Source organism: Meriones unguiculatus, chromosome X (assembly GCF_030254825.1).
Source record: "Meriones unguiculatus strain TT.TT164.6M chromosome X, Bangor_MerUng_6.1, whole genome shotgun sequence".
In the NCBI taxonomy this organism is placed as follows: domain Eukaryota; kingdom Metazoa; phylum Chordata; class Mammalia; order Rodentia; family Muridae; genus Meriones; species Meriones unguiculatus.
Window position 1 is genome coordinate 145,095,785 of NC_083369.1, and position 144,179 is coordinate 145,239,963.

General features: G+C 38.9%; 1 protein-coding gene across 1 annotated transcript; it reads left to right on the plus strand.

Annotated features, from left to right (window-relative positions):
* Positions 1-6,803: 6,803 nt before the first annotated feature.
* Ptchd1 (patched domain containing 1) lies at positions 6,804-83,275 on the plus strand. Its single transcript, XM_060374371.1, has 3 exons — positions 6,804-7,979; positions 63,644-64,304; positions 77,579-83,275. Exons 1-3 carry the CDS (start codon positions 7,629-7,631, stop codon positions 79,231-79,233), a joined length of 2,667 nt encoding a protein of 888 aa, XP_060230354.1. The 5' UTR covers positions 6,804-7,628; the 3' UTR covers positions 79,234-83,275.
* The last annotated feature ends 60,904 nt before the right edge of the window (positions 83,276-144,179 follow it).

Consider the following 144,179-nt stretch of genomic DNA (forward strand, 5'->3'; position numbering starts at 1 on the left):
GAAAAGGAAGCATTTCAACATGCATAAGGTTGTAGTCTATTTGGTTGCTTTTTCTGTTATGTATTTTAGAACTTCTTGACAATTTTCCATTTTACCATTTTAAGGGACTTTTCTTGGTAGAATACAGACAAAATCTGCAGAAGTTTTGCTATCTGCAAACACTTTAGGTTCCATAATAATATTTTTTGTCGGTACACAGATCTCCTCTAAGAAATAACAACATCAAAAATAAATCCAAACGCTGAAAAATTAATGAAAAGGCTACAGTACTGTCACATTGCAATGCTATTAAGTGATAAGTAAATACAGAAATCACACTATATTCTTTATGATATTTGTAGCACATTATGATATCTGAAAGATATTTTTTGACACATTATGATGGCCAGTCAAGGCACTTCTAAAAGGGAGTCAAGAATTTTCTGTGTAGAAACATAATTTCTGAACAGAATAAGATACATGAATTTTAGTATCAAAAGAGTCCTGGGTTCTGTTTATACTTACATTACTGAATAACCCTGGACAAAATAGTTAATCTCCTTAATCCTCAATTTCTTCTTTTTTAAGTATATTTAACAATTACTAATAACCCATAAAATGATTTTGCAAATCATATAGCCTAAGAAGATATTTGAAAATATGCAGGGCTAAACTTGATTCATAAAATATCAGTTCTCCTTTTTTTATTATTCTCATAAATTTTCAGCATGATTATTTCTAAAGCACAAAAAGAGATTAGTCATTTCAAAAGTTCCTTTTAAATTTTATTTCTGAGACAAATGCATCTCCAAAATATAAAATATAAGGCATAATTTGAAATAATATGTAGGATTTGTGGTGAATTCATTTAAATTTATTTTCAATTTAATTGATCTAGCTTACAAAACATGATCAACTCCTGGCTCCCAGTTGTTTACAGAACACCATCAAATCTAAAGTTTCTCTGAAAGCAGCTTGGAAGTGATGGAATCTGAGATGGGTAGAGGGTGCTCAGATCTGCCACTGGTTCTGAAATTGAAAAATATACCTAAATGTTCCTTACTTAGATTCAATGAAAGGAAACAAGGTTGGCCTAATAAAAAGCCCACATTGAACTTTTTCTGTTACTAAGAAAATGATGTTATTCGGGTACCACAAGAATAAGAAATGGTTATCTTTTGGCCAAGCTCAAATTTTTAGAACTATTCCAAAAATGAGAGCAGGAGACCTCAAGTAGCTCAATCTAATGACCAAAGGGCTATAAAAAGCAGTTGTACACTAAAATTCAATTTCCTGCCCACTCAATTGAGTTCAAGATTAGTTTTTGAGATGCATGTACACTTTTCTGCTTTCAATATGCTCAGTGCTTCAAATTATTCTTTGTAAAATATATCTATATCATTGTCCCATTCACCTTACTTTAGGAGGTGTTCATTTATTATTAGCAACATTTATTTGTATATTAAAACGTGCTCATCCAATTAAAAGAGTTTCTTTTAAATCAGCATCCCTATCCATCTTATTTGTAACCCAAATTTCTCATGCAGATTAACATATATTTTGAACATGTAAAGTCAGAATTGTTAAATTCTTATTTTTAAAAATCATGTATTGCTGAATCAAGTAAAGAAACTTCAGAAACCATTTGTCTAAATTTGACAATTTGTTCAAATAACATGGCCAATTTATCTAGTTTACTGTAATATGCCACCAATATGTATTTACTTAAGCCTTCTCAGTGCCAAGTTCTGCCACTGAGGATATGATAGTAGAATTTAAAAATTCAGGGTAAATTTTGGGCCATTAGGAAATCAAAACTATGTTAAGAGAAGAGGAATATTCTATATAAACATTCATGACATATTAAATATGCAAGGAGCTCAAAATAGTAACCAAGATGCTAACTCTGGGATAAAGGTATTCTAATGCCATAAACAAATCAAATATCGTATACGCTTCTGTGTGCACAGTTGTGTTGAGCTATATATTTAATTTCACTTATGCCTTTTAAGAATCCACAGACACTAGTGGGCTGGGACTTCTTCTCTGGCATTACTTTACAGCAACATATATTTTAATTATTTGTATTTGTATTTATTCAGCTCAATTACATATTTGTCAAGAGAAAGGAAGTTCTCTACTTGCCAGCCATAGTAGTACCCTTCTTACTGACATAATTTGCATAAAATTATTCAAGAGTTAAATTAGTTGATCTTCGTACAGTGTTCTAAGAAGGCTTATTCGATATATGAACTTGGATTTTAGGAGAACCTTTAAGAAATGAAAGAGTTTGAACAGTGGTGAGGATGTAAAGCTAGATGCTTTGCAAGGTAAGTAACACTCTTGTTGACAAATGTTTAAAGATACATGCATGGAAATGCTTTTCTTGTTTTTCACTCAGAAAACTACATTGCATTTGAAGGCTATTGCTTAATATATTTACGAGTCCATCTTTTATTCCAACCTTACCAAGCCAGATAATATATTTGAAGCCCCACTCCACACCACCATAAGCAATGGCTCTAGGCATCTCTGAGCAGGCTTGAGCCAAAAGACTGATTTCAACAGATGATAGACTTCTCCGAAATGTTTGATTAACTCATTATTGTATTAAAGAAGATGTACATATGAAGGAATGACATTGCCTCTTCTAACTTAACATTAAAAAGCTATCTGTAAGTCAGATAGGGTGGGTCACACCTTTAATCATAGCACCCCAGAGGCAGAGGCAGAGGCAGAGGCAGGTGAATCTCTGTGAGTTCAAAGCCAGTGTGATCTGGTGAGTTCCAGGACAGGCAACTAGAGAAAACAAAGAAAAAGGAAGGAAAGGAATGTAAAACAGAAAACAGACAAGAAGGAAAGAAAGAAAGGAAGAAAGAAAGAAAGAAAGAAAGAAAGAAAGAAAGAAAGAAAGAAAGAAAGAAAGAGAAGAAAGAAAGACATCTATTAGGCATCTTCTATTTAAAATGTGGTGGTGGATATTTGATCTTAAAAACAAATAGAGGAGCAGTCAGAGATTATAGATTATGCACACTATCTTCATATCTTCTTTTCGGTATTATTTATAGTAGCAGAATTGCTTTAAAATCATCTGATAGTTTAGTCACATGAAGACATTCTATAGCACTGTTAAGATCTTAGTTAGCAATACTGACATGAGAAAACGTGATTTTAATGAAAAAAAATGGCGACTCAAACTTGTAAATCTTAATTTTTGCAAAGGAACATATAAGCAATATGCATATATTTCTATGTCAAATATTGCCATCACTACACTACTAAGGGCTGCATTTTATTATGGCGCTCTAAGGAACATTTCAGTCAGATTATTACATGGAAAATAGATATGTATTCTATGGTTTGACAGCTTAAGTTAGTCAGCAAGCAGGAAAAGTTTTGTGAGTGTCTTAAATTTTTATCTGGAGGGGGGCTTAGGATAGTATTTTCACTGGTTTGTTTTTGAAAGACTACAATAGTCATTAAAATTAGCTAGCATAGTGACCTTTTTGATCACTTACTGTGGGTTGAACAAGACTCATGTTTTGTCTGTGTTCAGGCATGATTATGGAGCTGTCCTCATTTCGTCGTAATCCATTATTGTTACAGACTGCTCCTATTTGACATCGGTGTTCTGAGAAACGGTTTATGTTCACAAAGAGAACACCAAAGCTTAAATGGTATGATCAAGTCAGCTCTTAGCAATGCCAAGGCCAACACCAGGACAACTCCTGGAGTCAAAGACTGATTTTATTTTACCTCTCACACTCTATAATACTATAATTATTATCATTTCTTGGATGTTGTGAGATTCTAAGTAATATTTTAGGTGTTTTATAGCCTTCTAAACTATTTAAATCATCATAGGAACTCCATGGAGTAGATACTATTATTATTCCCATTTCTCCTATTACTATGCAGGAACATCCAGAAAAGAGAACTGAAATAAAAGGGTAAATTTATTCACCCAATAAATGGCAAGTAGAGAGTAGTGGAGCAGGATTGACCTCCATAGTTATAAATGCTGCAAGTAATCTTTAACAGAGGTTACCTTTCAAAGGTGGTGGGGATAAAGATGCTGGTGCTTTGCTTCTTATTTTCTGAATTGTGCAGCATTAATATGCATTCATATTTAATAAGCTACAGTAATTATCTATGAATGGACTGATAGAGGCTCTGTTGCCAGTGTTACTGTTGCCAATCCAGACCAAAATCTTTCGAAGTGGCAATCCTCCTGTAGAAATCTGAAAGGAGATACCAGTGCACGACACACAGACACAGACACACACACACACTTTTCTCCCCTCCCTGCCTCTCTCCCTTCCTGTTTCCTTCTTGACTCTCTTTTACCTTGATAAATGCAATACTAACTGTATTGCACACAATAAAAGATTGTTGAAGATTCACTATGAGGTTTTCTCTCTGCATAAAAGTAGGCAAAGAAGAGGGGGAGGGTGAGATACATAAGGCTAGAGTTGAAAGAATGAGAAGGCAATGCCTTGGTCTTAAAGAAACTGATCTATATGGGAGGTCAACACTCTCACCCAGGACAGCTGGCCAATGCATTGTTTCCTGCTCTAAGATTCAGCCCAGCACTGCAGAGAGCACCAGGTTCTTTAGTCTGCATAAAAGCTGACACACAAAAACGCAAGGAATTATAAGGATGAGAGCTAAGCAAGGTTGTGAGGGAACTATTTGGAAAGGCAAAAATTTAAAAATGAAAAGAGCTTCTCCCAAATGTTAAAGGTTCCCGAGTAGACCTGTCTGTTGATTTTTATTCTCTTACTTTGGTCCCAGGGGTATATGGCACCAGGGTATATAAAACAGAGACCAAATGTTAGGCCTCCTGACAGGTGCCCACCCACCAACTGAGACTAGCTTAGTGGAAATGAGCCGGGTTCACAACATTTTCTGCTGCCACCCCCATCCTGCGCACCCTTCTCTTTTTCTTTGTGGGGCTAAGCGCTACTCAGGGCAGTCACCCTTTTAGCACCTCGACTGTTCAGTGTGGGTGAGGGGTTCCTAACACCCATGCCCTTGCAGCAACTCGTGCTACCTCAGCGCTTGCAGGGGCACAAGTCAATGAGGCTTTTCCCTCCGCGATCATCGTGAATCAGCAAAGCGCTACAGAGCAGCGGCATCTCAGGGAGCTGAAATTAAGATGCTGGGGGAAGGGCACAAATGGAATGTGGCAGGGGAATTTCTAGCTCAGCTCGGTGTGTCCTTCCTAAGAAGGGCAATATAGAGTGAGGGGGTGGGGGTGGGCTGGAAGCTACAGGACTCGGATGTCCCGAAGACCCTTTGCAAAAACATCTGGGTGACGAAAAGAGGGGACAGACAGGGATAAAATCAGCAAAAGACAGGTGGAAGGTCCTAGGACGCGATCTCAGGCTGAACCGGACAAGTGTGTCTCCAGGGTGTACAGACCAGCAGTCGTAGGCATTGCTGAAGGAACACGGATGTGGCATGGGAAAAGGAACGAGAAAAAAAAAAAAAAAACATTTCCAGGTCCACGACTTCTTGTCTCCAATGTCCAAGTTCTCAAGTTCAGTTTGAGAAGTGGATAGTCTAATGGTGTTGGGGAGTCTAGGAGGATGGGAATTTTAGGAAAAATGCCTCTTTCGGTCCCTTTTCCCCACTCCTGCTGAGCTCTCTGGTGTGTCTCCCTCTGGTTCTCTGGCTCTTTCTGTCTCTCTGACTCTGTCTGAATCTCTCCTTCTCCTTCTTTCCCTCCTTCTCTTCCTCCTCCCCCACTATTGCCTGTTTCTTTTGCTTTGATTAATATGCATGTCCATGCTCAGTTGTGTGAGCCACACTCAAAGGACCGCGCCTCCTGCCACCGCCACTTCCTATTCGACCCTTGGTACTTAGAGGTCAAGCAGACTGTAGGGGGGTCAGACCAAGCTGTTGGAGCTGTGGGTTCCCACCCCCAACCTGGTGGGACGGGGAGCCTCAGTGACCCAGACTCCACGGATCCATTTGGTCTGCATTCCAATGAATAGACCCAAGGACTCAGAGCGCGCAAGGAAACGCGCTAAATTGTACCTGTGCGTGGCTGTTCCCGCCGCAGCCGCAGGTCTGTCCCAGGCTGAAACCGGCGCCCTCCTTCTCGGGGAAATCTCCCGAGGGGAAGTGCGAGGGGAACCACAGTGGCTGCCAGAGAGCTCATGGCTGGCGCGCACAGGCACAAGCTCAACTTTACCAAGCCTTCAGAGCCCCGCTGGCTCCCCCGCGCCCCCTGCGGCTGGACATACTCAGAGACCAGTACATCTCCTAGTCTGAGATAAGGGTCCCCCTACTCTCACACTGTCGCATGTGGAGGAGGAGCAGATGGAGTGACGGAGAGAAGCGGGTTAAGTACTGACTCTCTGACCAGCCTTTCCCAAACAGTCTACACCCGCAGGGGCGCCCGCACCAGCTCCACTGCACTAGATCCCCCAAACCTGCCAGTGACGACAGAGATAGGAGGAGAAGGAGGAAAAAAAAAGAACCCATGGTGGGGAAAGAGGAACCTGGAGACAGACAGTTTCATAGACTGACCGAGTACCCTTATGAGCACTTTTACTATTGGGGAACAGGATGGCAAGGGTGGTGGAGGGATGTGAAGCAGAACTGTCCCATTCAATTCACTCTAGAGATACCCTAAAATTGGGGCTTGGGGGGCTCAGAAAAATAGATTGTCCTAGGTCACATTTGGGTTGGATGGACTCCAGAGGCACACAGGTCCCCTGTGGTGCCCCTGGAGCTGCAGTGTTGGGGCGATCTTAAATGGCTCTTACTTGGGAGGAGGCGTGATTTCCACGCTCAAGCGTCTTGTTCCCCACCCCCTTTCGACAGCATCCAGTGCGCGCCACCACCTGAGCCTGGCAAGAGCTGGGGCACACGCAGTCCTCAGCCTGCTTCTTTTCATGTCTGGAGAGACTTGACTCAAAGCGGGTCTGTCCGACGCCCCCATCCTACCCACTAACGGGAGAACTCTTCTACTTTATTTTGTTTGAAAAATCCGGGACATCTCTTTATTTATTTCTGAGTCTCCCCGGAGGAGGCCGGGGGGGGGGGGAGGTCTGCTTGGCCCGCCGAGCCTGGGGAGGAGGATGGCACTTAAGAGGATGGGACTGGGTGTAGCCTGGAATTCTCAGCCCTCCTGTTTTGAGCTGGCGCTCAGAATCTCCAGGCGCTAGCGCCACTGTCACCGCCGCTCCCCACGCCATCCCGTCGTTGGCTTCGGGGATCGGGTGAGTGGGGTCATGGCGAGACGCAGGGACCGCTCCCAGCCCCGCCCGTTCTGAGCCGGGACGCGGTAGTGTCGCGTGTCGCCCCCCAGGCCAGGAGAAGGCGGGGAGTGGGGAGGACGTCCCGGGTAGGGCGGGGTGGGGGCGGCTCAGAGGCCGCCAAGCTGGGGGGCTCTCCGGGCAGGGGCGGCCGCAGGCAGGAGGGCGTGTCTCCAGCCAGAGGGGACCCTCCCGAGGCGCGGCACGGGACTCCCCGATGGTGGTGCCTCGGTTCCAGGAGAGCTCAGGGTCTTGCCTCCGCCGCCGCCGCCGCCGCCGCCGAGGGCGCCACCACCACCACCGCCGCCGCCGCCGCCGCCGTCGCCCGAGCCCGCGCCCAGCGAGCGCCTCGCCCTCCTCCTGCGCCCGCTCTGCTCTAGGATGCTGCGGCAGGTTCTGCACAGGGGTTTGAGGACGTGTTTCTCCCGGCTTGGCCACTTCATTGCCAGTCACCCGGTTTTCTTCGCTTCGGCGCCGGTGCTCATCTCCATCCTGCTAGGCGCCAGCTTCAGCCGCTACCAGGTCGAAGAGAGCGTGGAGCACCTGCTAGCGCCACAGCACAGCCTTGCCAAGATCGAGCGCAACCTAGTCAACAGCCTCTTCCCGGTCAATCGCTCCAAGCACCGGCTCTACTCGGACTTGCAGACCCCTGGGCGCTACGGCCGGGTCATCGTCACCTCCTTTCAGAAAGCCAACATGCTGGACCAGCATCACACGGACCTGATCTTAAAGGTGAGAGAGCAGGGCGGGTGCGGACAGACCCTGGTAGTGCCCCTGCAGTGGACAGGCTCGCTCGGCACGGGGTCCCGGCTGAGAACCCGCCTCTGCTATCCTAGACAGTGGCTCCCTCTGCACTGCGCGCCCCTGGGCAGCAGCCTGGAGTCTCTTAGGCTCTGAGACAGGAAACGTCCGGGTCTGGGTCGCTGTCGGGCCCTTCCCTCACTGCTTCTGCCATCACCCCGTAGCTGCTGCAACAGTTGGGGAGGCAGCGGCCACCGTGCTTTAGTCAGTGCACTTGTTTTGGTAGCAGTGGGCTTGGGGGCAGGGAGGCTTTGGGATAACTGGGCCAAGAAGAAACAGAACAAGAGAATACATTCGAAAAAGTCCCACTACTTGAGAACAAATTACTCTGCAGGAGGAGGGAGGAGAGATTCAGAGACACCATTCGCTGTCCCCATTTTTCTTCTCCCTTTCTCTAGTCCCTGCACCAAAAGTGTTTTGGAAAGGTCGGTTTGGATAGTAGGTAAGGGACAGAGGAATGTGAGTTGGCATGCCAAGAAAAATTACACACCCCCACACCCAACCAAAAGTGCAGTTCCTGGTGAGGATCAGGGCAGCCACCAGCCCACCAGCCCACTCCTTCCTTACAGAGCAAGGTAGCCATGTCTGTATTTGAGAGCAGGAAATGGTGCTTGTAATTCATAGTTATTTCATCTTCCACAGTACTTCCAGTCCACTTAAACTTCTTTGGGAAAAGACAGAACAGATTGATATACTTTTATTGGGGTTTGTTTGAAGGCATGGGTAAGAAGCAGATCTAGAACCTGGAGATCAGGAGCAAGGATGTGGCCCCAAGAAGATCACAGGAACAAAACAGAAACCACCGCTTGTGCCATCAGCCAGGAGACGGGAATTTGATGTAAGAAGCAAGGTTAACAGTTATAACTTTCAAGAAGTTCCTAAAAAAAAAAAAAAAAAATTGAAGAGTGAAGACTAGAAATGGAAAAGTGGAGAAAGCATAGGAGGAAAAAAAGGAAAAATAAAATAAAAGTGAGAGCATTCCATCTGAGTCTAGGTGGAGACTCTGGGTTTTGTTCACTCCTGTTTCTGCTCTGGGGAGGGCAGACAGGAACCAGTCCCAGCTGAGATAGATGCAAGAGAGATGGAAAGTGCACATCTCTGGGTCTAGTGGAAGGTTTGATTCCTCCTTCTCCCAAAGGGTGTCTGCTAGTGAATCTAGGGAACTCTTTACTCTGCCTCTTCTTCTCCAGGTAACCATGTGTCCCTTGAGAGAAGCTCATTTTCCTCTATTGTTCCCCTCTCTGTTGATATGCTATCCACCAGCAATTTGTAAAGAAAGAATCTGGCTGGAGACTGGCTGGAATTAGAACATTGTCATATTGAGTGGCTTGTGGTATTTTTAATGGCACACAAATCAGTACACATAGTCACTCTTTGCATATTTTTTTTTCCAGAGGTTGTTTTTCAACATTAAAGTGTGGGGCTTTCCCCCAGTACTTCAGAGCATATATTGTGATGCAGATAAATACTGTTAGGAAAGCATTCTCAAAAACGTGTGTAATAGAATTATCACAGGCTTAAGGAAAGTAAAATGGAGCAAGTCTGGCCACTTGGAAATGCTTCACATTTCTTTTTCCAGATTATCTACTAAGTTATATTTCTCCTTGTATTTTCCCCCTGAGATGTTTCCATAGTTTTAGTTTTCCTTTTTCCTTCCTCTCTAACAAACTATCATGCCACTGAGACAGGCAATCATCGGTCACATTTATTGTCAAGGTTACATCATCAACAGGAACATCAGATACTTTTGCAATTATATTCTTTCTGCTTGATTTTGATCAGTTCAAGACAAAAAAAGGGGGGCACGTTTTAAGAAGGCTGGGATAGGAGAGAAAGAGGCTGGCTTTGCCTACATGTCAAAGGACAGTCTTGGAGTCAGTGGACTGTTTCAAAAAATATGGGATGATTTTGCATGGTATAAGTACATGGGTAAAAGCAAAGCCAAGCCAAATAGTGGTCAGAAATTTATTCCCAGATGATGACTCAAATCAGTTCGTATAGCTTATAACAACACATACTTATGAAACATAGGGAATTGTCTTTGATTTTAAATTAGATGTCCATTTTATTCTTTATACACTCAACTCACCCCCTATTTTTGGTAGGTATGGAGCAGGGGATAGGAAAATGGTTCTTCAGTAGTCATGGCAATGTGAAGTGTAGGAGTGAGTACTCCCCCTCCCCCTTTTTTTCCATTTAGAGACATGATGACTTGTCCTTTCCAAAAGGTATTGGGGATGAAAGTATTACTGCTATTGTTACTGCTAGTGTAATTCCAGTACTTTGTTATTAGCATCAAGGACACCACCAGAGACGTTTAAATGAGTGGGAGCATGAGAAGGGCATCAGTTTTCTGTGTATTGCCAGACTGAAGGAAGCAATGTGTGGGGCTGCATAAGGCACCACAAGTGTAATGTTTTTCTCCACATAATACTTTTCAGTGAAGGATACTGTTCTTTATATATTAGGACAGCTACTTGCTGAGAAAGAGAAAACAGACTGATGGTAGTTATGACAAAAAGTTGACTTTTTAAAATATATTTAGGGGAATAACATAGAAAAGTGTTTGAAAATTTCATTGATCCTGGTTCAAAGGTGCTTTCTCAAATTTGTGCAAGTGATGTGATTATGTTACTCTGACACTGTAGTAAATAATTTGACCTCATACTGTGTGGGGTGACTTTCCCCAGCAATAATTTCCTCTGAAGGCTGCAGGACAAGACTACAATTTTAGGTGAAAGAGGATGGAGTCCAATGTTGCTAAGAATTCCTCAACAGTTTTGAACCCCTTTAAATAAATGCTGATCTTCAAAAGTCTTTATTTCACTACAAAATTAAATTTAGCTCCTTATACTGTCAACAGAAAAATAATAATGTTCATCTCAGCAAATTTCAAAGTAGAGCCTTAAAAAGTATATTGATAAATATTTTCATGATTATATAAGGATATATTTAAGGAAATTCTAGTGTTAATTAATCCAGACTATAGCCAAGAAAATACTGAATTTGTCCTGAAATCATCCATGTAGAGAGAAGAACAGGTATATTCTGAACCTCAGAATATTCTTATCAGCTTTGCACCACTTACAAGTCAAAAGCATACTGTATGTTTAAATATATTGAGAGACAGCACTGCTACCCCATCTTACAGTAGGACAGGGCACTCCTTAGAAGTTAACTGACTCATCCATGAAAAAAAATGCAAAGATAGAACCAGAACACAGATTGGGGTTCTTATCCTAGAATGATTTTTCATGATATTGCTTTCCCTTCAACTATACTTTATATAATAAGTTACTTGAATGATTTTGAATGAACCTCAAATTACTCAAATGAAATATATTTGACCAAACTCTTATTTATATCCTATCCCTTCTTATACTGTTGCTTTAGTTGGATAATAAGGTTATTTGGAGAGGGGGACAATTTTTTCTTGTATCAATGAATACACACACTCACACATATTACAAATACCCAAAGCAAAACATTATTTTTAATTATCAATATATAAAAATGGAAGATAAAATGCTGAACTGAAATTTATTGGGTGAATGAACATGACTGTTTTCCGAATGAAGTGTCTGTTCTATGACAGGGTCCAGGTATATTCTACCCTACTCAAATTACCTACAGTCCCTGGCTGATATTTGATACTCAATAAGTACTTGAACAGACTTTTCCTCGCTTACGAAAGCATTTATGCAATAGGTAAAGAAACATCCATAGGAGCTTCCTTGAAATGTATCTTCAAAATGAAGTTTTAATTTTTATACCTTTACAGGCAGCTCTCAAGCAAACAGCATGTTTCCTTCCTTGATAACCTCTGCAGTCATATCAAAACATGTTGTGGCTTTCAAATTGAATATGAGAATTTTTTTCTCTATTATGTAGTATGCTTGCTTCTTCAAAGAAACCACACAAGATATTAAGTTCCATACCAGAGAAAGGACATATTCTCACTGTGGATGTGATTTCTCATTTGCTAGGAAGTCTCACTTTGCTCAGATATTGAATTTCCATTTTATTTAAGTTGTTCATGTTTAAGTACATGTGATAGAATTAAATTACAAACAAGATAATAGAATTTAATTCAGAATTATTTAATTCAGTCGTTCCAAGAAGGGCAGCACAACTGCTAGCTTAAGGCAATAAAGACCCTGGTAGCTAGATGAAGGTTCCAGCTAATGTAAATGACCAGAAGAAGAAATTATAATCTTTCTTTAGCTAAGTAGCTTTTACACTTTAAAATGTTTTAAACAAAATAAAACAAAACAAAAAATATATGACAGGAATTATGTAGGATCCATTATGCCTAAAATATTTTTATTTTACTGATACTGTACATATAAATTTCCTACATATTATTCTAAAAGTCTAGGTCTGGGGTCATTTCAGGAAGTCAGTACTATTAAAATCACCCATAAAACAGTATTTCTCAACTGAAAATGACTGAGTCCCCACTTAGGGGATAGAAAAAATATAGTGATGTCATTATTATTATTGTCTTGTTCTTGTTCTTATTCTTATTGCTCTTGTTGTCACAATGATAGGGAAGACATTGTGTTGCTGATATTTAACGAGTAAAGGCCAGAGACACTGTTGAGAATTTTATAATGAATCATGTAATTGGCCTTCCAACAATGTACTATCTGGCTCCAAATGACAACCATGTCAAGTTACAGAAAAACCTCCTCTTTATCTGTTTGTATTTATTGGGACTTTTTTCCCCCAGCTATCCTGATTATGGAGAAAAATATCAAAGAATAGTTTACACCCAAAAGTCTTATCAAAATGTGGAGACAAATGTTCTGACCTGTGAGATGATTCAGGCTTGGGTAATTGGGCAGACACCAGATTTTTCAGGGTACTCTTCCTAAAATGTGGTTATCTTTCTCCCATAACTTTATCCATTATAGTTTCCCAAAGTGAGGGGAACAGGGACTATTTCTAACAGGAACTCGATGACTGGCTCTTTGGTCTCCCCACCCCCGAAGGGAGGAGCAGTCCTGTTAGGCCACAGAGGAGGGCTTTGCAACCAGTCCTCAAGATACCTGATAAAACAGGATCAGATGAATGGGGAGGAGGTCCCCCCCATCAGTGGACTTGGAAAGGGGCACGGTGGAGATGAGGGAGGGAGGGAGGGAGGGAGTGGGAGGGAATGAGGGATCAGGACACGGCTGGGATACAGAGTTAATAAAATGTAACTGATAAAAAATAAATAAATAAATAAATAAATAAATAAATAAATAAATAAATAAAAAGAAAAAAAAAACTTTATCCATTATAGTCTAATCATAACTGCTGAAGAAGAATCTGAGAAACTAAATGTAGTCTAACTTCTTGAGGGAGGAAGCTGGTGACTTGATACTAGCCTTTGAGATTTGACAGATAGTAAGGTACCCATTATCAGTGTGCCTGAAGCTTCAATCTATAGCACTTGCCCACTTAGAACAGGATTTTTCTGACTGTGTATAAGACCCCACTGTGAGGGTTAATCTGTCAAGAAGAAGCAGGCAGCACTTTGCTGCCTATTCCAGCTGTTCTGCAAAAACTAAAAAAGCAGAGCTTCATCCAACACCTTGAATTTGGAAAGCATTCTAAAGGTCATTTCAACAGACTCTGATGCAGAAATCTGCTCTTAGCATTTCGGGGTACCTTGTTTGGTGACAGGTGCTATGATACCCTGGGCAGTGCAGTTCCTTTTCAGGGTTATCTAGATGGCACATATTCTAAGACTGAGCCCAAGTCTAAAAGAGCAGCATTTTTTTTTTTTGCATTTGTCCCATCAGTAAATTGTTTTCTCCATGTTAAATTGTACTGGGGAAAATTACACTTGATTCTCATTTCAGGGGAGACAAACTCAAATAACCTCAGTACAACCTCTTTTTGTGTTGTCAGACTTCTGAGTAAACCTCGTTTGAACAGATGATATATATCAAGTACTCACCCTACTTTTCTTATTTAAATTTGAAAAGCACAGGAAGACAATGTAGTGAATGTGCATACCTGTAATTCTAATACTTTTGAAGTGGAGAGGTTAGGAATTCAAGATTATTTGAATTCCAAGATTTGAGCTAGTTGGAAGCCTATCCAGGGTACATGAAACCCTGTTCTAAAACCCAAGAGACTTTAAGAACCATCATTTTCTCTCTTCATGCACGTAAGCATTTTGTACAAACTTCAATTATTATCTGAACTTATATTGGCATTTCAATATAAATGCACAGGGGAACCTAATTTTAATCATTCTTAGGATATTAGTAGATTCCATAAGAAAGGATGGATATATTTTTCAGTTAATTCCCAAACTGAACCTTTAAGGATTCTCCAGACAGATAGACAGACAGACAGACAGACAAACTTCATAAAACTATTAAGCATGCAACTGACAAGTCTTTATGATAAATAAGAAGAGTCAAAAGAAACAATATTTTCTTCTTGAGGTTGTGGCATCCCTTGGAACAGAAGCTAGAGAAATCTGAGCTGATAAACTTTGACTTGGTGTGGTGTGCCATCTGGTACCTGATTGGGGGCTCAGTATGAGCCCTGACTGCTATGTGAGATAGGCTTAAAGCAGACCTTTGATGTCACCTGCTTGGTAGTATATCACAGCAAGCAGGCCTGTCTGCAGCACTGCCTGTGTTTCTGCCACAAACCCGGAAGGCCACAGAACTAGGGAGGTAACCTGCCAGACTGATTCAATGACCATCAGGGGAGGTGAGTAATCTCTAACCTTTAAAAAACAAAACAAAACAAAAAAATGGAAATCAACACCAGTTGTTATTTCATGTGGGATGCCCTAAATAATATATCATAAGATGTTTAGCCTTTAAGTTCACAATTCATATTTGGAACAAAACGGGTCAATGAGGAACTAAAGATACTAATTTTTATACTAGTGTTCTTTGAGAAATTCTCCAGGGAGGTTGTTTCTGGTATTTTAAAGATCCAGTTGTTCATCTTGGGATGATAGCACAAGCCTTTAATCCCAACACATGGAGGAGAGGACTCTACATCTCTGAGTTCAAGGCCAGCTTGTTCTACCTAGTGAGTTACAGCAGAGCCCAGGGCTGTATAAAGAGACTCCATCTCAAAACCAAAGAAAACAAAAATCCAGTTGTTTGGTCTACTTTAAGCTTAAACTGTGGACTCTAAGAGCAGTCAGGATGATAATTATTTTAGTTTAAAGCTAGTTATCCTGGGAACTGAAATTAGAAAATGCCAATAGGAGAATAAGATCAAGAAATAAGGAATAGCAGGAAGGCAACGAGGAGGACATTATCAAACAAATGTCTACTGTGGGCTCTCAAATCAAATACCCTAGTAAGGGGAACAGGGGCTATCTCTGACATGAACTCAGTAGCTGGCTCTTTGATCACTTCCCCCTGAGGGGGGAGCAGCCTTACCAGTCCACAGAGGAAGAAGATGCAGCCAATCTTGATGAGACCTGATAGACTAGGCTCAGAGGGAAGGGGAGGAGGACCTCCCCTATCAGTGAACTGGGGGAGGGGTATTGGAAGAGACTAGAAAGGGAGGGTGGGATTGGTAGGGGACAAGGGAGGGGGCTACAGCTGGGACACAAAGTGAATAAATTGTAGTAATCAAAAAAAGAAAACCACTTTTAACAAATTAGAAATTGAAAGTGCTTCCACAAGTACATAAATGGCATTTACAAAATGCCAACAGCTAAAAACATAAATAAATAAAAATTAAAAAATTCCCACTGATCACCTGAGGGAGACACTGGAAAATAAGTGTCTGAGAAGCTAAATATTAATCCCCCACTTCCAGCTGATGCAGAATTTGTCCTCATTACTAGATATGCTAAAGCCTCAATAGAAAAAAAAAAAAGATGATTGTCTAAGTGACTTTGACATGTGGAGACAAGTGTAAGCTGAGAAAATATGAGTGGGACCATGAAAGCATCTGTCCTGAGGTCTTAGAACTAACCACAGTTATGCATTTATGGACTTAAGGTCCAGTTTCTAGATGATACTCATCTTTTCATTCAACTTATTGGATGTGACCTCATCCTCATGAAGCTTATATTCATGAGACAGCATACCTGTTTATTCTTGTGTTTTCTAAGAACCACCAGATTCTGAATAGACTATTCCAAACAGTACTTAGATAGATACAACCAGATAATGTGGTCTTATTTGATGAACCTCCAGATCTACATTGTTCAGGTCCAGCCACTTGCTATGAACTCAGAAGTCTAAAGGCTTCCATCTCATATCCAGATTCTTAACACATTTACTATTTTTCTCCCTAGAAATGCTCTTTTTCCTTTGTGATCCAATTCTCATGGCTCCTACTTTTGGGTTTTCTCAGATTCATGGCTCCTTCTTGTCCTAAATCTGCATGACTTGCACTGGCATCCACAATTCATTAACACTAAATAGAGAACATTACTTAATTTTCTGTATTTTTGTGCTACTTTTTCTAGGACAGAAATATTGCTAGATCACATAGGTCTAGCAAAATGGGTAATGTGAAACAGGTACTTAACAATTAAATTATTGGGAGTGATTGGCATAGGTATTTTTTTCCACATCATTTATTTAAGTGTCTCTTCATTTTTCATCTTTGACAAAATTTGTTGATAAGCATTTATTCTCCTCCAGATTGAGTGCTGTTTACTTTAGGTGAGGAGACACCCTTAGAAAAATCCAACATCTGATCAACCTCCTTGATTTGTGTACAGTTTAGGAAGGTACAAACTTCCACACTGAGCAGTTTACTGACATGGAGAAGGTAGATATGCTCTGCAGTTCTTATCAAGTTTCCTGGAAGTCTACTGTTAACTCTATACTTGTCATTTTTGTTTCAAGTCAGTCTCAAAATATTGGCCCTTCCTGTACTCAAATGCAAATATATAATACTTTTTTTTAATATCTGGAACAGGTGATTTTCCTAGTTATAGGATCACTGTTATAGAGTTTTATGTTTCTATGTTACTTATTCCTGAAGAGTGAATTAGGGTAACATATTTTTTTTTCACAGAGATGAACTTGAAAGAAATGATACCATTATAAAAAATCAACATATTTCTGAGAATTTAATAAAATCTGTAGGACTTTCAATTTTTCAACTTTAGAAGGAAATATATTTTGCCTAGTCCATAATGTTATCTTGCTATTACTACTGTCAAAGCTTTGTCAATTCTTTCTGAATGTATCAAGAAAAAAAAAAAACCCTCCTGCATTCTACAGCTATTAATTTAAATGTAGAAGAATTTTAATTCAGAACATAGCTGCTCTGGCAAGAGATCACATCCAAAGACCTTCTAGGTCTGTGTGATCTGGCTGGAATACAAACACACCTACACACCTTTAATCCAGGAGACAGAGACAAGCAGATCTCAGTTCCAGGCCAGCATGGTATAGAGCAAGTTTCAGATACAGAAAAGTTTAGATGTGGTGGTACAAGCTTTTAATCTCAAACAATGAAGGCAAAATTAGTTTGAAAGTGATGTCTAGTTGAGTGGCAGAAAAAGTGATGAATCAGAGAAAGATTTGACAGAATAGGATACACCCAACTTTCACATGAACTGAGAGGAAACGGAAGCTACTTAAGGGAGCAACACAGAAAATGAGAAGGACAGTTTTACTGGGAGAGTTTTACAGAGAGACGTTGAATGAGAGAACAAACTAGACACAGGTGAAGATAGAATGAGCCAGAGACTGAGGAGACAGAATATTAGAAAAGATTGCTGGAGTTAGTCTGAGGCCAAGCAGAGCAATTTAGAGGCCGAGAAAAAAGACAGATTAAACAATTTAGCTGGGAGAATTGAAACAGCCAACTTTGAGCTCAGAAATTACAAGAAAGGGTGACCTTAGTGAGCGGTAATATCAGAGGCAGAAAGCATTCTAGGCCTGGGTTAGATTGTAGAGAGGCTGTACGTTTCCAGGACTAGGCCTAGGTTAAGAGATAAAGGCATTAATCCTCTGAGACAATAACTGAAGCAGGTGATTAAAAGTTAATTTTACACTTAAGTGTTCAAACAAACTGACATTTAATATCTTAACTTTGCAAGGTTTGGGTTGTTGGCTTTTGGCTTTGTTCTTCGGATTGTATTGCAAATGGCTCAGTATACACTGTGACTGCAAGTAAACTTTTTAACTGTCATACACACATCACCTAAGACTACTATTCAACTATAGATTTAAAGAATAGATTCTGTTTCAGTGATTTCTGGAATGGGACCTGCAACTCTGCATTTTGCTTGTTTATGTTCTTTCTTCTGGGGGAGTTTTTTGTTTTGTTTTTTTTGTTTTTTTTTTTTTTTTTTTGACAAGGTCTCTCACTTTTGCCCAGGTGACTTCAAACCTTAGGCAATGATTCTACCTGGGCCTTACAAGGGTTGTGATTACAGGTCTGAGCCACCATGTCCTGCTTGATGGGCATCTCCATCAAGCTCTTAGGTAATGGCTCATGCAGTTGGTCAGCAGAAGACATTTTGAAGAACAAGGTTTAGATTTAGTTGTTTAAATAGAATGATTTTTAATAAACAATGCCAAGCTCAGTCTCCCATTCTCCTAACCACTTTGTTTATTTATGACTTTAGACAAGCCACTGAATGTCTTCTCATTTACCCTGGATGCAATGGCATCTTTTTTATTCATTTAAAGTAAAGCTACAATGCAGTACCTATGTGAAAGCATTATGTAACCATATCCTCTTGTAGGTTGTGTGATTTTATTACTATTTGCTTTGAGAATGACTGTTATTTCCTCATATGTGACATCTCTTTAAGCATTCCAATTCATCAAGGTACTTTCTCTGAGCTCTGTTTTTAAGAAGAACAGAAGTAGACTCTGTTTTTAAGCCTCTCTTCCCAGTTTTGAACAACCTGTTAAGAAAATGGATTCTCCAGTTCTTTAGGTGAGAGAGACCCTAAATTTTCTCTCTTGCTTAGTTTATATGACTACAGTGTTTCCTTGTGAAATCTTGCCCAGATAAGTTAGTCTGCAAGCACTTCAAAAGAGTGTTGTCAGAAATGCCCTAGATCAGGAGAATCGGGCAAATGATAATAAAATTCTCTTGAAACTGAAATGTTGGAAAATGTTGTTGACAACAGTTTTTATCATTTAGGTCAGTGAGGTTCAAAACAAATCCACCAGTGAAGATTCCTCTGCTTACCTGATTTTCTCTACCTAATGTTCTCAAACAAAACTGTCTTCATTGTTAAGTGAGAGTTAATGGTACTTCTCAAGTTTGAATGTGCTTCTGAAGTCCTTGGAAATCTGTACTTGCTTAAACTTCCTGGGATGCTGGTGCTGATCTGCTGAGTACTCTCAGAAGAGAATAGTGGATTTTTGGGCCAGAAGCACCTTGCTGTCTCTTTGGATGTGTGTGTGCCTGTGTGTGCGTGCACGCGCGTGTGTGTGTATGTGTGTGTGTGTGTGTGTGTGTGTGTGTGTGTGTGTGTCTGTGTTAACTGCATTTTTATGCTAACGTAGCAGCTCTCCAACTTCAGCCTAGAAGAAGGCCTGTCCAAATGTACACTAGGTTCTACCATGATTTTTTTTTAATTAGTACACCTAGAGTGGAACCTAAGAATCTGTATTTCTAGTATTTCTACTAGTTCTCCAAAGTGGTATTGGGTCTCTTTGACCAGGGACCACATTTTGAGAATTCTGATATAAATTATCTCAGCAGGTAGCTGCCCCAATTTATTCCAAAATGGCATTCTTGCCTTGTAGAAACTGGACAATAAATACAAGTAGGGTACAAGTGTTATTGTTCTGTGGTAAATTCTGAATGATATTATAATTACTGTTGCACAGAGTACTACCTATATTTGAGGTTTGCAGCATAAACTAAGACATTCTTCAGCTGCCTTTCTCCTGGTGGTATAGTTGACTCAAGGGAGTGATGAGCATAAAGAAAATGTACCCAAACACACACAGAGAGAAAGACAGAGAGAGTAGGAGGAGATAGAAGAAGGAGGAGAGAGGGAGAGAGGGAGAAGGAGGGAAAGGGAAAAGAAGCGGGAGAGAGAGAGAAAGAGAGAGAGAATATTATTACTACTAGCATCACATTTACAACTACCAAAGCTTTCTTACACCAGGAGAGTTTCTAGGCTGGATTGCAAGACACTTGCCTTTATAGAAAGCTCCTTCAAATCAAGTCAGGTCACAGAAGGCACAGATAGTAATATCTACATGCTATGTTTCTGAGGCAGGATGCAGCTATGCAATTGTGTTGAAGAAACATTACTGATATCACTTTTTAAAGAACATAAAACAAATAAAGCAGATAAAAACAAATGACATTACGTCAGTTGCAGGAAAGTGTATAGAAGTGGAAATAATCATGTTAGGTGAAATAAGACAGACTTGGAAAGATAAAATTACATATTTTCACTCATATGCAGAATATAGATTTTATATATGAATTACATAAAATTAGACAGGAAATCATCATTTGATTGAAAGAAAGGAAACCATGAGAAGGCGGGAGCAACATAAGTGTTATTCAAGGTATGAGCAAAATGCTTTTGTATACCATATATATATATATATTAAAATGTCATAATGAAACTGTTCAGTTTGTATGCAAACCAAAATAAGACATTTATTAATTTAATTAAATGAATGCTAACAAAGACCTTAGTCAGAATCATAGAAATGGTCACAGGATTAGATATGGTATTCTGTGGTAGGAGAGATAGATCAGAATTGACTATTAATACAAAGAAAAGTGGTAATCTATTGTCAGGGAGCAGAGTAGGGGTTGGTGCATGAAAAATTATTAAGAAACATCAGAGATGAAGGGGAGATTTTGGCTACATCAGTCTGACATGATTCTTGATGGAGATAAGCCACAGTAATTAGATATTACCTGAGGAATTCGGGAAATGAAGATTTGGGTCTGATGGCTAGAATAATACAGAGAAGGATAGGGGATTCAGGTTAGGCAGGACTCTTGCTCAATTTATTTGACTGAAAGACAGAGAAGGAAGTCTAAATGCCATGATCTAGTTGGAAAGAAATCTCAGGAGCTTGCCTGGAGTTTGGTAAAGGAGTGAGTCAGTTGCCAGAAGTAAGTTGTCCACAGGGAATGCCCTGACAACAAATGTTCAATCTTAACTACTGTTGGAGTTCAGTGCTATTAGAGACAGATGGAGTTTAGTAAGCTCCAATTTGGACCTTTTAAAATAAGCAGTGCTTCAGAACTCTATAGTTCTGTTTTAAGGCTGTGAACTGTTGGCGGGTCCTTGATCAAACTGCTTAAAATCTCTAGGACTTTCCATTTTGTTCCCTGTAAAATTGGATCATTAAGACATACATTTACTCTTGGCCTTAGTAAAGGGCTCCTTTCAAAGGCAAAAATTGAGAATGCACATTTCTGAAACTTTATCCTAGGTTCCTACAGCCCTTCCAAAGCTTTCTGTTAGTCTACTTAACAGTGGTAAAAGTCAACATGAGTTGGAGATTCATAAAGTAGCTTATACCACTGAAGAAATACTTGTTATGGTCACCAGCAAAAGTCCACTCAAAGTTTGAGATTTCCTTAGAATAATATAAAGCATTTCTCTTTCTCGTATTTTACCAGTATATAAGAGTGTTTAACCAGTGTAATGCTCCAGAATAATAACATGTTGTAATAAAAATATCGACAAGACAGAAAACTGGCCTAAGGTATGTATGTAATAAAGAATTTGAAACTTTTGGGGTCCAAACAACAAGAAACATTAAAATGACTTCTGGAGATTGGGTTAATGTAAAGCCACACTGTGAAGAGGCCTGTTATCTCTGAATCTATGAATGGATAATGTCCAACAGTGAAAAAAATTCTCACTCTGAGGAGAGAAAGAAAACATCATAACTGAACTGATATGACACATATGTTAGAATTATCAGAACAGATGGGTAATATGATCAGAGATGGGAATTATCTACATGAATCAAAAAGAAATGCTAATTAGAAAATTTCTGGATGAATAAAAAGGAAATGCTAGAAGTAAAAGAAACACTGAGGCAAAATTGAAGCATGAAATGCAATCATCAGTAAATATAACAGACAAAGAATCAAGGAATTTGAATATAGCTGAGTAGAAACATCACAAACTGAAAGAAAATAGTTAAAGAATGAAAAAAGAAAAAGACAAAGGTCCAAAACAGAATTTCCCACTTCAGGACAGTTTCAAAAAGTAATTATATACATGTAATTGAAATACCAGTAGAGGAACAAAATGAAGCAGTAACCATAATGAAGTACCCATGGCCAAAAACTCATCCAAAATTAGTGGCATTCACCAAATCATTGACCTCAGAGAACACCAAGTAGAGCAAGTATTCATCAAACAGCACTTATGCAAAACACATTCAACCTACAGAAAACCAAATACAAAACGGAAATCTAACAAGTGAATTAGGTGGAGGTCCCTTACTTACATAGAAACAAGAACAATGACACTAGTTATCAGAAAATGATACAAGCAAGATGAGAACAGAGTGAAATGTTTAAAGTATTGAGGGGAAAAATAAAAGCCTATCTACATAAAATTCTATGTACACTTCTGTAAAAGTCTATGTCCAGTAAAACCATGCTTCAAGGTGAAAGATATAGAGACTTTTCTCAGAGAAAACCTGAGAGAATCTATTGCTTGCAGACCTGTTCTGCAAGAAGTTAAAAGCTTTTCAATTTGAAGGAAAATATTGTAGTTCAGAAGCTCAGTTTTACCTATAGAAAACTATGAAGGAATAAATGAGATTAATCAAAATATTTCCTTTTTCTTAATAATATGGATCTTTTAAAAGTTCTTCATTTAAAATATTAGCAAGGTTTTGAATGATTAAAACAGAGAACTGAAATGAATGACAACTGTGTCACAAGATAGAAGAAGGAGGAAAAAGTACTCTGTTTTAAATGCAGAACATGTGAGTCAGTGTAGTTCTATTTAAAGATGAACATAATTTAGGTGTAAATGTGCATTGTATGCGTTAGAGCAACTACTAAGTAGCTGATAAACTAAGAGAAATGATTAACTGCTCTGTTAAAACCAAAGAAGATAGAAAAAATAAAAGTAAAATGTAGTAGAACAAGTGAAATTACATTAAATATTAGTACATCTATATCAATAATAAGAATCATTGTTATTTATGCATATAATTTATATATTATATATATACACATGTAATCAGTCAAGCAGAAGACAGTAACTATAAGTGAATAATGATAAAAAAGACCAGTTCTTTTGTGTCTACATACACCACACCCACCTTAAACATAAATTTTCACAGACTGTAAAAGAGAAGAAGAAAGATACATCATGTCAATACTAATCTAAAAACAGCCCAAGTAGTTATATGAATGTCAAACAAAATTAAGTTCAGAAGTAGAAAAAAATGATCAATGATCAAGGGATCAGTTCTTCAAGAAAATGAAAAAATCCTGCACATGTATCCACCTAACAACAGGGCATCAAAAAGATGCAAAGCAAGAATTGGCAGATTTGAAAAAGAAAGTAGATAAATTTACTATTATACTTAGAAACTACAACTTTGTTCTGTCAGTGATAGACAAAATAAGCAGGTAGAATATATGGATATAAATGACCTGGGCAAAGTACAAGACAGTATGCCTTCAGCTCTGGGAAGTATAATTATCAGAATTTTATAAATGCACCTTTAGGTAGGGATATAGGTTAAACTGGACAATCAAGGTATTAGAAATAAGGAGGTCCACTCTTCCACCTCGAGGACCATTATAAATCTGGGAGGGGCATGCGTGAAGAAGGGGGAGGGAGGGTGGGACTGGGAGGGGAAGGGGGAGGGGTTTATGGGGGGATACAAAGTGAATAAAGTGTAATTAATAAAATAAAATTTAAAAATTAAAAAAACATAAATCTATAAATCAAGAAGCTTGGGATAGGGGAGCTATAGAACGAAAGAATAAGATTAGACGAGAATTTACTAAAATGTGCTCTAGGAAAGTTTCCTTTGGTGTTGTAATAAAATCAAGCTCTTCAGGTCAGTAACTTTGGAAAACAAGAAAAAGAATCTCTTTAATAAATAAAAATATATTGCTGTATTAAAAATGCTAGAAAGTTCTTTTGTTTAAAAACACATAAAGCAAAACAACAATTATAAAAACTCCAACCATAACAACAACAAAACTATTTAAACCTGCCCAGTTGGACATTTCTAAAAAATGTATAATAAGGATATTCTCTGGCTTTTGTTGTTGTTTTGTTGTTTGTTTGTTTGTTTATATTTTTTTTGTTTTGTGACCCTATTTACATCACTAGGAACTAATGAACTTCAGAACAGAATCTAAATAAACTAGGCCCATAACAGGGAGATAGAATAGATAAGGCATGCAGATGACGTGATGTTGAAATACATCAAGAGAAAGGGATGATTTCAGTTCCCAAGTGTCCTGCTTGGATGAATAGAAAGAGGGAAATAGGGCTGTGTTACTAACCACAACAGAACATTTGCTATAACCAATATGGCGGGGAAGATTCAGGTGTCGGGTATGTTCCAGTTAAAACATTGCCATAGCCTGTATCTAAAAATCTTCAGAAGACTGCCAGAAACTTAGGTCCTGATTGAAAGACAGGTGCTGAAGTGGTCAGCCTAAAAGCAAGAAGTCAAACTGTGGAAATTAAATGTATTGTCAGGAAGAATTTAGTGGGCAATAACAAGATCAGGGGTTAGAAAAATATTGTTTTCAGTAAAACCAAATTTGTGAATCAACAAATGTAGATTTACTTAGAGAGAAACACAAAAGTAGGTGGACAGGCAAAAGGAGAGGAAAGTGTTGAGTCAGAATTCATTATAGAAATGAGGGAGGGTTTTAGTGACATTGCAGACAAGTCGGCTGAATGCATTTGTTGGCCAAGGACATAGTAGGAAGTATGCAGTAAATAAATCATGCTCAGACCTTGACAGAACCTACTGAAACTCCATGTAAGTCTATAGATGCTGAACCATTTCAGATGTTGTTTCACTTTGCATTCATAATAATCAACTATGATATCTGTCAAGAGTTTATGAAAATGAAGGCTGAAAGTTAGCTATGAATTGTGTCCTTAGAAGCCATTGTAGAGTTTTGAATAAGTTCATATATAAAGTCTACTTTGGGGTGGCTCTATAAAGGAGTAGGAAGGGCAGGTGAAGGTAGCAAGCATCAATTATTTTGGGCGTAAACAGGATGTCACTTGCTTTGTAGTCCAGGCTGTCCTCAAACTCACAGCTCCCCTGTCTCAACTTCCTCAGTGCTGGTATTATAAACATGTAACACCATATCCAGCAGAAGTTATTTTTCTAACTTGAGGGCAAGAAATATAAAGAGCTATTTATATATGGGAGGCATGGCAGAAGTAAGAAAGCACATCAGGTAAATGAGGCCTTTTTTTTTTCCACATAGGAAAGACATCAGCCCATTTCCAAGTTCATGGGATGGAATTTATAGAGTTTGAGAATGTAGTAGATGAGAGACTAAATTACACTAAGAAAGAAAAGGGGGGATGTAATCTGATGAACAAAATTGTTGTTATGGAAAGGGAAAGTTGTGGCTTTGATTTTCACAAATGAGAATTATTGGTGCAAATGTAGCTATCATCCTGTATTCAGTAGCAACTAGTTGAACATACTTTGATTATCGAGTTGTTTCAAGATAGAAAGGAACAGGAAATGAAGTAAATCTTTTTAAGCCCTAAAGAACGAACATTCTAGTATTTGTGGGCTTGGCAACCAAATGACAATGGACTGAGAAGAGACTAAATAGTAATGCAGAAGCAATCTCTCATAGAGTCTGGGCACAAAAACAATAGTAGAGTGTTTTTTTTATTTGGTTTCAAAGTGGGCTTTTATTATAGAGAAGAAACTAAAGTGGGAGCAAGGCAAAATAAAGTTCACACCAGATATGTTTAGGTTTCAGGAGAATACAATATACAGATAGAGAAGGATTTCTTAAAGATTTAGTTTGGTAGTTTAATCAGAAGAGACTTTAATGACTGAGAAGATAGAATGATGACCTTCCAATTCTATCACATGTCTAACTAGCTGTTAACTAATGTGGATCCGTGTTAGACTTATCAGAGTAATTCAGATACATTATGTAAGACTTCATACCCACTTATTTTCATCTCAGTGACCTAAAACTAGGGAGACCTCCTCCAAATGTGGTTCACAGCCTGGCAGCATCTCCACCCTGTGAGACCTTGTTAGTAATGCAAACTCTTGGGCAGCACTTCCACTATGAAATCACACTGGGCATTTTAACAGGTCTCCAACACATATTGATTTAAGCACATGCTAAAACCTGAGACGTGCTGGGCTGAAGTATAGTCTAGACTGAGTCTCCCACAAGACCACTTTTCTGAAGCTCACCTATGAAATTCTAATGTGCAATTAGAGTTGAGACCATCCCTGCTAGGGAGAAAAGATCATTTTAAAATTTAGTTAAACTCTTGTGATAAAACGTCCTATCATTCTACTTTTACACCAAAAATAGTACATGTAAAAACCAGTAAGACCCAAATGAAGCCTGGAGTTAATAACATCATATAAAAGTGACTTTCATGGTTTTGATAGTGTACTGTAGTTATATAAGACATTGTCATTACAGGAAGCTAGATGGAGGATATGTGGGAACTCTGAACTCTTCTTTCTGACCTCTTGTTAGTGTTTACTTGTTTGAAAGTAAAAACGAAAGCATTTTAAGTGAGGAGAGATCATGTCTAGCCTAAAAACAAACAAACAAAGAAAAACTATTGTCTATCATTATTTAAGAACTGAACAGGCTCCATCTTTCATTGGAAAGGAACAATGGGAGGACTTCAAGCTCACAGATTTTTGAAGCACCCACCTAATAAAGGGGTATGCAGAAGCAAAGTTACAAACAGGAAAAGTTAGAAAGACTGCCCTTGTACTTTTTTTAATCAAAAAAGTAAATGTCTTTCTTTCTCTTTCTCTCTTTCTCTACCTTTCTCTCTTTGGTAGTGACTACACAAGGGCTCTACCTATACCCCCAGTTATCTCTTCAGTTTTTTTTTTTTTTTTTTTTTTTTGAGATATGGTTTCATTAAATTGTCTTAGACTGGCCTTGAAAATTCTTTATAGCCCAAGCTGAGCCTCCTGCCTTTGCTTTCCTACTAATTGTTATTGCAGTTTTGCATCACCAGACCCAGAAGAAAAAAAAAGAAAAAGGTGAAACGTTGAACTAGGCTTGGAAATGGTTCAGTAGGTAACAGCACTTGCTTTATAAGCAAGAATGCCTGAGTCTGAATTCACAGCACCCTTGTAAAAGGCTGACTATGGCCACATATACCGCCTATCAGTGCAGTACTGTGAGGAACTGTAACAGGAGGATCACTGGGGCTTGCTGGCTGCCATTCTAGTTCCAGGTTCAATGAGAAAGCTTGTCTCAAAGTAATAAGGCAGTGAATGATAGAGCAGGACACCTGATAACCTTCTCTAGACTCTCATGTGTACTCACACACATATGTACGCAGATACCAACACCATGCCTCACATATACACACTAAAAACTCTAACTTAAAATGAATAGTCAAAATTCTTGCAACCTATTTTATCTTCATCACTTATTTCAACTATATGTAGAGAAAGAGAAATGAAGTATGGTTTCTTTTGTAGGGTGGTCTATCAAAGCTATCAGTCTCCACCATGAGATTTCCACATAGAGTTATTTGCTTCCCAGTGGGTGTCTCCTTTTCTAAAGTTGTAATCAAAACATTTGAAAATGTTTCCATTTCAAAATGTTCTTCTCTTTAGCATTTCAGTTTTCCTATCTTGTGACTTAAAAAGAAAAGCTATAAAGCCTGCTACTACTTACTGTGACAATACAGAAGCACTCTGTAACATGTACTAAACACATTACACAGTTTAACAATTGTTTGAAGTAGTTAACTTGACATTGAAAACAATTTATAAGAATATTGTGCTGTGTTATGAGTTCTTCTGTTGCACAATGTCTCAGCATTAACAAGAGTAACACCTAAGCTCACAAACTTTTTAAATTAACTGAAAGCTTATTTGAGGTCTGTAGGCTGTGTTTTATTGATTCTGAGAAAATTACTTCTACATTGAAAGAAGAAAAATGACAATGTTTAAACTCCTTTATTCTTCATTCCAGTGTGATATTATTTCTAGAAATGAATATATTAATATCTTCCTGCATATTCTCTTGAGCACTAAGTTAGAAAAGTATTACTATACCTTTTTGTTTATTTGTTTATAAACTGCCATCATATCTTGAACAAACAAACAAGAACATGGACTCAATTTAATTCATGCTTTGGTTCTTTTTTTTTTAACTTTTATTAATTACACTTTATTCCTTTTGTATCCCCCCATAAGCCCCTCCCTCCTCCCTTCCCGGTCCCACCCTCCCCCCCTTTCTGCATGCATGCCTCTCCCTAAGTCCACTGATAGGGGAGGTCCTCCTCTCCTTCTTTCTGATCTCTTTTTTTTTTTCTTCTCAATGCAGTTTATTCATGAACCTTGAACAATCCTTGGACCCTGGGGAAAGCCAGCCCACAGCTTAAATAGCCTCTGGGTAGGCAGCACCAGCGTGCCTCGTGGGCAATGCAGATAGGTCCACATACACGGAAGCAAGCCAGATCCTCAGCCTTAGCCAAATATGGAGTTGTTTGTGACAGAGAGCACTCACCATCGGGAAGGTGGAAGGCGGAAACCAGCTCCATCTTTAAGACGCGGCATTACACAGCTCTCTACAGTTCCCCCTTTTTGTTTTAGACGCATCAGGCAAGAGTAGAGGTCTGATCTCTGATATGTGCTTTCTTATTTGCTTGTTGCTTGCTTTTTTATTTGTTTTACTTTTTTTTCTCTTGGTCTTTGAGAACTGGGCAGTAACTTTTACTTAGTCACCTCTCACTATTTAAGTAGATTTGAGGAGAGGGTGCTTAATGGATACTGGTGATACCAGAGTGTGTCTAGTTGCCTGGAATGTTTATCTTAACTTATATATCTTATCTTTCACATAGTGTTCTGGGAGCATGACTACAATAAGTGGAAACTCAGCTCTTTCCTAGAAAGCTAAGAGAATATTGCCAATAAAAGAAGGCAAGTGATAAAATAGATGTTTCTGCACACAAGGTATCAAGAAAGGCTTTTTAAGTGTTACCGTATTTTAATGAACAAATATTACAATGAGTAAATAAATAAATGATTAATATATTTGACTTTTTTGCAGGTTAGTTATCCACAAACCATAAACTAGCCACTACAGAGAGGCTTCTATGGTAGTGTAGCCACAACCTTTTTTTGTTTTGTTTTGTTTTTTCAAAGTCCAGAAACATAAGTTTATACCTTAATATAATAATTCCCAGTCCTTACAATGTAGATCTATGCTCATAATTTGGAGAAATTTCTGATTTTAATCTGACAACTTACTATAAATTACATAAATTGTTTTTTATGAAAGTTTTTTAATATAATTTTTTAATTTGTTACAATTTATTTAATTTGTATCCCAGCTGTTGCCCCCAACCTTGTCCCCTCCAAATCCTACCCTCACCCCTCCCTCATCTCCTCCATGTCCCTTCCCCAGTCCACTGATAAGGGAGGACCTCTTCTCCTTCCATCGGACTCTAGCCTATCAGGTCTTATCAGGACTATCTTTCATAGTCTTCCTCTGTGGCTTGGTAAAGCTGCCCCCCGCATCAGGGGGAGGTGATTAAAGAGCCAGCCACTGAGTTCATGCCAGCAACAACCCCTGCTACCTTTAAGGGAGTCCATTTGGAGACTGCGCTGCCACAGGCTACATCTGGGCAACAGTTCTAGATTATCTCCATGAACGGTTCTTGGTTGAAGTATCAGTCTCAGAAAAGATCCTAGGCCCAGATTTTTTTGGTTCTGTTGCTCTCCTTGTGGAGCTCTAGAGCCTTCCAGGCTTTTCTATCTCCCCTTTCTTTCATAAGATTCCTTGCAATCTGCCCGAAGTTTGGCTATGAGTCTCAGCATCCACTTTAATACCCTGTTGAGTAGAGTCTTTCAGTGGCCCTCTGTGGTAAGCTCCTGTCTTGTTCCTTGTTTTCACCTTCTTCCAATGTCTATTCCATTTGCCTTTCTGAATGAGGTTTGAGCATACTAGCCAGAATCCTCCCTCTTGCTTAGCTTCTTTAGGTGTACAGATTTTAGTATGTTTATCCTATATTATATATCTAATATCTACTTAAAAGTGAGTATATACCATGTATGTCTTTCTGCTTCACTCAGTATGATCTTCTCTAGTTCCCACCATTTGCCTGCAAATTTCATGAATTCCTAGTTTTTAATTGCTGAGTAGTATTCCATTGTGTAAATGTACCACAATTTCTGAATCCATTCCTCTGTTGAGGGACATCTGTGTTGTTTCCAGATTTTGGCTATTACAAATACAGGACTGCCTCTGACATAATCTGATTGGCCTGTTCTTTGATCACCTCCCCCCCAGTTGGAAGCAGCCTTACCAGGCCACAGAAGAAGACAATGCAGCCACTCCTGATGAGATCTGATAGACTTAAGATCAGAAGGAAGGAGAGGAGGACCTCCCCTATCAGTGGACTTGGGGAGGGGCATGCATGAAGAAGGGGGAGGGAGCTGGGATCGGGAGGGGAGGAGGGAGGGGTTATGGGGGGATACAAAATGAATAAAGTGTAATTAATAAAAATTTAAAAAAAAAAAAAACTAGAGATGCTAAAACATGGTTGAACAAATGCCCTTGTTATGTACTTGAGCATCTTTTGGATATATGCCTAGGAGTGCTATAGCTGGATCTTGAAGAAGCACTATTCCTAATTTTCTGAGAAAGTGCCAGATTGATTTCCAAAGTGGTTGTATAAGTTTACATTCCCACCAGCAAAGGAGGCAGGTTCATCTTTCTCCACATTTTCTCCAGCATGTGTTCTTGATCTTAACTATTCTTATGGGTGTAAGGTGAACCCTCAGGGTCATTTTGGTTTGCAATTCCCTGATGACTATGTTGAGCATTTCTTTAAGTGTTTCTCTGCCATTCGATATTCCTCTATTGAGAATTCTTTGTTTAGCTCTGCACCCCATTTTTTAATTGGATTACTTGATTTGTTGCTGTTTAACTTTATGAATTCTTTATATATTCTGGACATTATCTCTGTCAGTTATAGCGTTGGTGAAGATCCTTTCCTAATCTGTAGGCTGTCATTTTGTTCTGAGGACAGTGTCCTTTGCTTTACAGACACTTTTCTGTTTTATGAGGTCTCATTTACTGATTCTAGATCTTAGAGCCTGTGCTGTTGGTGTTCTGTTCAGGAAGTTCTTTCCTGTGCCAATGATCTCAAAGCTGTTCCCTGCATTTTTTTCTAATAGATTTAGTATGCCTGGTCTTATGTCGAGGTCTTTGATCCACTTAGACTTTAGTTTTGTACATGGTGATAAAAATGCATCCACTTTCATTTTTCTATATGAAGATGCCCAGTTAGACCAGAACCATATTGTTGAAGATGCTGTCTTTTTTCCCATTGTATTGTTCTGGCATCTTCATCAAAAAACAGTTATCCATAAGTGTGTGGGTTTGTTTCTTTGTCTTTTATTTGATTCCTTTGAATGACCAGCCTGTTTCTATGCCAGTAATATTCAGATTTTATCACTGTTTCTCTGTAGTACAGCTTGAGATCAGGGATGGCGTTACCTCCAGAAGATCTTTTTTTTTAAATTATACTTTATTCACTTTGTATCTCCCATAAGCCCCTCCCTCCTCCCCTCCCGATACGATACCACCCTCCCTCCCCCTTCTTCATGCATGCCCCTCCCCAAGTCTATTGATAGGGGAGGTCCTCTTCTCCTTCCCTCTGATCTTAGTCTATCAGATCTCATCAGGAATGGCTGCATTGTCATCTTCTGTGGCCTGGTAAGGCTGCTCCCCCCTCAGGGGGAGGTGATCAAAGAGCAGGCCAATCAGATTATGTCAGAGGCAGTCCCTCTTCCCATTACTATGTAACCCACTTGGGCACTGAACTGCCATGTGCTACTTCTGTGCAGGGGTTCTAGGTTATCTCCATGAATAGTCCTTGGTTGGAGTATGAGTCTCTGGGAAGCTCCCTGTGTTTAAATTTTCTGGTTCTGTTGCTCTCCTTGTGGGGTTCCCGTCCTCTCCAGCTTGTACTATTTCCACATCTTACATAAGATTCCATGCACTCTTCCCAACAGTTGGCCATAAGTTTCAGCATCTGTTTTGATAGTCTGCAGGGCAGAGCCTTTCAGAGGCCCTCTGTGGCAGGTTCCTAGGTTGTTTCCTGTTTTCTTCTTCCAGAAGATCTTTTATTGTGGAGGATTTTTTTTTTTTTTAGGAATTCTGGGTTTCTTGTTATTCCATGTGAAGTTGACAATTCTTCTTTCAAAGTCTGTAAAGAATTGTCTTGGTAATTTGATGGGAATTGAATTGAATCTGTAGATTGCTTTTGGTAAGATGGCCATTTTTACTATGTTAATCTTGCCAAGCCATGAGCATGGGAGATCTTTCTATCTTTTGATATCTTCTTCTATTTCTTTCTTCAGAGACTGGAAGGTTTTCTTTTGTTTTGTTTTTTGTTTTGTTTTGTTTTGTTTTGTTTTAGTTAATTTTGTATCGAGCCACTTGCTGAAGGTGTTTACCAGCTGTAGGAGTACCCTGGTATAGTATCATATCATCTGCAAATATTGATACTTTGACCTCTTCCTTTCCAATTTGTATCCACTTGATCTCTTTATTTATCTTATTGCTCTAGCAAGGACTTCAAGAGCAAAGTTAAAGAGATATGGCGAGAATAGGCAGCCTTGCCTTGTCCCTAATTTCAATGAGATTGATTTAATTTTCTCTCCATTTAGTTTGATGTTGGCTATAGGTTTGTTTCATATTGTTTTTACTGTGCTTAGGTAAGTGCCTTGTATCCCTGATCTCTCCAGGACTTTAAATATAAGCAAATGTTGGATTTTATCAAACGCTTTTTCAGCATTTAAGGAGATTATCATGTGTTTTTTTTCTTTTAGTTTGTTAATATGGTGGACTACATCGATAGGTTTCCTTATATTGAACCACCCCTACATGCCAGGAATGAAGCCTTCTTGGTCATAGTGGATATCTTTGATGTGTTCTTGTATTCGGTTTTCGAGTATTTTGTTGAGTAGTTTTGCATCAATGTTCATAAGGAAGATTGGACTGAAGTTCTCTTTGTTGGGTCTTTGTGAGGTTTCGGTATCAACATGACTGTGGCTTCAAGAATGAGTGTGGTAATGTTCCTTCTCTTTTTATTTTATGGAATAGTTTGAAGAGTATTGGTGTTAGCTCTTCTTTGAAGGTCTGGTAGAATTCTGTGCCAAAACCATCTGGCCCTGGGATTTTTGGATGGGAGACTTTTTTGATGACAGTTTCTATTTCATTAAGAGATATAGGCTTTTTAAATTTATTTACCTGGTCCTGATTCAGCTTTGGTAAGTGGAATTGATGAAGAAAATTGTCCATTTCATTTAGATTTTCAAATTTTGTAGTTTATAGGCTTTTTAAGTAAGACCTAATGATTGCTTGGATTTTCTCAGTGTCTGCTGTTATGTCCCCCTTTTCATTTTGGATTTTGTTGATTAGGGCAGTGGCTCTCTGCCTTTTAGTTAGTTTGGCTGAGGGTTTGTCTATTTCGCTGATTTTCTCAAAGAACCAGCTCTTGGTTTCATTGATTCTTTGAATTGTGTAATTTGTTTCTAATTTATTGATTTCAGCCCTGTGTTTGATTATTTCCAGCTGTCTACCCCTCTTGGGTGTGTCTGCTTCTTTTCTGTCTAGGGCTTTCAGATGAGCCATTAAGTTACTTGTATGAGATGTTTCGAATTTCTTTATGAAGGCACTTAGTGCTATGAACTTTCCTCTTAGCAGTGCTTTCATTGTGTCCCATAAGTTTCAGTATGTTGTGCCTTCATTTTCATTGAATTCTAGGAAGTCTTTAATTTCTTTCTTTTTTTCTTTCCTGACCCAGCTGTCTTTTAGTAGCAAGTTGTTCAGTTTCCATGTGAGTATAGACTTTTTGCTATTTCTGTTGTTGATGAGGTCCAGCTTTAGTCTGTGGTGGTCAGATAGAATAAAAGGGATTATTTCAATCTTCTTGCATCTGTTGAGGCTTACTTTGTGACCAAATATTTAGTTTATTTTGGAGAAGGTTCCATGAGTTGCTGAGAAGAAGGTAAATTCTTTTGTGTTTGGATAAAAGTTTCTGTAGATGTTTATTAGGTCCATTTGATTCATGACCTCTGTTAGAGTCATTATTTCTTTGTTTAATTTCTGTTTTGTTGACCTGTCCTTTGTTGAGAGTGGAGTGTTGAAGTCTCCCACTATTAATGTGTGGGGATCTATGTGTGGTTTCAGGTTTATTAATTTAAAAATATGAGTGCCCTTGTACTTGGGGCATAGATGTTGTGAATTGTGATGTCTTCTATTTCAATTTTCCTTTTATGAGTATGAAGTGACCTTCCCCATCTCTTTTGATTAATTTTGGTTGAGTATACATTTTATTATATATTAGAATGGCTACTCCTGCTTGCTTCTTGGATGCATTTGCTTGGAAAACCATCTTCTAGCCCTTTACTCTAAGGTAATGTCCATCTCTGTGACTTAGATGTGTTTCTTTTATGCAACAGATTGTTGGGTCTTGTTTATACATCCATTCTGATAGTCTGTGTCTTTTTAATGCAGAGTTGAGTGCATTGATATTGAGATTAATGACCAGTGGCTGTCAGATCCTTTGATTTTGCTGTTGTTTGTTGTAGTGTGTTTGTTTGCTTGCCTGCTCTTAGTTTTGCTGTAGTGAGGTTATTTATTTCATGTGTTTTCCTGACTGTAGTTAGCTATCCTGATTTGCATTTTTCCTTCTAGTATCTTCTGGAATGCTGTTATTTGTGAATAGGTATTGTTGGAATTTGTTTTTTTAAATGAATATCTTGTTTTCTCCGTTTATGAGGACTGAGAGTTTTGCTGGGTATAGAAGCCTGGGCTGACACCAGTGTTCTCTTAGGGTCTGCATGATATCTGCCCAAGCCCTTCTGTCTTCTCTCTGTTGAGAAGTCAGGTGTGATTCTGATGGGTTTTCCATTATATCTTACTTGGTCTTTTTCTCTTGTAGCTTTTATCATTTTTTTCTTTGTTCTATATACTTACTGTTTTGATTATTATGTGGATGGAGGATTTTCTTTTCTGGTCTAATTTATTAGGTGTTCTTTAGGCCTCTTCTATGCTTATAGGACTGTCCTTTAAATTGGGGAAATATCTTCTAGGATTTTGTTGAAAATAGTTTTTGAGCCTTGAAGATGGGATTCTTCTTTTTCCTCTTTCCTATGATTCTTAAGTTTTGTCTTAGATTTCTTAGATATTTTTTGTCAGGAATTTTTTAGATTTAACATTATCTTTGACGGATACATCAATTTCTCCCATTGTATCTTCTACACCTGAGATTCTTTCTTCCATCTCCTGTTGTCTACAGGTTATGCTTACCTCCGTAGTTCCTGTTTTCTTCCCTAATTTCTTCCTCTCCATGATTTTCTCTATTTATGTTTTCTTTAATTTTTCCAAGTCTGTCTTCAGATCTTGAACATTTTTTTTTTATTTCCTTCACCTGTCTGACCGTATTTTCCTGTTTTTCCTTCAGCTCCTTCACCTGTTTCTTTGAACATTCTTCTGTTTCTTTTTTTTTTTTTCTTTCAGTGACTTAATTATTTCCTCTCTGAAGGCCACTAACTGGCTGCTTCTTCCTGTATTTCTTTATGGATAGCAATACTCTGTTTGACTTTATCTTACTCCATTTCTTTACAGATGGCCATAATCAGTTTGACTTTATCTTCTTCTATTTTTTAAGGATGGCCGTAATATGTTTGACTTTATCTTCCTCTAATTCTCAACACATTTTATTTGTTTCCTCCATTATCTTCTTCATAAGCATAGATGTTAAGTCATCTTCTTGGGTTTCACTTATGATAGGGTGTCCAGGGCTGCTTGCCCCTGGATAATTGGGTTCTTGAGATACCATTATTGCTTTGGCTTTTGTTGGTTGTGGTTTTAAGCTGGCCTCTATCCAACTGGCTGTCTCGGGTGTTGGCTGTTAGTTTCTGGTACCTCCTGGAATCCTGGGGTGGGGAGAATCCCCTTGACAGGAAGATGGTTGTTCCTGAAGGAGGCCTCCTCAGCTTTTTGGGTATGGTCACCAAATAGCCAGTGCTTCTCAGGAATTGCCACAGCTCACCTCAGACATAAGGACCTGTGTGGTAATTGTGGTCATTGGTAGTCAGGGGGTTCTCTTCTCACCAGGAGAAGTCCTGGAGACAGCTGCCCTGCCACTGAGTTTCTTGTTCTGAATTTAGTGGGCTGCTGCTGCTGCTCTTATACTGTGTTTGCTGGGAAGCAGGGAGCCCCGCATTTTGGTCAGTTTAGCTAGGGAGACAGGTTGCTCCTTTGTATGGGGCTGATTCCGTGGATCCCAGGCTTCCGTAGGTCTGAGGTTGGAGCTCTGTGCCCCAGTACCCAAGCAGAAATTAGTGGGAGGTGAGCACAGCTCTCATGCATACAGCTGGAGGTTAGAGCCTGGAGCCTGCGGGAGCCCAGAAACTTTTCCAGAGCTGGGTGTCTTGAATTTGGATTTGATCTTTCCCCCACTGTGAGGTTTCCTCCCAACAAGGAGTCCCAGTCTATGGTGTTTTGTGGTCCACTGTACAGTCTGGGATGGTGAGTAGACCACACAGGCACAGGTGAGTGGCTCTGCACTGGCAACTGGGCACCTGCAGGAACCCAAGAACTTTTCCAGAGAACTTTTTGGCAGTGGGGGAGGGGGTGTTTGGCTGAGTGCCTTGAGGTTGGACCTGCTATTTCCCTCACCATGGGGTTTCCTCCTGACAGAGAAACCCAGTTGCTGGTGTTTGAGGTTCACAGTTCTGCCTGGGATGGTGAGCCTGGCTTTGCAGGCAGGTCTCTGAGCTGACTGCTGAGTGCCTGCCAGAGCCTGGAACTTTTTTCAGGGATTTTCTGGGTGACCTGAGGTCAGTCTCAATTACTTCCTTCACTGTGAGATTTTCTCTCTACTGGAAATTTCAGTCTCTTGTGTTGTGGGTCCTACAGTTCAGTCTGGGATGGTGATCAGAGCATGCAGGTGTATGGCTCTGGGCTGATGACAGAGTGTCTATTGGGACCCAGGAACTCTTCCGGGGTTTAGCTGAGTGACCTGAGAATAGGACCTAATTGCTTCCCACACCATGTGGTTTCCTCTTCCCTGGGAAACACAAGCGCTGGTATTTTAGGGCCCAGCTTTCGGTATGTTGGTCAACATGCAGTCAATGTTGTCCTGCTCATCAGACACAGTGTCCTCTTGGCACCACCATCTTAGATTCCCTAATCTTAATTTTCAATACAACCTTTCTAACAGGACACTCTCTAAGCTGAGACTATCCCTTTTCACAGATGCAGACTATAAAGACTAGGGGAAGACAGAGTACAGCATATTTATTCACAGTGCTACCTTCCTGGAAACAGTCACAGATTTTTAATAATGCTGATTCATAGAAGCATCTACCCCTAAATAGAAGCTACAGGACTTAAAAATGCCACATAGACACTTTCTGCACCATATTAGAGAAGTTTCTGGGGAATATCATGTTACTAAACTTTGCCACAAAACAACATATTTTTCTCCTTACAAATAATATAACACTCAAACCATAGGAAAGGCAGCTCATCACCAGAAAGCCAAGAATGTGAGATTTCTGCACATTCAATTAGGCTATCATCTGTCTCATGGATAGCACTCCTGGGCAAAGGTGCTGACTCCCATTTTCTGATTGAGATCTGAGAAAGTTTCTCAGTACACAAAAGAATAAATGGGCACCTCTAGTGGATATTTCTGATGAGAATCAACAACCATTATGTTAGAGTAATTCTGTTTTGACAATAAGAAAGCTGAGGGACCAGAAAGCTCATTTGCGCAAGATCATCAAGAAGTTGTTTAGTTGGCTATGAACAGATGACTATGTGGATTCTATGTCAGAATATTGTTTCTAGAATATCGTGCTGCTTCTGGAGCTCTCCTTTCTTCATTAAATTTGATAATACTTACTAGTGTTGAACTTAGATTTTTCCCCCTACAAATCAACAAGGAATGACTGAACAACCCAATAACACAAAGGGCAAAAGACTTGAATAAAGACTTTGGACAAGGGGAGGGGCAAGATGGCGGCGCCGGGAGGACTCTCATTCTGAGCAGCAGCACAGCAGGATCAGCACAGTGAACAGCAATCAGAACTCTCGGCCATAAAACACAGTCATCGTGTTTCCCAGGTGAGAGGATACCCCACGGTGGGGGATTCAATCAGCTTTTAACTCACCCGGCTAAACCGCGGAAGAGATCCCGGTTCCGCCAGACGCTTGGCTGCCGGCCGCCAGCCCCAGCCCCAGCCCAGAGCCACAAGCCAGTGTCTCTGGTCACGGTCCCAGACTGAACCTTGGGCACCACACTATCAGAGACTGGAATTTTCAGTCGAGAGATAACCCCAGGGTACAGGAAACGATTGGGACCGGCCTTAGGTCACCCAGACATCCCCTGGAAAAGACTCGGGCGGGTTCCACGGGCACCCCAGGAGCCAGCCCGGAGCCAGAGCCGGGGACCCAGGTTCCGGCACAGAGCCCTGCCTGCCTGCGCGCCTGATTCGCCGCCAGAGATAGAAACGGCGGGTCTGATCTCAGAGCACTCAGCTCACCCCCAACCTGAAAAGGTCCCCGGAAAATTACCCAGCTTGGGGAGCCACTCAGACTCCCAAAAGCCACAAAGGCAGACACAGGCAGTTTCTGCGCACCAGACAGCTGGCAGAGACTGAGCCGCCATCACACAGCTGTGCTCCAGGCACAGGCAAATTTCTGTGGCCAGCCAGCTGGCGGACACTGAGCAGTGTGCGCCAGGGCAAAAAAAGACACTAGGAGTCCGTGTCTCCAGAGAATCCACGGGGAAGGAAGGAAACTGTACTGATCTAAATCACCCAACCCTTCCCTAGAAAAAGTCTAGCAGTCTAGTGGGGCCGAGGTGCCAGCACTCAGCTGTGCTCCAGACACAAGCACAAACAGTTGAGGCACGCCTGATGTCCAACTGGGTCACAGCAGCTGATCATTAAATTTGCAACAAGAAACCCAGAAACAGGGCAGCTGCCCTCAGGACTTCCCTGGGTGAGAGGAGAACCCTCTCGACTAACAAAGACCACAGTTACCACTCAGGTCTATATCCCTGAGGTGAGTAACTCCTGAAAAAACACCAGCCATCCAGGGACTATACCCAAAAAGCTGAGAAGACATCCTTCAGGAAAATCCAGCTTTCTGCAAAGGGGATTCTCTCCCCCACAGGATCCCCAGGAACCACCAGAAAATAACCCCAAACTCCTAAGATAACACAATGGGTAGAGGCCAGCGTAAAAGCTCAAGCAACAAAAGACAGAGCAATATGGCATCTCCAGAACCCAGATACCCAGGGGCAAGTAGCCCTGGACACCCCACCATAACTGAAATCCAAGAAGATGACCTAACAAGTATGCTCATGAAGATGATAACAGAGGAAACAAATAAGATTCGTAAAGACATAGAGGAAGATAAACTCAAACAGAATATTGCCATCCGTAAAGAAATAGAGGAAGCTGCAGCCAAACAGTTTATGGCCTTTAGAAAGGAAATGCTTAAAACACTGAATGAAATGAAAGAAACAGAGTTGAAGGAACTAAAAGAAAAACAGGAAAGTACAATCAGACAGGTGAAGGAAGTAAACAAAACAACTCAAGACCTGAAGATAGAATTGGAAAAATTAAAGAAAACACAAATGGAAGAAATAATGGAAAGGAAGAATCTAGGGAAGAAAACAGGAACTACAGAGGTAAGCATAACCAACAGACTACAAGAGATGGAAGAAAGAATCTCAGGTGTAGAAGATACAATGGAAGAAATCGATGTATCTGTCAAAGAAAATGTTAAATCTGAAAAATTCCTGACACAGACCATCCAAGAAATGCAAGACAATATGAAAAGACAAAACCTAAGAATAATAGGTATAGAGGAAAAAGAAGACTCCCTTCTCCAAGGCCCAGAAAATATTTTCAACAAAATCATTGAAGAAAATTTCCCCAAGCTAAAGGAGAGGCCAATTAGAATACATGAGGCCTACAGAACACCCAGCAAATTTGACCAGAAAAGAAAATCCTCCCGCCACATAATAATCAAAACAGTAAGTATACAGAACAAAGAAAAAATACTAAAAGCTGCAAGGGAAAAAGGCCAAGTAACATATAATGGCAAACCCATTAGAATCACACCTGACTTTTCAACAGAGACTATGAAAGCCAGAAGGGCCTGGACAGATATCATGCAGACCCTAAGAGAACACAGATGTCAGCCCAGGCTACTATACCCAGCAAAACTCTCAGTCCTCATAGATGGAGAAAACAAGATATTCAATGACAAAAACAAATTTCAACAATACCTACAAACAAATCCAGCATTACAGAAGACACTGGAAGGGAAAATACAACCCAAGAAAGCTAGCTACATTCAAGAAAACACAGGAAATAAATAACCTCACTTCAGTAAAACAAAAAGCAACCAAACGCACAACCTGATGACCACAGCCAACATCAAAATCAAGAGATCTAACAGCCACTGGTCATTAATCTCTCTCAACATCAATGGACTCAACTCTCCAATAAAAAGACACAGATTAACAGAATGGATACGTAAACAAAACCCAGCAATCTGTTGCATACAAGAAACACACCTAAGACACAAAGATAGACATTACCTGAGGGTAAAGGGTTGGAAGACGACTTTCCAAGCAAACGGACCCAAGAAGCAAGCAGGAGTAGCCATTCTAATATCTGATAAAATAGACTTTCAACCAAAATTAATCAAAAGAGATGGGGAAGGACACTTCATACTCATCAAGGGAAAATTCCACCAGGAAGACATCACAATCCTGAACATATATGCCCCAAATACAAGGGCACCCACATTTGTGAAAGAAACATTGATAAAATTTAAAGCACATATAGATCCACACACATTAATAGTGGGAGACTTCAACACCCCACTCTCAACAAAGGACAGGTCAACCAAACAGAAATTAAACAAAGAAACAATGTCTCTGACAGAGGTCATGAATCAAATGGACCTAACAGACATTTACAGAACTTTACACCCAAACAAAAAAGAATTTACCTTCTTCTCAGCACCTCATGGAACCTTCTCCAAAATAGACCACATAGTGGGTCACAAAGCAAGCCTCAACAAATACAAGAAGATTGAAATAATCCCATGTATCTTGTCTGATCACCATGGAATAAAGCTGGACCTCAACAATAACAGAAATAACAAAAAGCCTACACACACATGGAAACTGAACAACTTGTTACTAAATGACAGCTGGGTCAGGGAAGAAATAAAGAAAGAAATTAAAGTCTTTCTAGAAATCAATGAAAATGAAGACACAACATACCCGAACTTATGGGACACAATGAAAGCAGTGCTAAGAGGAAAGTTCATAGCACTAAGTGCCTTCAAAAAGAAATTCGAGACAGCTCATTCAAGCACCCTAATGGCTCACTTAAAAACCCTAGAAAAAGAAGAAGCAGACACACCAAGAAGGAGTAGACGGCTGGAAATAATCAAACTCAGGGCTGAAATCAATCAATTGGAAACAAATAAAACAATTCAAAGAATCAATGAAACCAAGAGCTGGTTCTTTGAGAAAATCAACAAGATCGACAAACCCTTAGCCAGGCTAACTAAAAGGCAGAGAGACACCACCCAAATCAACAAAATCAGAAATGAAAAGGGGGATATAACTACAGACACTGAGGAAATCCAAACAATCATTAGGACTTACTTCAAAAGTCTATATGCCACAAAATTTGAAAATCTAAATGAAATGGACAATTTTCTTGATCGATTTGACTTACCAAAGCTGAACCAGGACCAGGTAAATCAACTAAATAGACCTATATCCCCCAAAGAAATAGAGGCGGTCATCAAAAGTCTCCCATCCAAAAAAAGCCCAGGACCAGATGGCTTCAGCGCAGAATTCTACCAGACCTTCAAAGAAGAGCTAACACCAATTCTCTTCAAACTATTCCACAAAATAGAAACAGAAGGAATATTACCAAATTCATTCTATGAAGCCACAGTCACCTTGGTACCTAAACCTCACAAAGACTCAACAAAGAAAGAGAATTTCCGGCCAATCTCCCTTATGAACATTGATGCAAAAATACTTAATAAAATACTTGCAAACCGAATCCAAGAACACATCAAAGATATTATCCACTATGACCAAGTAGGCTTCATCCCAGGTATGCAGGGGTGGTTCAATATACGGAAATCCATCAATGTGATCCACCATATTAACAAACTGAAAGAAAAAAACCACATGATAATCTCCCTAGATGCTGAAAAAGCCTTTGACAAAATCCAACATCCATTCATGTTCAAAGTATTGGAGAGATCAGGGATACAAGGCACATATCTAAACATAGTAAAGGCGATATACAGCAAGCCTATAGCCAACATCAAACTGAATGGAGAGAAACTTAAAGCAATCCCACTGAAATCAGGGACAAGACAAGGCTGCCCACTCTCTCCATATCTCTTCAACATAGTGTTGGAAGTCCTTGCTAGAGCAATAAGACAGTTGAAGGAGATCAAGGGGATACAAATTGGAAAGGAAGAAGTCAAATTATCACTATTTGCAGATGATATGATAGTATACGTGAGTGACCCCAAAAACTCTACCAGGGAACTCCTACAGCTGATAAACACCTTCAGCAAAGTGGCAGGATACAAAATTAACTCAAAAAAATCAGTAGCCCTTCTGTATACAAAAGACAAAAGGGCTGAGAAAGAAATTAAGGAAACAACACCCTTCACAATAGCCACACATGACATAAGGTACCTCGGAGTAACCCTAACCAAGGAAGTCAAAGACTTGTATGAAAAAAATTTCAAATCTCTGAAGAAAGAATTAGAAGAAGATATGAGAAGATGGAAAGATCTCCCATGCTCATGGCTTGGTAGGATTAACATAGTAAAAATGGCCATCTTACCAAAAGCAATCTACAGATTCAATGCAATGCCCATCAAATTACCAACACAATTCTTTACAGACCTGGAAAGGAAAATTCTCAACTTCATATGGAATAACAAGAAACCCAGAATTGCTAAAACAATCCTCTACAATAAAAGATCTTCTGGAGGTATCTCCATCCCTGATCTTAAGTTGTACTATAGAGCAACAGTTTTAAAAACTGCATGGTACTGGCATAGAAACAGAATGGTGGATCAATGGAACCGAACAGAGGACCCAGAAATAAACCCACACACTTATGGACACCTGATCTTTGACAAAGACGCCAAAACCATACAATGGAAAAAAGATAGCATCTTCAACAAATGGTGCTGGTCTAACTGGATGTCTACATGTAGAAAAATGAAAATAGATCCATACTTGTCACCCTGCACAAAACTGAAGTCCAAGTGGATCAAAGACCTCAACATAAAACCAGACACATTAAATCGGCTTGAAAAAAAAGTGGGAAATACCCTAGAACTCATCGGTACAGGGGGAAACTTCCTGAACAGAACACCAACAGCACAGACTCTAAGAGCAACAACCAATAAATGGGACCTCATGAAACTGAAAAGCTTCTGTAAAGCAAAGGACACTGTCATCAAAACAAAGCGACCACCTACAGATTGGGAAAGAATCTTCACCAACCCTTTATCTGACAGAGGACTCATATCCAGTATATATAAAGAACTAAAGAAGCTGAAAAGCAGCAAACCAAGTAATCCACTTAAAAAATGGGGAACAGAGCTAAACAGAGAATTCTCCGTAGAGGAATACCGAATGGCAGAGAAGCACTTAAAGAAATGCTCAACCTCATTAGCCATTAGGGAAATGCAAATCAAAACAACCCTGAGATTTCACCTTACACCCATGAGAATGGCCAAGATCAAAAACTCAAGTGACAACACATGCTGGAGAGGTTGTGGAGAAAGGGGAACCCTTCTCCACTGCTGGTGGGAATGTAAACTTGTACAACCACTCTGGAAATCAATCTGGCGCTTTCTCAGACAACCAGGAATAGCACTTCCTCAAGATCCAGCCATACCACTACTGGGCATATATCCAAAAGAGGCTCAAGTACACAAAAAGGACATTTGCTCAACCATGTTTGTAGCAGCTTTATTTGTAATAGCCAGAAGCTGGAAACAACCCAGATGCCCCTCAACTGAAGAATGGATGCAGAAATTGTGGTACATCTACACAATGGAATATTACTCAGCAATGAAAAATAAGGAAATCATGAAATTTGCAGGTAAATGGTGGGATCTGGAAAGGATCATCCTGAGTGAGTTGTCTCAGAAGCAAAAAGACACACATGGTATATACTCACTCATATAGACATACAACATAGGACAAACCCACTAAAACCTGTGCATCTAAAGAAACTAAGCAAGAGAGAGGACCCTAACTAAAACGTCCAATCCCCATCCAGAAAGGCAAAGAGGATGGACATCAGAAGAAGAAGAAAACAGGAAACAACCTAGGAACCTACCACAGAGGGCCTCTGAAAGCCTCTGCCCTTCAGACTATCAAAGCAGATGCTGAGCCTGATGGGCAACTGTTGGGCAGAGTGAACGGAATTTTAGGTAAGAACTGGGAAATAGTAAGAGCTGGAGAGGACAGGGTCTCCACAAGGAGAGCAACAGAACAAGAAAATTTGAACATAGGGAACTTCCCAGTGACTCATACTCCAACCAAGGACTATTCATGGAGATAACCTAGAACCCCTGCACAGATGTAGCCCAGGGCAGTTCAGAGTCCAATTGGGTTACATAGTAATGTGAAGAGGGACTGCCTCTGACATAATCTGATTGGTCTGCTCTTTCATCACCTCCCTCTGGGGGGGGGTGCAGCCTTACCAGGCCACAGTACAGGACAATACAGCCACTTTTGATGTGAACTGACAGACTAAGAACAGAAAGGAGAGGAGAACCTCTCCTATTAGTGGACTTGGGGAGTGGCATGCAAGCAGAGGGAGGAGGGAGGGTTGGATTGGGATGGGAGGAGGGAGGGGCTTATAGGGGGATGCAGAATGAATAAAGTGTAATTAAAAAAAAAAAAAAAAAAAAAAAAAAAAAAAAAAGACTTTGGACAAGGAAATAGCAGCATAGATAATGAGCATATAAAAAGGTGGCAAGTTAGCTTCAGTCACCATGGCAACACAAATTATAACCAAAAATGAGATACCAATAGACACCCACCAGAATGGTGAAAGTTAAAATAATAAATAATGCTAAATAAGCAACTTCGACTCTACTATATTGCTAGTGGGCATATAAAAGACTCTAAACATTTGCCCTGTGATGTTAATATTTCACCCCAAAGTCTATATACCCAGTGGTATACAGGTACTGGTCTCTGACTTCTCATTCGCCATACCTTTTCCTACTTTGCCTGCTCTGAATAGCTTGAAATTGGCAAGTATGAGGATATTTACAAATCTAAGGTAGAGGAGCTATTTTTATTAGAGAATTACAAATACATCACTATACACACAAAAAAAATTACATATGTCCTCCAAAATCTATGTCCATTGAATTTTTATTTATCGAAACTTAAAAAGTCCACCAACATAAAATGTCACAATAAAATGCAATACCTTCTCACAACAGATTACTAACATATTGGATACAACAAGAACTACTTAAAAGCATAAGATAGATAGACAGATCATGAAGGGTATTTAATGAGTAATAGACACACTACACAGCATGTACATATTACACAACTTTCGTTATAGAAAGCTCAAGACAAACAAAACTAATCAATATTAATAGATTTCAGAACAGTTTTTTTTTTTTTCCTCTAAGATTGGTAGCAGTATTAACTGGAAAGGGACACAAGGAGTCATTTTCGTGCTATATCTCTTGATCTGAAGGATACAGTTTTTTATTGGTATGTGACTAGATAATACATAAGCTATACATTAAAGACATGTATACTTTACCATGTGCAAGTTATATCTCAATAATAAGTATTACACACGTGTACATACCCTCTAATCAGTGATCCTGTCAGTAAAGTGGAAGAGTACAATGCATCCAACAGTGGTGAATACCAACAAGAAAGAAGGCAGCCCAGATCCTGGCAGACAAATCCACTCAGTTTTACTGAAGTCCAACACACTGCCACCATAGAGACATTCGACACCTGTACTGGCAGCACAACTGATGCATAGAGAATTTGTCTCCACCAGCACATACTCCCCAGGCACATCACTACCTGGGAAAGAATCCAGTGAACACATCAGCTGTCTCTCCCACACACCTACTGCCATAACAGCAGCAATGCAGAAATGTAAAGACAGAGATTCTTATTCAACTTGGGCAACCCGCCAGCATTTGCTGTCAGCAGAGAACACTGAAGCCTGAGACCTTACCTACTGAGATGTTCCAGAAGGATGCAAAGAAGCGTCTAACTATATTACTAAGCTTGAGGTTTTTTTTTTTTTTTCTTCAAAATAAGTAAAAGTTAAAGAAATGGCTGTTTCTTTTATCATCAGCAAGAAGATAAGTGATCATGTTTTCTATTCCTGGCAAGATGTAGACCTAAGCTCTTCTTGAAGAGTTATGGTATAGCCTTGTCATCAACATACCCTAGACCTGCCATGTTATTTCCTGTGATTCTTAATGGAATATAGTAAAGCTATTCCCCCAAAGAAAGAAGTACAATTGATATATACATACATATATGTATATATCATGACTTATCAAGGTTACCTGGAGAAATATTAATTTCATACCTATATGTGTACCATCATGAGAAAAAAATGGAAAGACTGAACATGAAGGGAAGTTTGTGGGAGTCTGCCTTTAGAGTCAGTGCTGAGTTTCTGTACTACGTAACAATATTTGAATTTCTAAGACATAGGAGTGGTGGTTTGGAATAGGTTAGTGTTTTGAGGACACTAAGAAACACATTCCAAAGGCAGTAGGCATTGCTGAACATTGTTTATGTTCCTCTACAAGCCAGCCCTGAAATAATAAATCAGATAAAAACAATTATTTGAAGGGTAATTAGGTGGAAAACAAAGAAGTAAGCCAGAAAGTAAGGAAAGCCTAAAAGAGTGTGCAATTCAGCAGGTGATTGCTGCAGACATCTGGATCATAATATCTAGGGAAACTTTGGGAAGCTAGCTTAAAAAATATCACAGAATAATCCCACCCATGGAAAGGCAGCTTGATTTTAAAACATCAACTTCCATCTGTCATTGGTTGAGGGCTGCTCCTAACAACTGTTAATTTCCCAACAATTCTTGCTTGCATAGCAGATGGCAAAGTGTATGTGTGTGTGTATGCGTGCTGGCATCTGAAGTTGGGCAGGTATGCTCTCAAGAGATAAGGGCCAGAGGATTTAAACAGGGTGCCAAACACATCTGCTACCAAATAACTTCAAACAATTAGCCAGGAATTCCTGTGCTTGTGTGAACTATGCCTGCCTGCCTTTTGGAAGTGTACATACAGAAAAGTTAATGGCCACACCAACTAACTCTTCACAGTTGTAAATCTCCAACTGATAGGTGTCTTGTTAAGACATAAATACGAGAGAAATGCAGCCTAAGTAGTTCACCAGTACCTTGGGCCTGAAGGCTGTTTTCCAGTTTTACTACCTAGATTGGTTCCTAGCATAACTTATCCTGATCTGTAAAATCACATAAAAAACTCCACCTTCTTCAATCCGGTCTTGTCATTAGGGTTTCAACTTTTCAGTGGTGTAGTAGATCCTGCACTGGTGTTTCATTCCCTATCTCAAGGCTACAGTATTTCCCAATCCAGCTGCTGCTACTTACTGTATTTCAAGTAAAGTAATCTACCCAAACATCTCTTCTGATAAGCTAGTCCCCTGTTGGCGGCCTTTCATTGTCTTCCAGTTGCCTTCACAAAGTTTACCTTCCAACTTCAGCAGAAGAAACCTCTTGGCCTTTTCTTGGCTCTTTAATTTTCCACTTTGGTTTACCCATAGCTTGAGTCTCTTTCATTTGCCATACTCTTTTACAAAACAAAAAGAACAAACTAGGAAACAAGAAACCATTTTTATGCAAATTTTATGATCACAATTCCCACTTGCTGTGCTCTTTTCACCAATTCCAAACATCTGGCCAACTTCTGGTGAATTCTTTTACATTCTGAAGCTTTGATTTAGAGGTTACTTCCTCCAGGAAGTCTTTCCTTAATACCTCAAACGTCTGTTTTCTTAGAAATCCACACATATTTTGCGATTTTGTAATTTGTCTTTTTTTCTTTCTGAGTGCTCTAGGAAGGCAGGTATGTTATGTTCACATGACCTGAGTTAAAATTTACTCAGTTACTAATAGTTTTTTTTTTTTTTTTTTACTTCATAAATGAAAAGATCATCCCTTGTGTAGCCTATTTCCTCTCCAATTCTATACTGTCTGGCCGCCCTCTATTGCACATATGTTTGTACATGTGTACACTTATATGTTCTTCACTGTTTCCTACACAACAATGTAGTAGATGTATCCCCTGTATCTCACTATATTCTTAGATTCTCCTGTCATTGCTACATGGCTCTTTGCCCTGTGGTTCATCCATGCCATCCAATTCGGGGACTAAAGTTATGCTTTAATACTCTTAGTGTTTACATAATGCCCAACATAGTATAGTCACGTAATACCTATTGAACAAATGGGTCTTTACAATAACTGATGATGAGATAAAAGATACATTCTCTGCATGACTCTACTTTTCAACAAAAACAAAAGACTATTCCTGAACACCTGTCCAGTATTGGAAACCTATCACATACTTCACATCTGTGAGCCTGAAAATCAGCAAGCATATTCACCATTAAAGCTAGAATCACCTAGAGTGATATCTTTGGGTATTAAAACAACTTTTCTCAGTTTCATGAAGTCCCATTTATTGATTGTTGCTCTTAGAGCCTGTGCTGTTGGTGTTCTGTTCAGAAAGTTGTCTCCTGTGCCAATGAGTTCAAGGGTATTCCCCAATTTTTTTTCTAAGTGGTTTAGTGTGTCTAGTTTTATGTTGAGGTCTTTGATGCACTTGGACTTTAGTTTTGTGCAGGGTGATAAGTATGGATCTATTTGCACTTTTCTACAAGCAGACTTCCAGTTAGAACAGCACCATTTGTTGAAGATGCTGTCTTTCTTCCATTGAATGAATTTGGCATCTTTGTCAAAAATCAGGTGTACATAAGTGTGTGGATTTATGTCAGGGTCTTCTATTCGATTCCACTGACCCACCAGTCTGTTTCTAGCAAAGGATACTGTCCTCAGAACAAAACGAGAGCATACAGATTGGGAAAAGATCTTCACCAATCGTATATCTGACAGAGGGCTAATATCCAGTATATATAAAGAACTAAATAAGTTAAATAGCAAAAAATCAAGTAATCCAATTAAAAAATGGGGAACAGAGCTAAACATAGAATTCTCTGCAGAGGAATATCGAATGGCAGAGAAACATTTAAAGAAATGCTCAACCTCATCAGGGAAATGCAAATCAAAATGACCCTAAGATTTTACCTTACACCCATCAGAATGGCTAAGATCAAAAACTCAAGAGACAACACATGCTCTAGAGGTTGTGGAGAAAGGGGAACCCTCCTCCATTGCTGGTGGGAATGTAAACTTGTACAACCACTCTGGAAAGCAATCTGGCACTTTCTCAGACAACTAGGAATAGCGCTTCCTCAAGATCCAGCTATACCACTCCTAGGCGTATATCCAAAAGATTCTCAAGTATGCAACAAGGCATTTGCTCAACCATGTTTGTAGCAGCCTTATTTGTAATAGCCAGAAGCTGGAAATAGCCCAGATGCCCCTCAGTGGAGGAATGGATACACAAATTGTGGTATATCTACACAATGGAATATTACTCAGCAGTAAAAAACAAGGAAATCATGAAATTTGCAGGTAAATGGTGGGATCTGGAAAAGATCATCCTGAGTGAGCTATCCCAGAAGCAGAAAGATGCACATGGTATATACTCACTCATATAGACATAAAATATAGGATAAACCTGTACACCTAAAGAAATCTGTACACCTAAAGAAACTAATCAAGAGGGAGGACTCTTGCTAAAATGCTCAATTCCTATCCAGAAAGGCAAAGAGGCTGGACATCAGAGGAAGGAGAAAAGAGGGAACAAGTCAGGAGCCTGACACAGAGGACCTCTGAAAATCTCTGCCCTGCAGACTATCAATGTAGATACTGAGACTTATGGGCAACCTTTGGGCAGAGTGCAGGGAATCTTAGGAAAGAAGTGGGAAACAGTAAGATCTGGAGAGGACAGGAACTCCATAAGGAGAGCAACAACACCAAAAAATCTGAGCACAGGGGTCTTTCCTGAGACTGCTATTCCAACCAAGGACTATGCATAACCTAAGACCCCTGCACAGATGTAGCCCATGGCTGTTCAGTATCCAAGTGGGTTCCATTGTAATAGAAACAAGGACTGTCTCTGACATGAACTGATTGGTCTGCTGTTTAATTACTTCCCCGAGTGGGAAGCAGCATTACCAGGCCACAGAAGAAGACAATGCAGCCACTCCTGATGAGACCTAATTGACTAGGATCAGAAGGAAGGAAAAGAAGACCTCCCCTATCAGTGGACTTGGGGAGGAGCATGCATGCAGAGGGTGGAGGAAGGGAGGGATTGGGATGGGGGGAGGGAGGGAACCACGGGAGGGATACAAAGTGAGTAAAGTGTAATTAATAAAAAAAAATTTAAAAAAAAAAAGGAAAAAAAAACCTTTTCTCTCCTTGCTTGGCAAACCATCTCCAAGGCCCTTTGTCAGTGAAATGGCTCAATAAGAGTCACTTGTCAATTATAGCAGAGCTAGTGTGCTCAGGAAAGGGAGTTTAATGTGTTCTGAAAGTGGATGCCCACTATCTCAGACCTGGCCAGGAAAGCAGACTTGCTGAATCTCACACAACACAGCCTTATGCTGGAAGGAAGTTGCAATAGAAAAATAGTGGATATGGTTCAAGATGGAAGGATTTTTCCCCCCAATTCCCTTCCTTAAGGCCTTTGTTGTGGTAGCATGCAATATTTCAGGTCTCCAACAATACTGTAGTAATACAGAAAAAGACTGCAACTAAAGTGGTCAAACAAACAGATAAGGATCTAATGAGACTAAAAATTTGTCTACAGCATATAAGCAATTGGATCAAATTCAATGTCATCTGTTTATTGAAGATGTAAATAATATACAGATAACACAGTAAGAGCCTAAGAGCACAAATGTGGTATCATTCACTGTCACCAGAGGAAGTTTAAATCAGCAAGAAAGAAAAAACTCTGAATGTCCCATCAGCACATCCTTGTTGTTCTCTTGTGTGTCCACCACTATTCTAGGTGCCTAGGATATATAGGCTTAAATGAACCAAAATGCCTGCTTCAGAGAGCACATATATCCTAGTTGTAAACTGCCTTTGGGAAAGGATGATACTCAAGTGCCCTAACACAGTTCAGTCCTCCATCTGATGGTTTGCAGTAAACTTGAAGCTGCTATCCTTTGCTACCAATAAAAGTTGTCTGCTTTGTTTGTCTGCCTGGCTCCCTTCCCTGTCCAGATGTTGGTAACATAGTGTTAATACCAAGATGTGAGGAGAAAAACCACTAACCAAAATAATGGCCAAATTAATTAAAATAAGCTTTAATGTTGTATACAGACTGTCTTTCCCTAAGGCAGGATTCTAAATGGGGAGGATAGGGTTTTTATAGTTGTTTTTTTTTTCTTAATAGGATTAGTGGGTTTCCAAATAGGGGACTTAGCATTCAAATAAGTAGGGGTCAAAGAAGCAGAATATAGGCATAGTGAGTTGATCATAACAACCTTTTGAAAAAAACAAAGGCAAGGATACCATTTTCTGGAACATGCAGTATAGAACCATTTGTAGTTAAGGTTATAGGAATGGCATGGCCCAATCCTTGAAAAACAAAACCTTAATAATAAATAAGAATGAATCTAGTTTGTCTTTATTATAAGATGGCTTTCAAGTCCATGATGGAGGCAGGCTGATTTATCAATAGGAAAGAAGTATGATGCAAAGGACACTTTATTTAGAGTAGGAAAAATATCCTCTCTTTCTGCATGTTTTTTTTTTTTTATCTCTAGTTGTTTGATCATGCTTGTCACTGATAATGGCGTTCTGTATTCTCTTTCAGGTTTCTGTTGGAGTATCTAGTGCTTACAGGGCTTCAGCATTCAATGCAGAACAGAACATGGCTGCTTCTCTTGGGCTGTTTTGTCATGTTTGACCCTTTGACTATTCTATGCCAGTGTCTTCTAGTCTATGGTCAACTATGATTAAGTCTAATAAAAAAATTAATTAATCAATACTCAACTATCCAAGACAGAGATAGCAAGAGATAAATTTTTTACTTTGCCAAAGGAAACTCCTGTTGGGGGACAGTTTTTTGACCCTAAGATTTAAATCTGGGCTGGTCTACTTGCTAAATTCGTGATCTGGAGCAAACTGTTTAAATTCCTTGAGACATAGTTTCCTCACCTGCAAATGGAGATTATAGTCTTTACTTCCTCTAGTGTGTTAATTACAAGAGGCACTACATGTAACATTCTTTACACTATCACAATAAGAACTTCAGTTGATGTGCACAGTCATCTCGGTAGAGAACTAATGTAAAGTACACGAGATCATTTTTAGCCTGGGAGCCTGTGCTCCAATAACAAGTACTGAAGTTCTTTTTTCTTTAATGTTTTCTGCATATGAGTATTTTGTATGCACACATAACTATGTACTTTGTGCATAACTACTGCCTAGAGAGGCCAGAAGAGGGCATCGGATTCTCTAGGACTGGTTTTGTGGTGGCTGGGACTGAAACCTAGGCCCTCTAGAAGAGGAGCCAGTGCTCTTAACAGCTGACCCACCTCTCCAGCCCCAAGCACCATCTTTCAAATATATGTCATCCAACAATTCCTTTAAAATATTTATACTGATACATGTCAATACATGTCAACTTGCCCGACACTCTACTGACAGAAATTTGTCAACTTTTCATTTCATTTAATATACTTTTCAATAACAACTGAGGAAGATCTGAATTTAATGGAAAAAATGGAGCAGCAAGGCAAAACAGAAGATACAGATGGAGTATTCTGCTTGTTCATTTTGGTTTTGCTCTCAGACATTTTCTGAATTGCACTAGTGTTGCAGAAACTGTTAAAAAGCTGACATTTGACTTTTAATTTATTCTCTAACAACACTAATGAGATAAGTGTCATCATCTCCATTTTACAGATGAAGAACTGAGGCATACATGTACCAAAGCCAACACTGAGATTTGAAGTTGGGCAGCAAGTCTCCCCCAAGACACACTATGCTAATAATATTAACACATCTCAGGAGAATCAAATTCTTAGCAAGCTGAGCCACAGAAGTAATCATAGCCTTGGCCATTTGCTGCGAGACCAAGAAAAGGAGAGTAGCACCTGAGATACTCTTTAGAGCTTTAAGAATTTTAGCCTTGTGTGAGCATCCTGAGAGAAAAATTATTTCCAGTAGAAAATGAGTTATATAGTAAGATTATATTTTATGCTCTCTATCAGGTGTTCATTCTATGGTTCATGGCCCATTATCTAGGAGAGGTGTTTGCATATTTTCAGGCAGAACATTCTATTGTCATTGTTATTTCAGTTATCAGCCCTAATTTTCATTGTTTTCAACCTCAGTGCCCATTCAAGGAGAAATGTAACATTAAACAAACAAACAAACAAACAAGAAAACCCTCATCTGATCTGATTGAGACATTTTTTCATGAAGTAAAAATGTAGGTTGTTCTTTGCAATTTCAAATATTTTATGGTGTGGCTTATATAGTGTTTTGATCTTTCTCCATGAGCTAAAACTACTGAAAGTGTGAATTCTAATGGAATGCAGAGGTCCATGCTCAGAATGTTTGCATCTTTGATTTTGTTTGTGGAGGAAAAGGAGCAATTACATGAATGGATGTGTAATATCATTCCTAAAATCGTAGCCTTTCCCTAAAAAATCCTGACTTAGTATCACTAAACTGTCTTCTACAAACAAGTTATAATAAGTTTAATAGATCTAATAGGACCCTTGGTAGAGAAGAAAAGACAGAAGGAGGAAGAACAACTACACAGTGAAGCTCAAACCCTGTCTCACATTGTAATTCTTTCCCTAGTATCTTCTTGGATTGTCTTATAAATGTCTTACATACCTAATACCCTGACCTCCAAACAATCTTCTTTGAGAACCCAAACAAAAACAATGTCTTTAGGCAGCTAATTTAATTCAGTTTTGTTATCTTAAAGAAAGAGATAATCCTTCCCTCAAAGAGTCATTGTGGTAACATATAAAGGGTTCTTGGCCTGGAATTCAGTACTAACATGTTTGTTAGAAATCGTATCTTTTAGGCTGGAGAGCATAGGCTGTTCCTCCCAAGGACATATGTTCAGTTTTGTTTGTTTCTTTGTTTTGAGCCAAACTAACCTACTCAGTGTGCTGTAGACCAATGATAGACTTGTTTTGGTTTTGCTTTTTTTTCCTGGAATTGTTTTGTTTTGTTTTGAGACATGGTCTTTCTTCATAGCTCTAGCTGTCATGGAACTTACTATGCTATGTAGATGCAGCTGTCTTCAAACTCTGCCTGCCTCTGCCTCCTGAGTGAGTGCTGGGATTGAAGGCAATTGACAGGATCCTCAGCAAAAGAGTTTGTTTCAAAAGGCAAGATGACCTTTAATGTCAGTGCTAAGGAGGCAAAGACAAGCAGATCTCTGTGAGTTCCAGGCCAGACAAAAAGTAGAGAGTGAGACCCTGTCTCAAAATATAGGTAGATGACTGGTGAGGAATGACTCCTTAGCTTAGCTAATATACACATGACCCTGAGCGCGCTCTCTCTCTCTCACACACACACAAAAGCACACACCACACACAGACACACACACACACACACACGTATACTCAGTCCCCAAGTTCTTCTATGTTTTTTTTTTTCTTCACATCTATGCAGTACATGCTCCAGGCACCATTCTGAGTAAAAAAAAAAAAAAAATGTAGTAGTAAACCAAATATACATGCACTCAAACATGGCAGAATTTCTATCCCCATGGGGACAGCAGAATATAGAAACAAAAAGACAATGGCATATCATAATCGGTGCTGGGATGAAATTAAAATAAGATCTTGAGGGTGGTGATTTTTTTTTTAACTGAAGTGTTCTCAGGGTCCATCGGATTCTCTAGGACTGGTGTCACAAATGGCTATGAGCAACCATGTGCTGGTGAATTCCAGAAGAAGTACATTCCAGTGAAACTGGAGAGTAATCAGTAGGAGCATAGTAAAACATGAGTCTAGAAAAGTCAGCAAGGACAAAGCTACATGTAGTTCTGCAGAGCCAGAACTTGGGATTTTACTCTGAACACGATGGGAAACCCTTGGGGAAGGTGGTATTTTTCATACGTTCATTTTTCTTTATTTTAGATGGCCAATGAAATGAAGAACAGAAGCCGTTGGGATTCTTAGTGCAATATTCTTCCGACTCAGATTCATGTTCTCTAGACCTAAATGTCCTTGGCTTCTTGATTTTATTTTCCCTTTCGTGATTGGCTGTGGTCTCCTTCCTAAATCTTAAAACAATTGTTGCCTGTTCTGTGCATTCAACTCCTTTGGCATTTGGCCAACCAGCTTCAGCAGTCTCCTATTTCTATGAGTATTGCTCCTATTACAGCTATTAAACAAGATTCATTACCCATGAACTTGCTCAGCAAGCATTTAAGCTTGGCCATGAAAGCAAAGTAAGGGCATAAGAGAATGAAAAATAGTATCTCTGATTAGAAAGTTTAACTTCACTGACTTCTAGGAATCTTTAAAATCAGGATTTTTTTTTTCAATTAACTAATAGAAAATGTCACCAGTTTATGGAAATAATTACGTTATATTCTCTTTCTCATCCAGATCATTGTGAACTCAGGCAGAAGCTGCAACAGCAGACTGCAATTGCTTCACCAAGTTGATTTTCATTTGTTTGTTTCTCAAACTTCAGGTTCAGTACCTTCACATTGAAGGTAGATCTGTTTTCCTAGCCAAGGCTTGGAAGACAAATTTAGTTTCTTTGGAAGTTACAAAATGGGGTTGTTTAGGCTGCTTTTCAGTATCAACACTCAATGTCTGAGAATTTACCTCTGTTACATAAGGATCAAAACAGGCATCATGAGCTCTTCTAGATCTATGCTACCATTGCAGTATTGATGGAGGCAAAAAACAAAACAAAACAAAACAAAAAAAAACAAAACAGTTTAACAGTTTGATATGCATGATTCCAGACATGTATGTGCAAAAGGAAATGTGTGACTAGATAGTCACTTGTTTGGATTCATCCATAGCTTAAATTTGGTGTCCTCTGAAAATGTACTGTTTCAAAGGCAGAATGATTATTTCTGTTCACTTATTAAAGGATGACTAACTTGCTTTTGGCTGCTCTACAAATGAATCACAGTAACAGTCCCCTACTTTGGACTTCTGGTGTTCTGATGTAATGCATGGTTATTAAAAGAATAGGAAAGCAAGTGGGTGAAAGTGAGATCATGCAAAGACAGAACGTAACACAAAGTGAGCTAGAGTAATTTATGAACTGCAGAGACCAGTTCTATCCGCTTCAAGGTGTTTTCATGTGAATGGGATCAGAATATCTTATCAGTTACTACCTGATACCTATAGTGGCAAAATATAGAACCTAATTAAGATTTGAAATTTGGAAGTTTTCAGTGCAGAAGCCATTTCATATGGAGAGTAAAAAAGCCAACCTATTCCTTGAAAGTATTTCTAAGCAAATTAGATTTAGTGTTGTTTGGAAGGTAATATTTGAGGGCAAAGAAAACAAACTAACAATCGTCTGTCTTCCTGTCTCTCTGTCTCTCTCTCTGTCTCTCTCTCTCTGTCTCTCTCTCTGTCTTTCTCTCTCTCTCTCAATGAGTACTGCTTATTCTGAAATAGCAGCAGAAAGTGGGGTGGGGACATGACACAAGGAAAAGAAGGCAGCTAAAAAAAAAAAATAGGATACTGTGCCAAATCCCACCGAGTGCAACTTGAATTCACCCTGCCTGAGACCAGAGAATACATTTATCCTTCAAGTAGTTTCTCAGAGTTGAGATGCTGGGTCACTGCTTGAAGGTGTTCCCAAAGCATGTTAAGGACTGTGCATGAGCAGAGTCAGCATCTTAACCACCACCCCCTTGTAGCAAAACAACAACAACAGCAATAATAATAATAAATAATAAAGGAGCTAAAATATATTGCATCAGACTCATACTGCACAGGTATTTTTCCTATGTTAATCAGTAGTCTGGAGAAGACAGTTCCTTCTTTCCATATCCCTTCTCTACCCTCCTCTACTAGGTGCCCCTGCTGTCTTCTGAGGAAGATGCAAGTGTGCCAAGGAAAGGAAAGGAAATTAGACACTGGCCTGTGGTGACCATCCTGGCTTTGTCCCAGACTCTAACAGAAGGGGATTAGAAAGGCCAGTGCTTCAACAAAATGAAAACTCACTCAGAGAAGAGAATCGTTTAAATATATCCATTTTCTCTGCCCTGTTTTCTTTCTGTTTTTTCTACTTTTAGATCTGTCATTACCTTAAAAGAAACTTCAATGTCTTGGAAAGCATGTCTCAAGTAGCTCTAATAAATTTCAAATTGTCATTTATTTTGTTAACTTTTTTTCACCTAGTATCTGAGTGTACAGTTTACAGATGTCATTTATCTTAGAATAATGTGACATTACAAATACAATGGTGGTTCTTAAGAATTTGCAACAGGTTCTCTGCATATATGTGATGGCTGTTAGCTTGGTGGTTTTGTGAGACTCCTAACAGTGGGAGCAGGTGTATCTCTGGCTCTTTTGTCTGCTTTTGGGACTCTTCCTCCTGTTGGATTGCCTTGTCCAAACTCCAGAGGAGGGCTTTTGTCTTGTCTTATTGTTTCTTATTTTGTCCTGTTTGGCTGCTGTGTCTTGGAGACCTGCTCTTTTCTGAAGAGGAAATGGAAGTGGGATGTATCTGGGGAGAGGGTCGGTGAGAGGACTGGGAGGAATGGAGGGAGGGAAACTCTGGTCAAGATGTATTGTATGAGAGATGAATCTACCTTTAGTAATGATAAGAATAAGAATAAAAGAATCAGCTAGCCCAACATCGCTAGCCCAACATCCTTTTTTTTTTTTTTCTGAAACTATGAGATCTGAAATTTTGGATGTAAAGCACTGGAGTAACTGCCCTCTAATGTCCAGGCTTCCTAATTTGTGTTGGTCTTAAACTGTGCTCTGCTATGATGTTAGGCCTGATTTAGAGTCTTGCATCTGCTCTTCACTTTGAAAGTCATCTTAGGTGATTCGTTGAAGCTCATGCCTCAGTTGCTTCAACTGTAAAATGAGGATAATAACTTAAGCGTTCTCATAGTCTTTATCATGAATACGTTTTTAAATGCATTGAAAATGTTTAGCACACTAGTCGCTAGTACTATATCATTCTTAACATGAAGAGTGAAAAGAGCAAAGAAGCTGAAAAAATTAAATGATATGTTCAGAGTCTTGGAATGAACTTCAATTTATCATTCAATTCTGATGTTTTTGGAAGCAAATTTATAATAATCAAGATACCGTGGTCAAGATTAATATAGGTTTGGGCTTTTTTAGTACAAAGAACTTGGTGTTGTTTTATTGTTTGAATCTTCTCATTGTTTTGAATGTTATATTCCTTGTGATTTTGCATGCATGAATACATGCACACTAAATTCAGAAAAATTATCATTATTACAAACAACACAATAGATGAGTACTTATTGAGTATGTGCTAGCTCTATGTATACATAATTGTACAAACACAGATTTTCCATTGACCCATATGACAGATTCAGAGTACATTAAAGGTCAGGGCTACTAATTGTTTTCTCTTCCTTTTCTTTTCTGAAATCATCTTAAGTAATTTATTACCACGTTCATTTTGGTTGCTGTTGTATATATTGTAGAAGGGCTGAGGCATAACTTCCATCTCTTTGGCTTTTTCTTTGGCATTTCTTTTTTCTTCTTCACAAAATCCTACAAATATATGTTGTGCCACAAGTTAGAATGTAAGGGTTCTCCTTCTCTCACTGGGGCTATTTCAGGAAAGTAAATCAGGTTATTCTAAAACCAACTATGTATGTAGAATATAAATATAAGTATGTATATATGTATATACATGTATACTTATGTACTATTTATATAGTGTATATACTTATATAGTATAGACATAGGTATATGTGTGTATGCATATACATATGTATGTAGTATATAAGCATTGTAAGTATACAAGCTGTCTAAGTGTGCAAGGTGTCTGACCACGACTATGTAAGCATCCAAGAGTGAAACGTGACCTTGATAAGAGCTGAGCTGTTTCAAAAGTCACAAAAAAACCTCAACCTTCAGTTTCCATTCCATCTTCTCACCTCTTATTCTACATCACAACCCCACAGACTTTCCCTGTCAGGCGGGTGTCCTCAGGCACCACCCAGCTGCTCTGCCTTTCATTCTGTGTCAGTCTACCACTCAGAAACAAGAATGACACAGGTGCTACCCACCAGGCCATCAGAAATTCAAGCATCTCTACCATTGAGTAAAGAAATCTTTCATCTCAAACTTCAGTGAGGTCTTTCCCATTTTCTAAGTCTCTCAGCAACTGTCTGATAGTACAGGGGTTAATATGGTGTCCAGAGGTCTTAGTAGTAGATCTTCAAAGTTGGCAGATCTCTAAATAGTTTATACCTCCCCAGCCAACAGTGTATGGTCATTATAGAGAATGGATGGAAAAATAACCCCTGCTCTAACTGGGTTCAGCCCTGTGGCTTAATATCATCTTTTCTGGCAATCTTTTAATCTTGACATATTTACTAATCTAAGGGAATTTTATTTCACTGTTTATGGGAGCAAGCAATGCACTAATTATTACATATATACATACTTTCAATATCGATCCTTCTCTAGGCTATTCTGACTCTTTCAACCTAAATTCTCTAACTCTTATCAAAATTCTCTCTTCCTTATATTCTTTATTTATATTTTTCTTCTTCCAAAATAACCTCTTAAATTTAGGAGCTTTTGATGATTAGAAATGATCCTAATCAAGACTTGCTGGCCTGTGCTTAGACAAGAGTGAACAGAAAGATACTTTCAGAGCCTAAAACCACTTAAAGATATTTTTCTAGCCATTAATTTCAAAGCACTGATACAAAAATTTAGCACATCATTCAAGCTATAAAAAAAGTAGCCTACTAGGAATATCTGGAAGACTATCTATATGTGAAATAAATGAAACTATTTTAGCCAGATATAATACAGCAACATATTTTCTGAACCTAAGGGTTGGTGTTCATGAAGAGATACGAGGGAAGGGGACACTGGGAATTAGGATGAATAACTCCATCTCTTGGCTAAGTAAAGCAATTTAACAGCTGGTGCTTCTCAGACATTTTCAGAAAAGCATACTATCCCACTCACTCAGACACACACACACACAGCAAATATCTTAACCAATAACTCATTTAGAACAGATTGAGAGAAGATATAACAGGGTCATGCAAACACTCATGGAAAAGTCCATCCTTTGCTAGTCACAGGCATGGATACACTTGTTTAATTAACACACCAACACATGTCTTGCACTGACCTAATTTTGCAGAGTGGCCACGTTTACACAGATAAGACAAAGCTTCCAGGACAATAACTGGTTATGGAGTTGAAACAGTTAAATTAGGGGTCAATGTATCTAGAGTTGAAATTATGCCATTTTAAGATGTCAATTAACACTATCTGCAAAGCTTCCATGAGCCTTGGTATTTTCGTTATAAACAGAATTACTAAGGAGAGGTAAAGTGCAATATCCAGGCACATGGTAGTGATTCATTTAAATTCCTTAATCCCTTTACAAACATACTATTTATTTTCTCACTTAAGATATTAGATTCTATAAACACAAGTGAATTTTAGCAGGGTCATAAAAGCACAAATTCAGAAATCAGCTGCTGGCAGGAACCCTTGTTGGAGTTCTGGCACCTAGAGATATACATGATAAGAACCTAAGAACACAGGCCCTGTTCAATTTGCTAGGTATAACCCCATTCTGCCTTTTATAATTCATGTGATCTTGGACAAATGATTTCTTTTCTCTGCCTTAGTTACCTCACCTGAAAGACAAGGCTAGTGTTCATACCTACGTTAGGATCTGTTATAAGTTCTAAATCAGCTAATCTGTGCTAACGGTTAGACCTGTGCTTGAAATGTAGTAGGTGTTATCCTCTCGTGTGCGCTTTGATGGTAAGTGTAAAGCATCTTGACACAGCTACAATCTGACACTAGTCAATGTGGGTAGAATAATTCTTGTAGCACTGGTGTTAGAAACCAGGGTCTTGCACATAGTAGGCAAGTACTCTCTCACAGCACACTCCTGTCCTTGAAGTATATCGAAGTCCTGTTGTTCTCCTTTTGTACAATTTAATATTTCATGAGCTAGACTCTTACCATTTGTTGCCTTTCCCACCTATGCAGACAAAGAACAGAAGACAAACAGCTATTGTCTTAGTTAGGACTTACTATTGCTGTGGTGAAATGCCATAACTAAAACAACTTGGAAAAAGTGTTTATTTAGTCCTTTGACATTACTGTTGGTCATGGAAGGAAGTCAGGACAATAACTCAGGTAGGGCTGAAATCTTGAGACAGGAGCTGGTGCAGAGGCCATAGAGAAGTGCTGCTTCCTGGCTTGCTCCACATGGCTTGCTCAGCCTGCTTCCTTATAGAACCCAGAACCACCAGCCCAGGTATGGCACCACCCACAATGGGTTGAGCCCTCCTACATCTATCATTAATTAAGAAAGTTCCCTGCAGGCTTGCCTACACCCTGATATCATTCTTTCAGTTGAGGTCTCCTCCTTTTTGATAATCCTCCTTTGTGTCAAATTGACATAAAACTACTCAGCATGGTTATCAAGGTAAACTTCTTGGCTTTTATAATAGAGAGTAGTTGGATAAGATTATTAAGCTGTGCTGCAAATTGGCAGTAAGGGACTAACTTCAAAAGACCTTTTTATACAGAACTGTACCTCCATTGACTTCATTTACATCACACCTCCACGAAAAATTATAAACAAGAGACCTATATAAGATTTGCTAATATTATAGACCATTTTGATCATAAATAGAGCAATATTCGTACTTGAATGCTACACTTCTCAAATGTTAGCAGCATTAGAATCTTCCAGCAGTTCTAAATAGGTTATACTCCAGAGAATCTGATTGCTCAAGGATGGACTGGGACCCAAGAATTTGTATTTCTGACAAGCTGTTGGATTTATACTGCTAGACTGGGCACCACATACTGTGAAAACTACTGACCCAATGTATGTCTTGCATACCTACTACATATTTGAGGTCTATGGGCAAAACATTTTATATTATTTAAACTTTCTGTTTTATAGATGGAATTAATGACTTTCCCTTTCCTAAAAAGAAGAAATAGTTAAATCTCAAGAGCATATATTACCTATCGGTCCTTCGATTTCCCCCCTTCTTCCATGAGACTCTTTGTGTGCTAGCCAAAGTTTGGCTGTGAGTCTCAGCATTTGCTTAAATTCCCCTCGTGGGTGGAGACTTTCAGAGGCCATCTATGATAGGGTCCAGTTCTGTCCCCTTTCTACCACTGCTTCTAGTGTTTATCTTATTTGCCATTCTGAATGAGGTTAAGCATCCTCCCTATAGTCCTCCTTGTTGTTTAGCTTCTTTAGGTCTGTAAATTTTACAATGGTTATCCTCCTATATTATACAGCTATTATCTGCTTATAAGTGAGTACATATACCATGGTTGTCTTTTGGTTCTGGGTTACCTCACTCAAGATGATCCTTTCTACATTTGCCTGCAAATTTCATGATTTTCTTGTTTTTAATAGCTGAGTAGTATTCCATTATGAAAATGACAAGAGCTGCACAAGAAGCCCAACAAAGCCAAAAAACAAAACAACAACAACAAAAAAACTGAGCCCAGGATGTCCTGCAGAGACTGATGCACCAATCAAGGACCATGCATCAGAGGACCTAGACCCCCTGCTCAGATGTAGCTGAAAGGCAGCTTAATCTCCACATCTGTTCCCCAGTAAGAGGAGCAGGGGCTGCCTCTGATATGAACTCAGTTGCCTACTCTTTGATCACTTGCCTCTGGTGATGCAACCTTGCCAGGCCACAAAGGAAGAGGATCCAAGCAGTCCTAATGAAACTTGTTAAGCTATAGGCAGATGGCAGAGGAGGGGAGCTCCCCCTTTCAGTGGAGTAGAGGAAATGGATGGGGGAAAGAGTGAGGGAGGGTGGTACTTGGAGGAGATGAGGGAAGGGACTACAATAGAGATATAAAATGAATAAATTGGAATAAAAATAAAAAGAGCTAATTTTACTTATTAATGTCTAGTTGTCCATTAAAAAAAATCTAACTCTTGTTTTTCTTCCCATAGTTGCATACTGCTGTAACCAAGATCCAGGTTCCAAGGCCTGGCTTTAATTATACATTTGCCCACATATGTGTCCTGAACAATGATAAGACTTGCATTGTGGATGACATAGTACACGTCCTAGAAGAGCTAAAGAATGCTCGGGCCACCAATCGGACCAATTTTGCTATCACATATCCGATAACTCACTTAAAGGATGGAAGGGCTGTCTATAATGGCCACCAACTTGGAGGTGTCACTGTACACAGCAAGGACCGGGTGAAATCTGCGGAGGCCATTCAGCTCACCTATTATCTACAGTCAATCAACAGTCTCAATGACATGGTAGCTGAGAGGTGGGAGTCCAGTTTCTGCGACACTGTCAAACTATTCCAGAAATCCAACAGCAAAGTCAAAATATTCCCGTACACATCCGCATCACTGAGGGAAGATTTCCAGAAGACCAGCCGTGTATCAGAACGTTACCTGGTCACCAGTCTGATCCTGGTAGTCACCATGGCCATCCTCTGCTGCTCTATGCAGGACTGTGTCCGCAGCAAACCCTGGCTAGGCCTACTCGGGTTGGTGACCATAAGCCTAGCCACTCTCACTGCAGCTGGAATCATCAATCTTACTGGTGGGAAATATAATTCCACCTTCCTGGGACTCCCTTTTGTTATGCTAGGTAATTACTGCCTTTCATTTCCCTTGTTTTTGTTGTTTGTTTGTTTGTTTGTTTGTTTCCTATTAATGATAGTAATTAGTTTTCTCAAAGAGCCATTTAACAATTTTGTTTCAGTTATAGTATATTCCCTTTGCTGAGAATGCCTGGAACCAGTTCTGTCAAGTAGTGGTCATAGGTCGGAAAGACAAAGAGTTTGGCTCCAGACATGTTTCTAGATTTAGTAGCTCAGTAGTATTTGCCAGATACCAGTGTTGACTGAATGTATTAGGGTGTTTCCTCAAAAGCAGACCTGAGTAGGGGATGTATATGCAAGTAGTTTATTTAGAAGAACTCTAGTAGCACCAGCATGGAGTGAAGAGGTGAGACAGGAAAGCAAACAGCCCGACTATGTTAGAGTACCGCTATGGACACGAGTTGACCATTCCCCCTGAAGTTCTCTAGAATTTTGGGCAGAACATTTCTCAGAAAGGCTCTTCCTAAAGGGTGAGGAAGCTGTGTTACTTACATAGAAACCCTGTGTGGGATTCACTGAGGGCTACCCAACTTCATAGTAACTCCTCAGCACTTTGCTTCTGCATCTGTAGAAACTCCCCAGGTGACTTTGTGGTGAGAAGCCTTCAGAGAAATTTAGAATTGCAAGTGGAAGGACTAGGCTACCTTACTTGTTTTCTCCATCTATTAATGTAAAAGAGTAGATGAGTATCACACAATAGAAAGTGACAAGTAAACAGGAACTTGGGAAGTACCCTTTGAAATATCAGTAGGAAGGTTTCTTTTATATTAATCTTGGTATGAATGTTTTAGAGTGCTCATGGGGTTTGGCCAAAATTTGTTTGTTTGCTTTTCGGGGGGTGTGTGTGTCTGTTTTTTCGAGACACAGTTTCTCTGTGTATCCTTGGCTGACGTGGACTTCCTTTGTAGACCAGGGTGGCCTCAAACTCACAGAGATATATCTGCCTGCCTCTGCCTCCCCAAGTGTTGGGATTACAGATATGTGCCATTGGGCCTGGCTTCTTTCAGAGTTTTTTACTGGGGAAGAACAGCAGTAATTTCTTAATAGAGATAATGCTCTAAACAAAGTCACATTAGCATTAGCTGTTCTGCCTGCCTGCCTGTCTGCTGCTGTTGAAAATGGCATGTCTAGGATATTAAGTCCTGTGTAAACGTCGTGTGGGCCAAAGATTTGATGAGGTTAAGTTAGCTTCTTGCCCATCCCTCATTTTCTTTGGCAACTTCTCATCAATTTCTCTAGCAAATTAAAATGTCACTTGGGATAAGAGACAAGACAGTTGTGATTTTGTTGTGATTGTTGTTGTTGTCATCATCACGGTTTTATTTTATTAGTAGGCCTTATACCATGCTTTAAAATGTAAGAAAAAAAAATTTCTTAAATCTCAGCTAAATTACAGTTAAATGGTAAGCAGGGTTAGTGGAGCTACATTCTGCCCTCAGTGTTATGTGACCTATGGGAATTGAGACCTAGTCAATAAACATATACCAGCAGCTTTTGAGGAAAGCAGGGCACTGTGGAGAGACTAAGCAGTTGGAGAATATGCTAGATCAATTTAGTTGTCACTGTGGGAAACGACAGAAAAGGGAGTTGCAGTACTACCTTCTGCATCTAGTCTGTTAAGAATGCAGCACAATCTTCCCCTTTAAACTGACTGCAGGACTCTGTAGGTTGATTGTGGAAGCCAAGGCAGTTCCTCAAAGAGTGGGGAGGACTGAGTATTAGTAACTTCCTCAGAGAGTTGAGTCAAAGTTTAAATTAAGATGTGTTGCTCATGATTAGTCACATGCTTGAGTGCTTGGATTTTTTTAACTTTTCATTTTAAAAATAGTGTTTCTGTTGTTGCTTTTGCAAGTGGAAGATAAACAAGAATAAGAAATTGGTTTGGAACTGAAGGGAGATAGGGAAGTTCTTAAGATAAGACAAAAAGGGAGTGAGAGCTTGGAAAAGGACTGAAAGTTTGGCTTTGTGGCACTCCACCTAATGACCAATGATCACAAAGAACATTAAAATATTTAAAGTTTCTTAAAGTTAATGATAAATAAGAACATAAAATTACAGTATTTAAAGTTTTTTAGATTTAATCTTCAAGTAACACTATTTAAACCTAATTTTACTAAGTACAATGAATTAAAAATATTCAAAACTTCTTGAAACAGTTTGTACAAAATAAAATATAATCTTTAATATTTCCCTAAACTTACCTTGTATTTTAAAGCTAGTTTAATCATGCATTATAAATAAAAATATAGTTAAAAATACAAAAATTAATATGTCAGACAGTGTTGGTACAGGAGGTGATTTGAGTAATGTTAGGGTAGAACAATGCAATGAGAGAGGAGTGTCTTTAAAAGATAAATCCAGAAGAAGGTGAGGAAGAATTGAAAGAGCCAGAGAGGTCAAGAACACCACAAGAAAATCTACAAAACCAACTAATCAGAATCCATAGAGTCTCACAGAGACTGAACCACCAACCAGGGGGGCATCCATGGGATGGTTTTAGGTTCCCCACATATATTTAACAAATGTGAAACTTGGTCCTCATGTTGGACCTCTAACAACAGGAACAGGGCCTGTGTCTGACTGTTGCCTTTTGGATCCCTATCCCCTAACTGGACAGCCTTGTCTAGCCTCAATAGAATATGTGCCCACTCCTACTTGATATGCCAAAGTGGGCTGATACCCATAGGAAGAAGTCTCCCTGTTTCTGACAAGAAACAGAGGGGTCACAGGGGAAAGGGAGGTGAGGTGAGAGGGAAAGACTGAAAGGAGATGAGAGGAGGTAAGATGTAGGGACTGGAAGGAGAAGAGGGAAAGGAACTTCCTACCAAGATGTAACGTAAATAAATTAATTAATTTTAAAAATGTGCCACAAAAAATGTGAGTCCAGACATGCTTAAGCAGTTCCACAACTCCCCAGAGACTAAGTATCACCAAATTCAATTCAAAACAAAACGGAACAACAACCATAAAAACAAAAGAAAAAAAATATTTGCAGTAGAAGAGAACAAGTACACCAGGTGCACAGAGCTCTCTGACTTGTTTGGAATTTGTGAGGAATGTTACATGCATTGATATGATGGAGGTTTTTCTTTGTGACAATCAGCGTGCAACCTTTCTGTACATTTTCAGCCCATACCGTTCTCACATTACTTAGTCACAACGTAAAAGGAAACTAAATATTTTAGTGGCTAAGGTCCATCTGCAAAAAAGACTTTGCAAGATGTAGTGTGTGTTTCATAGGCTCATAAAGCTAGCAATGCCTGGATTTAGGATGCTTGCTCTTTTGGATTTCTCAGATAATCCTTAGAGTATGATTATAAAATGAAATATAAGCAAGAGCAGATGAATGTATTTATATTCAAGACCAATGTTTAGTTCTGTTTATTGATGACTACTTCTAAAATAATTGTAAATATTTCAAAATACCAATAAGAAATAAAACACTAAGAGTTTATGGTACATATCAATTAGCTCCTTAGTAATCTGCTGTCCGTAACATAAAATGCTTATTTATGCTTAACTTAATCTGGTTACAGGGTATTGAAGCAGATACTGAGACTCAGAGCCAAACTTTGGGCAGAGTGCAGGGAATCTTATGAAAAAAAAAGGGGGGGGGGAGATAGTAAGACCTGGAAGGGACAGGAGCTCCACAAGGAGAACAACAGAACCAAAAAATCTGGGCAAAGAGGTCTTTTCTGAGACTGATACTCCAACCAAGGACCATGTATGGATATAACCTAGAACTCCTGCACAGATGTAACCCATGGCAGCTCAGTCTCCAAGTGGGTTCCCTAGTAAGGGGAGCAGGGACTGTCTTTAACATGAGTTGATTGGCCTGCTCTTTGATCACCTCCGCCCTGAGTGGGGTAAACAACCACACCAGACCACAGAGGAAGATGATGCAGACAATCCTGATAAGACCTGAATGGCAGGGACAGATGGACGGGGAGTAGGACCTCCCCTATCAGTGGACTGGGGAAGGGGTTTGGGAGGGGAAGAGGGAAGGAGAGCAGGATGGGGAGGAGGGAAGAGAAGGGGCTACAGCTGAGATACTGTACACAGTGATATTCACTGGGATACAGTGAATAAACTGTAATAAATAAAAAATAAATTAAAAAATCCTCTTGATTTAGTTTGTCATGTAAAACTATATCAAATCAAACACATACATCCTCATTTAAAAGAAAAAGTTTTATAAAATATTGAATGCAGAAATCTCCTTGGTTATTAATAAATATATAATATGGCAAGAATTATAAATTTCAAATTCACATCCTTAGTGTGACCCAGATCCAGCCAAATAATGGCAGATGATTCACAATGAAAAATGTTAAGACCACATGTGTTAAGTAGTGTTAAACTGACAAAATTCCACAAGAGGAAAGAATTTGAATAAACACTGACAGTTTATCATAATGGGATTTGATTGTGTGTTTCTAGCTCATATGATACATGTTATCTCTGGCAAAAGGAATATGTCCTACAGAGATGAATCAGCTTGGCAATGATGTAAGCATAAGTAACTCATGATTTAGAATGGTTTTCATCAGTGTCTGCATATTAGACACTTCCAGTTCTGCCAAAATCCCTATCCAGATGAGTCAGGGTAGTTTATCTAGAGCTGAAATCCTCAAAGGTCTGCAGTGTTATAAATGTTTATTGTCATTTTTAGTTGCTAGAATATAGAGAATGTATTTGGCTATATTAGTGTCAGGTACTGAGGTGTTAATATTTATAAGCATCATTCTAAACTGTTATAAAATGTCTTCAAAAGAATGAGGGTTTACATCATTGTTGTCCAGATGAATATGATTTAAGAAACTGGCATCTGTTTTGCTTGTGCAAACTCTCCTTACAGGTATAGTATTTATTTGCACAGATTTGCTTATCACACATAAGTCAAGAAAGAAATAGAATTTTGAAGAATGCATAAGGAACAGGAGGAAGGTTTTATTCCTTATGCACATGGGAAGTTTGTTTCTTATAAACATTCCATGCACATAAAAGAGAGAAATGAAGTCATTGTGAAAGATAATTTGGATATCAGTTTCTGTGTGGCATTTTAACTTACAAGGGTCACTTTGCCTTTGTTGAGATTCCAGAGCCCTGGAAATGAGATGAGATGAAATGAGATGAAAAATACTCTTCAATTTTGAAGATGTCAAATGTCAAGTCCAGGTTGCCCTTTTCTGAATTATCTAACCAGCGGAACACACAGCACTTATATGACTTACCTAGCCAGACGTTACAGTTTCATGGATATGAGTAGCCAATAGAAGGTATTTTAAGTGCTAGAGGGGAAGGATAGTATCAGTAAAGTTGTCTTCTTTCAGTGGGATATTCTAAGATCGTCTGAATTTTTTAGCAGAAAGCAAAACATTAATGTTCATTCTCACTGATACCACTTGAAGTGTGATAGCAATGATTGTGGCTCATAAAGAGGACTGCACTAACTTGTGCAAGAAGGTTAGTTACAACTGAAAAATTTTATCCATTACTTATTCTCACTATTAATTTAAACAAACTTGAAAGGTTTTAAACTTCTAATAGATTCCTAAATTATTAGAACATGAGGGAAAAATCCTCCATATAGTAACAAAGGTTTACATGAAATTGTCAATATCCAACCATCTTTTAGTGAAAAATGAAAATTGTATTAGTATCTAATAATTTCTGAATGATAAAAATGATAATTTCATATTGGTTCAATACAGCACATTACAATATAAATATGCTATTTGCAACAATATGACAATCTGTATGATGGAATAGAAATATAGAATAATGTATACATACATAACTAAGATATAAAACTTTATAGTTTCAATAGTTCCTAGAACAAATTGCTTATTAATGTTTTGGTTCTCATTTTTTTGTCCATCTGATTTTTAAATAAGAGAGTAATTCTAGCTGGAGAAATGGCTCAATGGCTAAAACCCCTTGCTGTCCTTCAAGAGGACTAGAATTCAGTTTCCAGTACACAAGTTGGGTAGCTACAACCCCTGATACATTCTTCTGGCCTTTTCAGGCACACAGAGACACATCACATATAAAACAACAACAACAACAACAAAAATGAAATCTTTCAAAATAGGAGAATGATTCCATACAATATTTTTAAAGTTTATTTTCTATTTTTAATAATGGTCTATAGCTATACAATTTATAAAGAGATATGGAATCTAGTTTTGTGGTTAGTTCTCACCAGTCATATTATTGCAAAGGGAAGGTGGGAAGACAGCTTACGGTGGAAGTAAAGCTAAACAAGTTTTATTAATATGCTCCTCAACAGTAAACTAAGATATGTCTGGTGGCACAGATTGAGGAAGTCAGAAGTCATCTGAATAGGGGAGCTTTGCCTTTGATATAGGTATCCTAGGTGACCTCTAGGTAGTCGGCTGACTTGGTCTCAGCCAAAGAATGGGAGAGCAGCCAATCCCATGAAGGTCAGGTAGCAAGGGATAACATCAGGACACTGGGCTTGGAAAAATAGACTGTAAGGAAAACACCTAGTGTCTGTTTGGACAAGAATATCAGAAAATTGCAAAATGACCCAAATGGCTCTATAGGAGTTGATTGCACAAGCTGAGCCACAGTCCTTGTGAAAAATTCTTGCTGTTCACTTAAAATTTACATTATTAACTAAATACAAAATGTACATAGCATTCGTCTCATCTTCTCTGCATTGATCAATATAGCAGCATTCACATTTCTCTGCCTCACAGGTAAATAAATTCCTCATCAGTCCACTATGCACCTCATATGTGTATAAAGCTGTAATTTGTGTACATAATATATTATCTATAATATTCGCTATAGGAGATATCATGTGTGTAATAGTATTACTTCATATTACAGATTAGAATTAATTAACATTAATTAATATTATATAACAGCACATAGTTTTAAATTTTAAATACAGATATATCTCTGTATATATATCTAAATATAAATATATAAAATATGCTTGTATATGACATACCATAAATACATGTCAAAAGATATTACACAATGTCCATAGCATATATTATGGACCTTATCTATATGTATTGGTTTTATGTAGTGTATTTACATATAACATCTAAGTATGCTAACATATTTACATAGAATATCTAAACATCTTTAAATAAAAATACATTAACAAAGTAATTTATTGGACTTTCATATGCAGTTGTCTAGTAAAGAAAAACCTTTTCTCAGATTCAAACCTTATGTTGTGATTAGAATAACCAATATGTATCAAGACCATAGTCGAAAAACTAAGATGCATTTATTTCTCTCTGATGCCAGCATCTGTTTTTACATAAGTGAGTACATTTTTACTCTTAACAGTGAGCCAAAGCAGGCTAGACGAAGCCAAGCAAAGTAAATGTTTTTAACGACAAAGTTTAAATGCAACCCCATTAATGAACTTCTCCCTGAAAATAGAAGTTACTCAATCTAGAAATATATATTCTTGAAAGTTCCTCTTCAAACAAGAAAAATAACGAATTTATGCAGATGTCATTGAAGTAAACATTTTATAAACACGGGCTACTTAAGGAAACTTGTCTAAAAGTAAAATATGTTTTAAGTAGAGATTTTATTTTTTTATTTTATTTTTCTTATTAGTTACATTTTGTTAGCTCTGTGTCCCAGCTGTATCCCACTACCTCATTCCCTCCCCAACCCCACACTCCCTCCCTGGTCTCCTCCTTGCCCCTTTCCAAGTCCACTGATTGGGGAGGACCTCCTCCCCTTTCATCTGACCCTATTTTATCAGGTATCTTTAGGGCTGGCTGTAAAGTCCTCCTCTGTGGCCTAACAGGACTGCTCCTCCCCTGGGGGGGGAGGTCAAAGAGCCTGTCCTTGAGATCCTGTTAGAAATAGACCTTGTTCCCCAAAGAAATGTACTTTGGGAAACTACTTGGTTACTGAGCTACCACGGGCCACTTATGAGCAGAAGTTCTAGGTTATATCCATACATGGTCCTTGGTGGAGTGCCAGTCTCAGAAAAGACCCTGTGCCCGGATATATTTGGTCCTTGTAGATCGGGTTTTTAAAATGAATGTACTTGTTTTGTTTCCGTATATGAAATTTAGTACAGGTACACTATATGTGACTTCACTTTTTCCTGATTTTACACATTTTCATACTAAAACTTAAAGATGATCTACCAGTAAGCCATCTTATTATAACTCCTCTTCTCAGCAATTCTTCAAGGAACTCAAGCTGAGGAAGTCCTGCTAGTAGGGAAGGGATTAAATCTTGAGGAGCATCCAAAGGCAGCAGTCAGTTTCCATGCTGTGTTTGTGAGGATTGGCAAAGATAGGGAAATCTGAGCTGAGGAGAGAAAAAAAAAAAAAATTCACCAGATCCAGAAGTACAAAGTACATCAATTCAATTCTTATTGAAAAAGCAAGCAAGCAAAAACAAATAGTTTCATTGAAAACTATTAAATAATTTAAAAACAAGATTCACTTTATAAGCTAGTTTCTAGAAGCATATCTTCTGGGTAAAGCTAACTCGCAACTATTTGCTAGTGAATTCCTGCCTTGGTAGATTATAAACAACCCAGAAGGCTTTGGCTATACCCCAGAAAAAAGCTTGGGTGAAAGTGAGATTTAATCTCTTGAGTATGCCTAAAAGTCATCCTAAGCAACCGGAGGATTAGCTTGCTGAGTTTCTTGTACCATTAGTGGTATTTATCATCTGTGCTGCTTTTTCTCTTCATTACTTCCAAACACTGCAAGTTCACTACAGATACAGATACCAAAAATAATGTTTGGAAAAGAAGAGTTATTAGCTTAAATCCTTAACATTTTATTTTGCTACATGGCAGACATTCCCATAGTTTATTGCTAATAAAAGTAATAAAAGCACCATCCCTTTCTGATTCACACAGTTGGCACAAATTGTGTGTGTGAGTACTCAAGAGTTTTACTTTCCTTAGCCCAAGGCTTAGTTAAAATCCTGTGCTACCTCACAGCAATTGGTTATGAATAATTAGAACTTGGAAGTATGTGTGTATGTGAATTACTACTCTTATAACAGTAGGCATGCAGTGTAAAAAAAAAAAAAAACAGAAATGCAGCTTGGATATGTTTTGAAATGAAAAGAAAATGTTTCAAAAGACTTTTCTTTCAATCTCTGATAGAATAAGTTGTACCATTTAATAGTTTCCCTTGGCGAGTCTTTCGATTTCTGCTTTGACTACATGAAATGGATTCTTGACAGCCTCACTATGATACAGTAAAAGTCTGAGATTTTGACCTGTCCCTTTGATTATAAATCATGACTCCCATTACCTCTATGAAGCTACTGGTCAACAAACTTAAAATGTATTTGGAACATCATGTTTAGACAGCACTCATTTAGTTATCCAAGCTAACTTTACTACCAGAACCTTTATGAATACACTTGCTATAGAGCTCCTCCTTCAAAAACTTTTAAAATTTTAGGTATCTCTCTCTCTCTCTCTCTCTCTCTCTCTCTCTCTCTCTCTCTCTCTCTCTCTCACACACACACACACACACACACACACACACGCACACATACACTAATCTTCCAGTTACTTAAGGTGACTTTCAGGCATGCTCACAAATTAATTGCACTTTCATCCAAGCTCTTTTCTGGGATGTAGCCAAAGCCTTCAGGGTTGTTTACAATCTACCAAGGCAGCTATAGCAAGCAAGTTAAAGTCAGAAAATAAATTCTGTCATTCAGTTCTCTCTACCTACCACACGAATCCTGTAGACTAAACTTGGCTTGCTGGTAGGCACCTTTACCAACTAGCCATCTTGCCAGCTCCAAATAATGTTTTAAATAGGAAGCAAACAACAATATTTTTTTTCTCTTAAAGCACCCTCTTTTAATGAAGAAAATAATATTCAAACCTCAGAAAATGTATCTTCAGTCTACGGGCAATACATTAGACTACATCCTGTCAGATTTGGCTTCCAAGTCCTACTGGCTGGACTCCAGTGCTTAAGTTAAGAGATATGAAGAAATTACTCACCTCACAGGACAGGAAAATAGAGAGCAACAGATCCCATGAAAAGTTACCTCCCCCCAGCTTCTTTAACTCTCATTTGCCCAATTTCTAGAGTACCAGTAAAAGATAAAGCCAAGGCTGGCTGGCAGAGGAAGGAAAAGATGTTGCTGTTTGGTGAGATGTCCTCATTATTCTTCAGGCAGTCCCATTTTCTGTCTCATTTTCCCCACATTAATGGAAGCTGCTTTTATAAACCATTCCCCCAAAGAAGTTTTCAATTACAACTAAACCTTTAAGGGCTAAAACTGAAGGAAATTCAACTGAAATTTTGTATGTAGAAGGAATTTGGGGGGCTTTTTATGGGCTCTTAGAGTGTGCGTATTCTTGAGTCCAAGCCAGAAAACAGGATTCCCACAATTAATCTTTCCTTTAAGATAATAGGCCAACCTCTTAAGCATACATGTAGCTGTAACCTGAGTCTAAAACCAGGCAGGCACTCCAGGCTGCTAACACAACCCTAAGAGGTGCCCCTAACTCTCTTGGCACTCATGTTCCCCTTGACTGACTGAAGTATAGGAAAAAGTTATGGCATCAGCAATTATCTCAGAAATTCAAGAGCTCCTTTAAGATGTTAAGCAATTACAATTTGTATTATTAGGGTCCAGGAATCTGATGGACAAGTGCGGCTTGAGAAACAAGTTTCTAGCCTATCAGGAGTAGTGACAGAAACAAATGAGTGATCAGATAGAATAGATTATATCTCACAGCCTTCTCTGACCTCTGTGAGGACCTTCACACACAGGCATAAGAGAGGGGAAGGAAAAGAAAGGAGAGGAGAGGGTATGGGATGGGAGAGGAGGAATTGTTTCCAAGGGTTCTGGAGAATAAAACTTAGATTCTCTTTGGAAGTGCCCCTTGAACCAAAAACATATGCAAAAAGACTCAGGACTCAATGAAAAAGATCAAACTATATATTTATATGGGCATTTAAAGGATAGAAACACAATTCAAGACAAGCTAACAATGTTTTTTCAACTTTTCCTTAAGTATGATTATTTTTATCCTGGACCCTTACTTATCACCCTTTTGTTCTTTTAATTCAAGTGTTTCCCTAATTCAGCTCTTAAGATTATTACAATACACTAAGAAATGGAGTTTTAAGGTATTGTCTAACAAGTATCGGGGTTAACTAACACCCTTACAAAATATAACACTAATTTTATTTTTAATTTATACTTAATTTCATATTCAGTTTACACATAATTTTAGCTAAAATCCTACTATACGGTTAACTAAATCTACTATATGATCTTTATTCTCCTGCCATATTTTGAAGTTTTATTTATTTATTTATTTATTTGTTTGTTTATTTATTTATTTTTTGTTACAACAAGTAATTACTCTAAAAACTATTGCACTTTTCAAGAACCTCTTGAAGTGAGTTTACCTTCCAAAGCTTACTTGTTTTTCAGGGTCCCAGATAAAATGGTCAATATTATTTCCCCAGGGCACTTAAGTCTCAGAGGTATTAGTCTTCTTATTACTCAATGACAAAGATTGGTTTACTTTTTATCAAAAGTTGGTCGGTCTATCCAGAGAAAACTAGAAGCAAATTTAATAACTAGCCTTCCCTCTGGAGACTAGACATTGTTAACTGTCTAAAACATAATTAACAGCAGAATGTCAGTCAACAAATACACTTTTTAACTTCATATCAAGGGAATTTAGGTACACCAATTTAATACAGGTCAAGATACGAGTAATCAAATTGACAGTCTTGGCCTGACCTCTAAAAGTAGCTGTAAAATGATGTCTAATAAATTAAGATGAATGGCAAATCCCTCTGAGGAAACAGGCTTGTATCATTGCTTTGTAATGATATCAGGTTTGAGGTCAAGAATTTACAATAAGGATATAAATACCAGCCTGCATGCAAGGTGAGATATATGCTCAGTTATTTTGCATATAAGATAATGGTGACTCACTCTACTCATATTATACATGGTTTCATATTTTAAATTACTTTTTTTCTTCAAAACAAGACTATCAAGCCAGAGTAAAGTATTATCCTCAATAATGGGATTAAATTTGCCAAGGCACAGTAGCAGAGTATTAGATATTCTAATCCTGGTGCCAAGACAGGGGTTCTCAGAAGCCATGATGAGTCATTTTCGTGGGGTTTTCAATGATGCAGTGGCTTTGAAGTTCAGGGATGTTCAACAAGAAAGTGTCTTATTCCAACCAGGACAGGTTCAAAAGACATGCTCAAATTTCCAAGAAGTGGAATGCAATTACAATATGGGCAGTGTTGTAATTGTTTCTATGCCACCCGTGTTGTTGGAATCCTAAACAGGGAGCCAAGAGCACTAAGCAGTTAAGAGAAGTTGTTACCAACTTGGTCCTTTCCCGTGAAGGCCATTGCTAAATAGTATCAAGAAGTTGTCAGAGTCACTGTATGCTTGGTACATTATCTGTGAATGAGTAGGACTAGTGAAATAAATTTCTAAAGAGAAATGCACATCATAAACCCTGAATTTGATTGTCATTTTCAGCAATAGCAGTGAGGATTCACATAAATCTTGTTTGTTTTTTTTTAATGTATATATTTCTTCTTGTCTTATTCTCCACTCAAACTTGTTCCTACTTATTTTGCTTTCCTCCATTTCTCAGATTTATTGCTTCAGACCCTTACATTTAGTGAAGAAAAAAGAGGCTGTGATTTAGTTTCCTGTCAATACTCAAACTAAATACAGTGCCTCTTCATCACTACCGCCCTCTACTTGACCAATTTTAAAAGAAGGCATCAACACTGATTGATAATACTCTGCCCACTGCTTTCTTCTGTGCTGGCCCTTCTTATCAGACCTATGGGAATATAAAAACAAAATTATCAATATCTGCAATATTCTCTGGAGTGTTCCACCAGCCAAAATGTACCAAAATGCCCTATAAGCTATTGACGTTTATAACTTCTAAAAGGCATAATAAGCCAAGGTCTACTCAGATTTCTGCTGAAAAAGTTCACCCATCTTTCTCAGGCTAGTGGGGACTATGAAGACTTCTGCTCTTCTATCTATCTTAGAAGAAGCTATCGATGAACACTTATAAGTCTCCAAAACACAGATCTACTTCCCCACAGGAAATATCCCGGACATTTCCAAACCTATACCACTAAAGTTGTTTATATTTACTATGATCCATTAGGCCCCCATGATCAAATTGATCTCCCTCTTTACAAAGATTTGCTTTTTTTTAAACTTTTGCTCTGATCTTTTTCTGCCTCCTCAGGTCATGGATTATACGGGACTTTTGAAATGTTATCCTCGTGGAGGAAAACTAGAGAGGACCAACATGTTAAAGAGCGAACTGCAGAAGTCTATGCAGACTCCATGCTCTCCTTCTCTCTCACCACTGCCATGTACTTGGTCACCTTTGGCATAGGGGCCAGCCCTTTCACGAACATTGAGGCAGCCAGGATTTTCTGCTGCAATTCCTGTATTGCGATCCTCTTCAACTACCTCTATGTACTCTCATTTTATGGTTCCAGCCTTGTGTTCACTGGCTACATAGAAAACAATTACCAGCATAGTATATTCTGTAGAAAAGTTCCAAAGCCTGAGGTATTGCAGGAGAAGCCAGCATGGTATAGGTTTCTTCTGACAGCTAGATTCAGTGAGGACACAGCTGAAGGTGAGGAAGCAAACACTTATGAGAGTCACCTATTGGTATGTTTCCTCAAACGCTATTACTGTGACTGGATAACCAACACCTATGTCAAGCCTTTTGTAGTCCTCTTTTACCTTATTTATATTTCCTTTGCCTTAATGGGCTATCTGCAGGTCAGTGAAGGGTCAGACCTTCGTAACATCGTAGCAACTGCAACACAAACCATTGAGTATACTACTGCCCAGCAAAAGTACTTCAACAACTACAGTCCTGTTATCGGGTTTTACATATACGAGTCCATAGAATATTGGAACTCTAGTGTCCAAGAAGACATTCTAGAATACACTAAAGGTTTTGTGCGGATATCCTGGTTTGAAAGCTATTTAAATTATCTTCGGAAACTCAATGTGTCCACTGACTTGCCTAAGAAAAATTTCACAGACATGTTGAGGAATTCCTTCCTGAAAACTCCTCAATTTTCACATTTTCAAGAGGACATCATCTTCTCTAAAAAGTACAATGATGAGGTTGATGTAGTGGCCTCTAGAATGTTTTTGGTGGCCAAGACCATGGAAACGAACAGAGAAGAACTCTATGATCTCTTGGAGACTCTGAGGAGGCTTTCTGTGACCTCCAAGGTAAAGTTTATTGTCTTTAATCCATCTTTTGTGTACATGGATCGATATGCCTCCTCTCTGGGAGCCCCCCTGCACAACTCCTGCATCAGTGCTTTGTTCCTGCTCTTCTTCTCGGCATTCCTGGTGGCAAATTCACTGATTAATGTCTGGATCACTCTAACAGTTGTGTCTGTGGAATTTGGAGTGATAGGCTTCATGACATTATGGAAAGTAAAACTGGACTGCATTTCTGTGCTATGCTTAATTTATGGAATTAATTACACAATTGACAACTGTGCTCCACTGTTATCCACATTTGTTCTGGGCAAAGAATTAACAAGAACTAAATGGGTCAAAAATGCCCTGGAAGTGCATGGAGTAGCTATTTTGCAGAGTTACCTCTGTTATATTGTTGGTCTATTTCCTCTCGCAGCTGTGCCTTCAAATCTGACCTGTACACTGTTCAGGTGCTTGTTTTTAATAACATTTGTCACCTTCTTTCACTGCTTTGCCATTTTACCTGTGATACTGACTTTCCTGCCACCCTCTAAGAAAAAAAGGAAAGAGAAGAAAAATCCTGAAAACCGGGAGGAAATTGAATGCGTGGAAATGGTGGATATTGATAGCACTCGAGTGGTTGACCAAATTACCACAGTGTGATAGGATCTGCTTCATATTTTCACCCTAGGTCTTACCAAGAACAAAAAGCTTGTGTTGATGAAACAGTTAAAGTCAAAGATGCTCCCATTTGAAAAGAATAACAAGCAGACACTGAAAAAAAGTAAAAGACAAGGATAACAGGCATCTTCAAAAGTTATTAAAGCAAATGGGTTGCTATGAAAAAAATACATACACACACCACTTGTAATATTTTAAATAATATCAAACAAAGGAAAGATTATTATTAATAAGCAGGATCCCATTTTACATACACTGCACATGTTACTGGTGTTGTAATAAAATGCAACTGATTGCAAAGTCAGCTATTATAACAAAAATAGCTTTAAGCATTGTTCAAAAAACAAGGCTTTCTAAACATTTTCAGAGCAGTAACTCTACTTAGGTTCTGTCATTTGAGGTCTTTATTGTCTCATCTAGTACCTAAACACTGAAGGAGATTCTGTGAAAGTTTTGATCAGCAAGAGGAAGCCAGAACTTCTGAAGCAGATGTGGTAGATTGAACATCATCCACAAATTGAAATTGAGCCACCTCCAAATTCACTTAGGTGAGCCAAGTTTTTTTTTTTTCTGTTGAATGAACTTGTCATATTCCTCCACTGTTATACCGTTAACACCTGTATATTTTAGTTAATGCACCCAGAAATCAATGACAGCTCCAGCAGTACAAAATTGGGGCAATTCTATTTTAGAGTATCTTGTTACTTGTCATCAAATTGGCCTACTTTATTAGTTACAGCTCTTGGCAGGGACCTCTGCAAATCCACAGGGGCAAGCCCAAATATCTGGCATGATGGAGGAAAAGTAGGTGTCTAATTGAACCTATGAAAAGCCAGCTGGTACAGCTGTTTTTTGGTTTGGCCCTATGTGCACTTTTGCATTGATGTCCAGAAACAACATCTGCCCGTATATATGATGAAATGAAAATAAACACTAAAATGTTTATTTGCTATTAGATGATTTCTACTTGAGTTAGTGAAGCAAATGAAGATCTTTGGTAAGTCTAAGACCTGGTGATGAGAAACTTTATAAAAGTGCTGGGAGATAAAGGACTCAAAGGAAAATAGGTGGAATTTCCTGGATAACAGTAATAACCAGTACAAACCTATCCATAATAGCAGCCAAGTTTAGTTTCCCCACTAAACTACCCATACCTCACCTCCCTTAAAATGTCTTTTTTTTCTATTTTTTTTCATCACAAGGCACTCTGTACATTAACATGCCCAGATACGTATACAGTTGAGCAGTTGCATCTAAAAGGGCAATGATTCATAGATCTAAAGAAAGACAGTTTGATCTGAAGGGGAAATGTATGTTACCCTCAGACCCCTGTATTTCTTTAAATCCATAAAAATGAAGCCAAACCCTGGATTACGTTTAAGGCAAATAGCTGCAATGTCTTTCCTTTTTTAGAGATACAGCTTTTTTAGCCATCCACAGTAGTAAGCATTTCCAAAAGACATACTACCTTTCAAGACCTTAGCAGACATATTACAACATTCCCTCTTCCTCAACAGAGGGGAAACAGGCCTTGAAGAATGAAATTACCCAGGTTGCACTACTAGAGAAGTTCCATCATTTCAGCATGGCAGAGACAGAGCAGGCAACTGCAAATTTTCCCATAAGGCAGCTACTACCCCTTCCAAACACATACATAAGGTGAGAACATAAGGCTTCATTGGCCATGAAACAAACATTTTATTTTTATGTCTGAAAAATAAAAACACTTTGGAATTTAGGTTGGCTACTATCCTTCTAAACAGCAAAAATGCCCAAATGATTGTGATGTAACCACACCAAATGGTAATCTGTGCTTTCGTTCTCATGTGCTTTTATCCACAATGTTCTAACAATTATGGTGGAGATTATAGCTAGTGCATCACACACTTGCTCAGTCTCCCTTGCAAACACACTAAGCAGTCATACCAATGTGTTATTCACTGAACAAGAAGATGAGGAGCTTTAAAATCTAAAGACAAGTACATTCTTCACAAAAAGGCAAGTGTGCATACTAGATGTTCAATCAAGTCTCTCTTATGGGCCTACAACTAGGCTATTATTTATAAAAGACAACTGAAGAGGAATTATATGCTGCTAAACCATTTTCTGGACAGTGCATTCTAAACCTGCTCTTGACTTAGTGTCAACCATGTGAAACACCTCAGCATAGTAAATTCACAAAACTGACCTAACACATGCACCGATTAAATGGATTTTGTCGAGAATTTAATCATCAGTTTGGTCAACCAGATGACTTTCTATGGAACTTTGTTTTATGACAGGTAGTAGTTTTCCAACTTGATTGAGTCTCTGTATCTTGAGGTGTATTTTTAAATGGAGGACATTTTCAAACAGTGTCTATAGAAGACACTGTAGAAATATCTAAAAAAACAAGTCATCATAAAATTTTGTTTTTGAAATTGCTGAAAGGGAAGAAATTATCTCAGCAAAAAAGACTTCTTCATTTAATTAATTCCAACCAAGACATTAATGTCCACTTTACCAAAGAAACACATTTGGTTGGTTTTAAGTTAGTGTTTGGTGTCTGTTTACCAAAGATAATGTTCCATTCATCAAAACTATTTATCCTGGTCAACTAAAATACTGTGATATTTAGGCCTTCAGAAGAAAAATTTTTAAAAAGCCAAGGTAAGAGTAATGCTATTCTCTAATAAGAAAGATGATATTCTCTCATTCAGTGGAATTCAGCAGATATAAATTTACAAGGGATTTGGGGTTTATAAAAAAGAAAATAACTGAAATTGGATATTATTCAGACATACAGTAACGTTCTAACAAGTACGATGATGCACAAGCAAAAAAGCGGAGTTTGTTCCAGATAAAATGTAAAAACAAACCTTCATGAAAATTTCTGTACATTGTTCCTGCTAATAACTCTGTGTGTGTGTATGTGTGTGTGTGTGTGTGTGTTCATTTTGGGTTGGGTTGATTTGGGTTATTTGATTAATGGGTTGGCTGGGTTTTATTTTTAATAGTGAAGGGGTTGTCTTCGTTTTGGTTTTGTTTAGTTTGTAGTTTTTGTTCATGTGGCTTCTGCTTCTCTTACCACTTTCAACTCTATATTTTCAGTTAGAAATGAGATCATTAGAGGCCTCCTACATGGCCACAGTTTTTCATGCAATGTACTGCTCTGAAAGACCTTCAAGAAACTGTTTATTTTAAATAACCACTGCCCAACTGTCTGTGGCATTCTAAGACTATGACATTACCTTCCTCCAGCCCCAGCAACAGATCTTGGCTGTGTCCCTCATCAGAACAGGTAAAATGGAGAGTCGCCTTTGGGGTGTGGTATGGTATGAGGCAAAGCCTCTTGAATACAAATGGTATCCTCATCATAATGGCTTTATTCCTTTGGATCCTATTAAAGTATCCTTGCAGCTTGTACCTGTGCTTGATCTCTGTGAATCTCTGTTTCTTCTTCTGTACAATGGGGATAATAACAGTAAATATCTTTAAATTCAACAAATTTTGAGTGCCTAATATTACCCGTACATTGTTCTAAAGACTGGGAGCACACAAGCAAGCAAATCAGATAAAGCATCATCTTGCCTTGGAGACTCTTAAGCTTGAGTGATGTTGTAAGCTGTCTGTGAGGACTGTGATGGTGTTTGGGGCAAAAAGAGGGAACTCAAGACATTATTATCTTTAATTTGCCAAATTCACACTATAGAACTAGGACTCAGGATATAAACCTACAAATTATATCTATGCCCAAGATTAGATCTATATAAAAATTCAATGGGTGACCACAGAAGGCTGTTACTTCTTGGTCTTATGAACTCACATTAAAACTAGGCTGGGTTACCTACCATGTGTTTGTAATGCACTTACAAACCTGGATTTTCAGGTTGGACTACAAGCTTTAAAATTGGATATAGATACTTGGTGAGGACCAGGAGAATATCACTTCTTACTCTTTATTTCTGGTTGGTATGATGACATTTGAACATTCCTTTTGGAGTGATTTGCTTTTAAGTATGTACTAAATGAAAAGCACCGTCTATTAGAAAATAAAGTTCCTATTTCTTTTACAAGAATGTAGAGTGCAAAGGAAAATATTATATTGGTACTATACTAGAAAAAAAAACTGATAATGCTAGAGCTAACAAATGGCAGAGTCCCTCCCTGTGGCGGCTACAACTGTTTAATTTTGTTACCTGCCAGTCCAGGAGAAAAAAAGAGGGAAGCGAATGAACAAGAATCAGTTCACCTGAACAAGCAGTGTCAATATGTTCTTGCCAGCCTGCCTTTCATCTGCATCCTCCCTTTGCTCATGTGATTTATTTGAAGTCCTCTTTGATATCTATGAGAATACCATGCAAGGAAAAGGAAATGAGATGGCAGAGAGCTGTGGCCTCCACATAGAGTTTTGAGTTAGAATAAAATTAACACGACAAGGCTTCTGAGAAGCCTACTTAATAGAGAACAGAAGTTTCTTTTCAAAGTACAAAGAAAGCCTGTATACGTGAGAAATCCAAAACTTAGAGAAGCAAGATATTCAGAGTTGGAAGAGTTGGAAGCAGATACAAGACTATAATAGAAGTACAGTTTCTAGTCTCAGTTTATTCCACATTCTGCCACTTTACTGCCAAATACTGTGTATCTAAATTATGGGTTCTCAACACAGGGACCATGAATGAGCTGGAGAAGGGAAGAACTCTTGACCTCCCTAAAATTAAATTACATGCAAAAATATGTGTATGTTCAGCATGTACATTTTACTATAGAGAAAATCATAGTTATCATCAGATTCTTAAAGAGTTCTCCATGACCCACTGCACTGTCCTAAAAGAATAAAGGTATCAGTGGGAGTGTGAACCTGGTCTCCACATTTTGGCTAATAGACAGTCAAGAAATTCCCAATCATCTTTTCTTTAAGTAGTCAATGACACTTCCAAATATTTGTTTCTGGATACCAAGCTTAGTGCTTACTTTTGTTCATTTATTCTTCATTCATTTTTTCACTTATTTTTTAAGCCTGTTAACATATTTTCAGTGATAATTTATGTTGTACTGCCAGTTAAACATAGTCCCAAAACAGACAAGGAGATGATTTCTCTGCACTATGCCCTTGTTGCCAGGAGGAACACCAAGATACTACAATATTTTCACTGTTGTAGTGTTGTCTGTATCAGCTGTTCTCAAAATTCCTAATTAATATGGTGACCATTTAATAAAGTTCCTCATGTTTTGGTGACCCTAACCATAAAATTATTTTCATTGCTACTTTGTAACTGTAATTTTGGTACAGTTACAAAGCATAATGCAAATATCTGTGCTTCCCAATAGTCTTAGGTTCCTTGTGAAAAGGTTGGTCAACTCCTCAGGGGGTCACAATCCTCATGTTGAGAAACCCTAGTTTATATAGCCTCAAAATTATATTAAATACAGTCCACAAACATACACAGAGTGGAAAACTGACAAAGCTTACATGTAGAAGTGTACCCTATCAAGTAACTAGGAAAAGAGCAGCCTACTTCCAGAATATTTGGTTACACACTCCTTAGCAATAGAATATTACCTCTCTGGAATAACCTGCTCCCAAGAAAGCCCTGGCTCAAACCATGTACAGCAAGCTAATTTGAACATACTTTGTGGTGGTTAACCTGACAAAAAATAGGAAAAGATTCTTGATAATTTTGATAATACTGACAGTGGAAAATAAATGATTACCATGGACAGACAAGTACATTGAGAGATAGCTGCCTTGCATACATAAGCATATAAAAGTCTAATTCTTTTAACTACTAGGAGAAGCTAGACATAGTAGAGGTTTGTTGAAGCAGCACCCAAAACCTTAAGCATACAGAATCCTTTTGTGTTTACCTAAGGTAAGGTTAAGAGAATCAAAGGTTCACATTCCTTGAACATAAAATACCAAGAATTCACCCATGCCACTTATAGTACCCTCTATCAAGCCATGGAAAGTTAAGACTTTGGAGCTGAAGACATATTAGTCACACTTTATAGCATCTAACATGAGGCTCAAGAGCTATATGCTTTTTGAGATCTACAAAGTGCTTCTTCTAATTCCTACAGCAATTGCTCTAACAACTCATTTCCAAAATCCATTCCAGGCTCTTTTCTGTTAAAAACTCATAAAATTTTCTTTGTCAAAAAAATGTCCTTCATTTTTCTGCTGTGACTCTTGGAATGTGTTTGTCTCCCCTTTTCAGATAGTCTTTCAATTTACATGCTTTTTAAAAATTGTATTTTCCTGCTGTACCAGAGTCATCAAGATAATTGCCACAATGCCTCCAAAAAGTGTGAATGACTAGGCAAAACTGGCAATAGCTTTGGCTATGTTCCACATATACACAGACAGGCATAGTACACACACACACACATACATATTACACAGAACACAAGTATATACACATGTGTATAACACAGCAAATATTTAAGCATGCATGACTGTACATATACATGTGTGCACATTGAATGCATGTGTGTACATATATTTGCATACTACTTTAAAACATGCTTAGCAAATATGAGGGTATTAAAATACCTTGGCAGCTGGCCCTTGTGTTTTCTGAAGGTAGGCCAAAAGCTTCAGCTGTTCATAGAAAACCCTGCAAAATAATATTTTCACCTTCTATGTGCTACCTATATATCTGAGATCAGCAAACAATACACTTTAAAGATGAGAAACCTGGACATGTAATTTACAAATTGCTAATGAATAGCAATAGCTCCATGGTTGAAAACTGTATTTGATGATATTTTCCAAGTCGTGAGTAATAATAGCAGAACCCCAAAATGACAGAAATTTCTCCCAAGATCTAAAATTGTGGAATTTTATTGAAAATGACTGATTGGTGGTCCAAAGAAAGGAGAAGAAGCAGAACAATAAAATAAGTACATAGAAGGTGATCATTCTTGGCCAATTACAGTCTTGAGAAAGAGTGAATATTTTCCATTCATCCATAGCATCAGTTTGGTAGAAAAAGCAGTGAATGTCAAATAGCTCACAAAAAAGAGACGCCATTCCCACAAACGTAGTTATCTTGAAGAAAAAAAAAAAAGTTTGGATGCCTGTTACACAGTCTCTCAGCCTCTGTACCCAAGGCTGGGGCAACACCATGGAAGAGGTTGGAGAGAGATTGTCAGGGTCTTAGGACCTGCAGAACTGCTGCATGATCATGTCTTCTGGAAACGGCTGGGATGCTGCACTCATGAACTCTAGTAAGGTTGCATAAGACCACATAAACCAAGCCAAACAAACATAAACCAAGACACACCAAACATGGGTGGAAGAACATTTCTCAAAGCCCTGCCCCTAGATGAAGAACCGCAAGCATTCAATGGCTGCTGAGGGAGGTTTTGTTCAGCGTCAGCCACTCACTCTTAAGTGGACAATCTTAAACATATATGCAACTACGAAACAACAATTTAGCACAGTAGGTGGTGTGTGTGTTAAGAAAAATAAAAAAAAAAAAACCTAAGATGCATTGAGGTGTATTTATGTATAAAACTCTCAAAAATATATAAAATGGAATATATATATGGTGAAAAAATAGTTTAAGAGAAACACTGTACATGCAACAGAGCTATCTATGACAAGAACATTCTAACTAATTCAAAAACACAGTTGGGGAGGTAGACATTGAGAGGATCCCTGGTGTATTAACTCTCTCACAGAACATATGCAGACAACATTTTGAAATATATCTGTACAATGCAGTTCAGAATAACATCAAACTCACAGAAATCTTCCTACTTCAACCTCTTGAGTTATAGACTTACAATGAAGTGGGGATGTCTCACCTTTGTATTTCCCTATTTTTGTGTTGTTTTGTTTCCTTTTGTTTTTCAAGACAGTGTTTCTTTGAGGAGACATGGCTGTCCCAAAACTATCTCTGTAGAAAAAAACTGGCCTTGAACTTACAGAGATGCAACTGCCTCTGCTAAATTTTTAAATATAACATGTTGCAGGGGGAAAAATCAAGTACTAGGAAATTGAATCCAATCAGATATGTAGGAAATGACAGACTGTGAGAACTAAAGGTAGGGAAAAATTTTAGGACTCACTACAGGAAAGATTCAGACTGCAAGATGGCTCAGTAGGTAAAGGTGTTTCCTGTAAGACTGAAGACCTAAATTTGAGCTGAAGGACCTATAGAGTGTAAGGAGATAACCAATTTCATAAAGTTGTCCTCTGACTATACATATATCATGGCATGTGTGTTCCCCCTACACAAAATAAATAAATGAAAAAAGATATTAAAGCCTTAATCTATGTTTTAAATTTTTCTTTTCTTGAAAATGGATTTTTTTTTCTTACAGTATATTCTTTTTATGGTTTCTTCTCTCCCTTCTGTATCTTTCCATTTCCCCTCCCATCTGAATCCACCCTTTCTGTCTTTCCTTAAGAACAGACAGGCATCTAAGAAATCAAAATAAAATAAGAAAAAAATAATTAATCTGCATCTTTTAATGAACTAAAAGGACCCCAGATTTTTCTTAAATATTTATTGACCAATTATTCTTCTTCAGCAATTTTTCTTAAGGTTTCTGATCCAATAACTTACCCATTATTCTGGATTAATTCCCTGACTTGAAATATATGAGCTGAATTAGTTAGTGACAGGTCAAACAAGAAAAATGTGACTTCTGTTCTACTTCTCTTATTCATTTAATTGTCCCAGTGCTCAAAGCTTTAGAAAACTATCTCTATAGAGTATATTTATTTTTTTCCTATTTGCTATTATTTATTTACTGCTTAAGTTGTTTTTTTTCTTTATTAATTACACTTTATTCACTTTGTATCCCCCCTGTGGTACCCTCCCTGCTCCCATCCCAATCCCTCCCTTCCTCCACCCTCTGCATGCATGCCCCTCCCCAAGTTCACTGATAGGGGAGGTCTTCTTTTCCTTCCTTCTGGTCCTAGTCAATTAGGTCTCATCAGGAGTGGCTGCCTTGTCTTCTTCTTTGGCCTGGTAATGCTGCTTCCCCATCAGGGGGAGGTAATAAAAGAGCAGGCCAATCAGATTATGTCAGAGACAGTCCCTGTTCCTATCACAATGGAACCCACTTGGATACTAAATTGCTATGGGCTACATAGCAATTTAAGATCCTGTGCAGGGATCTTAGGTTATCTCCATGCATAGTCCTTGGTTGGAGTATCAGTCTCAGGAAAGACCCCTGTGCTCAGATTTTTTGGTGTTGTTGCTCTCCTTGTGGAGATCCTGACCTCTCCAGATTTTACTGTTTCCCACTTCTTTCATAAGATTCCCTGCACTCATTAGTCATCAGGGAAATGCAAATCAAAACGACCCTAAGATTTCACCTTATACCCATCAGAATAGCTAAGATCAAAAACTCAAGAGACAACACATGCTGGAGAGGTTGTGGAGAAAGGGGAACCCTCCTCCATTGCTGGTGGGAATGTAAACTTGTACAACCACTCTGGAAAGCAATCTGGCACTTTCTCAGACAACTAGGAATAGCGATTCCTCAAGATCCAGCTATACCACTCCTAGGCATATATCCAAAAGAGGCTCAAGTACACAATAAGGACATTTGCTCAACCATGTTTGTAGCAGCCTTATTTGTAATAGCCAGAAGCTGGAAACAGCCCAGATGCCCTCAGTGGAGGAATGGATGCACAAATCGTGGTATATCTACACAATGGAATATTACTCAGCAATAAAAAACAAGGAAATCATGAAATTTGCAGGTAAATGGTGGGATCTTGAAAAGATCATCCTGAGTGAGCTATCCCAGAAGCAGAGGGATGCACACGGTATATACTCACTCATATAGACATATAATATAGGATAAACCTACTAAAATCTGTACACCTAAAGAAACTAATCAAGAGGGAGGACTCTTGCTAAAATGCTCAATTCCTATCCAGAAAGGCAAAGAGGATGGACTTCAGAAGAAGGAGAAAACAGGGAACAAGTCAGGAGCCTGACACAGAGGGCCTTTGAAAGGCTCTGCCCTGCAGACTATCAATGCAGATTTTTTATTTTTTATATTACAGTTTTTTTACCTTGTATCCCAGCTGTAGTTCCCTCCCTTATTCCTTCCCAATCCCACCCTCCCTCCCTCATCTCCTCCCTGCCCCTCCCCAAGTCCACTGATAGGGGGTGGTCCTCCTCCCCTTCCATCTAACCCTAGCTTATCAGGTCTCAATTACTTTTTTTAACAGTAAAATCAACATCTGTCAACCAGGTGTGGTGGTGTCTGCCTGTAATCCCAGTACTCAGGGAGGCAGAGGCAGGAGCAAACTCTATGAGTTCAAGGCCAATCTAATCTACAAAGTGATTTCAGGACCACCAAGACTACACAGAGAAACCCTGTCTCAAAAAAAAAAAAAAAAAAAAAAAAAACAAGCCCACCATCAAACATACAAAAAGAAACATCTCTCAGTAACTACTAACAATAAAGTAACCATTATAATCAAATGTTTCTTTAGCAGTATGACAAAGCAGTTTTATTACATTTTTATTATTTAAGACAATGTTTAAATTTAAATATATTTACAGCACATCATTTATACAGATGAAAAATAAAACACTGAAGAATCCACACCAAATATTTTGTTATGTTTAAAAATATCTCCAGCCATCAAAACATCAAAATGTGTTTCTTACTGTCATCTCTTATGAAAGAAGTTCTGGAAATTGCATATTATTTTATAAATTTGAGGGTTAAAGTACTGTTAAAGTAGTACCCACGTCAGTATATTGTAACACCTGTTTCCCCGAGTAACCATATATGCAGTTCAGAAAAGTTCTTACCTATTTTTCTGGAGTCTCCACAGTTGTACTGAATTTCCAGTTGGGTTTCTTTACACTAGGCAAACAGATGATTATGCTAGCCTATATATGCATATCTATCTATATATATTTTTTTTAACTAGGAAAGTATACCCAACCACTCGAAAACATAATTAGTTAAACTTAGTTCCGAGAAAGATAAGCATAAAACCATGCTATATAAAATAATACAGTTGCTTCTCCAGCTTGACAATATGTAAGTCACATATTGTCACACTTTTATCTATGGCAGGCAGCACTTGGTCAGATGAGATTTAATGAAAAACTTACCCAAGAGAATTTCCCACAAGAATTTGAAACAATTTTTAACAAGAAGCATTAATAAACACGTTTCTAATAAGTTAGTTATTGTCAATTAATAGCTGCTAAGGAGAAGAATGGTTCTTTATTGAGGATGTGATCACTGACAGGATTAAAAGTGCTCTACTGCATGCCCCACACCCAAACATTCATGGGCAAGACTAATTATAATTAGACTTAGTTGGTTATCAGAAAACATTACAAGTTGGGGGATGGATGTTGTAGGAATAGGAAGGAGCTGAAGGCGAGCATAAGGGTGAGTATGATTATATTCTGCTGTATACATATATTAAATCCTCAATAACATGGAAAATGCAAGATGATAGATAGATAGATAGATAGATAGATAGATAGATAGATAGATAGATGGATAGATAGATGACAATACATACATACATTCATAGATGCTAGATGAAAAACTCTATCATTTTAACCACGTGCAAATACATCTATATTCTCAGCGTTAGGTAAGCTGAGGATCCTTGTAAGTTCAAGGCCAGTCTGGACTGTGTAGATAGTCTGTTGAGAAGAAGAAGAAGAAGATGAAGGAGGAGGAGAAGGAGGAGGAGGAGGAGAAAATATAATAAATCATCATTTTGAAAAAAGGGCTCTGTGTGTGTGTGTTGTGTGTCCTTTTATTTCATGATGGCTAATGTCTTCTGTACATCCACAAGCCTAGATGTTTCTGCTGTGCATGTATGGTATACACAAGTCAATAACTCATAGACTTAAACAGGTCTGAAGAAGCTATGCATTTGTATCAGTAAGACTAAAAGATGTGAGGGCAACTTTGCAGTATTTTTCTCTTTTAAAGAAGTTCAAGAGTGTATGGGCTACATTTGAGGAGGGGTTTTAGGTCCTCTCCATCACCTCTCCCTGGGGGATGCAGCTTTGCCAGGCCACAGGGGAAGACAAAGCACCTAGTCCTGATGAGAATTGATAAGCTAGGGTCAGATAGAAGGGGAGAAATTCCTCTCCTATCAGAGGACTAGGGGAAGTGGATAGGGGGAGAAGAGGGAGAGTGGGTGTACTGGGAGGAGAAGAGGGTAGGGGGCCACAGCTGGGATACAAAGTAAATAAGTTGAAATAAATAATATTAATTAAAATTTAAAAATTTATTTTGAAAACACTGCTAGTTAGAGTCTTTCAGATGCGCTCAGTAGACTCCTGTCATACGTTCAATGCACATCCCATCTGTCTTTCTAAACGAGGATTGATCATCTTACCCCATGTCTGCTCAATTGATTATCTTTTTTAGGTGTATAGATTTCATTATGTTTATCATGTCTTATAGGTCTAGAGAGAAGTTCAAGAAAAAAAATCAGTGAAATGATCCATTTTTTTTCAGAAGTAATTGCCCCGTATTGTATACTATTGAATTTTCTTGATGTCCAAATATACATTTTTACATCATTCCACACCTACATACAGAAACAAAATCAACAGGGAAAACCATCCCACTGATGACTGGCAATCTCACAGTTCCTCTCCACCTGACTAGCTTTCAGCAAAGAGTGATAGTTTATGCTTGCACATAGCATTTATAGACTATAGAAGACTCCAAGCCATTTAGTACACAAACCTCAGGAAATGACTCATGCAAAACACAGTGAGTCCTTCATTGACAGTCTTTTCATATGAAAATCCTATATTCCTATGAACCTTTTCATTTTCAGTCTAGGTATCAAATCCCAAGTGTAGGGGCTAGGGAGATGGTTCATTGGTTAAATTGCTTGTTACACAAGCATATGGCTGTTAGCTTGGGATTCTTGTTAGACTTCTAACAGTGAGAGTGGGAGTATCTCTTACTCTTGCCTGCTTTGGAGGCTCTTTTCATCTTATTGAGTTAGCTTGTCCAGTTTCAATATGAAGGCTTTGCCTTGTCTTATTTTATCCTGTTTTGAGCTGTTGGCCTGTTGTCTCTTTTCTTAAGATGAAATGGAGACTGAGCTGATCTGAAGGAGAAGGAAGGTGCGGAGAAGCTGGGAAAAGTGGAGGGAGAGGAAATTGTGGTTTAAAGAAGCTAAGTTCAGATCACTAGAGCCCAGGTAACACTGGTTAAAGTGCCATGCATTTGTAGTCCTACAGAAAGATAGAAGGCAGAGACAAGAGGATCTCCAGAGCCTCACTGGTCACCTAGTCTGGTATATCCAGCAGTAAACAGCAAGAAACTTTCTCCAACAAGGCAGAAGGGAGGGAGGTTGAGAATCACACCTTTGGGTTGTCTTTTATCCTCCACATGCATACACATCCAACACACACCTACTCTGTCTCCGGCAAACACCACCACACTTGAGTGCTCAGGCTGACACAAGCATGAGCTCCAGCTCACACTTGCACAAGCGTGCACGGGCGCGTGCGCACACACACAGAGAGAGAGAGGGAGAGAGAACTTTTTCAATTCCAACCATAAAGATTTTAAGCTTTTTGCTCTCCCCTTTCTTTATATCTAGTTTATTGACACGACAAAATCATATATGCTTGTGAGATGCAATATGATCCTTCAGTATCAGTGTTAGTTGTGGAATGATGAAATCAAACAAAATTGTATATCCAAAACCTCACACACTTATCTTTTTAAAATTTCATTTGCTCTCACATTTTTATGCAAGTGTCAAATCTCCTCATAGATTCGCAAGAAAAATTTAAATGGCAGCAGGCCAATAACTTTTTACAAAAATACAATTTGCATGTGGTACGTTTTTTAGCTTAAGGGTCACAATATCATAGGTCTGTCTCTATAGAAAGAAAACAGTTCCCAGCTTTATTTTAATGAACAATAGCAAATAAGCTAATAAAATCAGGGCATCAAACATCTAAGAGTACAGACCCTTTACACAGTCAACAGAAACCTAAGGAAAAATTTCACCTCTTTTTTTTCTGCAGATTTCCCAATGGCATTTAGATGATGGGGGGATTTCTGAGTGTATATAAATTGGGGGTAAAAAATTACAAAAGTAGTAACCAAGCAATATGTGCATAGGGTAAAGGAACAATTATTTAGAAAGAGTTTTCTGATTAAATTCTTTTCAATGAGTTAACTGAGTGGATAAATGATTATCACTGTCACACACAAAAAGCTGGTAACCAAAATTATAAGCAGGTTCTGAGACTCATAACCAAACCTTGGGCAGAGTGCAGGAAATCATATAAAAGAAGGGGGAGTTAGTATGACCTAGAGAGGAAAGGAGCTCCACAAGGACCAAATATATCAGGGCACAGGGGACTTCTATGAGGCTCTATCTCCAACCAAGGACCATGCATGGATATAACTAGAACCCCTGCTCAGATGTAGCCCATGGTAGCTCAGTATACAAGTGACTTTCCCTAGTAAGGGGAACAGGGACTATTTCTGACATGAACTCAATGACTGGCTCTTTGACACTGCCCCCCCCCAAGGGAGGAGCAGCCTTGCTAGGCCATAGATAAGGATATTGCAGCCAGTCCTGAAGATGCCTGATAAGCTAGGGTCAGATGAAAGTGGAGGAGGACCTCCCCTATCAGTGGACTTGGAAGGGGGCAGGGATGAGATGACGGAGGGAGGATGGGATTGGGAGGGAAAGAGGGAGGAGGTTATGGCTGGGATACAAAGTGAATGACCTGTGATTAAAATAAAAAATTAAATTAAATTAAATTAAAATTATATGTCCCAGGTACCAAATTATAATATTGATCTTGTAATAGAAAGGATTGGGATGCATTCAGATTTTGTCTCAATAATACTGTGCTAAAACTCAGCAGCTGGGAACTGCCATACTCCTGTCTGTTAAAGTCCTTATTTAGCCTATTCCCATGGAAACTAAAATCAGATTTCCCTCTCCCTCCCTTTCCCTTCCTCCCTCTTCTTCTCTCTCCCTTCCCTCTCTTCCCCCAGTTCTCTTTGTCTCTCTGTCTCTCTCCCTTTCTTTTTCTCTCTCTGTCATAAACATACACACATGAAAAATTGCTTAGAGCCTGAGGTCAAATGTACAAGATAATTTCTGCATGGACAGTCACTCACCAGAGATAACTCTCCAGCACTTGGATTTTTTTTTAAAGAAGTCAAAATTGTAATATATATTTTTTTCAAAAAATCAAATTTTAAAAGGTATATCACACTAAGCCTCTACTACCAATTCCTTGGGGCAGTTCATAGTTGCATACTCAATTAATTGAGCTAACTTGGAAATATTTATGGTGGGAAGACATTCACAAAAACTAAATTTAGCCTCTTGGATTTGTGCCTATTTTGATTTACTCTGAAGAATTGTCATTTCCCTAAATAGTCTGGAAAATAGTTAGGGAAAAGAGAAAGTGAATGAATTCACTTTAAACTTTCAACATATACTTGGTTGAATTTTCATCCTAAATGACAAAAGAAATGCACATGTACCAAATTTATGGACAGGCCAATAATTAGGTTGCTACCTTAAAGGAGGACACATTAAAAACACATTAATGGTAGGACCATAATGAACACCATCCCTTGGCATATACCTACAATAAGGTCATCAGGCAAACTGGATACCTTCTATACATGAACAGTTCTTGAAGGGGTATTCATTTCTGACCCCCTTTTTACGTGAGTGAAGATGAAAATCAATTTTTTTAAAAGATTCTTCTGCCTCAGAATAGACTGTAGGTGATTTGAATATTAAATGAGGTTCTTTTTAAACACATCCCTTTATAAAAATGTGAGTGTTGCAACTCATTCAGCTCTGGCTGGAATTCAAACAGGAATGAAAGACTGTAAAGAGTGGGCATTGATAAACAAGACAACGGGGTTTTATCTTAACCATAAAACAGTTTTTAAAACTTATTGTAGGATGTTTTCTTTGACCTTCACACATAAATGGATAGTCTTATAAATGGATGACAATGTTAACAGTAGGCATTCAATCAGAAAACTGAGATAGGAAACAACATGTATTTGTATTCAAAGCCATGAGAGATGGGGAGTCAGTGATTTTACTTGGTAAAATTAAAAAGTCGCTAATGTTTCTGAAATTACACTGGACTCTGATTTACTCTCAAATTTCCATAATTTACAATGCTTTTTCTATTCTTTTTTAATTTTTATTTTTTTTTAATTATTGCAATTTATTCACTTTGTATCCCGGCTGTAGCTCCCTCCCTCATCACCTCCCAATTCCACTTTCCCTCTCTCTTCTCCTCCCATGCCCCTCCCTCAGTCCACTGTCCTGTTGAGACCTGATAGGCAGGGGTCAGATGGAAGGTGAGGACAGTCCCTATCAGTAAAAGTCACTTCTTAGGATTAAAAAGTAATAAATAGCAATTAGTGAATGGTAATAAAAACATTTCTCACAATGATGCATGAGCCAAGATGCTGCTACACCCATTTGGCAGCAAGTACTATCTGCCCTCAGGCTTTCAAAGGTCTACAGAAAAATCCTAATTTCTGCAGCAATACTTGACAGAACCACAAATTTTACATTAAAAAATTTGAATCACATAAGTCAGATAACCAAGTTCAAAAGAACTGCAGAAAATAGTTCTTTCTACAGCATAAGAAAGAGTACAATTATTGAATCTATAGAAAGGCTGATTCTCATGAACTACAGGTCTTCAAATAAAAATAATATGGTTATATTTGTTTGCATTCATCTGAATTAAGAAATTCATGGCTGTTAGCAAAAATTTCCACTTATTTTTTGAATTGAACTTGTGTTATAAGCAAATTATAGAAAAACTCAAGGAGTCTCAAAGTATGGAATAACACTAAATGTGATAAATAAATATTCACAACTAATGTTGAATGATTTAAATAGTAAAACTTAGAAAGATCCGACAGCCCTAATTGATTCCCTTCTATTTTTATAGAAAGTCTAATGACTGAAAAACTGTAGTTGATACTCTTTGATTTGTACTCCAACACTTTTTAAAATTTTATTATTATTATTATCATTTATTACAGTTTACTCAATTTGTATCCTGGCTGTGTCAGCTTCCCTCGTCTCCTCCCAATCCTACCCTCCTCCTCTCTTCTCTTCCTATGCCCCTCCCTTATGTTGGAAATTCACTAACATTATAAAAATACAAACTCATATTATATCTTTATTTTCTATCATTTTAGAAATTAAATTTTTTCCTTTCTATAAGCAAAAGGAATAGAAAACTCATTAGAAGTGAAAATGTTTAGATCATATTATATCGGTGGGTTTTTCCCCCTCTCTCTAGAAAGGCCCATGCCAATTTCTTATTCTTTCACAATTTCTGACGGCAAGTATATTTGTAGGGTGCAGAAAATATGACTCATGTGTTCTGGATTAAAAATGCTTGCATTTGTAAACATTCCTGGGTCATACCAAGTAGTGGTTGATGCATCTTCCAGAAATATTCTGTTTCAAAAATTAAAGAAGTATGCATCTGCAAATACAGACTGAAATATTGTTATACATTTTGTAAGTCACATAATTAAGAATAATGTCATTTTGTATTTATTCAGAGATTTAAATATAAAGCAGTCAGCTCAAATCAAGGACATGTGTGTTACTTATATCTTATATGACCAAAGGAAAACGCAAAAAACACTACAAAATGTTTGGCCAATGTACAGCATTAAAAATAAAATAGACACCAAGTTTAACAACTGTGTGATCGGCTAGTTAAGAATCTTCTAACTTTGGTAACTCGAGTGCTTTACAGAACTTAGTTCATAAATGTTTTACAATCTGTGATTGACATACTAATAGGAGAAGGAGTGTCATAGACTGAGTTCCAGAATCAGTCTCAGAAAGAAGATGTATATGTTAGTGGTTTAATTTGGAGGAGATTTCTAGAAGTACCTGCAGAACAGATGAAATGTGATTTGGCAAAGGAGGCGAAAATAACAGACTGCTATGTTCAAGAGTAAGTACTACTATGAAACAAAATCCCACTGACAACTTTTTATAAATGGTTGTAGAACATCCTTCAGAGTTGTCACACCTGAGAACAAAAAGAGGTGAGGGTATTTAACTTCAGCTTCTGTCATACATTAGATGAAAACACTCCTTATTATCTCACCATTATGCAATCATTAGGTCACCTCCACCTCCACCTTGCTCCACCTAGAAAAGAAACACCAGGAGAATGCAGGTGATTTCAGGGGAGACATGCTAAAATTATACATGCTGTAGGGCAATAAGAGAGCACCAATGGTGTCTGCTAGAATTTGAAATATTCTTGGAAACCATACAGATACTGACCAAATCCTTTTTTAACTCTCTGGATCTGAAAGTATGGATGTCAGACATAGCAAATACATAGGTCAGGAATAAAAGCAGGTAAGTTAAATCTAGTTATGTTCTCCACCAGAATAAAACCACCAAGAGAAGATGAAATCATAAAAGATATGAAATAACTAAGGTTACAGGCATGATCAACACAGAGACGGATTTTGGTACATCTGGCACGCAGTAATGTAGGTATCTTTGAGATAACAACAAGATTAAGTAACCAGATGACTGAAGAAAAGTCAAAATCTTGTGTCAGGATCAAGAACTCTAATTGTAAGCTTATCCTTCCATGTACAAGAAATTTCATGCCTAGCAGTATGGTGATATATTGTATCAAGTGGCTCTCTGGGAAGCAGGGTGGGGACAGCCTGTTCCAAGTTACATGGATTTAATGACTGATTTCAAAATTCCTAAAATCGAACAACTAGCTTTCACAAATGTGAGTTGGCCCTCTGTCCACTCAATGTCTAGCCACTGTTTTAAGTTTAAAGGGCTAATAACAAACCACTAAAATATATTCAACCCCTGAGATTTTAGATTCTGCCTAGAAATAACACAAAATATGGATGGATGGGAGATAGGTTGACATGTGTCTCAGGATCTAATTCAGTGAAAGCTGGTCCCTTTATACCATCTGATCCCACCCCACTCTTAACAGCATTTTATGTGCCTCCAGTATGGAATTATAATTCTTACAGAAGTTTCTCTAGGTAGGATTTTTAGCAGTTATTTACCACAGTTCCACACTGGAATCCATAATGTGTATATGCCATTGTATATCCACTAATATTTCATCAAGACGTTTATAAGGAGAAACAAATTATATTCATATCCAAAATTTTTTAAAAACGCCCATAGCTGAAAGGACTTGAACTCATTGGCACAGGAGACAATGTCCTGAACAGAACACCAACAGCATAGGCTCTAAGATCAACAATCAATAAATGGGACCTCATGAAACTGAAAAGATTCTGTAAAGCAAAGGACACTGTCATCAGAACAAAATGACAACCTACAGACTGGGAAAGGATCTTCACCAATGCCATATCTGAGAGAGGTCTAATATCCAGAATATATAAAGAACTCAAGAAGTTAAACACCAACAAGCCTAGTAATCCAATTAAAAAATGAGGTACAGAGCTAAACAGAGAATTCTTCATTTGAGGAATACCTAATGGCAGAGAAAAACTTCAAAAAATGTTCAACATCCTTAGTTATCAAGGAGATGCAAATCAAAACAACCCTGCAATTTCACCTCACACCCATCAGAATGACTAAGATAAAAAAAACTCAAGTGACAACACATGCTCGAGAGGATATGGAGAAAGGGAAAACCCTCCTCCATTGCAGGTTGGAATGAGAACTTGTACAACCACTTTGGAAAACAACCTGGCATTTCCTCAGACAATTAGGAATAGTGCTTCCTCAAGATCCAGCTATACCACTCCTAGGCATATATCCAAAATATACTCAAGTATACAACAAGGACATTTGTTCAACCATGTTCATAGCAGCTTTATTCATAAGAGCCAGAATCTGGAATCAACCCAGTTATCCCTCAACTAAGGATGGATACAGAAATTGTGGTACATTTACACAATGGAATACTATTCAGCAATTAAAAACAAGGAAGTCATGACAGTTGCAGGCAAATGGTAGGAACTAGAAAAGATCATCCTGAGTTAGGCATCCCAAAAGCAGAAAGACACACAAGGTATCATGGCATATACTCATTTATAAATGAATATTAGACATACAATATAGGATACTCATACTAAAATCTGTACACATAAAGAAGCTAAGCAAGAAGGAGGATCCTGGGTAAGATGATCAGTCTTCATTCAGAAAGTCAAATAGGGTAGACAATGGAAGAGGAAAAAAACAAGGAATAGGACAGGAGCCTACCACAGAGGGCCTCTGAAAGACTCTAGCCAGCAAGGTATCAAAGCAGATGCTGAGACTCACAGTCAAACTTTGGGGAGAATACAGGGAATCTTATGAAAGAAGGGGGAGATGAAAGACCTGGTGGGGACAGGAGTTCCACAAGGAGAGAAAAAAAATCTGGGCACAGGTGTCTTTTCTAAGATTGATACTCCAAACAAGGACCATTGATGAAGATAACCTAAAACTCCTGCTCAGATGTAGCCCATGGCAGTTCAGTGTCCATGTGGTAGTAAGGAGACAGGGACTGTCTCTGACATGAACTCAGTGTGTGGCTCTTTGATCACCTCCCTCTGATGTGGAGGCACCCTTACCACTCCACAGAAGACAATGCAGCCAGTCCTGATGAGATCTGATAGGCTAGAGCCAGATGGAAGGTGAGGAGGACCTCCCCTATCAGTAGACTGGGGGAAGGGAAAGGGAGGAGAAAAGGGAGGGAGGGCAAGATTGGGAGGAGAGGAAGGAGGGGACTAGAGCTGGGATACAAATGAATAAACTGTAATAAAAATGAAGAAAAATTTTAAAAAGCTGGAAAAAAGCCCATAGCTGTCATGAATACACAGCTAACATGCTCACTGTAGGACAGCCCCATACTAAACCTTCTTTCCAATATTTAATATTCAATGCTGATTATGTCTGTACTGAACCAGGAATAAAATGTATATGGAAGTCAGCTAAACAGTTACGTTCAATTCACACATCTGCAACCCTCCTCAGTCAAAGTTCAGAAATGCCTGTATTTCCCCTATGGAATTTCCCCAATGGAATCCCCTATTGACCATAGCTAAAAGAAAATGTCTGTGACACCAGCAAACATGCCAGAATAGACAGAGAAAAATGATCCAAAGGACTACAGGCAACTGAGGAAAGATGACAACAGGAGAGATGGCTGTCACCATTGAATATCAAGCCAATCTTTTGTTCAGTGTCAGTCACGCGCGCACGTGTGTGTGTGTGTGTGTGTGTGTGTGTGTGTGTGTGTGTATGTACAATTTTTAAAAATGGACCATGAATTTGGAGGAGGGTGTAGAGTGGTATATGGGAAGGTTTAAAAGGAAGAAAGGTTATATCCATACCTGTGGTAGCTCAGTAACCAATTGGTTTCCCAAAGTGAGAGGAACAAGGACTATTTCTAACAGGAACTCAATGACTGGCTCTTTGGTTTCCCCATCCCCGAAGGGAGGAGCAGTCCTGTTAGGCCACAGAGGAGGGCTTTGCAGCCAGTCCTGAAGATACCTGATAAAACAGGATCAGATGAATGGGGAGGAGGTCCCCCCCCATCAGTGGACTTGAAAAGGGGCACGGTGGAGAGGTGGAGATGAGGGAGGGAGGGAGGGACTGGGAGGGAATGAGGGATTGGGACACGGCTGGGATACAGAGTTAATAAAATGTAACTGATAAAAAAATAAAAAAATAAAAAAAGGAAGAAAGGGGTGTGACAGAAATTATGTAATCAATCTATAATCTCAAAAACAGAAAAATTAAAGATAAGAAAGAAGATATCCTGTTTCTATAAGCATGAGCTCAAACCATGAATTGACATTTGCTGTAACTTTTACATTTTAAAATTATTATTGCTTTCCAGGAAGAGGAATTTGAATGGCCTAAAACTTGTGCTATTTTAATCAGAGTGTTGCATTTGTGTAGCCTGCCTGATAGCCACGCACATGTTCTGAATTCATGACAATGAGTTATGTCCTGATCTTTTGGGAGTTTTCTCTGCACTCAAAAAGAAAAACCCATTTTAGCAGTAAACATTCCATTTACACCATCTTTCTTTAGTCTTGAATAAATTTAAAGTTACCAAGGCATTGGGCCAGTGAGATTGTTCAGTGAGTTAACAGGTTTGCTGCGAAGCCTGGTAACATTAACTCTATTCATGGAATGCACACAGTGAAAGGAGAGAACCAACTCTTACACCTTGTCCTCTGCTCTCCACATATGTGTTGTAGTGTGTATGTGTTTGTGTGTGTGTACATGTACAGAGACACAAGAAATATAATAATTTTAAAGTTAATAAGGCATATTTCATGCACTCATTATATTTCATTTCACCCACACTTTGCTGCTCTTTTTACTACTAAGGTGACAAATTTAAATTTAGCTTTTCTGTACCCATACTTTATGACAAAGAATTTCTTAATGATGTCCACTGGAGATTTTGAGTGAAAAAAAAAAGAATAGAAGAGTCTAATTATCTGTCCACATACAAAATTTCTAGTATTCAGAAAGCATCTCAAGGAAGGCTTGACAAAAATGAAACAAACAAACAAACAAACATGTAGGGGCATGCAATCCACTGTCTTTCTAGGGCTTCTTTGCATAATTACAGCTCTTGGCTCTGATAAAGGCTATGATTTCAAACCCCTTTATACAACTTTCTGCTCTCATTTGAAGCTAGTAGCAGAAAATAACAGCATTCCTAAAAGAACTTTTCAATACTTATCCCAGGTTTCTTCAAGAGCTATTGAAAGGAAACATTTCTTTGCCATTTCCTGACATATTTTCCCATGGAAAATTTTTAATCTATGCAGTATTAGGATTAATACTATAGCCCAGCATACCTTTTTGTCCACAGGAGGCAAATAGTACTTTTACTAACTGAGACTCATGCACCCCCCCAACGGTATAATTCTATGGCCCATTATTCGTCTAGTACTGATCTCATCTCCATGGATAGTGATAAGATTCAAGATGGTAGCCTACCACTTAATCATCACTATGGGATTTGTGCACCACTAAGATAAAACAGAGATGAGGGGAAAAAAAGCAAAAAATGACATTCTTAATCTGTTTCCCATTCAAGTACTAACCAGGTCCAACTCAGCTTAGCTTTTGAGATCAGAAGAGATCAGACACTTTTAAGGTAGTATGATCATAAACTAGAATTCCTAATCTGTCTTTAATTAAACTTCATTTCTTGAACACAGTATTTTTTTTTCTTAGAAGAAATTTGGCAGCTGGGGGTTGACATTTATAGCTACAGTAAAATTTGTAAATGCTGAAATACAACTCTTTCTAAAAATATCAGATTTATTTTTCTGTTGAAACTTTACTGATTTATGTTTTCTTCCCAGAAAAAAAAAATTCTTGGTATCTAATCAATTTCCAATTAAGTTACGTTTTGGCTCCAGTTGTTCTGAACACAAATGTTGTAACTAATACTCACCAAATAAATTCCTTTGTGTACAAAGGGAAAAAACAGTTTGAAAATACTTCTTGGGTAAGTGGTATCTCAACAGATATCACAAAAAAACATACAGGTTTAACATACGAAATTATTTCTTTAGTGGGAAGAAAATGAAAAGCAGTACTTTGGTTATTTGATTACACATTAGGTTTTATATACTGAAGTGGCCCATGTAAAACTGTCATTTCTAATAAAAATATTACTCTATAAGGAACAACGTTCGTTATCAGTCATTTTATGCAACTCAGAAATTTCTATTATTATATATGAACAGTTCCTTGCATCCTTTTACCCATAAAATATTCTGACCTCTTATGTAAAGGTGAGCTATATTGTTCTTAACTATTTGGCAAAGAAAACTAAGATATTATGAGACAAATGAAGAAAAGGATGTGATATAGGGAAGGATTTTAATATTTCTTTTGACCATCCTGGCTTCTACTTCACTACCAAGAAAATATATTCCTTCTGATGATAAAAAATTTAGAAATAATTCCTGACATTGAAAAATTTTTGATAACTAATGAAAAAGGATATCTTAAAATTATGGCCATTATTTGAAAGTGTCTCTTGATTTTTAGTTGATTGTTATTATGTCTGTCCACCACCATTTCTGGAACAACTATATGCAACTACTGAGAAATAACTACATAAGAAATAAAAATAATTAAGAATAAGTAAAACATTAAGAATTTCATTTAAATCTTCTCAGTGTATTCTTTATTAGTTGCATCCCATACATGATTTATCTTGTGGACAAGTAAATTTATCAAAAATTTGAGACATACAGATTATATGGATATCCTATATTTATATAACTTGACTAATGGTTTCATAAAATATTTTATATTCACTGCAGCATTCACTGAGGTGCCTTATTTCTGAAAGCAGAGCCTACATTTCTTTGTGGGAGGCATGAAACATGGCAGGATCCATTGTATGGCCAAGAACCATAGCCTATCAGGTCTCATCTGGACTGGTTGCATTGTCTTCCTCTGCGGCCTCAAAAGGCTGCATCCCCCATGGAAAATGATCAGAGAAGCCTGTCATTGAGTTCATGCCAGAGAAAGCCCCCGCTCCCCTTACTAGAGAACCCACTTAGAGACTGAGTCTATGTGCTACAACCAAGCCAGGGTTTAGGTCCTCTCCATGCACTGACCTTAGTTGGGGTATCAGTTTCTAAAGCACTCAAAGAGCTCAGTTTTGTTTTTTGTTTGCTTGTTTTTGTTTTTGTTTTTGTTTTTCACTCTGTTGGTCTCTTTTTGAAGCTCCTGTCCCCTCCAGGACTTTCTATCTCCCCTTTCTTTCCTAAAATTCCATGCCTTCTGCAAAAAGGTTGACTATGAGTGTCAGCCTCTACTTCAATACCTCCATTAGCAGAGTTTCAGAAGCCCTCTGTGGTAGGTTCCTGTCCTGTTCCCTGTCTTCTCCTGTTTCCAATGTCTATCTCATTTTTCCTTCTGAATGAGGATTAAGCATCTACTCTAGGGTCTTCCTTGTTGCTTAACTTCTTTAGTAGTATAGATTTTAGTATGTTTATCCTATACTATATGGCTAATATCCACTTATGAGTAAGTACATACCATGTGTGTCTTTCTGCTTCTGGGTTACCTCACTCAGGATGATCTTTTCTTCATCCATTCCTCCACTGAGGGACATCTATATTGTTTCCAGCTTCTGGCTATTAATAGTAGATCTTCTAAGAACAAACATATTCTTAACCCAATATTTATGGCCAAGAAATGTGATTGATGTGATGTGGCCTGGAAAATCCAGACCTCACTGACAGCATTCACACTTAAAGCTAGGAGGAAATAAAAGTATACCAAATTTCTCGAGGTTTATTTTTAAAAAACTGCACAGATATGTAGTTATGGTTAGGAGGCTGCAGGAAGAACACTGCAGAGAAGCAATATTTCTCTATATTTGGAAGTCACCATCTATATCATTCTTCATTTCTTCTCTGTCACCACATATTTTAATAGAGCCCAAACACAGTGTTCCATGTTTTGAATTTTTAAAATTTCATAAATATGTGATACACAATATCATGCATTCATAAATGTTTCTTTTCATAACAAATGAGTTGCTTTTTAAAGCTAGATAAATTTAACCTTAGTGAGATGTAGGATAGGCAATGTCACTTCACTAGAACTGTGTCCATAATAGTATTGACATATCCAGCATATAGATAAATCTACACAGTGATAAATGGAGGAATGCAATGACACAAGAAGAGCTCTGCCATGGAGAATAGCCACCAAAGGACTCAAGGACTGCTGTAAATCCAATTATACTATTCCATAGACAAGGTTAGAGAAGCTTACTTTTAATGAAGAACTCCCTGAAGCCAGAATAGGAGGGGTAACTAATAGAACTGGTAATAGCTTCAGTCTTCCTAAAACACATACAAGGAATTTAAATGTTGTTATCATATAATGGAGGAGAAAATTTCCCAGCTAGACATCAAACACTACCAAGCAAATCCACCAATACTTGAAATGGGTTATATCTTATTAAGTCACTGGATTAGGGGCCAGTATATTCAGCCCCAAATATTACTCTCTATTGCCAATGTGACTGGTTGCTCTCCACAGCCTGATAGTAAGTACGTATTTCTGAAGACATCATTTACTTATGTCACGGAACACAGAGAAACTGAGCTGGTATTTTACTAGAAGCTTCTCCTCTACTTTTTAGCATTTTTAGTGCTAAAATGTACTACACTCTACCAAAGGAGAAAAATGATCACTGATCTCATCCAGCTACAAATCCTGTGATCTACAAAAGCAACCTGCCTGCAAGATACACTGGTGCAATAGTGACACAAATATGGGAATAACCAATCACTTTTTTCTTTTTTTAATAATTAAATTTTATTTATGTATTTATTCATTATTATTATTATTATTATTACATTTTATTAATGCTGTATCCTGCTCCCTCATTCCCTCCCAATCCCACCCTCCCTCCCTCATCTCCTCCCTGCCCCTTTCCAAGTCCACTGCTTGGGGAGGACCTCCTCCCCTTTCATCTGACCCTGTTTTATCAAGTATCTTCAGGACTGGCTGCAAAGTCCAGTTATTGGATTTATGGCCCACTCCATGAGATGGAACTCACATTTCCATGTAAAGGTTAATGAAGCCACGAACCTGAGACTAAATGGGTCATGGGCTCTAGGGGAAAACTTATTACTACTAAATGAACATAGTAATAAAATGACTTCTGTTCTATGGGTACACTGCATCACTCAACCTTCATCAGAGATTTTTCTGGAAGTAGATGGTCAATACATCAAACAACCACTTCTAAACAATGTGCAGACAATGAAACACATTGTAACACTCAACTCAAAGTGAGATGTCTTTATCAAATTCCTGCCCTCAAGGCTCAGGGATCTACGTGGAAAAAGAAGAAGTTGTTGAATGATTGTAAGAGCTAGAGGTTGTGGATGACTGCAAGGAATCTATGTCCTACTTATACAACAAGACTGATGTATGTGTAAACTCACAAAAATATACACACTAGATCTGCATAAGTTCAAACTAAACAAAATCCCACCACTGAACAGAGGGAAGTGAGCATAACTGCAAACAACAAATCAAGAAACTATTTTTAATAGATAACTGCTGGAGGGGAGAAAATCTGAATTTTCCAGTGGGATGGCACTGGATATATTAACTACATTCCATGGAAGACTTCATTCTTTGAAGTAGTTTGATAATACAAAACACTCTGTGTTTTTATGTGCTTTTCTTTTCATTATGGTTTAGTGGTTTTGGTTTTTGGTGCTGGTGGTGGTTTTGTTTGGTTTTTGTTTTGATTTGTTTTTTTTTTTTTTTTGGTGTGTGTGTGTGTGTGTGTGTGTGTGTGTGTGTGTGTGTGTATCTATGTGTCTGGGTGTGTCTGTGTGTCTGTGTCGGAGAGAGAACGTGAAATATGGTGAGTAGAGAGCTTAAGAAGATGTGAGAGAACTTGGGGAAGAGAAAGACTATTATATAAATACGCTCTATGAAAATGTTTAAAATTTTTAAAATGTAATGACAAACAAAAATGAACTCCCCAAATACTCTGTTCTTCTATTCTCTACTGACCCGGCCCACAAGTCAGTCGAACGAGACCCTAAGAGAGGGGGTGAGAATAGGATGGGATGAGAGACGCAAAGAATGGAGACAAGATAACATTCTGATCAAGTATCCATTTAAAGATCTTTAGGTTACAGCTTATAAGGGGTAAGAATGGGCAATTTGGGGGGAGGAACAGGTTTCAGTGAAAATCACAGAGCAGGACATTCTCAAGGAAGTTCTCAAAGCGGGAGTAAAGTTCTCATACTACACCTCCCAAATATAAACAGTTGAGCAAACATCTAACAATCAAAGAACACCTGTGGTCCAGGGGTGAAAAATCACCACGTCCAACTAAACACACTGTGCTTCATAGATTCCAAGCCAGCTAGAATCAAACAGTCATTCCATGGCTCCACACACTCTACCCTCCTGCAATCCTTACCTGATTCACCTCCATTTGATTCACTTGTAATCAGCCAGAATGACCATGTTCTCCAGATCAATACAACAAACATTGTTGAACATTACTTTCTCTCCCATAAAGCATGGAACCACTTTGGACATTTTAGTTCTTACATTTAGTTTTCAAGCAAACAAAGAAAAAAAGAAAAAAAAATGAAAAAGAAAAAAGAAAGACCTGCATATGTTGGTGTCCCTTTTAATCAAGGGATGAGGTGCCCAGTGAGCAAAAAACAACTACTCTTATGGCTTTGGTCCCTTGTTAGCTTTCCTCCACTGCTAATAATAATTTTGTTTTCACTTTATCTGGTTTCTGATATATATCCCAATAAAAACAACAAAGTCATATAGTAGAGAATACACAAAGCACAATTTAAACCTGCGATTCTATGCCCCAATACAGGAAGCACTATTCAAAAGGCCTATGCTTGAGCAGCAAATGTAACAACAGCATCTCTCTACATGGAAGCAATATGATATAAGAAGGTAAAATTCCTTCCATTCAGGGAATTTTTTTTCTTCCGTGGTTTTGTGTTTTATCACCCGAGATTTTTATTTGTCTCTCAAGCTTGATAAATGAAATGACTCATGACCAAACTAGTTATCTGTCATTAGTAAAATTTAATAGCATTTAATTAAGTTATAGAAAACAGGCTTCATGAAATGCCTTCATCAGTCACCTCAACAAGAAAGAAGTTCTTGGTAGTCACTTGCTTGTTTTTATTTTTTCTCTACTTTAGCAGGTTGTTCTGACACTGTATATTCTACCAACCAAGTAGAAGTTCTTGTGAGAAAGATCTGCACTATGGAAATCTGGAGGATTATGTGCTTATTTAGTCTCTCTTAGACTTGCTTGTCACTTCTAGTATATGAAGAAATACTTTTATATTAAGAACTATAATTCTTGTTTAGCTTCTTTAGGTGTACAGATTTTAGTATGTTTATCCTATATTATATATTTAGTTATCCACTTATAAGTGAGTATATATACAGTGTGTGTTTCTGATTCTGGGTTACCTCACTCAGTATGATCTTTTCTAGATCCCACCATTTCCTTGAAATTTCATGATTTCCTTGTTTTTAATTGCTAAGTATGTATAAATGTACCAGAATTTCTGTATCCATTCCTCCTTTGAGGGGTATCTGGGTTGTTTCCAGGTTCTAGCTATTACGAATAAACCTACTACGAACATGGTTGAACAAATATCCTTGTTGTGTACTTGAGCATATTTTGGATATATGCCTAGGAGTGGTATAGCTGGATCTTAAGGAAGTGCAGACCCTGGGTAAGATGATCAGTCCTCCGCAAAAATACTCAATAAAATATTTGCAAACTGAATCCAAGAACACATCAAAGATATCATCCACCATGACCAAGTAGGCTTCATCCCAGGCATGCAAGGGTGGTTCAACATACGGAAATCCATCAATGTAATCCACTACATAAACAAACTGAAGGAGAAAAACCACATGATCATCTCCTTAGATGCCGAAAAAGCATTTGACAAAGTCCAACACCCATTCATGTTTAAAGTCTTGGAGAGATCAGGGATACAAGGCACATACCTAAACATAGTAAAGGCAATATATAGCAAGCCTATAGCTAACATCAAACTCAATGGAGAGAAACTTAAATCAATCCCACTGAAATCAGGGACAAGACAAGGCTGTCCATTGTCCCCATATCTCTTCAACATAGTACTTGAAGTCCTAGCCAGAGCAATAAGACAACTAAAGGAGATCAAGGGGATACAAATCGGAAAAGAAGAGGTCAAAGTGTCACTATTTGCAGATGATATGATAGTAAACATGAGCGACCCCAAAAATTCAACCAGAGAACTACTTCAGCTGATAAACACCTTCAGCAAAGTGGCAGGATACAAAATCAACTCAAAAAAATCAGAAGCCCTCCTATATACCAAAGACAAAAAGGCTGAGAAAGAAATTAGGGAAACAACACCCTTCACAATAGCCACTAATAACATAAAGTACCTTGGTGTGACTCTAACCAAGCAAGTGAAAGACCTGTTTGAGAAAAACTTCAAGTCTCTGAAGAAAGAAATCGAAGAAGATATCAGAAGATGGAAAGATCTCCCGTGCTCATGGATTGGTAGGATTAACATTGTGAAAATGGCCATACTGCCAAAAGCAATCTACAGATTCATTGCAATTCCCATCAAAATACCAACTCAATTCTTTACAGACCTTGAAAAAAAGATTCTCAGCTTCATATGGAGAAACAAAAAACCCAGAATCTCCAAAACGATCCTGTACAACAATAGATCATCTGGAGGTATCTCCATCCCTGATCTCAAGCTGTACTACAGGGCAACAGTAATAAAAACTGCATGGTATTGGCATAGAAACAGAAAGGAGGATCAATGGAACCGCATAGAAGACCCAGAAATAAATCCACACACCTATGAATACTCGATATTTGACAAAGAAGCCAAATCCATTCAATGGAAAAAAGACAGCATCTTCAACAAATGGTGCTGGACCAACTGGATGTCTACATGCAGAAAAATGAAAATAGATCCATATTTATCACCCTGCACAAAACTAAAGTCAAAGTGGATCAAAGACCTCAACATAAAACCAGATACCCTAAATCAATTGGAAAAAAAAGTGGGGAACAGCCTAGAACTCATTGGCACAGGAGACAACTTCCTGAACAGAACACCAACAGCACAGGCTCTAAGAACAACAATCAATAAATGGGACCTCATGAAACTGAAAAGTTTCTGTAAAGCAAAGGATAACGTCATCAAAACAAAACGACTGCCTACAGATTGGGAAAGAATCTTCACTAACCCTTTATCTGACAGAGGACTAATATCCAGTATATACAAAGAACTAAAGAAGCTGAAAAGCAGCAATCCAAGTAATCCAATTAAAAAATGGGGAACAGAGCTAAACAGAGAATTCTCGACAGAGGAATACCGAATGGCAGAAAAACACTTAAAGAAATGCTCATCCTCATTAGCCATCAGGGAAATGCAAATCAAAACGACCCTGAGATATCACCTTACACCCATCAGAATGGCCAAGATGAAAAACTCAAGCAATAACACATGCTGGAGAGGTTGTGGAAAAAGGGGAACCCTCCTCCACTGCTGGTGGGAATGTAAACTGGTGCAACCACTCTGGAAAGCTATCTGGCGCTTTCTAAGACAAATAGGAATAGTGCTTCCTCCAGACCCAGCTATACCACTGCTAGGTATATACCCAAAGTTTGTTCAAGTACACAAAAAGGACACTTGCTCAACCATGTTTATAGCAGCTCTATTTGTAATAGCCAGAACCTGGAAACAACCCAGATGTCCATCAACAGTGGAATGGGTACAGAAATTGTGGTATTTTTATACAATGGAATACTACTCAGCAATTAAAAAGGAAGAAATCATGAAATTTGCAGGCAAATGGTGGGATCTAGAAAAGATCATTCTGAGTGAAATATCCCAGAAGGAGAAAGACAAACATGGAATATACTCACTTATATAGACCTATAAGATATGATAAACATAATGAAATCTATACACCTAAAAACGATAATCAATTGAGCGGACATGGGGTGAGATGATCAATCCTCGTTTAGAAAGACAGATGGGATGTGCATTGAACGTATGACAGGAGTCTACTGAGCGCATCTGAAAGACTCTAACTAGCAGTGTTTGCAAAGCAAAGACTCATGACCAAACCTTTGGCAGAGTACAGGGAATCATAAGAAAGAAGGGGAGTTAGTCTGATGGGGAAAGGATAGGAGCTCCAAAAGGACCAAATATATCTGGGCACAGGGTCTTTTCTGAGACTGACATTCAACCAAGGACCATGTATGGATATAACCTAGAACCTCCACTCAGATGTAGCCTGTGGTAGCTCAGTAACCAATTGGTTTCCCAAAGTGAGGGGAACAAGGACTATTTCTAACAGGAACTCAATGACTGGCTCTTTGGTCTCCCCCCCCCCCCCGAAGGGAGGAGCAGTCCTGTTAGGCCACAGAGGAGGGCTTTGCAGCCAGTCCTGAAGATACCTGATAAAACAGGATCAGATGAATGGGGAGGAGGTCCCCCCTATCAGTGGACTTGGAAAGGGGCAAGGTGGAGATGAGGGAGGGAGGGAGGGACTGGGAGGGAATGAGGGATCGGGACACGGCTGGGATACAGAGTTAATAAAATGTAACTGATAAAAAAAAATAAAGTAATAAAGTAGTAAAAAAAATTTAAAAAAAAGATGATCAGTCCTCATTCAGAAAGACAAACGGGATGGACATTAGAAGATGGAGAAAACAGGAAACAGGACAGGAGCCTACCACAAAAGGCCTCTACCCAGCAGTGTATCAAACCAGATAATAAAGGAGCTTCTACCTTATCAGGTCTTAGAGCCATCTTTTATCTGTAAACATTTACTTCTGAATAGGAGTGACTGTATTGGCTGTTCTTAACAAATGTAAAAGTGTTATTAGGAGCAAGGAGAGCACTTCTCCATTCCTGGAGGGAATGCAAACTTAGAAATCAACCTACTGGTTTCTCAGAAAATTGGTATTAGTACTACCTCAAGACCTAGGTATGCTACTCCTGGGCATAGCCAGACTTTGGGCAGAGTGCAGGGAATCTTATGAAAGAAGGGAGAGATAGTAAGACCTGGAGAGGATAGGAGCTCCACAAGGAGAGCAATAGAACAAGAATATCTGGACATAGGTGTGTTTTCTGAGACTGATACTCCAAACAAGGACCATGCATGAAGATAACCTAGAACTCCTGCCCATGGCAGCTCAGTATCCAGGTGGGTTCCCCAGTAATAGGAACAGGGGCTGTCTCTGACATGAATTCAGTGGCTGGCTCTTTGACCACCACTCCCCTGAAGAGGGAACAGCCTTTCAGTTCTCAGAGAAGGACAATGCAGCCAGTCCTGATGAGACCTGGTAAGTTAGGGTCAGATGGAAGGGGAGGAGGACCTCCTTTATCAGTGGACTTGGAGAAGGGCATGGGTGGAGATTAAGGAGGGAAGATGGGATTGGGAGGAAATGAAGGAGGAGACTACAGCTGGAATACAAAGTGAATGAAGTATAATTAATAAAAAAAAATAAAAATTTAATTAAAGAACTATAATTCTACAGATTTAAATTGAGCATGGGTTTAAAGAGATGACAACAGTGGAAGACACGTTTATGTATATAGTTAGTGAGGAGATAATAAAATTCCTCTGGCAAATGCCAAAACAAAAATAGCTCTATATTCTGTGCTAGAATGACAGGATGTTTTAAAACTTGGTTTTGGGATATTTTTTACTTTTTAAATATATGAAGGCTTATTTTGTTTTGATAAATTTGTTTTCGAATTATATAATAACCTTCAAGACTGCTGAAAACAATCAGTCACAAAACTGATCTCATCATGGTGGCTAGACCTTCACCTAGAGATAACGTCCATATCCATGTATAAATGACAAAATTTTAATCTGAACTGGCCATTTAGTTTAATGCAATAGGCTCAGTGAGCAACTGAACATTGGCTATGGGCTGAGTTTGAATACCTGCATTGTTAATTTCAGATCAGAAATACCTATTCCCTATTTAGGCATAAAACACTCTGAATGAAGAGTTCATTTTAAAAGAGACCATGAATTTGAAAGAGAGAAAGGAGAAGAGGGTATATGGGAGTGTTTGGATTGAGAAAAAAGATGGGAGAAATGATGTGACTATATTATAGATTCAAAAAAATTAAAAATATTATCTGGGAAAGTGCGTTCTTACTAAGGAAAAGTAGAAAAACCGACATAATAATAAAAACAATAGAAATCCAATTTAGAGAGTGAAAATATCAACCAAATATACTAATGTATGTCTTAATTAAGTCTTTTACCCAGGTTCTATTGAATTAGCTGATTGTCTAGGTGAAGAGGTTATAAGACCAAAAATAATAGATTGATTAAAATGATCAAGATATAGATAGTTTTTATGGACAAGTCAGGAAGGAAGGTTAGTGAAAAAGTAATTGCAATTTTGGCATTAATCAAATCAGTTGTTTTTTTTATTGGAATACATTAAATAAATGTGGTTATGTTATACATCATTTGATATACATTTCTCATTCTATTTTAATTTTTCTAATGACTTAATACTTGATATTTACTTTATATTTAGCTTATAGCATGGAAGTAATGTTAGACAAAAACCAAATTTAAACAATTTTCTTATTTGTAGTCTTGGTTCTTGGCCTCATGAAACCAAAAATTTTCTTTTACTTAATCATATGAGTCTGCTCATTCTTTTTGTTTTGTATTTTTTGTATTTTTATTAATTACAGTTTATTCATTTGTATTCTCCCTGTAGCTTCATTCCTCCTCCCCTCCCAATCCCACCCTCTATCCCCCTTCTCCACCCATGCCCCTCAGCAAGTCCACTGATAGAGGAGGTCTTCCTCGCCTTCCTTCTGACCCTAGTCTACCAGATCTCATCAGGAGTGGCTGCATTGTCCTCCTCTGTGACCTGGTAAGGCTGCTCCCCCCTCAGGGGGAGATGATCAAAGAGCAGGCCAATCAGTTCATGTCAGAGACAGTCCCTGTTCCCATTACTATGGAACCCACTTGGACATTGCACTGTCATGGGCTACATCTGTGCCAGGTTCTAGGTTATCTCCATCAGTAGTCCTTAGTTGGAGTATCAGTCTCAGAAAAGACCCCTGTGCCCTTAAAGGAAAATTTGAACACAGAAAATATCTTTTGCTAAATATTATCATGAGAATTTATAAATACTTGTTATATATTCAGTAAGTTATATATTCACAATATAATTCTTTTTTTTAATTTTATTTTTTCTTACCAGTTACATTTTATTAACTCTGTATCCCAGCCGTGTCCCGATCCCTCATTCCCTCCCAGCCCCTCCCTTCTTCCCTCATCTCCACCATGCACCTTTCCAAGTCCACTGATGGGGGGGACCTCCTCCCCATTCACAATATAATTCTTATAAATATATATAGAACCAAATTCAAATGAGAAATATAAAAATGTTGAAATAAGTGTGTACAATTTTTACCCAGTGCTTAAACACCAATATTTTTTGTTTCAATTAAATATTTTTATATTAATTACAGTTTATTTACTTTGTATACCAGCTGTAGCCCCCCCATTCCCTCCCAATCTCACCTTCCCTCCTTCATCTTCTCCCTGTCTCTCTCTAAGTCCACTGATAAGGGAAAATCTCCTCCTCTTCCTTCTGACCCTAGCCTATCAGGTCTCATCAAGACTGGCTGCAATGTCCTTCTCTGATTTTTTTGCAATCAGTTTATAACTCAAATTAGTAATCTGCTAGTACCAAATAATCAATAAACTTCAGTGTGCTAGATTTCTTAGTTTCTTTGCTTCTTATATTAGGACAAGTATAATTAATTTTGTGTCTATTATAATTAACCACAGTACGCTGGGACTCTGTAGCATAAGTACAATGCAATACAAATTTAAATATTTTCATATGTGATATACAAATAGGCATTACTATTTTTCAGATATTTGTAGATGCTTTTTGCTTAATTAACTACTTATTTAACTATGTAGCTATAGCAGCTTTCAAGTATTTTCTTTATCAATAGATAAGAGGTTTTTTAATTTTAAAAATTTCTTAAGTTTACTGAAAAAAGCAGTTTCTGTTATTAGTAATAATATATAATATGCCTGAAAATTACTAAAATAACATGCACATTTTCAATGTTAAATGTTTTCATTTGCAAAATAATAAATATGCAATGTAATCAATTCCAAAGTAGATTTATTAATCATCCTTCACTGTATACATATATCAAAGCATCAACTTGTGCTCTTGGCATTCATTTGATTCTAGAGAGCCAAAGAGTATTTCACTTATGTATTTGATACCTTGTTAGGCATTCTTTGAAGGCTGGGCTCTGATAGAACCATCAAACAGAGAACACACACAGCCTTTTGAATGGAAAGCATAAAGGTAGGTTGTATGCCATGTACAGTATCTCAGAACTGCCATAGCTTGTCCCAAGAGACATAATTTTTTAAACAAATGGGAGATTCAAAGTCAGTGTCTGCTTTCCAGATTCTGTTGGTCTACAAGTCACAGTAATTGCTCAGATTCATGTTGAAAGGTGGTTATAAACTCCATCTCTTAGTAGTAGGATGACAAAATTTCAAGCCATCTTTTTTTTCTTTTTAATTTCTCTTTTTTAAATTTAATTTTATTTATATATTTATATATTACAATTTATTTACTTTGTATCCCCACTGCAGCCCTTTCCCTTGTCTCCTCCCAGTCCCACTCAGTCCCACTCTCTCTTCTTCTCCTATAATTCTCCCTAGTACTCTGATAGAGGAGGACCTCCTCCCCTTCTATCTGACCCTACCTTATCAGGTCTTAGAGCCATCTTTTATCTGTAAACATTTACTTCTGAATAGGAGTGGCTGTATTGTCTGTTCTTAGCAAAATGTAAAAGTGTTATTAGGAGCAAGGAGAGCACTTCTCCATTCCTGGAGGGAATGCAAACTTAGAAATCAACCTACTGGTTTCTCAGAAAATTGGTATTAGTACTACCTCAAGACCTAGATATGCTACTCTTGGGCATATACCCAAAACATGTTCTACCATACTAAAAAGACACTTGCTCAGCTATGTTCATAGCAGCTTTATGCCACAAACTGGAAACAACCTAGGTGTCCCTCAACCAAAAAATAGATAAGGAAAATTTACACAATAAAATACTACTTGGATATTAAAAATAGGGACATCATGAAATTTGCAGGCAAATGGGTAAAACTAGAAAATATCATTCTAATTGAGGTAACCCAGATCCAGAAAAAAAAATGGTTTGTACTCACTTGTAAGTGATATGGATATTAGCCATAAAATACATGATAACCATGCTATAATACACAGACCCAAAAAAGGGAAATAACAAGGAGGGCTCAAAGTGGGGAGTGTTTGAATCTCACTGAGTAGGGGAAATAGAATAGACATCAAGTATGGATGGAGAAAGGGAACTGGGATCTTAGGGAGGGGAACAGGATGGATCTTGTTGGGGGATGATGGAGGGAGAGTGTACTGGGAGAGACAACAGATATAGGTGTCATGAGGTATCTGAGGGACTAACTAGAAACCTAGGACAATGGAACTCCCAAAAATCTGAGGGTGACCCTAGATAAGACTCCTGGCAATGGGGGATATGAAACCCAAATGACCATCTTCAGTAACCAAAGTGACTTTCAATGGAGGGACTGGAACACCAACCCAGTCACAAAATCTTCAACCCACAGTTTGTGCTACCTATGAGAAGTAGAGGAGTAAAGATAGGGCAAAAATTGAGGGAATGGTTATCCAATGACTGGCCCCACTTGAGACACATGCCATGATAGAGAGCCTAGCCATTGACACAACCAGTGATACTCTACTATACTTGTAGACAGGTGCCTAGCATAACTGTCATCAGAGAGACTTTACCCAGCAATTTATGGAAACAAATGCAGAGGCCCACAGCCAAACATGAGGCGAAGCTTGGGAAGTCCTGTGGAAGAAGGGGAATAAGGTTTGAAGGAGCAAATGAGGTCAAGAAAACCTACAGTATCAACTAACCTGGGCCCCTACGGGCCTACAGAGAATGAACTGCCAAATGGAGAGCATTTATGGGATGGACTTAGGCCCATTGCACATACATAACAGTAGTGTAGCTCAGTCTTCATGAGGAATCTTAATAGCAGGAGAAGGGCTGTCTCTGATTTTGTTGCCTGCCTTTGGATCCTTTTGAATAAATTTACTGCTTTGTCTAGCATCAATAGGAGTTGTACCTAGTTCTAGCAGAACTTAATACCCCAAGGTGGGTTGATATCCATGAGAGTCCTCCTCTTTCTGAGGAGAAAGGGAGGATTGGAGGATGGGGGGAGTTGAGGTCAAAAGGGGGGACTGGGAGGAAAGGAGGGAGGGTAGGCTGTGATTGAGATGTTAATTAATCAATTAAAAAATAAAATATATCTTATATGTAGAAAATCATAGTGAGTCAGGATGCAGATAAGAAGATTCTTAGGAGCCAGAGGCAAGGAGATCTCTATGATGCCGACTTGCTCTACATAATGAGTTCCAGGTCAGTTAAGGGTACATGGTGAGAACAAGTCTCAAAAGGAAGATATCTAAAGGTAACTTAAATATCAAAACTATCTAAACGTAGTTTGGCAAGAGCTTACCAATTGGAATGAACTCAAGTGGGGAGTTTGGTATACTAAATAAATGCTTAGAAATGGAGAATTGGCTTATGCATGGATTACTACTCATGATTTGGTCCTAGTTATGAGCCTTAAATTGTTTTTACAACTCCAAGGAGTACAAACTACAAAGCTAATTTGGAGTTTTAACTTCCTGTTCTTTCTTATTCTGGAGTCCTATGGTAGTTACCACCGTAATTTATTATTTCATCACATTTCTGGCATCTGAGATAATGGTTAGAGCATGATAACCCCTCAGGAAAAAAAAAAGGTTATTTCTTGTGTTTGTTAACTAATAATAAATGGCATCACAAATGAAGTAATCAAATAGGTACATAGAAATTATATGGCACTATTTGTTCTGTGCATTGTTGAAGTTAATATAATAAATGTAAGGGTATATGAATTTTCTTGGGCAAATCACCATCTCCATCAGTACCCTTATAGGCAAGAGGAACCCAGAATTTCTCCTTTGACAGTAACTATTACAAATATCAGGTGAATAGGCACCAATGGAACAGGTAGTGCCACATTCTAATAACAACTTGTCTCTAGGCAAGCAGCTGTTGCTAAGAGTTTCTTCTGACCTGAGTGAGTCCTCTGGACATAATCAGCCAAGAGCAGCCTTGGTTAAAACCTGCCAGCGGTTTCCTCGTCCGTTTGCTTAATGCTATTTGTAGCACATCTCGTGACCAAGTACTCTGAGACTTTTGCTCCCGTATCCAGAGTGAGGTCTTGCTTGTAAATTCTGTATCTTGATCATGTGAGGACAGATTTGGTGACTGACAACACTAATCGTATAATAATATCCTACACTAATGCAAGTTATTAGCATAAAAGAAGTAGTTTAAGGTACATCTATATCTTTTTTTAATCTCCCCACATTCCACAGCATTTAGATTTTTTGTTTGATGGTTTCTTGTTGTTTGTTTTGTTTTGTTTTTTGTTGGTTTCTTTTTCAGACAACGTCTCAATATATAACTCGTACTATATTCAGACTTGCCAAGTAGACCAGACTGGACTTCAACATGTAATCTTTCTGCCTCAGCCTCATAAATGAAAATTTAAAAACCTATTCCATCACCACATCAAGCCAATATTTAGATCTAAAATGGTGTCTCTGTTAATACTACAGAAGAATCAGAGACAAGAAGAGCTATAAAAATATTAGCTCCTTTGAACCTAGAAGTCTTGTTTCTGAAAGATTATAAAAAGAAAGTTTCTCCAGAGAATTCTCTGTAGAGGAATATAGAATGGCAGAGAAACACTTAAAGAAATGCTCAACCTCATTAGCCATTAGGGAAATGCAAATCAAAACGACCCTGAGATTTCACCTTACACCCATCAGAATGGCCAAGACGAAAAACTCAAGTGACAACACATGCTGGAGAGGTTGTGGAGAAAGGGGAACCCTCCTCCATTGCTGGTGGGAATGTAAACTGGTACAACCACTTTGGAAGTCAATCTGGCGCTTTCTACGACAATTAGGAATAGTGCTTCCTCAGGACCCAGCTATACCACTGCTAGGCATATACCCAAAATTTGCTCAAGTACACAAAAAGAACATTTGCTCAACCATGTTTGTAGCAACTTTATTTGTAATAGCCAGAACCTGGAAACAACCCAGAACCAATCAACCAAACAACCTGGAAACAATCCATCAACGGAGGAATGAATACAGAAACTGTGGTATTTTTACACAATGGAATACTACTCAGCAATCAAAAAAGAGGAAATCATGAAATTTGCAGGCAAATGGTGGGATCTAGAAAAGATAATTCTGAGTGAAGTATCCCAGAAGGAGAAAGACAAACATGAAATATACTAGCTTATATAGACCTAAAAGATATGATAAACATAATGAAAGCTATATACCTAAAGAAGATAATCAAGAAAGCAGACACGGGGGATGATGATCAATCCTCATTTAGAAAGACAAATGGGATATGCATTGAACATATGACAGGAGTCTACCGCAGAAAGCATCAGAAAGACTCTATGTAGAAGTGTTCCAAAGTAGATACTAAGACTCATAACCAATTCTTCGGCAGAGTGCAGGGAATCATATAAAAGAAGGGGAGTTTGATGTGGAAAGGATAGGAGCTCCACAAGGACCAAACATATCTGGGCACAGGGTCTTTTCTGAGATGGACACTCAACCAAGGACCATGAGAGGATAAAAATCTAGAACCTCTGCTCGGATGTGACCCGTGATAGCTCAGTAATCAATTGGTTTCCCATAGTAAGGGGAACAAGGACTATTTCTAACAGGAACTCAATGACTGGCTCTTTGACCTCCCCACCTCCCAAGGGAGGAGCAGTACTGTTAGGCCACAGAGGAGGACTTTGCAGCCAGTCCTGAAAAAACCTGACAAAACGGAGTCATATGAAAGGGGAGGAGGTCCTCCTCTATCAGTGGACTTGGAAAGGGGCAGGGAGGAGATGAGGGAGGGAGGGTGGGATTGGGGAGGGAATGACGGATAGAGGGATACAGCTGGGATATAGAATTAACAAAATGTAACTAATGAGAAAAATAAAATTAAAAAAAAACATTTCAACAAGAAAAAAAAAAAAAAAAAAAAAAGAAAGAAAGTTTCTCTGCCCAGGCCTCATAGCTCACACTTATAATTCAGCACTTGGAAGGTTGAGGCAGCAGGAATAATATTAGTTTAAGACCTGCCTAGGATATAAATAGAGAAATTTGCCTCAGAAAAGGAAAGAAAAGGATAAAGAAAAGAAAAGAAAAGAAAAGAGCTATAGCTATAGAGATAACTCAATGGTAAGAGCATTGGCTGTTCTGCCAGAGGACCCAAATTCAGTTCCTAGCATGCATATGACAGTTCACAAGTCTGCAGTTCTCCTTTTGGAGGATATGATGTCCTCCTCTGGTCTGCATTAGCCTAACATGCATGTAGTATGCAGACATACATGTAGGCAAAAAACCCATACACAGAAAAAAAAATACTCCAAAAAATGCTGATGTGAGAAAAATAGTCATCTTCAGGGAAGAACACACCAATTAATTATCCAATACCAAATGGTCATCCTGAAAACACACATACCAATAACATTCTATAGACTGAGCAAGTTGTAAATCAGAATATATATGCATTAGTCATATGCATATATGCATGCAATAATAAATGAAAAAAGAAGTTGTGAACCTGAAGTAGAGCAAGGAAAATTATATGAGAGAATTTGGAGTGAGAAATGGAAGAAGGAAATTATGTAATTACAGTATAATCTCTAAAATAATTTTAAAATCTTAATATAAATGTTCTACAATACAAAAAACTATATTATAATTTCTAACATTTTATTCAATTACAACACTCTGAACTGACAGTAATTATGAATATTATTTTTAAAATGGAATATATATACATGTAGAGTGATAAGTTTTTTAAAGCAAAGCTTAAAATTGTATGTATGCTCTGATTGCCATCTGTTACAATATGTATGGATATAGATAGAAATTGGAAAAGAAATTGAGATAATCTGACATTTGATGCTTGAGCACTGTGGGATTATAGGTATATTTTTATTCAGAAGACCACCAAATACTGCTAAAACTGAGGCATCAATGTTGTGTCTTGTCTGAATCTGAGTTGCAGTAAAGCCGTTTCTTTTATTTCTTTCAGCATACCAATCTAAAAAAAAAAAAAAAAAGAAAGAAATTTTAAAGAAACTTAGAGATTTCTGTTTTAAAATCGACCTTCATGTTACAATTTCTCATGACATTTAATTTTTTATTTAGTGTTTGAGGATCTTATACACGTGTATATCTTATATAATGTGTTTTGATCAAATCCACCTCTGACTTTAGCCTCTCCAACACCTCTTATATCCCACCACCACATTTCCATCCCACATTTCCATCTCAACCTCACATACTTTTTAAACCCACTGAGTCCACTTAGGGCTACAAGTATGTGAAGAATTGTAGGACTGTCCACTGGAACATCCTAGGAGCCATATTCCTGAAGAAAACGGATATTTTCTCTTCACCAGCAATCATCAATTTCCAGTAACTCCATTGGTAGGGATGGGATTTATGAGCTCCTCCCTTATCCATGTTAGGATATTCATAGATGAGTGCAGCTCTCAACCCTCAACAGGGAATCTTATTTTTGCAGTAAATGGAAATTAACACAGTCTCATAACTGATCAATCCATAGAGAATAAGGGACTGTGGAGAACCCAGCCCTAAATAGAACCTCTGTATCATACCTTCCCCACCCCCACCCCAAGGACTTGGAAATCACTACATAAGAGAGAGAAAAAGAATACAAAAGCCGAAGTAGTGGATGACTGATACAAAACAGTGTTGCCTGGATATGACAGGATTATTGCATACACTAATGCACAGTGTTGATTTGTACATTCATGAGACCTGCACAAGGTCAAGACATTCCATTCTTTTTCTTTTGTTCTCAAATAAATTTTATTTATATTATACATATTGCAATTTATTCATTATATATCCAGTTGAAGCCCCCTCCCTCAACTCATCCCATTCTCACCCTTCATTTGTACCCTCCCTCCCTCTCCCTCTATCCCCTTCTCCTACTCTACTGAATGGGGGATTTCTCCTCCTCTGTCGTCTGCCCAAACCTTGTCAAGTCTCATCAGAAGTGCCTGGATCCTCTTCCTCTGTGGTCTGGCAAGGCCACATTGTCAAGGGGAAGTGATCAAAGAGCAGGGAATGGAGTTCATGACAGAAGCAGAAATTGTGGCACATTTACACAATGGAATACTACTCAGCAATTAAAAACAAGGAAATCGCGGGAGGGGCAAGATGGCCGCGCCGGGAGGACTCTCATTCTGAGCAGCAGCACAGCAGGATCAGCACAGTGACCAGCAATCAGAACTCTTGGCCATAAAACACAGTCATTGTGTTTCCCAGGTGAGAGGATACCCCACGGTGGGGGATTCAATCAGCTTTTAACTCACCCGGCTAAACCGCGGAAGAGATCCCGGTTCCGCCAGACGCTTGGCTGCCGGCCGCCAGCCCCAGCCCCAGCCCAGAGCCACAAGCCAGTGTCTCTGGTCACGGTCCCAGACTGAACCTTGGGCACCACACTATCAGAGACTGGAATTTTCAGTCGAGAGATAACCCCAGGGTACAGGAAACGATTGGGACCGGCCTTAGGTCACCCAGACATCCCCTGGAAAAGACTCAGGCGGGTTCCACGGGCACCCCAGGAGCCAGCCCGGAGCCAGAGCCGGGGACCCAGGTTCCGGCACAGAGCCCTGCCTGCCTGCGCGCCTGATTCGCCGCCGGACATAGAAACGGCGGGTCTGATCTCAGAGCACTCAGCTCACCCCCAACCTGAAAAGGTCCCCGGAAAATTACCCAGCTTAGGGAGCCACTCGGGCTCCCAAAAGCCGCAAAGGCAGACACAGGCAGTTTCTGCGCACCAGACAGCTGGCAGAGACTGAGCCGCCATCACACAGCTGTGCTCCAGGCACAGGCAAATTACTGTGGCCAGCCAGCTGGCGGACACTGAGCAGTGTGCACCAGGGCAAAAAAAGACACTAAGAGTCCGTGTCTCCAGAGAATCCACGGGGAAGGAAGGAAACTGTACTGATCTAAATCACCCAATCCTTCCCTAGAAAAAGTCTAGCAGTCTAGTGGGGCCGAGGCGCCAGCACTCAGCTGTGCTCCAGACACAAGCACAAACAGTTGAGGCGCGCCTGATGTCCAACTGGGTCACAGCAGCTGATCATTAAATTTGCAACAAGAAACCCAGAAACAGGGCAGCTGCCCTCAGGACTTCCCTGGGTGAGAGGAGAACCCTCTCGACTAACAAAGACCACAGTTACCACTCAGGTCTATATCCCTGAGGTGAGCAACTCCTGAAAAAACACCAGCCATCCAGGGACTATACCCAAAAAGCTGAGAAGACATCCTTCAGGAAAAAAAGCTTTCTGCAAAGGGGATTCTCTCCACCACAGGATCCCCAGGAACCACCAGAAAATAACCCAAACACCTAAGATAACACAATGGGTAGAAGCCAGCGTAAAAGCTCAAGCAACAAAAGACAGAGCAATATGGCATCTCCAGAACCCAGTTACCCAGGGGCAAGTAGCCCTGGACACCCCACCATAACTGAAATCCAAGAAGATGACCTAACAAGTATGCTCATGAAGATGATAACAGAGGAAACAAATAAGATTCGTAAAGACATAGAGGAAGATAAACTCAAACAGAATATTGCCATCCATAAAGAAATAGAGGAAGCTGCAGCCAAACAGTTTATGGCCTTTAGAAAGGAAATGCTTAAAACACTGAATGAAATGATAGAAACAGAGCTGAAGGAACTAAAAGAAAAACAGGAAAGTACAATCAGACAGGTGAAGGAAGTAAACAAAACAACTCAAGACCTGAAGATAGAATTGGAAAAATTAAAGAAAACACAAGTGGAAGAAATAATGGAAAGGAAGAATCTAGGGAAGAAAACAGGAACTACAGAGGTAAGCATAACCAACAGACTACAAGAGATGGAAGAAAGAATCTCAGGTGTAGAAGATACAATGGAAGAAATCGATGTATCTGTCAAAGAAAATGTTAAATCCGAAAAATTCCTGACACAGACCGTCCAAGAAATGCAAGACAATATGAAAAGACAAAACCTAAGAATAATAGGTATAGAGGAAAAAGAAGACTCCCTTCTCCAAGGCCCAGAAAATATTTTCAACAAAATCATTGAAGAAAATTTCCCCAAGCTAAAGGAGAGGCCAATTAGAATACATGAGGCCTACAGAACACCCAACAAATTTGACCAGAAAAGAAAATCCTCCCGCCACATAATAATCAAAACAGTAAGTATACAGAACAAAGAAAAAATACTAAAAGCTGCAAGGGAAAAAGGCCAAGTAACATATAATGGCAAACCCATTAGAATCACACCTGACTTTTCAACAGAGACTATGAAAGCCAGAAGGGCCTGGACGGATATCATGCAGACCCTAAGAGAACACAGATGTCAGCCCAGGCTACTATACCCAGCAAAACTCTCAGTCCTCATAGATGGAGAAAACAAGATAGTCAATGACAAAAACAAATTTCAACAATACCTACAAACAAATCCAGCATTACAGAAGACACTGGAAGGGAAAATACAACCCAAGAAAGCTAGCTACATTCAAGAAAACACAGGAAATAAATAACCTCACTTCAGTAAAACAAAAAGCAACCAAGCATACAACCTGATGACCACAGCCAACACCAAAATCAAGAGATCTAACAGCCACTGGTCATTAATCTCTCTCAACATCAATGGACTCAACTCTCCAATAAAAAGACACAGATTAACAGAATGGATACGTAAACAAAACCCAGCAATCTGTTGCATACAAGAAACACACCTAAGACACAAAGATAGACATTACCTGAGGGTAAAGGGTTGGAAGACGACTTTCCAAGCAAACGGACCCAAGAAGCAAGCAGGAGTAGCCATTCTAATATCTGATAAAATAGACTTTCAACCAAAATTAATCAAAAGAGATGGGGAAGGACACTTCATACTCATCAAGGGAAAATTCCACCAGGAAGACATCACAATCCTGAACATCTATGCCCCAAATACAAGGGCACCCACATTTGTGAAAGAAACATTTATAAAATTTAAAGCACATATAGATCCACACACATTAATAGTGGGAGACTTCAACACCCCACTCTCAACAAAGGACAGGTCAACCAAACAGAAATTAAACAAAGAAACAATGTCTCTGACAGAGGTCATGAATCAAATGGACCTAACAGACATTTACAGAACTTTACACCCAAACACAAAAGAATTTACCTTCTTCTCAGCACCTCATGGAACCTTCTCCAAAATAGACCACATAGTGGGTCACAAAGCAAGCCTCAACAGATACAAGAAGATTGAAATAATCCCATGTATCTTGTCTGATCACCATGGATTAAAGCTGGACCTCAACAATAACAGAAATAACAAAAAGCCTACACACACATGGAAACTGAACAACCTGTTACTAAATGACAGCTGGGTCAGGGAAGAAATAAAGAAAGAAATTAAAGTCTTTCTAGAAATCAATGAAAATGAAGACACAACATACCCGAACTTGTGGGACACAATGAAAGCAGTGCTAAGAGGAAAGTTCATAACACTAAGTGCCTTCAAGAAGAAATTCGAGACAGCTCATTCAAGCACCCTAATGGCTCACTTAAAAACCCTAGAAAAAGAAGAAGCAGACACACCAAGAAGGAGTAGATGGCTGGAAATAATCAAACTCAGGGATGAAATCAATCAATTGGAAACAAATAAAACAATTCAAAGAATCAATGAAACCAAGAGCTGGTTCTTTGAGAAAATCAACAAGATCGACAAACCCTTAGCCAGGCTAACTAAAAGGCAGAGAGACACCACCCAAATCAACAAAATCAGAAATGAAAAGGGGGATATAACTACAGACACTGAGGAAATCCAAACAATCATTAGGACTTACTTCAAAAGTCTATATGCCACAAAATTTGAAAATCTAAATGAAATGGACAATTTTCTTGATAGATTTGACTTACCAAAGCTGAACCAGGACCAGGTAAATCAACTAAATAAACCTATATCCCCCAAAGAAATAGAAGCGGTCATCAAAAGTCTCCCATCCAAAAAAAGCCCAGGACCAGATGGCTTCAGCGCAGAATTCTACCAGACCTTCAAAGAAGAGCTAACACCAATTCTCTTCAAACTATTCCACAAAATAGAAACAGAAGGAATATTACCAAATTCATTCTATGAAGCCACAGTCACCTTGGTACCTAAACCTCACAAAGACTCAACAAAGAAAGAGAATTTCCGGCCAATCTCCCTTATGAACATTGATGCAAAAATACTTAATAAAATACTTGCAAACCGAATCCAAGAACACATCAAAGATATTATCCACTATGACCAAGTAGGCTTCATCCCAGGTATGCAGGGGTGGTTCAATATACGGAAATCCATCAATGTGATCCACCATATTAACAAACTGAAAGAAAAAAACCACATGATAATCTCCCTAGATGCTGAAAAAGCCTTTGACAAAATCCAACATCCATTCATGTTCAAAGTATTGGAGAGATCAGGGATACAAGGCACATATCTAAACATAGTAAAGGCGATATACAGCAAGCCTATAGCCAACATCAAACTGAATGGAGAGAAACTTAAAGCAATCCCACTGAAATCAGGGACAAGACAAGGCTGCCCACTCTCTCCATATCTCTTCAACATAGTGTTGGAAGTCCTTGCTAGAGCAATAAGACAGTTGAAGGAGATCAAGGGGATACAAATTGGAAAGGAAGAAGTCAAATTATCACTATTTGCAGATGATATGATAGTATACGTGAGTGACCCCAAAAACTCTACCAGGGAACTCCTACAGCTGATAAACACCTTGAGCAAAGTGGCAGGATACAAAATTAACTCAAAAAAATCAGTAGCCCTCCTGTATACAAAAGACAAAAGGGCTGAGAAAGAAATTAAGGAAACAACACCCTTCACAATAGCCACAAATGACATAAGGTACCTCGGAGTAACCCTAACCAGGGAAGTCAAAGACTTGTATGAAAAAAATTTCAAATCTCTGAAGAAAGAATTAGAAGAAGATATGAGAAGATGGAAAGATCTCCCATGCTCATGGCTTGGTAGGATTAACATAGTAAAAATGGCCATCTTACCAAAAGCAATCTACAGATTCAATGCAATGCCCATCAAATTACCAACACAATTCTTTACAGACTTGGAAAGGAAAATTCTCAACTTCATATGGAATAACAAGAAACCCAGAATTGCTAAAACAATCCTCTACAATAAAAGATCTTCTGGAGGTATCTCCATCCCTGATCTTAAGTTGTACTATAGAGCAACAGTTTTTAAAACTGGATGGTACTGGCATAGAAACAGAATGGTGGATCAATGGAACCGAACAGAGGACCCAGAAATAAACCCACACACTTATGGACACCTGATCTTTGACAGAGACGCCAAAACCATACAATGGAAAAAAGATAGCATCTTCAACAAATGGTGCTGGTCTAACTGGATGTCTACATGTAGAAAAATGAAAATAGATCCATACTTGTCACCCTGCACAAAACTGAAGTCCAAGTGGATCAAAGACCTCAACATAAAACCAGACACATTAAATCGGCTTGAAAAAAAACTGGGAAATACCCTAGAACTCATTGGTACAGGGGGAAACTTCCTGAACAGAACACCAACAGCACAGGCTCTAAGAGCAACAACCAATAAATGGGACCTCATGAAACTGAAAAGCTTCTGTAAAGCAAAGGACACCGTCATCAAAACAAAGCGACCACCTACAGATTGGGAAAGAATCTTCACCAACCCTTTATCTGACAGAGGACTCATATCCAGTATATATAAAGAACTAAAGAAGCTGAAAAACAGCAAACCAAGTAATCCACTTAAAAAATGGGGAACAGAGCTAAACAGAGAACTCTCTGTAGAGGAATACCAAATGGCAGAGAAGCACTTAAAGAAATGCTCAACTTCACTAGCCATTAGGGAAATGCAAATCAAAACAACCCTGAGATTTCACCTTACACCCATGAGAATGGCCAAGATCAAAAACTCAAGTGACAACACATGCTGGAGAGGTTGTGGAGAAAGGGGAACCCTTCTCCACTGCTGGTGGGAATGTAAACTTGTACAACCACTCTGGAAATCAATCTGGTGCTTTCTCAGACAACTAGGAATAGCGCTTCCTCAAGATCCAGCCATACCACTACTGGGCATATATCCAAAAGAGGCTCAAGTACACAAAAAGGACATTTGCTCAACCATGTTTGTAGCAGCTTTATTTGTAATAGCCAGAAGCTGGAAACAACCCAGATGCCCCTCAACTGAAGAATGGATGCAGAAATTGTGGTACATCTACACAATGGAATATTACTCAGCAATGAAAAATAAGGAAATCATGAAATTTGCAGGTAAATGGTGGGATCCGGAAAGGATCATCCTGAGTAAGTTGTCCCAGAAGCAAAAAGACACACATGGTATATACTCACTCATATAGACATACAACATAGGACAAACCCACTAAAACCTGTGCATCTAAAGAAACGAAGCAAGAGAGAGGACCCTAACTAAAATGTCCAATCCCCATCCGGAAAGGCAAAGAGGATGGACATCAGAAGAAGAAGAAAACAGGAAACAACCTAGGAACCTACCACAGAGGGCCTCTGAAAGCCTCTGCCCTTCAGACTATCAAAGCAGATGCTGAGCCGGATGGGCAACTGTTGGGCAGGAGAACGGAATTTTAGGTAAGAACTGGGAAATAGTAAGAGCTGGAGAGGACAGGGTCTCCACAAGGAGAGCAACAGAACAAGAAAATTTGAACATAGGGAACTTCCCAGAGACTCATACTCCAACCAAGGACTATTCATGGAGATAACCTAGAACCCCTGCACAGATGTAGCCCAGGGCAGTTCAGAATCCAATTGGGTTACATAGTAATGTGAAGAGGGACTGCCTCTGACATAATCTGATTGGCCTGCTCTTTGATCACCTCCCTCTGGGGGGGGGGGGGGCAGCCTTACCAGGCCACAGTAGAGGACAATACAGCCACTTTTGATGTGAACTGACAGACTAAGACCAGAAAGGAGAGGAGAACCTCCCCTATTAGTGGACTTGGGGAGTGGCATGCAAGCAGAGGGAGGAGGGAGGGTGGGATTGGGAGGAGAGGAGGGAGGGGTTTATGGGGGGATGCAGAATGAATAAAGTGTAATTGATGAAAAATTTAAGAAAAAAGGGAAAAAATAATTTAAGATCCTTAAATGACTTTCAAAATTGGAGGAAAACATGGAGTTAGTCAATTGGCATGGAGCACGTCTCGCCCCTGGGGGCAATGGTCTCCTGAACCTACTCAGACCTCGGACACCACCACTGCTAGTTCTAGAACTGACGCAGGATGTTCCAATGAGGGGTTAAGGCTTCTCATAATATTTCCTATAAGCCCACACCTGTTTGTCTATATCCCCCATTTTTATTCATTATTAGCCAGATAGAGCCAAGTAATTGTGGTAATGATACTTGCTTTTTTGCCCAATGCTGGAATGCTAGTAAATTTAGGTATGCCCTGGTTACTCGCATGCCTCACTGGGTGCCTGTGCCCATTGATGCCCCTCACGCTATGACTCTCTTCAGATAGAAAAGGGATCTTGGAACTACAGCCACCATTGTTACTACCATCTCATTGACGGCTGGTGGAACTACCACCAGGGCATTAGCCATGAGTCATACTGGGCAGACTGCTCAGACCCTGAATAATCATTTAGCCAATGTAGCTCATGCCTTAGTTGTACATAAAGGAATTAATGCTCAACTAAAAGGAAGCTTGATGGTGTTCAATCAGAGGATTGACCTCTTGCAGGAGCAAATTGATACCCTATGGCAAATCGCTCAACCTGGCTGTCAATGAAAGTATGCTGGACTTTGTGTCACTAGCATACAACATGAGAATTTTTCCTGTGCTGCAAATCTGTCTAAACAATTGTCGAGCTATATTTTAGGTAATTGCTCTGGAGAATTCGATACTACGATGGAGCAGCTGAGAGTGGCCATTGTCATAGTAATTTCTACCGGAGTGGACCCAGGACTAGCCACAGGATTATCAACATGGATTGCTGCAGCCATGAATCATCTGAAGGAATGGGCGGGCATGGGAGTGTTAGCAGGCCTTCTGGTGTTGGTCTCCTTGGTTTGTCTGTGGTATATATGCAAGATTAGAGTCTCACAACAGTGTGATGCAGCCATGATCATTCAGGCCTTTACAGCCATTGAAGCAGGACATTCTCCCCAAGCATGGTTGGATACCATAAAAAGCTAAAATGATACGCTCAGGATGCGAGGCTAAGCACTGCACTCAGGGTCAGCCGCTTTGGACCCAGAGAAGAGCATGTCTGATTGCATGCGGGTTGATGCCCCAGGTCCCGCCTCTGAGAAAAAGGTATCAGACGGGTCTGATGCTCTTTGGGTGGATGACACCTAAATGAACATCTGTACAAAGTCCCAATTTATTTCTAATATCAGAGATCAGACCTCTACTCTTGCCTGATGAGTCTAAAACAAAAAGGGGGAACTGTAGAGAGCTGCGGAATGCTATGCCTTAAAGATGGAGCTGATTTCCACCTTCCACCTTCCCGATGGTGAGTGCTCTCTGTCACGAACAACTCCACATTTGGCTAAGGCCGAGGATCTGGCTTGCTTCCATGTATGTGGACCTCTCTGCATTGCCCCCGTGGCACGCCTGGGTTGGCTACCCAGAGGCTATTTAAGCTGTGGGCTGGCTTTCCCCGGGGTTCGAGGATTGTTCAATGTTCCTGAATAAACTGCATTGAAAAAAAAATAAAAAATAAAAAAAAACAAGGAAATCATGAAATTTGCAGGCAAATAGGTGGAACTAGAAAAGATCATCTTGAGAGAGGTAACCCAGAAGCAGAAAGGCACTCACTTATAAGTGGATATTAAACATATAACATAGAATTAACATACTAAAATCTATAGTCCTAAAGAAGCTAAACAACAAGGAGGACCCTAAGGAAGAGGCTTAAACATCACTCAGAAGGCCAAATAAGATAAACATCAGAAGTAGGTGAAGAAAAGGAACAAAATAGGAGCCTTCCACAGGGTGCCTCTAAAAGATTCTACCTGTCAGGGTATTGAAGGCGATACTGAGACTCACAGTTAAACTTAGGGCAAAGTGCAGGAAACCTTATGGAAGAGAGGGATATAGAAAGACCTGGAGGAGACAGGAACTCTACAAGGAGAGCAAGAGAGCCAAAAAACCTGGGCCCAGGGGGCCTGCAGACTTACATACTCCAACCAAGGACCATGTATGGAGAGGTCCTAGATCCCCTGCTCCAAGAAAGCACAAAGGATGCTCAGTTTCTAAGTGAGTAAGGGAAACAGGGGCTCCTAGTAAGGGATACAGGGGCTGACTCTGACATGAACTCAGTGGCAGGCTCTCTGATCACCTCCCCCTGGTGCGTTCAGCCTTGCCAGGCCACAGAGGAAAGTGATGCAGCTAGCCCTGATGAGACCTGATTGGCTAAGGTCAGATAGAAGAGAAGGAGGCCCTCCCCTAACAGTGGGCTTGGGAAGGGGAATAGGGGAGAAAGAGGAGGGTGAGTGGGACTGGGAGGAGATGAAGGAAGAGACTACAGCTGGGAAACAAAGTGAATAAATTGTAATAAACAAACAAACAAACTAATTAATTAATTAAAATAATCTGAGTGTAAGTCTTCAGCAAAGAGATCATCTCAGGAGGCTATTCTTGGAGAAACAGAGTAAGTCAGGGAGGAAAAAGAAGCTGACTTCTCATTCATTATTAAGCATGCTACTGCTGTGAGCAACTGAGGCTTACTCCTGTAAGTGTCGCAGCTCTGAAGGGAAAGGCTTTCCCTATGGAAGTGTTACAGCTCTGCTCTGGCAGGGAGAAGTTTCCCCAGCAAAAACTCTGTTCCATCAGAAGTGTTACAGCTCTGCTCAGAGAGGGATCCTGGTAATTTGATCCAACAAATAACACAAAATCACACTGAACAACAAATCTCGCACAAGAGATTTATGGGAAGGAAAAGTCCATTAGGGTGGCTCTGTATGGGAGAGAAGTAGCAGCGAATGGAGCAGCAGGCAGGGTTTATATGGGGTTTCTTGGAGAGCAGACCTTCCAAGGTGGAGATTTGCAGAGAGAATTGGTAAAATTTCAGTTCCTGAGCTTGGACAAGCTCAGAGATTGCTGAGTTTTCATGCTCAGGGATTGGTGAGATTTTGTTTCTTGGCTCTAGTCTTGGGCTTGGGGTAAAGTCAAGATCAGTGTGTGTGTTGTTTTGTCCCTTTTCCCTTATTACTCTTACTGAAAACTTCTGGCACAGCCTGTAGATTGTGTCTCAAAGATAGTCTATCAAAAGAAAAAAAAAGGTTTTTGTGCAACTTCTCAACCCTTCATTAACTGATCATTGTTTTGGAGGCATTCACTTGTTCTCCTCCCCTCATCAGAATAGACATTTAATTTTTTCCAACGTATTTTTTTTTTAATTTGGAGATTTCACATCACACTAGCTTTCCAGTCTTTCTCTGTCCACCTGTAACCTTCCTCCCAGAAAACAAATACAATTTGTGTTATCAATATACTCACTGGAGCGTGATCAAACTCTCAATGGTCTGTCCTTTAAATAGAACTCAGTCATGAGTCCTTTCCCTTCCAGAGCCATGCTGCTCCAGAATTTTGACTAACCCTTTTTATAAGGGAACTGGAAGCAGGTGAGAATTATGCCTGTTGGCTATTCATTCCAACTCCAGGGAAAGCAGATACTTTTTTTTTTTTTTTGCTTTTTAAAATTTTTTATTAATTACACTTTATTTACTTTGTATCCCCCCTGTAGTTCCCTCCCTCCTCCCCTCCCAATTCTTCCCTTCCTCTTTCTTCTCCACGTATGCCCCTTCCCAAGTCCACTGGTAGGGCAGGTCTTCTTTTCCTTCCTTCTGATCCTAGTCTGTTAGGTCTCATCAGGAGTGGCTGCATTGTCTTCCTCTGTGGCCTGGTAAGGCTGCTCCCCCCTCAGGGAGTGGTGATCAAAGGGCAGGCCAATCAGTTCATGTCAGAGACAGTCCCTGTTCCCATTACTATGGAACCCACTAAGAGACTGAACTGTCATGGGCTACATCTGTGCAGAGGTTCTGGGTTATCTCCATGCATGCTACTTGGTTGAACTAACTAGTCTCGGGGAAGACCCATGTGCCCAGATTTTGTGGATGTGTTGCTCTCCTTGTAGAGCTCCTGTCCCCTCCAGGTCTTACTAACTCCTACTTCTTTCATAAGATTCCCTGCAATCTCCTCAAAGGTTGGCCATAAGTCTCAGCTTCTGCTTTGATAGTCTGCAGGGCAGAGCCTTTGAGAGGTCCTCTGTGGCAGGATCCTAACTTGTTCCCTGTTTTCTCCTTCTTCTGATGTCCATCCTTTTTGTCTTTCTGGATGGGGATTGAACATTTTAGCCAGAGTTCTCCCTCTTGATTAGTTTTTTAGGTGTACAGATTTTAGTAGGTTTATCCTATATTATATGTTTATATGAGTGAGTATATACCATGTGTGTCTTTCTGCTTCTGGGATAACTCACTCAGGATGATCTTTTCCAGTTCCCACCATTTACCTGCAAATTTCATGATTTCCTTGTTTTTTTGTTTTTGTTTTTGTTTTCTTCTTTTTTTATTTTATTATTTTTTTTTATCAGTTACATTTTATTAACTCTGTATCCCAGCCATGTCCCGATCCCTCATTCTCTCCCAGTCCCTCCTTCCCTCCCTCATCTCCACCGTGCCCCTTTCCAAGTCCACTGATAGGGGGGACCTCCTCCCCATTCATCTGATCCTGTTTTATCAGGTATCTCCAGGACTGGCCGCAAAGCCCTCCTCTGTGGCTTAACAGGACTGCTCCTCCCTTCGGGGGTGGGAAGACCAAAGAGCCAGTCATTGAGTTCCTGATAGAAATAGTCCTTGTTCCCCTCACTTTGGGAAACCAATTGGTTACTGAGCTACCACAGGCTACATCTGAGTGGAGGTTTTAGGTTATAACCATACATGGTCCTTGGTTGAATGTCAGTCTCAGAAAAGACCCTGTGCCCAGATAGAAAATGTCAGTCTCAGAAAAGACCCTGTGCTCCTTGTGGAGCTCCTATCCTTTCCCCAACAGACTAACTCCCCTTCTTTCTTATGATTCCCTGTACTCTGCCAAAGGTTTGGTCATGAGTCTTTGCTTTGAAAACTCTGCTAGTTAGAGTCTTTCAGATGCGCTTGTTTTTTATTGCTGAGTAGTATTCCATTGTGTAGTTGTACCGTTCTTTCTGCATCCATTCCTCAGTTGAGGGGCATCTTGGTTGTTTCCAGCTTCTGGCTATTACAAATAAAGCTGCTACAGACATGGTTGAGCAAATGTCCTTTTTGTGTACTTGAGCCTCTTTTGAATATATGCCTAGGAGTGGTATGGCTGGATCTTGAGGAAGAGCTATTCCTAGTTGTCTGAGAAAGCACCAGATTGCTTTCCAGAATGGTTGTACAAGTTTACATTCCCACCAGCAGTAGAGAAGGGTTCCCCTTTCTCCACAACCTCTCCAGCATGTGCTGTCACTTTAGTTTTTTTATCTTGGCCATTCTCATGGGTGTAAGGTGAAATCTCAGGATCGTTTCGATTTGCATTTCCCTTATGACTAATGACATTGAACATTTCTTTAAGTGTATCTTTGCCATTCGGTATTCCTTTGTCGAGAATTCTCTGTTTAGTTCTGTTTCCCATTTTTTAATTGGATTACTTAATTTGTTGCTTTTTAACTTCTTTTGTTGTTTATATATACTGGATATTAGCCCTCTGTCAGATACAGGGTTGCTGAAGATCCTTCCCCAATCTGTAGGTAGTCGTTTTTTTCTGACAATAGTGTCCATTGCTTTACAGAAGCTTTTCAGTTTCATGAGGTCCCATTTATTGATTGTTGCTCTTAGAGCCTGTGCTGTTGGTGTTCTGTTCAGGAAGTTGTCTCCTGTACCAATGAGTTCCAGGCTCTTCCCCACTTTTTTTCTAACAGGATTAGTGTGTCTGGTTTTAAATTGAGGTCTTTGATCCACTTGGACTTTAGTTTTGTTCGGGGTGATAAATATGGATCTATTTGCATTTTTCTACATGGCCATCCAGTTAGACCAGCCCTTGTAAACCCTCAAGGCTGACTGAGGAGCTCAAATGACCAGGCCCCACCTACCAGACTTTCCTAATTGTCTTTAATAGGCCATTCCCTAACTTCAGTTCAAAGCCCTGAGGCAAGAGAGTAGCCAGGCCCCACCCTACAGGAAAAAAAAAATCCCACCAGTCCCTGAGTTTACCCCAAGATTAATACCACATAATCCCTCTAAACCCAGGCCACCATGGAAAGCTTCATCATCCCCAAGAACCCCTATATAAACCTTGTGTTCTTCTCAGTTCCATGCTGCTTCTCACCCAAGCAGAGGGAGCCAACTTTCCTGGTTCTTCCCTCCCAACAAATTTCTTGTGTGAGGTTTGTTGTACAGTGTGACTTTGTGGTATTCTTTGGTTACAGACTGCCAGGATACCTTTTCATCTGATCTGTAACACTTATAGTGCCTACCTTAGAAAGCTAAAATGGTTGAATACTAAACTTGTTCTTTAATGAAAATTCTGAGATTGTAAGTGGCAGAATGGAGAAAGTAGACCATGAATTCATATTGAGGCTGTAATGCATAAAAAGGGTCCAGGTAATAGTAAAAAAATTAGCTTAGAGGAAGCAGGTCTCTTTGAGGTACCATCATTTTCAATGCCAGTGAAACAGAGATGTCCTACTTAGCTTCAGCTGTCAACTTGACACAGCCTAGAATCATCTGATAGAATCTCAACCAAGGTATTGTTCAGGTAAGATTGGCCTGTAGCAATATCTTTAAGAGTTTTCTTTTTTTAATTAATTTATTTTTTATTAGCTTTATATCCTGATCATAGCACCCTTCTCCTCCTGATCCCATCCTCCCTCCTTCTTCCCCTTTCCCCCATCCTCTACTCCTCAGAAAAGAGGGGCACCCCCCAACCAACCCACCACAGCACATCAAGTCATATCAGTACTTACCTTCCCCTGTTCCTCTGTGGCCTGGCAAAACAACTCTGTCAGGGGTAAGTGATCAAAAGCCTGCAACAGAGTCTATGTCTGAGACAACCCCTGCTCCTCTTATTTAGAGGATCCACATGAAGCCTGAGCTGCCCATAGACTACATCTGTGTAGGGAGCATAGGTCCAATCCATGCATGGTCCTTGGTTGGTGCTTCAGGATTTCTTGATTAATGATCAATGTGCAAGAGCCCAGTGTGCTCTGTGCAACACCATCCATCAGCATTTTGGTTCAGGCTGTATAAGAAATCTAGCTAAGCATGAGCCTGTGAGTGAATCAGTTAAGAAGTAAGACAGAAGCATTCCTCCATGATTTGTGCTTTATGTTCTAATTAGAGTTCCTGCCCTGACTTCCATTAATTATGAACTGCAATCTGAAAGTATAAGCCAAACAAATCATTTTTTTCTGCAACTTGCTTTTGGTCACCACAACATAAAAATAACTAGAACAAGAAGAAAGAAACTGTGATAGGCAGAAGGAATGGCGATTAAGGGACTGTCCAGCAACTCAGATCAAATTGTATCAGAAATATTTGGAGAGAATTGTTTTAAAATAGATTGTGTGAGTGATAGTTCCCTTTCCAACCAAGGTTGAACAATAAAGAAGATGGAGGTGGAGGTAAGAAGTAATAAGAGAGTCCTTAGTTCCTCTTAATGAGAAAATTGGAAATTATCCCCTTATATCATCCCAGCCATGCATTCACGTTAGAATCAACAGTTAGAAGGGGTTGACATGCAGTAGTAAAGCCATCTTTTCCAAAGCTTTGACTACTTAGCATTTTGGGAATTACCTCTGCCAGGAGACAAGTGACTAATCCACCACCACAGCAATTCTAGATGGGCTTGGGGGAGCATTCATGGTGCAAAAGGTATACCATATGGCAGTGATTCCATATTCTAAGGGAAGACACTGAATGAGGGCCTACTGAATTCAAGGGCCTACTTAATGTGTTCCCTGAGCCAAAACTGGGAACCAGAACCCTGTGGTTATGGCTGCTGAGCTCTGTATATCTCAGAGAATAGCTGTAGTATGATTTTTTTTTATCCCTCTGAGGAACGACACAGTCATAAGGTTACATTTTGGGCCTCCTCCTTGCCTAATTCTCAGTGATTCCTCACAATTTTCACTTGAGACATAGTGGAAGTAGCCTTTGACTTAACATCCGACTGAACTCCAAACCTGATGTAGTTCTGCTTTCCTATCCTATGTTTGCCATTACAGATGGAGTTAGTTATTTCCTCAGCTGAAAAAATAGTGTCGTCAGAGAGTTAAGTGATAAGCACTAATTTGAACCACCAAATACCAGGCAGAATTGTCTTGATTCACCACAAACTTGCTTGGGTAAGTAGGTACTAATGCAATTACACCAAAAATAAAAAAAAAAAAAATGAGTGAAGCACTGACATGTGTGTGTCCTGTATTTGTTAGGACCAATGAAATGATGACACGCACAGATTTTACACGAAAGAGGTTTATTGGATGGAGATGAAGAGAGAGAGAGAAGAAGAAGAAAGCAAGACATCATAGGGGGAAGGGAGAGGGGCACCCTAACAAAGAAAGGAGAAAGAACAGGAGAAGGCGAGAGTCAGACAACAAGAGGTCAAGAGGGCAAGAGGGCAGGTTAGTCCTTTCATGGAGCAACTTAACCATGCCTGCCAGGTGTGACTATCTGGCAGGTGACACATGATGACATCATAGATTGCTAGGAAACCCAGAAGCAGGCTGCCTAAGTACTAACTTTCCTAACTTTTTCTATAATTAAAAAATGAAGTTTGGACTACTTCTCATGTAAGGCAAGTTAAACTATATAAATGTAGGTACATTGGAAGCAACTCTTGGTTGCCATGCAAGGGGGTAAGAGAGAGAGAAATAAAAAAAAAAAACTAACATCAACAAAATGTCCAGGTTACATGGTCAAGAGAAGGAGGGAAGCCCCTGCCCTGGAAAGTTCAGGGTAGAAGGTGGAGTTACCAGCCATGCAAGGCAGCAAAGAGGGACTGAGGAATGCTGAGAGAACCTGGAGCTACTTGCCCTGGGCCAAAAGCATACCATTCCAGCCTTTTGTTAATAATAAGTGAACAACGGGAGGAGATTCTCTTCTGGCTCTTTCCTGCTGACACTGGGGGCACCGTAGGGAGGTCAAAAGGCTGAAAAGTTTACCATGTCCAGGAAGAATAGGCTGTTTTGATGCTGTCAGGGTCTGTAAGAACATTTATGGTTGTGACTGAAAGTGCAGGTCCCGCTTGATGGAAGTCTGTTAGGTCACACTGGAACACCTTTGGTAGCTGCTTTGGCACTGTCATGGACGTAGGAAACACCTGGGTCTGGCAGGATACTGGAACATATATATAGGCAGAAAACAAAGTTAAGTAGGTTATGGAAAAATTTTCTTTAGGTACATTTAAAACTTTTAGGACAGTGAACAGAGATGGAAGGTTTGGATCAAAGAGACTTGAACTTGGGATCTTCCATTTTCCTGAGGGAACCTTCATTTACTCAATCACTGGCAGTAATTAAAAAGGTATTGCTTTGGATCTGTCATCTAAGGAAATTGAGGCCAAGTTTGGTTACAGAAGTGGGTAAGCTTAGAGGCTCTTAAAGTGGGTGTTAGGTATAGAATTCTGAAATTCTCTAGAAGACATTACAGAGAAGAATCTGGAGGAACAGATGAATGGATTATTACCATTGGGCAAGTAGGAATCAGTGACCTGTCAATGCATCCCAAGAGCAATATTTGACTCAGTAGAATAGTATGGTAAATCTGTTCCAACAGCTCTTCAGGATTGGCCAGAGACCAAGGGCACAGTTGCCCATAGCAAACACTGTTTACCTAGCTAGGATTTCATAGATGAGAGAGAGGGGGAAAAAGAGAAACCATGCTGGTAGAGGAAAAGTCTTACCCAAGGGAGAAAAAAAGTCCCAGATGAAGGGTTTGGATGTAGATTGGCGAGTGATAGGAAGCATTTGCACCAACCAGAAATGAAAAATCACCAATCAGCTGGTTGGGTGTAAGAGTGTAACAATCAAGTAGCCAGGAAAGAGAAGTCCCAAAACAAGGAAAAGGTGGAGGAATCTTACCCTCTGAGATGGGCAAAAGGTACAGTACTTATCTGGAGCCCAATTGACCTGAGAAGTGGATTCAGAAAGATTTTCTGCAACTTACAAAAATCCCTTTTAAGTTTTACAAAGGAGATAAAACTTTAGACATGTTAGCATGAACTTTCCAGGACAGGGGCTTCCCTTCCTCTCCTTACCACATAATCTGGAAATTTTGTTGCTGTTACTTTTTTTTTCTCTTTCTCTTACCCCCTTACATGACAACCAAGAGCTACTTCCAATGAACCTCCATTTCTATATTTTAATTTGCCTTACATTAGAGGCAGCCCAAGCTCTTCATTTTTTAATTATAGAAAAAAGGAGGCATTTTAGTACTTAGGCAGCCTGCTTCTAGATAGCCTAGCAACCTATGATGTGATCATGTGTCACCTGCCCCAGCTAGCCATACCTGCCAGGCATGGTTCAGTTGCTCCTTGAAAGGATTAACCCTGGAGTCCAAGATGGCTGCCACTAGCACGCACCCTACCTGAGGAGCACAGGACCCAAAACTCAGAAATTGGTGAGTATAGGGGCAGCAGAAGACAGAACTTCAATACTGAGACTTTTTGGGTGAGAGGGGACAACTCGTGAGCTGGGACAATTTGGATCCACGTCACCCATGGATGTCTCCAGGAATGAGAGTGGTGAATATTCCACACCCCTGCACTTCCCCTTGCTGCAAGCATGGTCCTCCCTGCTCAGCAGAGTAGGCTGGCAGTAGTCAGTGCCAAAAGCACAGGACTCCCTGCTCAGCAGAGGCTGTAGTGGTTGCCCCAAACAAGAGCTTCCTCGTTCAGTGACTGAGATGGCAGAGGTGGCAGCAGTATGGGCCTCCAAGGTCTGCAGCTGTTACAGGCAGGAGGCTCCATGCTTGGTGAATGAGAAAGCAGAGGTGGCTGCCCAAAGCAGGATCCTCCATGCTTGGTGACAGAATGGCAGAGGTTGCTGTCCCAAGTATGGGTCTCCTTGCCCAGCCAACCAGTGGACACCACTGAGCTGATTAATCTCCTACACTCCCATTTGCCCCTGTGGGCCCAAATCTGAGAGTAGAGAACAGGGGGAAAGCCTGTGCTTTCCAGTTAGGCCTGGAAGCGAGTTAGTGCACCTTCAAGTGAGTGCACGCAGAGCTCAGACCCAGGATCCCTCAACAATAGCAGTCAGAAATTGGATCCCTCACAACCACACCCCCACTGTGGGCAACACAGGGATCCTTGAGAGCGTGTTCTCAACATTGACGTTCCTGTTCTGTGGGTCTCCCAGTGGAGTCTAGGCAAATAATTCCTGGAGCCAGGACAGATCTGAATACCATGAGGTAGTAGGACAGGCCTGTAGGCCACTGAGGTATTTAGGGCACCTGTGCATGCACATTGTGCCCCATAACAGTGTCAGCACCCCTTCCTAAGATTAAGCTCCACAGGAAAATAATCTTAAAGCTATGCTTATCCAGTTATTATAGGCACATAAACAGGAAACAAACAAAGCTCTCAAAGAAATACAGGCAAATAGTAGAGCCCCCCCCCAAAAAAAAATAGAGACACAATTAGTGACATAGAGAGAAGAAATGAAGAAAAAAATAGAGGCCATCATGGAAAGACAGGAATCCATATTCAAACAGGTGAAGGAAATGATGCAAGCAATGAAAACAGAATTAGAATCAGTAAAGAAAACACAAACAGAGAAAATTCTGGAGCTGGAGAACTTAGAGAAAAGTTCAGGAACCACAAAGGTAAGCATCACCAACAGAATACAAAAAGTGGAAGAAAGAATCTCAGATGCTGAACATGCAATCACAGAAATTGATACATTTCTTTTTTTATACATTTCTTGAGAAAAAGTAAAATCAGAAAAGTTTCAAATACAAAACATCCAAAAAATCAAGGACACCATGAGAAGACAAAATCTAAGAATAATAGGAATAGATGAAAAAGAAGATTCCAGGCTCAAAGGTCCAGAAAATATCTTCAAGAAAATCATAGAAGAAAATTTTCCCAACTTAAAGAAAGAGATGTCCATAAACATACAAAAGGCCTACAGAACACCAAATAGACTAGATCACAAAAGAAAATCCTCACATCACATAATAGTCAAAACACTAACTCTACAGAACAATGACAGCAAAATATTAAAAGCAGCAAGGGAAAAAGGCCAAGTAACATATAAAGGTAGACCTATCAGAATCATACCAGAATTCTCAACAGAAACTATGAACAACAGAAGGGCCTGGGCAGATGTCATGTAGACTCTTAGAAGACCACAGATGCCAACCCAGACAACTATACCCAGAAAAGCTTTCAATCAACATAGATGGAGAAATCAAAATATTCCATAACAAAACTAAACTTAAATAATATCTACACAATAACCCAGCCCTACAGAGGATACTAGAAGGAAAACTCTGATCCAAAGAAATCAAATACACCCAAGAAAACACAGGATATAGATAACATCATAACAAAAAAAAATTAAAAAAAAAAACAAGCGTAGAAACAAAGTAACACCACCAAGTCCACAATAAGAGGAACTAACATTCATTGGTCACTATTACCTATCAACATCAATTGACCCAACTCCCAAGTAAAAAGACACAGACTAACAGAATAATTGATAAAACAGGATTCAACATTCTGCTGCTTCCAAGAAACACACCTCTGCAACAAATATAAACAATACCTCAAAGTTAAGGGCTGGAAAAAATGTTTTTCAAGCAAACGGACATAAAAAACAAGTTGAGGTAGCTATCCTAATATCTACTAAAATAGACTTCAAAAGAAAAGTAATCAAAAAAAGATGAAAAGAGGTACTTCATTCCCATCAAAAGAAAAATCCATCAAGAGGATATCACAATTCTAAATATGCCACAAATAAAAGAGCACCTGCATTTGTAAATGAAACATTATTAAAGCTTAAAACACACATTGATCCCAAAACTTAAAAGTGGGAGACATCAACATTCCACGCTTACTAAGGGACAGATAATCAGGACAGAAGCTAAATAGGGAAATAATGACACTTGCAGAGTCCAAATCCAAATGGACCTAATAGATGTCTATAGAAATTTTTACCCAAACTCAAGAGTATACCATCTTTTCAGCACCCCACAGAACCTTCTCCAAAATTGACCATGTATTCAGGCACAAAGCAAGCTGCAACAGATACAAGAAGATGAAAATAATCCCTTGTATCCCATCAGAACAACATGGCCTAAAACTAGACCTCATCAACAACAGAAATAACAAAAAGCCTACACATGCATGGAAACTAAACAGCACTCTACTCAAGAACAGCTGGATCAGGGAAGAAAAAGAAAAAGAAATTAGAGACTCCCTAAAATTCAATGAAAATGAAGGCACAACTTGCCCAAACTAATGGGAAACAATGAAAGCAGTGCTAAGAGGAAAGTTCATAGAACTATGCCTCCAGAAAGACATTTGAGACATCTCATACAAGCAACTTAATGGCACACCTAAAAACCCTAGAGAAAAAGAAGCAGACAAATGCAAGAGGATTAGATGGCTGGAAATAATCAAACTCAGAGCTAAAATCAATGAATTAGAAACAAAGAAAATAATTCAAAGAATCAACGAGACCGAGACCTGGTTCTTTGAGCATATCAACAAGATAGACAAACCCTCAGCCAAACTAACTAAAAGGCAGAGAGAAACTATCCAAATTAGCAAAATCAGAAAAGAAAAGGGGGGCATAAGGACAGATATTGAGGAAAACCAAACAATCATTAGGTCTTACTCCAAAAGCCTATATGCCACAAATTTTGAAAATCTAAATGAAATGGACAAATTTCTTGATCGATTCCATTTATCAAAATTAAGTCAAGATCCACAGAAGAAGACGATGCAGCCAGTCCTGATGAGACCTGCTAGGCTAGGGTTAGATAGAAGGAGAGGAGGAGCACCCTTATCAGTGGAATTGGGGTTTGGCATGGGAGGAGATGAGGGAGTAAGTGTGGGATTGGGAGAAGATGAGGAAGAGGGCTATAGCTGGGATACAAAATAACTAATAAAAAATATTAATTAAAAAATTATCAACCTGCCACTTTGTATCTCTTTTGTCTTCTTGCTCTTCCCTTCTCTCTGTAGGGGTTCCCCCTCTTCGCACCATGTCTTTCTCTCTCTCTCCTTCTCTCTCTCTTTCCTGCCCTGCCCAGAGATGGTCTCTGTGTCTCCCTTCCCCATCTCCTAATAAAATGTCCCACGTGGACCAGTTGGGTTACATGATTTATGAACCTGCCCTATAACTCTGCTGCACAATCCCAACAGTATTCCTAGGTTTGCACAGCTAATGGGTAGCCAATGTGATATTTGAACTCACACAATCTTCTTTGAGCCTGAGCTATTACCCACCATAAACTAAAACATCTCAATAGGTAATAGTAAAGTGCCAGTTGAAGTGGGACTTAATGTTCTATTTATTTTCTTTTAAAGGATAACAATTGTTTACTGATGAAAACTTAGTGTACCAGATAAAATGACATTTAAGTACTTTTAGATTTATTTGTGGCTCTGATAAAACTTCATTACATCTTTATGCCTCAGTTTCCTAAAACTGGAATGAAAAATGTATGCCTTGTATCAGAGAGCTATGTGAAGCCAGCTTATTTAACCTCTGAGAATCTGTGAAATGTTGCAGTGTGATAGAGCATTTTAAAATGTTTCATTCAAACCTCAAATGCTGTAAGACTAATTCCAGTTCTTTTTAGGGTAATGTAGTCATTATTCAAGCCTCAGAAAGGCATGGGTGTCTTTGACCTCTGCCTCTACTAACATACTTTGTAATTAATGTTTGTTGTAAATAGTGGACTTATTGTAGCACTGCACATTATTAAACTGTTTTCTTAAGAGTGCAGGACCTTGACATAAAGAAAACAAATTCAAATTTCTTTTCAATGGACTACTAAGGAAATCATGAAATTTGCAGGCAAATGGT

Coding starts and splice junctions, on each gene's coding strand:
- Ptchd1 (XM_060374371.1), top strand. CDS start 7,629: ATGCTGCGGCAGGTTCTGCACAGGGGTTTGAGGACGTGTTTCTCCCGG. Junction 7,980..63,643: donor ACACGGACCTGATCTTAAAG/GTGAGAGAGCAG, acceptor TTCTTCCCATAG/TTGCATACTGCTGTAACCAA. Junction 64,305..77,578: donor ACTCCCTTTTGTTATGCTAG/GTAATTACTGCC, acceptor CTGCCTCCTCAG/GTCATGGATTATACGGGACT.